Source organism: Syzygium oleosum, unplaced genomic scaffold, assembly GCF_021117445.2.
Source record: "Syzygium oleosum isolate NSW1041296 unplaced genomic scaffold, Sole_v2.1 Sole_v2.33, whole genome shotgun sequence".
Taxonomy (NCBI): Eukaryota; Viridiplantae; Streptophyta; class Magnoliopsida; order Myrtales; family Myrtaceae; genus Syzygium; species Syzygium oleosum.
In genome coordinates, this window is record NW_026607517.1 from 2,888,311 (window position 1) to 3,007,574 (window position 119,264).

The 119,264-nt window shown below is 42.3% G+C and overlaps 15 protein-coding genes and 1 long non-coding RNA gene across 18 annotated transcripts; 9 read left to right on the forward strand and 7 right to left on the reverse strand.

Annotated features, from left to right (window-relative positions):
• The first annotated feature begins 7,225 nt into the window (after nucleotides 1–7,225).
• LOC130135454 (glycine-rich protein 2) lies at nucleotides 7,226–8,221 on the forward strand. Its single transcript, XM_056304762.1, has one exon. It carries the CDS (start codon nucleotides 7,325–7,327, stop codon nucleotides 7,916–7,918), a length of 594 nt encoding a protein of 197 aa, XP_056160737.1. The 5' UTR covers nucleotides 7,226–7,324; the 3' UTR covers nucleotides 7,919–8,221.
• Nucleotides 8,222–10,533: 2,312 nt separating this feature from the next.
• On the forward strand, nucleotides 10,534–14,149 carry LOC115672688 (thaumatin-like protein 1b). 3 transcript variants are annotated; one of them, XM_030594580.2, is made up of 4 exons: nucleotides 10,537–10,777; nucleotides 10,903–11,599; nucleotides 13,725–13,831; nucleotides 13,946–14,149. In XM_030594580.2, the coding sequence occupies exons 1-4, from the start codon at nucleotides 10,714–10,716 to the stop codon at nucleotides 13,951–13,953; spliced, it is 876 nt and encodes a 291-aa protein (XP_030450440.1). In that variant the 5' UTR covers nucleotides 10,537–10,713; the 3' UTR covers nucleotides 13,954–14,149. The 3 variants fall into 3 exon arrangements, with proteins under 3 accessions (XP_056160735.1, XP_030450440.1, XP_030450438.1); XM_056304760.1 differs by having other exon boundaries at nucleotides 10,534–10,777; nucleotides 10,906–11,599; nucleotides 13,725–14,149; XM_030594578.2 differs by having other exon boundaries at nucleotides 13,725–14,149.
• Nucleotides 14,150–14,392: 243 nt separating this feature from the next.
• LOC115672687 (protein NUCLEAR FUSION DEFECTIVE 4-like) lies at nucleotides 14,393–18,683 on the reverse strand. Its single transcript, XM_030594577.2, has 3 exons — nucleotides 18,270–18,683; nucleotides 16,310–17,193; nucleotides 14,393–15,153 (listed from the first exon to the last, which is right to left on the reverse strand). Exons 1-3 carry the CDS (start codon nucleotides 18,609–18,611, stop codon nucleotides 14,682–14,684), a joined length of 1,698 nt encoding a protein of 565 aa, XP_030450437.1. The 5' UTR covers nucleotides 18,612–18,683; the 3' UTR covers nucleotides 14,393–14,681.
• Nucleotides 18,684–34,995: 16,312 nt separating this feature from the next.
• Nucleotides 34,996–38,242, reverse strand: LOC115672450 (protein NUCLEAR FUSION DEFECTIVE 4-like). The gene is made up of 3 exons (XM_030594258.2): nucleotides 37,858–38,242; nucleotides 36,180–37,051; nucleotides 34,996–35,557 (listed from the first exon to the last, which is right to left on the reverse strand). Exons 1-3 carry the CDS (start codon nucleotides 38,182–38,184, stop codon nucleotides 35,110–35,112), a joined length of 1,647 nt encoding a protein of 548 aa, XP_030450118.2. The 5' UTR covers nucleotides 38,185–38,242; the 3' UTR covers nucleotides 34,996–35,109.
• Nucleotides 38,243–45,408: 7,166 nt separating this feature from the next.
• Nucleotides 45,409–49,989, forward strand: LOC115672820 (peptidyl-prolyl cis-trans isomerase CYP21-1). The gene is made up of 7 exons (XM_030594774.2): nucleotides 45,409–45,706; nucleotides 47,303–47,381; nucleotides 48,225–48,272; nucleotides 48,638–48,661; nucleotides 48,782–48,964; nucleotides 49,087–49,162; nucleotides 49,618–49,989. The coding sequence occupies exons 1-7, from the start codon at nucleotides 45,584–45,586 to the stop codon at nucleotides 49,778–49,780; spliced, it is 696 nt and encodes a 231-aa protein (XP_030450634.1). The 5' UTR covers nucleotides 45,409–45,583; the 3' UTR covers nucleotides 49,781–49,989.
• Nucleotides 49,990–51,083: 1,094 nt separating this feature from the next.
• On the forward strand, nucleotides 51,084–55,841 carry LOC115672809 (uncharacterized). The gene is made up of 3 exons (XM_030594764.2): nucleotides 51,084–52,416; nucleotides 53,916–54,261; nucleotides 55,437–55,841. The coding sequence occupies exons 1-3, from the start codon at nucleotides 51,380–51,382 to the stop codon at nucleotides 55,695–55,697; spliced, it is 1,644 nt and encodes a 547-aa protein (XP_030450624.1). The 5' UTR covers nucleotides 51,084–51,379; the 3' UTR covers nucleotides 55,698–55,841.
• A 2,652-nt stretch (nucleotides 55,842–58,493) lies between these two features.
• On the forward strand, nucleotides 58,494–60,416 carry LOC115672415 (actin-depolymerizing factor 5-like). The gene is made up of 3 exons (XM_030594219.2): nucleotides 58,494–58,614; nucleotides 58,740–58,999; nucleotides 59,934–60,416. The coding sequence occupies exons 1-3, from the start codon at nucleotides 58,594–58,596 to the stop codon at nucleotides 60,082–60,084; spliced, it is 432 nt and encodes a 143-aa protein (XP_030450079.1). The 5' UTR covers nucleotides 58,494–58,593; the 3' UTR covers nucleotides 60,085–60,416.
• A 6,252-nt stretch (nucleotides 60,417–66,668) lies between these two features.
• On the forward strand, nucleotides 66,669–69,340 carry LOC115672617 (subtilisin-like protease SBT1.6). The gene is made up of 2 exons (XM_030594472.2): nucleotides 66,669–67,330; nucleotides 67,431–69,340. The coding sequence occupies exons 1-2, from the start codon at nucleotides 66,708–66,710 to the stop codon at nucleotides 69,130–69,132; spliced, it is 2,325 nt and encodes a 774-aa protein (XP_030450332.1). The 5' UTR covers nucleotides 66,669–66,707; the 3' UTR covers nucleotides 69,133–69,340.
• Nucleotides 69,341–71,761: 2,421 nt separating this feature from the next.
• LOC115672502 (pentatricopeptide repeat-containing protein DOT4, chloroplastic-like) lies at nucleotides 71,762–74,989 on the reverse strand. The gene is made up of 2 exons (XM_030594311.2): nucleotides 72,337–74,989; nucleotides 71,762–72,246 (listed from the first exon to the last, which is right to left on the reverse strand). Exon 1 carries the CDS (start codon nucleotides 74,778–74,780, stop codon nucleotides 72,831–72,833), a length of 1,950 nt encoding a protein of 649 aa, XP_030450171.2. The 5' UTR covers nucleotides 74,781–74,989; the 3' UTR covers nucleotides 71,762–72,246; nucleotides 72,337–72,830.
• Nucleotides 74,990–75,150: 161 nt separating this feature from the next.
• LOC115672666 (protein EARLY-RESPONSIVE TO DEHYDRATION 7, chloroplastic-like) lies at nucleotides 75,151–78,853 on the forward strand. The gene is made up of 4 exons (XM_030594543.2): nucleotides 75,151–76,197; nucleotides 77,046–77,212; nucleotides 77,943–78,027; nucleotides 78,475–78,853. The coding sequence occupies exons 1-4, from the start codon at nucleotides 75,302–75,304 to the stop codon at nucleotides 78,671–78,673; spliced, it is 1,347 nt and encodes a 448-aa protein (XP_030450403.2). The 5' UTR covers nucleotides 75,151–75,301; the 3' UTR covers nucleotides 78,674–78,853.
• Nucleotides 78,854–79,125: 272 nt separating this feature from the next.
• LOC115672664 (amino acid permease 4-like) lies at nucleotides 79,126–82,628 on the reverse strand. Its single transcript, XM_030594542.2, has 8 exons — nucleotides 82,391–82,628; nucleotides 82,120–82,255; nucleotides 81,300–81,533; nucleotides 81,105–81,198; nucleotides 80,684–80,898; nucleotides 80,362–80,525; nucleotides 79,990–80,217; nucleotides 79,126–79,714 (listed from the first exon to the last, which is right to left on the reverse strand). The coding sequence occupies exons 1-8, from the start codon at nucleotides 82,436–82,438 to the stop codon at nucleotides 79,289–79,291; spliced, it is 1,545 nt and encodes a 514-aa protein (XP_030450402.1). The 5' UTR covers nucleotides 82,439–82,628; the 3' UTR covers nucleotides 79,126–79,288.
• Nucleotides 82,629–94,192: 11,564 nt separating this feature from the next.
• LOC115672917 (myb-related protein 308-like) lies at nucleotides 94,193–95,602 on the reverse strand. Its single transcript, XM_030594918.2, has 2 exons — nucleotides 95,113–95,602; nucleotides 94,193–94,890 (listed from the first exon to the last, which is right to left on the reverse strand). The coding sequence occupies exons 1-2, from the start codon at nucleotides 95,373–95,375 to the stop codon at nucleotides 94,380–94,382; spliced, it is 774 nt and encodes a 257-aa protein (XP_030450778.1). The 5' UTR covers nucleotides 95,376–95,602; the 3' UTR covers nucleotides 94,193–94,379.
• Nucleotides 95,603–99,597: 3,995 nt separating this feature from the next.
• On the reverse strand, nucleotides 99,598–100,687 carry LOC130135485 (uncharacterized). The gene is made up of 2 exons (XM_056304912.1): nucleotides 100,453–100,687; nucleotides 99,598–100,135 (listed from the first exon to the last, which is right to left on the reverse strand). The coding sequence occupies exons 1-2, from the start codon at nucleotides 100,588–100,590 to the stop codon at nucleotides 99,908–99,910; spliced, it is 366 nt and encodes a 121-aa protein (XP_056160887.1). The 5' UTR covers nucleotides 100,591–100,687; the 3' UTR covers nucleotides 99,598–99,907.
• A 3,664-nt stretch (nucleotides 100,688–104,351) lies between these two features.
• Nucleotides 104,352–112,191, reverse strand: LOC115672513 (uncharacterized). Its single transcript, XM_030594322.2, has 8 exons — nucleotides 111,952–112,191; nucleotides 111,707–111,821; nucleotides 110,193–111,442; nucleotides 107,976–109,342; nucleotides 107,587–107,717; nucleotides 106,664–107,463; nucleotides 106,450–106,562; nucleotides 104,352–104,958 (listed from the first exon to the last, which is right to left on the reverse strand). Exons 1-8 carry the CDS (start codon nucleotides 112,003–112,005, stop codon nucleotides 104,661–104,663), a joined length of 4,128 nt encoding a protein of 1,375 aa, XP_030450182.2. The 5' UTR covers nucleotides 112,006–112,191; the 3' UTR covers nucleotides 104,352–104,660.
• Nucleotides 112,192–113,230: 1,039 nt separating this feature from the next.
• LOC130135489 (uncharacterized) lies at nucleotides 113,231–116,180 on the forward strand. The gene is made up of 3 exons (XR_008814849.1): nucleotides 113,231–113,926; nucleotides 113,961–115,461; nucleotides 115,540–116,180. It is a non-coding gene; the product is annotated as an uncharacterized LOC130135489 (long non-coding RNA).
• A 157-nt stretch (nucleotides 116,181–116,337) lies between these two features.
• Nucleotides 116,338–117,626, forward strand: LOC115672515 (L-ascorbate peroxidase 3-like). The gene is made up of 2 exons (XM_056304913.1): nucleotides 116,338–116,458; nucleotides 117,049–117,626. Exons 1-2 carry the CDS (start codon nucleotides 116,384–116,386, stop codon nucleotides 117,241–117,243), a joined length of 270 nt encoding a protein of 89 aa, XP_056160888.1. The 5' UTR covers nucleotides 116,338–116,383; the 3' UTR covers nucleotides 117,244–117,626.
• The last annotated feature ends 1,638 nt before the right edge of the window (nucleotides 117,627–119,264 follow it).

The window sequence follows — 119,264 nt, forward strand, 5'->3', positions numbered from 1 at the left end:
GAAAGATAGAACTCACGACTATGGGGAGGAGCCAGAAATGGTGACCATCATCAATGCTTGAGGACGGACTAAATTGGGAGTGGTCCTGGAGAGACAACCACGGCCGGCTAGAGAGAGAGAGAGATCACAGAGCGCGAGTCGAGAGGAAGTAGAAAGAGACGAGGCCGGTCGGGTCAACAACAGCAACCTTCTCCAGATCCCTTGCGTCTCGTGACGTGGTCGCATGATCGCAGAAGGTCGTTAAAAATTAGGTAAGAAATTCACGACACTTCCCTATTGATCGGATTCTCATAAGAAAAGAAAGTTGACCTTTTCGCTATCCCGTCAAAATTTGTAACGTTATTCAATCTAAAAAACGAAATACATGTATATATGTGAAATCCACACATAGACATTTGTAAATTGTGAAACTTGAGATATTTGAAAAAGAAAATAGGGTGAATACCACGAAAAACCCCAAACTGGTACACATGTGACAAATTTACCCCGAACTAATTTTTTGACTACTAAAAACCCAAACCGGTACACATGTGACAAATTTACCCTGAACTAATTTTTTTACCACCGAAAACCACAAACAAGTACATTTGTTATAAATTTACCCTATGTTAAATTAGATTAATACCATGAAAAATCACAAATTGGTAAATCTGCGACAAACAAATGGGTAAAATCCTAAAGTAGTACACCCGTCAACTGCCACGTGTTATCCAACTAAGCAATTTGACGGTAAAATTTAACGGAAACTAACGGAGGGTAAATTTATCACGGCTTTAGCAGTTTGGGGTTTTCGATAGTCAAAAAATTAGCTTATCATAAATATGTCGTAAGTATTTCGGTTTAGGGTTTTTCGAGATATTAACCCGAAAAAATAAGAAGTATCAAAGCTAAAAGAAGAAGAAGTCCAATCCTCTTATAGATTTGGTGAGGGCCTACAAATGTTAAACCCAGCTCGAAGCTATCTCTCGTTACTGGGCTGCTACTGGAGGACTTCGGTCGACACTGCCTGCCGGTGCTGGGCCCAAGGGCTTTCTACCTCTGAACCCCAGCAAAAACATCCATCTCCTACACTTCAGCTAGTCCCATTGAAATTTTTTTTTAAAAAAAATATAAATAAATAGATAAAAACCATCAAAAATCCTAAATTATACTCGCTGTGACACATTTATCCTAAACTTTTTCATGTGACACCAAAATTTTCAAACTTGTAAATGTGTGACACATTTACTCTCCGTTAAATTTTATCGATGAGAACAACTAAAAATTTACCTACATGGACGCCAGAAAGTAACCGGTTTATAAGAATGATGTTGCTTTGGCTGCAAAACCATTTAATGGAAGCTTAACGGGGGCTAAATGTATTACATGGGTACAGGTTTACGGTTTTTTATATTTAGTGGGTATAGTTTGAAATTTTTTGTGACTTTAGTCCAAGAGTTAATATCACGAAAAATCCAAACTCGTACATCCGTGATAAATTTACTCCAAACTAATTTTTTGACGACCAAAAATCCTAAACCGGTACACTTACGACAAATTTACCCTACATCGGTTTCCGTTAAATTTTACCATTAAATTGCTCAGTTGGATAGCACGTGTTATTTGACGGATGTACTAGTTTGAGGTTTTACCCTCCATTTGTCACAAATTTATCAATTTGTGGTCTTTCACTATGTTAATCCAATTAACGGAGACTGATAGATGATATATTTATCATAAATGTACCGGCTCGGGGTTTTTCGCGATTAAAAAATTTAACTTGAGATAAATTTATTACGGGTGTACCGATTTAAGGTATTTCATGATATTAACTTGATAAGTGCCGAGGTAATAATAAAGCTTGGGGGGAAACTGGAAAATGTAGAGAATAAAATCGAAAGAAAACAAAGAAAAAAAAAAGCAAAAGAGAAATTTGGGAAACTGGGACCGGTACTTCACACATGCTCGAGAGAGGGAGGGAGCGAAGGACAAGCGGACGCTGCTCATTTTTGCTTTTGCGCAGTTCGCCAGTGTGCTGCAACAGTGCGCTTTGGTTTGTGGAAAGAAAAGGTACTTTTTTGACCAACCCACGCCCCTATTTCATGGCCCCCCGATTGAATCGAACTCGAACGGAAACAGCCGAACATACCAAAAGCATGGGATGGGATGGACATTTTTAGACCATACATCGCACCCTCAAACGAGATGCGCGAGACCAACCAAAAAAAAAACAAACACGAGATGGGCGAGACGGGAGACCGACCAAAAATTGACCAACGCACTATTAGGTATAAGGGTAAGCATGGGTAGAACTGGACCGGTCCGATTTCGAATTTCAGGATATACACGATAGATTTTAGGTTTCAAAAATTGGAGAATTAATTCTGACGGACAGGTTTTAATGTAGCCTAAAACTTGGAATAAGTTTTGCTTCGGTATTTTATGGCGTCCAATAATGAGTGTATAATATGGAATCATTAATCTAAGCTCCCATTTCCGATGATATCCCTGACTAAGAATTTTACTTTGTTAATGTTTTTATATTCATCGTGTGTCTAAATATGAGTTGCGATCAGTGGCTTGTAACAGCAAATGGTGGTCATTAGAGGTGATGATTTGCTGCAATTGAACACCTAGATAAACCTTGGAATCGACCCTGGAACCTATAACATGGTAGGTTTCGGATTCCAAAAATTTGATAATCGGTTTCGACTGGTAGGTTCTAAATTCCGTATGAAACCTGGATCAACCCTAGAACTGCTAATTCCTACTTACGCAACTGAATTCCATAAATACTATGGGGACACACATGGACAATGCTGCGACGCTGCATGCGAAACGAGATACAGAAGGCTTGAGGACAGTATGTGGAGAGTGCCGAGTCACGCCCCCCGATGACACGCTATTGGCCGACTCGATTCCATGAAATAAAAGTACGCCAAGAGTATCGAGTCACACACCCGACTTATTACCGCATGACCAAATTCCATAAACTCTAGGGGGTGAGGGTAGGCACGCTAAAACGATGCCACGAGTCTATTTCAACATATGGATTGCTGGTTTCATTCTTCGCCTAATCAGATGTACGTCGTCTACATCGGGGCTACAAGATTTTTGGGAAGATCTTATACATGAGGTTTTGTGAGTGGTAACCAATAGTATTGTACAAGAAGCTGTGATATCCACCTTGAGATTGCGCATCGCAATGGAACATCAATTCACACAAAACGCATCCGACACAAACCTCGTGAGCAACGCGAATTGCTTGGCGAGACCGATTTCGAGGGAGCAAACCAGATGCATGGAAGCTTCCACTTTTCTGGGACCACGACACGCATTGACCAGTCCCATCAGGTGAGATTCTTTCCAGTTTGACCGTCCCCTTTGACCCCCTTTGACCAGTCTTCCCCCCCGGTACTATTTTTCTTATTTTTTCTTTTTTAAATTTGATCGGTGACTATCCCTGTGAGGATAATGATACGCTGCACCTGCACCTGCAATTCCCAGAAAGAAAGCAACAAATATTCAAAACTATTTGGTACGGCCTGCCCCCACGTCCAGTTTATCCTCCTAAAAATATGGCCCAAAATATTGCTATAGTAAGTTTAATAACCTTTTGTGAACTAGATGGTGGATAAAATTTATCACGATACATGAATATTTTACAAAGCTTATGTTTGTATGAAGCAGTGCGACTGTTTTGTCCTGGAGTACAGTTGATTTTGATTTGGTGAATCCACGAGAATCTCCCCGGATTTACAGAGATAATTATCCGAAAAGTTTAATGACCTTTTGTGAATTAGATGGTGGATAAAATTTATCACGATACATGAATATTTTACAAAGCTTATGTTTGTATGAAGCAGTGCGACTGTTTTGTCCTGGAGTGCAGTTTGATTTTGATTTGGTGAATCCACGAGAATTCCTTTTCGGCTAATTATCCGAAAAGTTCCATTTTGGCCATTTATTGACCAAATTATCGTTTCGCTAATGCATGAGCTATCCTACATGGCACAATTGGTGCTAACGTGAATCAATGCCCGATGACTGATGAAGGGAAATAGGTAAGAAAGAAAAAAAAAAAAGAGGAAAAATAATTCATAAAACTTTTACAAAATGTCAGCACTAACTGAAGCGTTACGTGAGTGACTTCTAACTAAAATTGATCAAAATGACTACATTGGTAAATTGTCAAAAAGGTTATGATTAAATTGGCAAAATTGAAATATTTAGGACTGAATTGCCCGTGTACAATAGTTTTAAAGATATTTTGGACAATTTTTTCCATGTTTACATGAAAAGGTAAAAAAGAATTGGATTGTTTTAAGTAAAGCCCAAAGGTCTAACTTTAATCTTTGAACCAATGTTTTTTTCAATCAAATCCTTAAATTTTTTATTTGTCCAAACCAATTGTGGAACTTTCATAAATATTTTAGTTGGATTCTGTTTGAAGTACGAAACTATTAATACTATGTACATCCTTACTCATTTTTGCCATCTAAAACTCCATTTGTTTTATGAAAAATGTGATAATTCTAGAGAATGTTTTCCACAAAGGTATTTTCCATGAAAATAACAATATTTTTTCGGTATTTAATTGAAACCTGAAAATGAACTGGAAAATATTTTTAATCGTTTGGTATTGAAAATCTAATTTGATTTTCCTAAATAAATATACTATTCAAGCACTAACAACTTACGCATGGGCAACCAAGGGTACAGGCACTAGAGTCCCAGGATCGGCCTCGATGGACACTGACCAAGGCACCAGGGATCAGGGCACGAGGACCTAGGTCGCGAGCCCGGCCTCAATGGACTCAAGCGTGGGCATTAGGGTCTTATGCCTAGGTGTTGGTGATCTGAACTTGGGAACTAGGATCCTGCGCAAGGCCTTTGTGGACCTAGCCCGAGTATGGGCATTAGGTCCCGGGCTCGACCTTGATGGACCTAGGCATGGGCGTTGGGGATCCGAACGGGCCTAGGTGTCGGACTAGTGCTGGAGACCTAGTCCTAAACGCTAGAGACCTGTGAATCATTATTGAAGTTTCGTGCCCAAGTATAGAGTTTCGGGTCAAGCGCCAATATCCAGTCATATTTTGGAAAATAATTTCCTCATAGATTTTTCATTAACTTGGAAAACATTTTCCGTTAACTCATTTTCTTAAGCGATGCCAGAAAAGGAGGAAAATATTTTTTCGAAAAATGTTTTTTGCGAAACAAATAGAACCCGAGGCTTAATTTTACTTTCATTACCATGATATATGGGCGAATACAATATATTTTAACTCATTTTTTTTTTCATATTTCAATTTTATGACTCGTCATATCGAAAGTGATTATGCATACGACGTGTATTCTGGCCGATCGTGTGTTTGTTGACGTATAATGGGATTAAAGATTGACATGATCCTTTTTTTCCTTCACCCTTTTTTTTTGGGAAAAACAAATGAGGCTCTTTTGAGAGAAATGGAAATGCAACATCTCTCTCACGAGTAATGACAAGGGATGATCGGTTCTCGGGTCAGTTGGTTCCCATATAGGAATAAGAAATTGGCCCACCTGAACTTGGAATCGGATCGGATTGAACCGCACCGACTGGTCCGGTCCGGTTCCCGGATGGGCAATGGAACTGGTGATTTGAGTTTACCTTTTGATGTTTCATTGTTTTTCTTTTCTTACTCAGTTCTCTTTGCTTCATTGCCTTCCAATGCTTCTTAAGTAGCTTGGTTTGTTTTGGTTGCGAGTTATGATGCTACGAAGCGATTAGTTCGATCAACAATTGCTAGTTTTGCATTGCGAAACATGCTCGCCTAAGAATGTTCGCCACGATTGGGACCGTTGTTAACTAGTTTTCGTATTGCTCTGGTCTTTATCAGGATGAGATGGAAGTAGCAATGGCTCGAGGGGATAGGGAGAAGGAGGGAGCAATAGCTAATACTTGCGAAGAAGAGGCGAGCATAGGGTAAGAGTCGTGAAGATGAGGAATGCAATGAGGGTTTGTGAAAGAGCGAATAATGCGAGGCGAGGAGACGGTAAAAGTCGAGCAGCATAGGGTATTCGGTAAGAGTCAAGGATGAAGAATGCGATTAGGGCTTTTTAGTTTTCATAGATTTCTAAGAAATTTAAAAAAAAAAAGATAACGGTCGGGATGGTCCGGGTCGCCGGTTCCATACATGAAATTGAGAAGTGGACCGAATATCACCGGTTCCGATCTGTTGGAATTGGAAACCGGGAACCGCTTAGAACCGACAGGTTCAGTCCAATCTGGGCGGTTGTTCTCACCCCTAATAATGACAACTTCGCCGGTATAGAGATTTACATTTATCTAGAAAGGGAAACAATATCCGCATTCATTATTACTTCTTTGGATTTGGCCAATCTGCATCTCTCCAAGTTTCCATATTTTCGAGACATCTCATGATTGGAACTCATTTCTCCGTCACGTAGTCGAGCCAAGCGTTATGCACACATTCGCCGACTAGTAATTGGCCTATTCGGTTCATTTTCTACGAAGGATTCATGTCACGGTCTTGAGTTGTTGCCTTAATTCAGAAGATGGTCGGTGCATATTGAAACTTATCCTCACGACGTGTGTCCATTATCTATTACGCAAAAGGTGTACCCAAAATAGAACAACGTCGGTACATGATTTTAGGCGAGTCGGACCTAATTTCAAAAGTACCAAAAATATATGCATATATATATCATGTGAAAAAAAAAAAATTCCATATCAACACTTCGAAGAAATCGTAGTTGAAGAAATTCGGAGAAAATTGCCCAACGCAAAATTTCCAGTGCAGGACAGGGGGAGGAGGAGGGGGAGGGGGAGATAGAATCTTGGATTGAAATGGATGAAATCGTCTTTTTCCGCCAAAAAATAAAAATATAAAAAGAAAAAGAAAAAGAAATGAAGGGATTTTTGACCAATTCAACAAGCGCTCAAATCTCCGGGGGGGGGGGGGGGAGGTCCCGGTCTGACACGACGCCCCGACCGTTGGATCAGAAAAGGTGGGGTTCACACAATTCTCGCCGTCGTTCGGGATTCCCCCCAAAAAGGGCAGCTGGGGCGGGCCCCGCGAGAGGCCCCCCCCGGAACGAGGCAATTCGCTTAATTACACACGCGCGAAGCGCGCACCCTCCTCGGCTCGTGCGGCGTCGTTCTCCTTCCCCGAGAACCATTTTCTTCTGGCGTGTGTATATATTGAGCACGCTGCATGCGCTCCCAGATAAGCTCACCTTCACACAGAAAGTAGAGAGAGAAAGTGTAGAGAGAGAGAGAAGAGAGAGAGAGAGAGAGGGTGTGGGTGAGGTCGGTGGTTGAAGAGGGTTGAAGAGAGGGAGAGAGATGGGGGAGAGGCTCACGGGGAAGGTCAAGTGGTTCAGCGACCAGAAGGGGTTCGGCTTCATCACCCCAGACGACGGCGGGGACGACCTCTTCGTCCACCAGTCCTCCATCCGCTCCGAGGGCTTCCGCAGCCTCGGCGACGGCGAGTCCGTCGAGTTCCAGGTCGAGTCCGAGGGGGGCCGCACCAAGGCCGTCGACGTCACCGGCCCCGACGGTGCCCCCGTCCAGGGCAGCACCCGCGGCGGCGGCGGTAGGGGCGGTCGCGGCGGCGGCGGCGGGTACGACGGGGGCGGGTACGGCGGCGGGGGCGGAGGGTACGGCAGCAGGGGCGGGCGAGGCGGCGGAGGGTACGGAGGAGGAGGAGGCGGATACGGGGGCGGCGGAGGAGGAGGAGGAGGAGGCGGTTGCTACAGCTGCGGGGAGACTGGGCACCTGGCGAGGGACTGCTACCAGGGCGGCGGGGGCGGCGGCGGACGGTACGGAGGATCCGGCCGCGGTGGCGGCGGCGGCGGCGGAGGCGGAGGAGGAGGGAACTGCTTCAAGTGCGGAGAGCCAGGGCATTTCGCGAGGGAGTGTCTTCAGACCGGTGAATAGGAGCGCGTGAACGATCTTCCCCCGAGTCTGACTCTCTCCCCCGCTTTTTTACGTTTCTACCCCTCCGGTTGGTTGTGTGTGCGCGTGACTTTTGCTGCTAGGGTTTTCGCGTTTTAGGAATCTTCATGCTTTTCTCGTGGCAATCATCTTTTTCTTTTAATCCCCCTTTTTTTTTTATTTTCTTGTTTTTCTTTTGGGTTAAATGCTGTTGGGTGTGATGCAATGATGTTGATCTGTGTAGGGTAGTAGGACTCGAGAATGGTGTAGCTAGCTCCCTTTTTAATGCGCCATCTAATTTGACAATTGGTCCCCTGTTTCTCTTCTCTATGATGCAAAAGTGGTTTGTGTGTTCATGTGGGGTGTTGATCATGGCGGACTGGCCGTCCCAAAACCCGAATCGGCAGATGCCCATTTTGGATTTCGATGCCCACTATTGCTGTAGTTGAGTGATGGACGGGATTCATTCACGGGAATGTTGCAGAACACATAGCTCACCAATTATAGGAACACACTCTGTTTCGGGGATGCATTATATGCTCTCTCTCTCTCTCTCTGCTTTATTGACTAGGGGGTGGGTCAGTCGGTTCCATCTTTTACCTCGGGCCACCTCCTACAGTAATCCAGCGATGTGTACGAGATTGACTGGGGGCGTGAAAAGGAGGGTTCAGATTAGGTTTGTAGATGCTTGCTAAAGTTGGGGGTGATTAGGTGGGGGACAGTGGTTAATGCGTGGATGTGTTTTTAGGCCATTAACAGGGAAGGGGGGAGGACTTGGTGTGTGAGTGAGTCAGGGACGAGTCCTTCTTTTGTAGATCGTCTGTCCCCACCCCTTTGATTGAATGCGGTCGATGGCGATTTGGTCGAAGTTCTTGTCCTCTCTGTTATTTTGCTCCTGCCTATGTTTGCACAGTAACGCCTCGAAAGATGTATTATCTATTATAGGGTGGCATCGGGTTCAAACCCAGGATATTCCTGGGCGGTAGAAAATATGCACCTTTTATCTGTTGTTAAAAAGAAGAGAACGAAGACGATTTCTAGGGCGAAAGCGACACCAATCTCAAAACTTCATTTAATATCATCCCTTGTTGTCCCCTTTATCTTTCAATCGTCGTGATCCTAAAGTACTTGAACAGTTATGGTGGATGTGAAGCCCCGGCCATGGGCCTTGATCCAAGTTACGAGGCCGCTTTAAGTGGAAAGCCTTAGCCTAGGATGTCCGATGTCTCTCGTTGAATTGGAAACTTTATGGGATTTTGGGTTTACCATGAAGGTGGTGGCATGGCGGAGGTGCGGTGGCGTTGAGTGGTGGTGCCAGTGGCGGTCGGTAGGAGGTCGTTAGTAGCATTTCGTGAATAGTGTCCCAACATGTCTATTTGGTGCGCGAAATTTGTTGTGCTTTGCCCATTTGCCAAATCGAAACCTAACCAATCATGTCGATTTCGATCGTGACCCTGCTCCTCTCCAGGCTCTTGGGCGGTTGCTCCTCCGCACTTTGTACAATAATCTCATGATCTCAGTAAAGTTGTGATTCGGATGAGATCATCAACCCAGATCCCTTATCTCATGGGCATCACCCAAGTTGAGAAAACTCGAGATGAGCACGAAAGGCTTAACATGAGGGGATTCAAATCTCGTGTAGCAAATAAAATCTTCCATTAGATTAAAATTAGAATTCGATAACATTAACATGAGGGGATTCAAATCTCGTGTAGCAAATAAAATCTTCCATTAGATTAAAATTAGAATTCGATAACGTCGACAGGAAAGCGAAGAGAGCAAGAGAGCGAGCGATGTTTGGCCAAATGAGAGATCGACTGAACATAAATATTGAAGCAATTAAAAGATAAGGTCTCCAACACCTCACAGTACACTTTTCACCGACACATTTAGTAAATCTTTTACTTGATTAGACATTTTCAGTTAGATTTAGTTAATGTCATCAAAAATACTACCCACCTGTCTTGTTTGCCCGTCCACTCCTCTCCTACTGTAAACAACCACAAGCATCACGTAATTTGTCTACGTAAAGTGGATTTTCTTATGATACAAAAAGAAAAATTGAAGCCTCTGATTTCTTTTTCATGGCTTCCCACACAGCTTGCAGAAAAAATCACAGCATCCTTCATGGGCCTCCCCCATTCAAAACACGGGGCTTCGTAGACTAGGCTCATAGCATCTGTCAGATAACACAAACCGGTTTTCCAAAGAAGGCTCCCGGGCCATCACGAAGCTGAGACGAACCGGAGTGAATTCAGTAAAGGCTCGTGTCAGATGCTGCAGTCACTACTGTGCATATGCAAGAATCTTTACCGGAACAGAGTAGTGGTCCTGGTGTTAGCTGATCCTTCAAAGCAATGTGGCGTGCGTGCTTGTAGCCAATGTTACCTGAGAGCAGAAGTCATTTTCGCGATACTGAAACAGGAACTTCAACCTTTATTTCAATAGCCTGTATGTAATGGTCTTCTTTTTCCCCGATATCTTCACAATGTCCCACCGCAGATTTTTAAATTACTAATTTCACTGTCGCCCCTCAATCTTGAAGGTGGTTTCGACAAAAAAATGCATTTTGCGTCGTAATCAAGTATAAAGACTCATGATATATATATATAATGTTAACAAAAAGTTTTACTGTTCAACAAGTGCAGTTACAGCAATCCGTTTGGTTCTGTCTTTGCTCAAGAAAAGTAAAGTTCTTGGAGTGACGGTGACACCCAGCCCAGGAAGTAGAAACTTCCATTTTCATCTCCTCCCGACTCCAAAAATCTGCAGTCTTTGAGCGCGCAGAAAACTCTCCAATGGATCGCGTCCTCGTCGTCGCCATCCCCGTCCTCTGTCTCCTCGCCCTCTCTCTTCTGTCAGGTAAAACACGTACGAACCGAAGGCAAGGAGCTGTCTTTTTCACTTCCCTCGATTCGTTGTGCGGATTCCTCTCGACCCTTTTCTTGATTTCGTGTGCAATTTCTCGATTCTTGGCACGCTCGCAGAAGTGCACTCGACTTCCTTCAAGATCGTCAACAAGTGCCGCCGCACGGTCTGGCCCGGCCTGCTCTCCGGCGCCAACACGGCCCAGCCCGCCACCACCGGCTTCGCCCTCCCCAGCGGCGCCTCCCGGACCGTCCCCCTGCCCAGGTCCTGGTCGGGTCGGATCTGGGGCCGGACCCTCTGCGGCCGGGACTCCGAGGGCGGGTTCGCCTGCGTCACGGGCGACTGCGGCTCCGGGAAGGTGGAGTGCGCCGGCGGCGGCGCCAAGCCGCCGGCCACCCTCGCCGAGTTCACCCTGAACGGCGCCGGCGGCCTGGACTTCTACGACGTCAGCCTGGTGGACGGGTACAACCTCCCCATGCTCGTGGTGGCCAGGGGCGGGAAGGGCGGCGGGTGCAGCGCCACCGGCTGCCTGGTGGACCTGAACGGCGCCTGTCCGGCGCAGCTGAAGGTGGCGACTGGGAACGGGACGGGGAGGGGTGTGGCGTGCCGGAGCGCGTGCGAAGCGTTCGGCGACCCTCAGTATTGCTGCAGCGGCGCATACTCGACGCCCGACACGTGTCAGCCGTCTGCGTTCTCTCTCTTCTTCAAGCACGCTTGCCCACGCTCGTATAGCTACGCGTACGATGACAAGACGAGCACTTACACGTGTGCCGGGGCCGACTATATGATCATATTCTGTCCCTTGCCTTACACCAGGTAAAATTTGCACGGCTTCACTTGCTGTTTCTAAAGTTTCTGGCCTGTGATTAGTTGTTTTGATTAGCCTGTGCTATGATGAAAAATGACATGTTTTCGCATTCGAAATGGGAGCATTTTGAGAAAAGAGCATTTCTGGGATGAGAATGTGACACTAGTGTGAGAGTGTCACAGTGGAGATGCATTCTTGATTACTCAAAGTGATTGTCTATTTACTATTTGGTTTGAGCTACAAAAGTGGAGCTTTGTTCACGTGAGAGGTGAAGTGGCGAGATGGGTTTTGTGAAATTTTTTCTGCATCATATAGAAGCCGTGTCTTCTGCTTAGTGGCATCGAGCTGTATGATCAGATTGTGGTTCGATCAAGACTGTAAAATAGTTGTTTGATGAAGATCAAGTTCGAGATGACATCAATGTTACCATCTATGAAACAATGTTTGATAGCGCCTCTGCATATACTTATGGCAGAAAAAACGGTGGGACTTTGGTGTTTTTTCTCAGAGAAGCCAAAGTTGATTAGCTTGTTACACTACTTAAAAAAATTATGAAAATCTGAATTTCTCTAGGCATTAACCAGTAATAGGTCTTCGGTGGTGTAGAAAAGTGCTAATGCTAGGAGGAAGTTGGAGTAGTGTAATTCACTGAGGTATCCTTGCAGCAGTAATAGGAAACAATTACTTAAGGCATTCTTCGACTCCATCTCCATCACGAGGCTTTTGAAGTAACTTGACTCATGCTTTTTGAGCGAGGAAGACCTAAAATTCCTTTCAAGCCAAAGCAGTTGTAATTTTGTGAAAGGCTTGCGAATAGGCATCAAGATGTACAATGGAGTCATCATGGTTGACATATCAAACTCAAGATGCAATACGCCAGGGTTACCTGTGGGGTGCTTGTTCATTCTTCAGTGTTGCTATTTTGTCAGCATGAACAAATGTCTATGCTCCTACCATACTGTCCCCACTGCTTCTGTGGGTTACATCCATAGTTGTAGCTGTCGTCATGTTCATAGTAGGAGCATAGACATTTCTAGGAACCAGATCAGGGAACACCAAGCGAGAGTCAATGACGTTAGGATCTCTTTTTATGTCTAGTTGATTGTCCTAAAAGGCTTTTTCAAGATGTTGAATCGATGTGCAATTTTATTTTGTGAATCCTCCCTATGAAAACAGAGATACACAGTAGCAGTGCTATCATAGTAATATGTAGTGATTCATTGTAGAATTAGCTAAATTGTGCTGAGCAGATTTGGCAAAACATCATAGTTGTCATTGGGAGCTGTTCTACATGTAGATGCAGCCTTTCTTTGGGCTAGATTACTGGAAATGCTGTTGATGTAGGAGTTATAGCAGTGGATTTCACAATTCAAAGTCAAGTTGTGTGTCTGGCAACCTTAGGTGAAAAAGAGAAAACGGGTTTTCTTAACAATTTGTCTGATCTGGGGGATTCTATGTTCTGCTACAAGTAAATGAGAGGTTATCTATGTTTCCTTTGGTATACATGTTTCCTTTTCCCTCTGCCGTTATACTTTCTGTGTCTTCTTACTGATATGGAGAAAGGAACTCTGGAATTTGCCATGACAATGTCCTAGTTCTGTATAGCCATGGTCATGCTTGAAAGCTCACACACACACACACACTTTTTGTGATTTTACATACTGAAAGCTAGAACTTTGCCGTGTTTGTTTTTCAATGTGAATGTTTCATCTTAACCAGGGTTAAAGCATCCTAGAGAACGTGTATTTAAAAGCCTTTCCTGGTAGCTTTTAAGATGGGCTTTAGGAGGTTAAAGGGCAAGAGGGCAAACCTTGATTGAGTTGTTAGAGGTACTTACAGTCAGCCAGTGTGTTACCTTTGGATCAAAGGTTAAAATGACGAGCTCATCACTTTCAAATAAGAAGCAATTGGTTCCCATACAAATTGGCCTTCTTAAATGCATCTATCCACCCTCGATGGCTGCTGTTATGTGTGCTTAGAATGTGATAATTATACTCTGAGGAGTCCAGAACTCTTTCATCTTTGTTTCACAATGCCATCACGCGTTCAATCAAGTCATGTTCAACCTGCTAATAAGTTATCTTTTCAATTCACCGATTAGTCTTTGACCAAGAATTTGGCATGACTATGCAGCCAAAAGGTCCTGAGTGCACGCAAAGAATCGGCGCAGCTACTACCTCTGGTGAACAAGACGACCATGTACATCATGAGCAAGTATGCAAGTGGCGCTTCATTTTCAGGTCTGATGCAAGTGCAATTCGCTTGGGGTTTTGCCATATCTGTTCTAACATCAGTTATGCTCTTATGCCCGTAATTATGACCCCCGTGACTGACACCAGCCTGGACACTTCCAGGCAGATAGATCATCTCGAAGAGGTTTTATCAGGAGCATTTCCGCGCCTAGACGAAGAAGGGTCCACTCTTGTATCTTGCAAGCTAAAGTTGACTCTCATTTTGCCTGTAGCTAGTGGAGCCACAAGTTCCACGACCAATTTTGTACATAGAGGTCTTTGCTCATTTGCTGCCTTCTGGTTATATTCGAATCTGTCAGGGTCTCACATCGGTCTGAGCATGATTACCTCGGAGGACGATTGCCCCTGAGATGGGAGTAAGACCATGACATGCCATTTAGTATCTCCAAATGAAGAATCAGGCAAGAAACATAGGGGTGCCTTGCATGTATTGCATTCTAAATGGCCTATATGTACATGGGTTTGGATGGATCTTCTTTTCCTTTTCTGGGTAAACAAACCAAAACGGTAGAAGGAAATGGAGATTGTCCAATCATGAAGATCAGCAAATCAAACTAAGAACCATTGACTTAAGACTCGTAGAAAGAATTGCACAATACAATTGCTTCGCAGAGGCAGAAGACAAACTGTGGACAGCTCCTTACGCCTTTTAGAAGCTAGAACTCCCCAAAGATCACATGAAGGTTCTAAAACTGTTCGTTGACCTAAGGTGCTTTCTCAAAAGATCCGCATATTCTCTGTCTATAAACTTAATCACTGGGCCAAAGAAAAAATAACCCAGCAATTGGACAGAGTCCCTTGCCCTGCAACACCAACAGCTTATCCAATTACTAATGTATCATTGACCATCTGATCCCACTTTCTTTGACTTCTTGCTGGCATAAATCTTGGCGTAGACCTTTTTAGTCCTCACGGCAAGCAGCACATCCAACCCGAACCCCACGACGCAGGCGATCGCCATGACCACAAACACAAGCCTGTAGCAGTTGGGCCCCACGCAGGTGTTCCCGCCCCCGGCTGTGCGGGTCGCCTGCGCGTCGTACAATAGGCCAGCAAGGAGGCCGGAGAAGAGGAACGAGCCGAGCGGGAGGTTCAGGATGAGGATGTTGTAGATGAGGCCGTAGTACTTGAGCCCGAACAGCTCGGAGGCGGTGGGGACGGTGATGGCAAGGCGGACGCCGTAGCAGATGCCCACCACGATCGAGCCGATGTATAGGGAGCCGGGTAGAGCCATGGCCAGGATTACGTAGCCAACGGCCATCAGAATCTGGGACGCCGCGTTCCAAAACGGTCTTGGAGTCCCGGCTTTCCTGAAAAGAACAACATTGAACAAGTCATGAGATGACAGCAATGTGCATAGCAAGAACGTGCAACTTTTTTTCTCTTGGCAGTATGCAACTGCCAAAGTGACACTGTAACTTGATTTCCAAGGACATGCCCGAGACATTATAAATGACCTCAAAGAATTATTATAAAGTTAACATAAGATGACTTCAACGGGAATTAATTTCTCCAGGCCAAGGCATGCAGGTCTTGATCGATATGTAGCAGTAGAGTATTGATGCTAGATAGAGAATAAATTAGTTGAGAACAACATTAAAGCGACATGCCCATTTGATAAAGTCGGACAGAGACCCCGCAAATCATTCCCCTAGATAAAGACTCGATACCTAACCAATGGCCGGCCAATTGCGGCGACAATGACATTTATAAAAGATTCATGACAAAGTTAATGAGGTTTTCTCATGGATTTAGAATTTCATTAGTTTACTGTTTTTCCTCGTTGGAAGATATAAACAAGACTATGAAATAAGGATTAATATTACGAAAAACGCCAAACTGGTACATCTATGACAAATTTACCCCAAACTATTTTTTTGATCATCAAAAATCCTAAATTAGTATACCTGTGACAATTTTACCTGGAACTATTTTTTTTTATCACAAAAAACCCAACACTGGTACACCCGCGACAATTTTACCCAAAAACTAATTTTTTGACCACAAAAAACTCCAAACTGGTACACCTATGATAAATTTACCCTCCGTCAGTTTCTGTTAAATTTTACTGTCAAATTGCTAAGTTTAATGACGTGTGGTAATTGACAGGTGTACCGATTTTGGGTTTTATCTCTATGTTTGTCACAAGTTTACTGATTTATGATTTTTCGTAATATTAATCCAATTTAACGAACACTAACGGAGGGTAAATTTGTCACAAATGACCAGTTTTGAATTTTTAGTGGTCAAAAAATTAGTTCAGGAGTAAAATTGTCACAGATGTACCAGTGTTGGATTTTTTATGGTCAAAAAAATAGTTCGGGATAAAATTATCACAAGTGTACTAGTTTGGGATTTTTGTTGATAAAAAAATACTTTGAGGTAAAATTATCATAAAATATATCAGTTTGGGTTTTTTTTTTGTATTAACCCATGAAATAAAAGAGGGAGGAGAAGGGGACTCACTTGAGGGAGTACTCGGACAGAGAGCCCGACCCGATCCGGCCGAAGAATCCCCAGATGCTGGTCAAGGAGACGAACATGGACACGTCGGTGTAACCCAAAGCCAACCCCATCTGCCCCATGTTGTTCATCACCGCCAGCCCAGTCCCCACGCCGCACAAGAACGACACGAACAAGATCCAGAAATCCACGCTCCCCATCGCCTCGAGTATCGTGTGGTCCTCTCCGATCACTGGCCTCCTCTTCCCCTCCGCATGCTCCTCCTCCACCGCCACGACTTCCGGCTTCTGCTGGCTCTCCGGGACGACCTCCTGCCTCAGCAGCGGCTCGGCCAGGTCGCCCCGGCCCCGCTGCTTCTCCACGTCCGCGCAGGACGGCCGGTCGGACCCCCCGAGTGACGGCCCCGAGAAGGTTAAGCTCTTCAAGAAGCAGTACGCCGGCACGGCCAGCGGCGAGGCCAGGAGCATGAGGAGGACGGCGGCGAACGCGCGGGAGAAGGCGGGGCCGTGCGGGGCGGTGACGTCGAAGGCGAGCAGGTAGACGGCGACGGCGACGGCCACCGCGTTGAAGGCGCCGAAGTAGCGGGACTCGTCCCTGGGGTCGTCGTCGGAGGCGGCGGCGGGGGGAGGGGACTCGCGAAGGAAGAGGGCGGCGGAGAGGCAGACTGCGAAGGGGACGAGGGAGAGGAGGAGAAGGAAGGAGGAGGGAGAGGAGGAGAAGAGGGCGGCGGCGAGGTCGGTGAAGATGGCGGTGCTGAGGCCGACGAAGCCCTTGAGGATGCCGGACACGGGGCCGCGGTTGCGGCGGAAGTTGCGGATGCAGGTGACGAGGACCGCCGTGTTCATCCACGTGGTGCTGTTCCCTCCCATGCACAGGAATACGCACATCTGTACCCCCCATAAAATCCCAAGCAGGTAAATTCTCTTTATTTTCATTTTCTTTCGTCCTTAGTAGGGACGAACAGTTTCTAGTCCGGTCCAATCCGATCCAAGAACTAGGAACCGGACTAAGAGGACCGGTTCCCAGTTTCTAGGACTGGAGACCAAACTGACTAGTCTTGGAATCGTGGACTGGACCGGTTCTAATGAGACTAATATTAAATATTATATATATGAAAAAGTTAGAAAAATATATATTTATCGGTCCGATCTGGTCCGGTTCTCACCCTAGAACCGGAAACCAGATCACCCGAAAATCGATTCCATTTTTAGGAACCGGAAACCAGACCAATATTTCTGAGAACCGAACTAAACCGGTCGGTCTGGTCCGGTCCAATCCCGATTTGGACGGTCCATCTTACTCACCCTTAGTCCTTAGGTCAACAAACACATCATAAATCAAAGAGGAAATAGCAGGGGCAAAAGCGGGAATTTTCCTGTCTTGTGCTCCTTCCTTCCTTTTGTCAAATTAATTAATTAATTATTAGAGGTGAAGAAAGCTTGCCTCCTAAGGAAGACAGAGAGGTGCAAGTGGGTTAGTGGCTTGCACACAGTTCATTACTTCGAGGGAAAAGTCATCTTTTACGTTAAAGCAAAAACCGAATATAATAAAAAAAAAATGGCCTAAGATGCACTAATTAATGTGATTACCCTCTTAAAAAAGAATTTCAATTAAGAATAGGAGTTTACCATGTGACTTGAAAATATCGATTCCATAGAGTAAAATCATCCTTCTTTAACGAGTGAATAAAACTACGTCGAGAACTTTTTGGCTCCTTCCCGCTAAACCACATAGAAATCTTCGCTTTGGGTGCACCAAGAAAAGCCAGGAAAAAACTCACAGCGTCGGTAAATACTTATTTGACCCGAAATCATGTGTTCATCAAAAGAAAGCCTCCGAAAATTCCAAAATAATTTTAAGTTTTGTAAGCGATGATTTGTAAGTTAAGCTCGTATTTATTTAGGGCAACAAGGATCGTTAAATATTCTCTGCATCACATCGACGGGCGGTGCGCGTGGTTTACCTGCCAATATGGGAGGGGCTGGATCCTCCGGCTGACGACGAGCCACTGCGCCCCGTAGCCCAGCAGCCCCTCGACCGACCCGATGAGCAGGATCACCGACGTCGGGAGCCGGTCGGAGGCGAGGCCGGCGAGGAGCCCGAAGGCCTTGCCGACGTCCTTGGCGACGGAGAGGTTGTTGAGCTGGAGCTGGGTGAGGCCCATGAGGGACTTGAGGGCGTCCGAGTAGTTGGAGAAGGTGTAGTTGTTGCCGGAGATGGCCTGCACCCACACCGCCGTCACGAACCCCAGCCACTTCCACGCGGCGGAGGCGGCGGCGCCGGAGGACAGAAGCCGGAAGCCCATGGAACCCCAACGAACGGTCCGAGCCCGAGCAGGGGGTTGAGGGGGGGGGCCGTGGAGGAGAATATTTGAATGGTGGGTGGGTTTGCTTTGAATGGGGGAGGCACTGCGTGGTATTTAAAGGAGAGAGAGATCTTTCCACGTCATTTTAATTTCCTTTTCTTTTCCGAGTATTACTTTACTTTCGAGTGTGAAAACGGTTATTCGAGGCTAGTGAACTTTCTGCGGGGAGCGAAATCGACACGTACGGTGGAGGTTCCTGCGATGTTGTTCTTCTACGACACAGTTCGTGAAGTAATGCGGCCTGTCCCTTCGTCCTTTACGGGTAAAACAACAACCATAGGGTCATGCTCGTTTTTGTCTCCCTGTGGAATATCTCGCTCTAATAATGAACAAGGGTGATCGATTTCAGGATGGATCGATTTTAGACCTGAAATCTGAAATCAACTCTGTTATAACTGGTTTCTAGTTTTTGGAACCTGAAACCTACCATGTTTGTTCTGGACCATGTTTTGAAACTTACTCTATTTTTTTGGTCCGATTCAAGAGTCTACTCGAGAACCTATTTTTTTTTTTCCTTTTTTTGGTTTCATTTTTCCATGTAGCAAATAGGAAAACTTATAACTCAAATCAAAGATTATAAGTTTGATTGTGCAAACAATCTTAAGTATTAATACAAAAGCAGATTATCTTAGTCCTAATAATTTGATGGACGTGATAAAACAACATAGGTTTCAGTTGGATATGTAGTTTCTTCGTTACAGAACAAAATTTTAAGAAAAAAGAAATTGCTCCTTATAATGTTCACAAGCCTTTGAGTTAGATTATCCACAAATAATGATCACTTCCATCATCCTTCCCGATATAACACTTTGAATTATGGCCATATAAAATTGCAAGTGGACCTCCATATAAAATCGGTTCTAAAACTGGTCCGGGTGGGTTTTCACTTGGAACCGGAAACCGGACCGGTTCCCAAAAAATGGAACCGGTTCTCGGACCGGTTCAAACGGGAATTGGTTCCCAGATCTATTTTTTGGGTGGGCCGGTCCGGTTTCCGGGTAAACCCGGTCCGGTTGCACACCCCTATTAATGAAATGTGCGTATTTCAATAATTTGGGGGGGCCCTCGTGGAAACAGGAGCATTAGGACAAAATTGTTAGAAAGAGTCAAAGTTGTTTTCTATGTTTTTCAATTAATAGCTAGTCGTGTGTTTACATTACTTAGTGGGTCCTAGTTTTCGGGACTTAGTTACGGCAAAGATGTTGCGCACACGTTCACCATTTTGAATCAAAGTAGTTGCTATTTTTGTTGGGATCTCTTGTTGATGTACAGCCTATAAAACGGCTAAGTTGTTAATTTCAATTATATAGACGAATGCGGTAAGCATCTTCAACCACAAGGTGTCTCTCCTTTTCGGGTTTCTTTTTGGTGCTTGCAAAGCACACCATCTTCTGCATTTTTACTGTATCGTGGTATCGAGCAGCAGCAATCATGGCCACGGATTCCAATTTTGTCCAACCGGCAATCCCTCACTTTGATGGTCATTATGACCATTGGAGCATGTTGATGGAAAATTTTCTAAGGTCCAAAGAATTTTGGGAAGTTGTTTCTTCTGGAATTCCTGAACCAGAAGAAGGAGCCACGTTGACAGCAGCACAGCGGACGGCTCTAGAAGCAGTTAGGTTGAAAGATCTTAAAGCCAAGAACTATCTCTTTCAGGCCATTGACAGATCTGTCTTGGAGACAATCCTTTGCAAGGATACTTCCAAGCAAATATGGGATTCAATGAAAAAGAAGTATCAAGGCTCTGCAAGAGCAAAGAGGCAACAAGCGCAAGCTCTTCGTACGGAGTTCGAAACGCTACGAATGAAATCAGGGGAGTCGGTCACAGATTATTTCTCAAGAACGATGGCAATCGTTAATAAGATGCGAATCCACGGTGACAAGACGGAGGATGTCACCATTGTTGAAAAAATTCTTCGATCCTTGACGCCAAAATTCAATTTTGTTGTGCTGCGCCATAGAAGAAGCTAAGGATATTGAAGAACTTTCAATTGATGAAGCCGCAAGGTTCTTTATTGGTTCATGAACGAAGCTCCAACACCAAGATACGGAAGAACAAGCCTTGAAGACCTCTACTAATTTCCGTCATTCTTCAGCAACAAGAATGAATAATGGTAGAGGGAGAGGAAGAGGATTCCACCAACGCAACAGCAACATCAATCCAAGAATTGTAGGCTCTTCTTCTAATGATGCACGAAGTGGAGGTCGAGGTTGGTATTCAGGTGGTTTCAAGCCAAAACCAACAGATAAATCTAAAGTTGAATGCTTTAGATGCCACAAATATGGACACTACAAGTCCGAATGTCGAACCAATCTTAGTCGACATGTGGAAGCAACAAATTTTCTTCATGACAAATGAAGAAGAAGGAGAGAAGCTCCTAATGGCATGTCAAGAGAAAGAAATGTCTTCACCAAATTTATGGTACCTTGACACTGGTTGTAGTAATCATATGTGTGGCAACAAGGAGGCATTTTCTTCTATCGATGAAACCCACCGCACAAAAGTGAAGCTTGGAGATGATTCTGCCATTTCAGTCATGGGAAAAGGTACTGTTCAAATTTCTTCAAGAGGGAAAATGCAGACCATTAATGATGTTTTCTATATTCCTGAATTGAAAACAAACCTCATGAGTGCTGGCCAATTACTTGAGAAGGGGTATGAAATTGTATTTAGAGGTGGAGTTTGCAAGATTTATGATCGGCAGCGAACTTGCTTGTTCAAGTTGATATGACATCAAATAGAATGTTTCCTCTTTACCTTCATGATTCTGATCATGCTTGTTACGCGGCAAAATTAAAAGAGGAAGCATGGATATGGCATTTTAGATATGGGCATCTTAATTTTGGTGGTTTGCGGACACTATACCAAAAGCAAATGGTGGAGGGACTCCCTGCTATCAAAATCCCATCAGAAGTTTGCGAGGATTGTGTTGTCAGTAAACAACATCGAGCTCAGTTTCCACAAGGCAACGCGTGGAGGGCAAAAAAGCAGCTTGAGCTGGATCATTCAGATCTTTGCGGTCCAATTTCACCGGTTTCTAATGGAGGTAAACGATATCTGATCACATTCATTGATGATTTTAGTCGAAAGGTGTGGGTGTATTTCTTGCATGAAAAATCTGAAGCTTTTGAAGCATTTAAGAATTTCAAGAGTTTTGTCGAAAAAGAAAGTGGCAATCCAATCAAAGTTCTTCGAACTGATCGTGGAGGAGAGTACAAGTCTCTTGAGTTTGATGATTTTTGCACGAAGCATGGAATTCGTAGGCAACTTACTGCAGCCTATACACCACAACAAAATGGTGTATGTGAGAGGAAGAATCGAACCATCCTCAACATGGTGCGAAGTCTATTGCGAAGTAGTGGAATTCGAAGAAGTTTTGGCCGTAGGCTGTAAATTGGAGTGTCCATCTCTTGAAGCGAAGTCCCACACTCGTTCGAATATGACTCTGAAGAAGCTTGGAATGGACGAAGGCCGACGGTTGATTACTTCAAAATTTTCGGGTGTATAACATATGCCCGTTCAGATCAAAAAAGGAAAAAGCTTGACGATAAAGGAGTAAAATGCATCTTTCTTGGTGTAAGTGATCAAACAAAAGCTTACAAACTCTATGATCCTGTGACCAAGAAGATTATAATCAGCCGTGATGTAGTATTTGACGAAGAAAATTTCTGGCTTTGGAATGATCAAGTGAAGGGCTGCACCAATTGTAGCCGATTTTGAAGAGATTGGCGAGGAAGACCAACAACACAATTTGGTCTCGCTCGCAAGCGTTCGACCCTATTGAAACGGAGGAGCAGCGGCCCAATTCGGATATTGCCGCAACACATGATGAACGCCCCAACGTCACCGACAAAGGCCGGCATGGATGAGAGATTATGAGGTGTCTGGAGTTGATCAAGGTGAAGATCCGTTAACTCACTTTGCTTTGTTTGCAGATAGTGATCCAACTACTTTTGATGAAGCAGTAAAACATCAAAAGTGGAGAGATGCGATGGATGCTGAAATTAAAGCAATTGAGAAAAACAATACTTGGGACTTAACAAATCTTCCCAAAGGCCACAAGACTATTGGTGTCAAGTGGGTCTTCAAGACAAAGCTGAACAAGGATGGTGGCATTGACAAATACAAGGCGCGTTTGGTGGCAAAAGTCTATAGGCAAGAATACGGAGTGGATTACAAAGAGGTGTTCGCGCCAGTTGCGAGACTTGACACAATTCGATTGGTGATTGCGCTAGCAGCTCAGAAATCGTGGTCTATCCATCAGTTAGATGTCAAGTCTGCCTTTTTACATGGTGATCTCCAAGAACAGGTATTCATTGACCAACCTCCTGGATATGTGAAGCCTGGTTGTGAGAATAAAGTATACAAATTAAAGAAGGCTTTATATGGATTAAAGCAAGCTCCTCGAGCTTGGTACAGTAGGATTGAAGCTTATTTTTTTAAGGAAAGCTTTACGAAGTGTCCTTATGAACATACTTTGTTTATTAAGGTTGATCATGGTGGGAAACTACTTCTTGTATGCTTGTATGTAGATGATCTCATCTACACAGGGAATAATGGTGCCATGATGGAGACATTTAAGCAATCCATGATGCATGAATTTGAGATGACAGATCTTGGGTTAATGCACTATTTCTTAAGCATTGAAGTTAATCAATCTGCATTGGTACATTTGTTTGCCAAAAGAAATATGTGCAGGAGATTTTAGAGAAGTTTCGGTTGAAGGATTGCAATTCGGTTGCCACACCGATAGAGGTTGGATTAAAGCTCACCAAGGATCCTGGTGGAAGGAAAGTGAATAGCACTATGTACAAGCAAATTGTGGGAAGTCTCATGTACTTAACAGCAACAAGGCCTGACATCATGTATGGTGTTAGTCTCATCAGTAGATACATGGAGAGTCCCACCGAAAAACACCTTCAGGCTACAAAGAGTATTTTACGCTATTTGAAAGGGACATCATCTCTTGGGTTATTTTACAAGAAAGGAGAAAGATCGATTTGCTTGGTTTACCGATAGTGATTACTCGGTGATATGGATGACCGAAAAAGCACTTCGGTTATGTGTTTATGCTTGGTTCGGGGGCTGTCTCATGGTGTTCAAAGAAGCAACCAATTGTTACTCTTTCGACCACTGAGGCTGAGTTTGTGGCTGCCACCTTGAGTGCTTGTCAAGCTATTTGGTTAAGGAAGATTCTTGGAGAACTTCGGTTTAAACTAGAAGAAGCAACGACAATTTTCTCGTGACAACAATTCAGCCATCAAATTGTCAAAGAATCCAGTTCTACATGGGAGAAGCAAGCATATAGATGTGAAGTATCATTTCTTGAGGGATCTTACAAAAGATGGTGTGATTGATCTTGTTTTCTGCAGAAGTGAAGATCAAGTTGCTGATTTGTTCACAAAACCTCTTAAAATGGCCACATTTCAGAAGTTAAGGAAGCTCCTTGGAGTTTGTTCGATGGATGCCTCGGATTAAAGGAGAGTTTATTTCTACACATTTAAACTGATCACTTGTAGTATCAGTTTAAGGGAGGGCATGTTAGAAAGAGTCAAAGTTGTTTTTTATGTTTTTCAATTAATAGCTAGTCGTGTGTTTACATTACTTAGTGGGTCCTAGTTTTCAGGACTTAGTTAGCGCATGTTCGCACACGTTCACCATTTTGAATCAAAGTAGTTGCTATTTTTGTTGGGATCTCTTCTGTTGATGTACAGCCTATAAAACGGCTAAGTTGTTAATTTCAATTATATAGACGAATGCAGTAAGCATCTTCAACCAGTGTGTCTCTCCTTTCTGGGTTTCTTTTTGGTGCTTGCAAAGCACAGCCATCTTCTGCATTTTTACTGTATCAAAAATATCAAGAAGACTCTCGTGGTTTTTTGCTGTTCATAGTCAAAGACTCGAGACTCATTTCATAAACAGTGGGTGGGGAGTGGAATAAGATGTGCTGAGAATCAAAGGGGAGACGACTGGAGACACCAGAGGATTCAAATTAATTCCTAGTTGCTCTTTACATAATAAGGAAGAGAACTCTGTAAAGTTTCACCGCCTTTAGATCCGTACGATTGTGTGCGCAACGAATAGTATATGTAAATATTAAATCATGTCTTTAGAGGTTTTCACTTTTTATATAGAGAAGTAAGTGGGGGCGCGGCGTTACTTATAATCATAGCATGCACGAAATCGCAGTGCTCTGCAGCAGATCACCACGATCCGCCACCGGTTGATTATCCAAAAGCTTACATTGTTAGAGAAGTGAACGCCGCATGTTTGCGGGCTTGATGACTAATGTCTAGGAGGGAAAATTCTCAAATGTGGATGCGGATCCATCAGCCATGCTCGGCGTTTCCATTCGTCGTCTTGCTCAATAGATCCTGTCATATGTCCATTTAGTTGAAGTCCTTTCGTCGACATTTCCATCGCTGCTCAACCTTCACTTCCTTGCCCGTCGCATGTGTCTTGGAGAGTTTTGCTAGAGAGGGGGGACGGAAAGTGGCGATGCTTGTCGCAGTCGCTCTAGGTTGCGATGGTCAAAGACTCGGCGACGGCGGCAGAGGCTATAAATAGGGGTTGGGCAAAGAGAGGTAAGGGAGGGTTATACGGGTGATCGGAAATTTTGAAGAGATGATAATCTGTGGGGGGTGAAAACCAAAGTAGAGTGAAAATGTGTCCAAATCAGGTGAAGGGCACAGGAGATTGAACATGAATGGTGACAACAGATATGAATCAACAGAATCCAGAAGAAAATGATATGAGATATCAAAATTTGAGACAAGATGAATGATAATACGACAACAGATATAAAGTCGAATGTGCATTCATATCTCCAACAGCTTAAGCTACCACAACCATATGATTTATATTCTAAATCTCAACATATATCGCCCTGAAAAACTAAAGAAAATTCCTTTAAAAATCGAGGCATTACCATTCTTCTTGTCTTGGTTACAACAGCTGTAAAAACCTTTAAAAAGATCCTCTATGCTCAGGCAAGTCCAATGCACCAGCAGGGTTGGCTGCTGCAAAGAACCGAAATTGGAGTGGCGGACATCCTCAGCAAATACTTCGATGCACATGCCCAAATGAGATAAGTTCTGATATCTAACAGTTACCTATGTGCTCGCACAATTGAAAGGAAAATGGCTGAGGTTAACCAATCTCCCGGTGATGTCACTTGATTGGTTTCGGGAAGCAATTTCGGCAGGCTAAGGGTGCAAATGATAATCATTCTGTTCCAGAATGAGTTCCTGAAACAGAAATATATTTTTCTATTTCTAGTTTCAGGATGAGTTTCTGAGAAAAGAAACCCGTTTGATAACTACCAAAAATTTCTATTTCTGGAACAGAAACACGTTTGATAACAGCAAAAAATTTCTATTTCCTGAAACAAAAACCCGTTTGATAAACAACACAAAATTCTATTTCCAGGAACAGAAATCCATTTTTTTAGAAATGGCATAAAAATAATTAGAAAATCCGAAAAATTCCTAAAAATCTCAAAAAAATTTCAGAAAATCCAAAAAAATTGAAAAATTCCAGAAAAATTCATCAAAATGTCGAGAAAATAAAAAAAATTCAGATTTCGGGAAAATAGGAAATTGTTGAATTTTTTTTATAAAAAAATCAAGAAATTAAAATTTTCAAAACTTCACAGAATTGCTTAGAATACCTGTCGCCACTCACTTTTTGAGTAAATTTTAATTTTTTTGATATGCCCAAAAAAAATAAAAAAAATAAAAAATTTCAAAACTTCACAGAATAGCTTAGAATACATGTGGCCAATCATTTCGAGTGAAATTTAATTTTTTTTGAGATTCCCAAAAAAAAATCAAAAAATAAAAAATTTCAAAACTTCACATAATGGCTTAGAATACCTGTGGCCATCCACTTTGAGCGAAATTTAAATTTTTTTAGGTGCTGAAAAATAAATAAAAAAATAAAAAATTTCAAAACTTCACAGAATGGTTTAGAATACCTGTGGCCACCCACTTTGAGCGAAATTTAAATTTTTTTATATGCAAAAAAAAAAAATTTCAAAACTTCACATAATGGCTTAGAATACTTCTGGCCACTCACTTTGAGTGAAATTTAAATTTTTTGAGGTGCCCAAATGGTATTTTTGATTTTTTTGCTTTTTTAATTTTTATTTAGTCACCTAAAAAAATTAAATTTCACTCAAAGTGGGTGGCCACAGGTATTCTAAGCCATTCTGTGAAGTTTTGAATTTTTTTATTTTTTTTCGGCACCTAAAAAATTTAAATTTTGCTCAAAGTGGGTTGCCACAAGTATTCTAAACCATTATGTGAAGTTTTGAAATTTTTGATTTTTTTGATTTTTTTTGGAAATCTCAAAAAAATTAAATTTCACTCGAAATGGTTGGCCACGGGTATTCTAAGCTATTCTGTGAAGTTTTGAAATTTTTTATTTTTTTTTGGGCATCTCAAAAAATTTAAAATTTACTCAAAAAGTGGGTGGCCACATGTATTCTAAGCAATTCTGTGAAGTTTTGAAATTTTTGATTTCTTGATTTTTTTTGAAAAAATTCAACAAATTTCCTATTTTCCCGAAATCTGAATTTTTTTTTTAATTTTCTCGACACTTTAATGAATTTTTCTGGAATTTTTCAATTTTTTTGGATTTTCTGAATTTTTTTTGAGATTTTTAGGAATTTTTCGGATTTCTAATATTTTTCGGATTTGCTAGATTTGGTATCAAAGTTGAAGTTGTCATCAGTCTTTTGTTTCTTGAGGATGACTACATCACTATATGAAGCATAAGAGAGAAATGATTCCTAAGTGCCCTCAAGACAAGACAATCAATTTTTGCTTTTTGGCATGTTGGGCTGTATGCCATGTTTGTTCCTTGCAAGTTTTGGCCAGTGCTACTTATGATAAAATCGTGTTAAATTGGGAAAGGATAAGGCAAATGTGGCTGCCTCGGATAAACCCTAGATGGAGAGCAAGAAATATATATAGTTTATGTTCACGTTATTCATGAAACACCCATCTTCTATTGATGATGGTGGCTCACATGTGTCCCCAAAACAACCCAATAGTTTAAGTAAAGAGTGCCTTTTGATCCAACAGGCCACAATCTTCTGTCCGAATGGGGAGCAATCCAAGCCGATATATTTTGTTCACATCATCAACCACTCTTAAGTTTTTTAACTCTACCAAAGGGACCTTGATAAGACAGGAATTGGCAGGGCAAGACCAGCTTTGAGAAGATGAATATACACATGATCCACGTGAAATTATATGTTGGTAGTTATTTAATTTAGTTGAGGGCGACCTTGGATGTGAAATGTTGCACGCACCAGATACACATACTGTTGGACCGACAATAATTAATTGGTATATATACTTCAATATCTTGAGGACCGTTATCAATTCGACTGAGATTTTCCCCCGTGAAGATATATTAAGATCCGTTTATTTCGCGAAAAACGTTTCCTCATTATTCGGTATTTGGTTTGCTTACGAAAATGAGTCGGCGAAAAATATTTTCGTAATCAACTGAAAACCTATACTTAAATTTAGGAAAATGATTTCCTCGTTAAAAAATCGAAAATCATTTTCAAAAGTATGACTAGATATCTATGCTTAGGCATAGAACTCCATTGCTAGTTCCCGGGTCCCTGGCGTCCAGGACTAGGTCTCCGGTGCCCGAAGCTAGGACCATCAAGGCCGAGCCTATGATCCCGATGCCCATGCCCGGATCCTTGGGACCCCCGACGCCCACGCCCGGATCCATCGAGGTCGAGCCCACAGCCCCAGTGCCCGTGCCCGATGCCTCGACAAAGGCTGAGTGCGGGATCCTGGTACCCGAGCTCGGATCCCTAACACCCGGGCGTAGGTCCAAAAGGTTGTACCAGGGTCCACAAAGGTCATGCCCGGGTTCATCGAGGCCATACCAAATGACGGAAAATATTTTCTAGTTCGTTACCGGATTTTGGCCAAACATTAGAAAATATTATCATTTTCCTGAAAAATGACTTCTTAGAATATATAATTCCCATAAATATTACATTTTCCACGCCCATTTGTTTCAAGGGAAACTATTTCCTAGAAAATTGGTTTTCAATTTTTCAGTATTTGGATGGCGGAATACTAATTGATCTAAGGAAAATGTTATCCAATTATCCATGGACTATCAACAACAAGCTTAGATTGGAAGAAAAACGACTTTCCCCATCTGGCAAGGGAGAAATCACTTTTCCTAAATCACCAAACAAATGAAAGCTGATGACTTTGATAAATAATTTCCATTATTGTGGAGTTTTTAGCGAAACAAACGAACAATCTTCAAAATAGCACTCGGATAAATAATACCGAAGAAACAACATGCTACGCATTTCTAGTTTACCTTAGTGGTGTACCAACGATTAATACCATTTATAAATAAATTAAACACTTCATCTATTGTTGAAACTTTGCCGTTTACTGTTGCGGAAAATGAATGATTTAAAAAATATTTTCTTAAAAATTATTGCTTGTATTGCTTACAAAAAAGGATAAACGAAAAATATTTTTATTGCCGACGCAAATATTTAGGATGATGAAAATGTTTTTCATTGACTGATTATTTCAAGCGATACAAGCCATCATTTTTAGGAAATTATTTTTTAAATCATTCATTTTCCGTGAAACAAACAGAGCCTAAGATCCATTCACATCCCAAATCACACATAAATGAATAAATCTTTGCCAAACGAAGAGTCATGGTTGTGCCTCCTGACCTAGATCGAACTGCGAAAAATTATAGCAAAAAAGCAAAACATAAAATACCATCGAAAAATTCTCGTCCATTCAACAAACAAAAAATCCACACGAATCGTCCTGCTAAGCAAAAAAATAAAATAAAAGGAATATGAAATCTTGCTAGAGAAGGTGATAAGTTGTTTGATTGATACAAGATAGCGAACATGGCGTATGCTTTAGATGCGCGTACGGATCAGATCAGACACTAGAGAAAGCGGGCAAACATACGCATCACCTCCATGTTGAAAGTCCTCTTTTTTGCTTTCTTTCCCATCGAGTTTACCCCTCGTGAAAATGAAATATGCTTTAGATTGATGAACAAGATCTCAAATGATGATGACGCCTGATTCTTGATGATGATCGAGAATGGATGATTTATTAGCCTTAAGAACTCTGGCATAGGGAGTAACATTCAATTTTGTCTGAGTCACTTACTGTTTCGTCAGAACTAGACTCGACAATAAAATATCCTTCACCAAAAGTCGTTCTTGAATTTTACATAGGAGAAGATGGGTTCCGTAGGTATTCCGGACAGGAATTATATTAATGAAGCACAAGGAGACTAGCAGATTTGTTTTAAAGGAATTTAATCAACATCAAAATATACAAAATTTTGCAGGAATTTATTTGACGACAAAATACGTTAACGTAAAGATACAACGTCGGAATTTAATCGACAACAAGATATCTAGAAACTATAGATAAAGTGCAAAAATTAAAAGATAACAAGTTTTGTTTGTTTTTCTAGACCTCCTATGGTGTACAAGTACTAGTATTTATAGTATTTAACTGATCAAATGCAGTCCTTTAGCAATTCAACCGTGCTTCCGTGATTTTAGTCTCCACGTCTCATGCTTGCATCTCGTTACGCCGCTTTGTCCTCAATCAGTTACTCTTTCGAAATTCTCATGCTTGCATCTCGTTACGCCGCTTTGTCCTCAATCAGTTACTCTTTCGAAATTGCACCTTGATCCTCCATGTTTGTCCATCGTGCCAACTTACATCCAAGCTGTTATTTCTTTAGATTCACACTTTGATCACAATTTGCTGTGCTCCGTTTTTTTATTCACTTTATCCATAAGTTGTGTCAAATTCGAATGGCAATGTTCCTGGACTGCGCGCCTACTTACTCTCAAAATGGTCAGTTTTGAATCGATATTGTGCCTATTATAATGACTCGATTTTTTTTTTTCGTAAACACTTATCTAAGATCAATCGAACACAGTACATCGACCTGGAATCAATCAGTAGGTTGATGGTAGGGACGATGGATCTAGCTAGAGATCTAGGATTTGACGGAAGGTGACTGATATGAACGTGGCTGCCATGTGTGGCCTTGTACATCTTTGTTGTCTGTATGTGTAACATGGCAGGCCATATGTTTGCCATGGCCGACAGCTTGGCTGCTTGCTTACTCATTACACCGAGTGTGTCATCCTAGAGATGCCCGCGTTTTTGTTTTAATATGAAGCTAGAAAATTACCACCTAAAGCGCCCCTTGTCTTCGAGGTCAGATGGATTGCAGAGACATTGCATGCATTTGAAACGATTATAAACCTCGCATGTAAGTAATGCGGGATACTTGGGAATATTTGAATTATAAAAAGGGAAGTAGATTGAAAATATGTCAAATTTGAAGTTGTTAAGATTATCGATACGCTTCAGATCAAACGTTCTAACTATGGATGTGGAACTCCTGTGATTATAATTCTTGAGTATTGTAAGCCTATTTCTCCCTTCTTTTCCTACCAAAACAAATAATAAAAAAAAAGGCCATCGAGGTCATTCTACAAGCACCAGATCCAACTCTCTATCAGAGCTGTCGTTGGGAAAGATGGTGGGGGAATCGATTTGAAGATCAGTGCGGATCTTGGCCGTGCAGAAAATGCCAAACGGAGAGGGACCTGCGCTTATCAGCGATCCCCCACGCACGCACCACCACAAGTTGATAAGATGCCGACTTTTTGCATGTGGTAGGTACGGTCTCTTGTACAGCCTGTCTCTGTTTCCTTTTTTGGATCAAATTTCCACACCCGTGATCGACCTAACAGGCTCGTACGAACTCTTATGGTCCGTTGAAGAGAAATCGAAAAGATTCTTTGTGAAAATATCAGATGGAGACTGCTGTACTGCCCTCAACTTGCGGCCGAAACGGAGGCCGGTGTAAATTCAAGGATAAGACATCGACTTATCAGATGAGACCACCATCGATTCATCAGTTCAACGTCGACGGCTATACTGATTAGTATTTAGTGACGACTGGGAGCCGGAGACAAGAGTGATGGCTTCGCCGACGGCCAACCGCTGTAGCTATCGTGGACTGATTGAATTGGCAATTGTAACAGCTCATCTCTCCGACGCCCGATTGGTTTTCTTTTTCTTTTTGAGCACCCAATTATTGCAATTAAGGATACGTTCGGTAACTATTCTGTTTTCGAAAAATAATTTCTGCTCAGAAATAATATTTTTTATTTTGTTCCCGAAAATAATTTATAAACATTTAAAAGCGTTTGGTAATGGCCCAAAATTTTCATTCCTGACATAGAAAAAGAACGGAAATGCGTTTGATAACTGTATAAAATTTCTTTTTTTAAATAATATATTAATAATAATGTAAATATTTTAATATTTCTTTCTTTTTTTCTTCTTCTCCTTCTTGGCCATGGCCGGGTCACTGGCCACAGGCCAAGGCTGGCGAGGGCCGCCGTCGAGGCTTATGGCCTGGGCGAAAGCCGCCCTCGCCCAAGCCGCGAGGGTCCAGCCCTCGCCCTCGCCAGCCAGGAAAGAAGAAAAAAAAATCTCTTCTATTTCTGATTCTTGTTCCTAGAATTAAGAATCAACTTTTTTTTTATTCTTGATTCTGTTCCAAAACTGATTCTAGGAACAAATTTGTGCCAGGGAAAAAAAATTTACCAAACGGATTTCTGTTCTTTTTTTATTCCCGGCAACAAAAAAATAGAATCAGTCACTATTTGGCAAGTCACCAAACACACCCTAAATTCACCTTTAGTAAACATTGATTGTACCTAAACCACCAAGCTCCATATACAACACATAATTTTGAAGTCTTTGCTTGATTTTACTAATTCTTTCCCATAAATTGGATTCCGCGACGATATATCTTTCATTGAAAGTTGTTATTCGATTTTTTTTATTAAAGGAGGCTGGTCTTGTGGCGATTCTGAACAGAAAATATCATAGGTAGACAAGGAAATCCATAACTTCATTTCAAATGGAACTGTACAACCGTAAATTGTGTCGAAATTTAATCGGTGACAGAGCTTAGAAAATACAGCCACTTCAACGGAACGGAACATGAACAAGCTATATCGGAATTTAGTCGACAACCAAGCTTGAGAACACAAAGATTCAATACTAGAATCTAATCAACGACACGGATCTGTAGACTATAGCTAAGAAACACACCAGAAATCAATCGACGACGCAAGTCTGGAAATTGAAAGTATAATGTAGGAAAGTAAAGAGATCTAGAAGATAGTAGATTTGTTTGTTTATGTGCGGGGTGGTCTACAGTAGACGAACACTTATATTTATAGTAGATGTGTCGTAACTGTCTTTGAGGAGTTCTCTTACGGTTGTAGCCATGTTCTCTCATTTCCAAAATTCTTATGCCCATGCTGTCATTATGCCATGATCTTTTCTCCAAGCAATTGCTCCCTTATAATCGCGTTTTGGTTACTCTACAACTCCCATTGCCTCATTCTCCGGTGACTTCAAACTCATTACTATATCTTGATGCCCTTTATGCATCCAACTTTCTCTTGATGCCTCAATTGGTAATCTATCGCCCTTTCTAATCGATACCTTTGTCGACTATTGTTAACCATATAACATCGTATATCCACAATTGATCGGTAGTGGTCATCAATGTGCATCAATATCGATAATAATTCTTGTGGTCGTTGAATCACGTGCTTAATGATATCCTGTACTTTAGTCATTTACTTATTATCCATATCGACGACCTAGCCAATTTTTTATGCAAAAGCTAACATTAAAAGGTCATTTAAAATTATAGGTAGTCAATAAAACTTGCGAGTCTATTGATTTGATTATTAACGAGCGTAAGCTCAACAAGCTACACGAGTAACTCGAACTCGAGATCAAGCTACAACTAGACGAGTTGATCTCCGAATATTACCTAGTCAAACTCGTATAATTCACGAGTAGATTGATTCACTTGTGTCTCGCGAGCAATAATTTCCTCAACCCCTTCCCATACTCTCAGATTCGATGTTCACTATAGATTGATCTGTGTCAAATGACTAATCTACCTATGCAAGTTAATAAAGTGGTACGTGTAATCTATTCGATGTGCACACGCATGAGCAACGTGTTTCATTGGTCGAAGTGGATCTGTCAGCTTTTGATCTGCCATTATTTGAAATTTGTTGTTATTCGTCGGACCTTTGTTATTTCGGCCGATCAAATGGACAAAACCCTGGAGGTCCACTCTTGACGTTGCATGTTGGGTCCGATCGTCATCATGTCTTTAAATTAAATGTCGACGATCGCGAAACGTGCAACCGAAGAACATATAATAAGCTTCTCGAAGCGTCTTTCTCTGGCCAACCTCAGCCATTGGCGGCCCTCCGCCAGTTCTGGGTAAGGGCCGGCGACTCTTGCCTAGATTTGGGCGAGGGTCTGCAAGTCCTCGCTTGCGATTGGCGAGGGTCGCTGGGCTGGCCATCCTCCACCATCGCCGACCCTTTCCGTCAATGGTGGGGCGAGGGCGGCGAGGGCCCTCGCCATTTTGCCTTCTGCTCTCTCTCTCTTTTTTTAAATAGCTATTTTTAATTTAATTTTAAAAAAATTGTACTAAAAATCATATTTTGACCAAGACGACATTAATTATTTTAGCATTATGTTTCATGTTTTAGCTGCGTCATCGCCACATAAGAATGAGAAAATAATAAAAAATACACGTAAGCATTTGCCGTTACTCAAGTTGGACGGAGTTAACGAAAGGATTCGATTGCACTAATTTGATAAATTTTAGGACTTAATTGCACTTTTTGCAAGTTTTATAACTCAATTGTACTTTTGTGACAAGTTTTAGGATTTTCAATGCATTTATCCCTTTAATTAATATTGACGATCACGAAAAGTGCAACGGAAGAACATATAATAAGCTTCTTGAATTGTCTTTTGCGCCTATAGGTGGATTATCTTTCTTCACACATACATATCTTTCAAAGAGAATCAAGCTATCTTAAGATATACGGTTTTTTTTTTTTTTTTGGTAACCGAGGATCTGCTACCATTCCCCGGGGACGAGCCCGCACGGGTAATTGGGGCGCCTATACCTCGGGGGAGACTAGCCTAGCAACCCACCGCCAGGGCCCTCCACTTAAATTACGAAACCGAGCGGGGATTCGAACCCAGAACCTCTGGGGAGGGAAGGAAAGCGTCCACCAACTCGGCCATGCGCAGATGGGTTGATATCATGAAAAAATCAAAATCGATACACATGTGATAATTTTACCACCGATCAATTTTTTGATCACAAAAAATCACAAATTGATACATCTGTGATAAATTTATCCCAAACTAATTTTTTAACCACCAAAAACCTCAAACCGATATATTTATGACAAATTGGTTTGGCTCCAATTAGTGCTCTTGCGAGCCGCCGTTCTAACTTGAACTATCCCTAAGAGTTCTTGCTAGCTTGAATCTTAGCATAAAGTGCCTTGGTCTTAATCGCCAAGAACACATCCAACACACATCCAATCAGGCACGCGACAGCCATGACTATGAACACGATCCGATAGCAATGAGCCCCACTGCAAGTGTTGCCGCCGCTGGCCGTCGACGTCGCCTCGGCGTCGTATATCAGGCCAGCGAGGAGGCCGGAGAAGAGGAAGGAGCCGAGCGGGAGGTTGAGTATGAGGACGTTGTAGATGAGGCCGTAGTACTTGAGGCCGAAGAGCTCGGAGGCCGTTGGGACCGTGATGGCCAGACGGACGCCGTAACATAGACCGACGACAATCGAGCCGATGTATAGGGATCCCGCGAATGCCCAGGCCATGACGATGAACCCTATGGCCATCACTATCTGAGAGCCCGCATTCCACCAAGGTCTTGGTGTTCCGTTTTTCCTGAAGGGAAAAAACTGAGTTAAGTTCCAACAATATATATGGACTCATCATGATTCTTTCGAGCTGGTTGGCATTGCACAGAGTATAAACATCTATCGCTTAGAGGACTGAACTTGTTTTTTAATTTTTTTTCGCAATGATCGATTATGTGCGACGGGTTCACATGCAGGAGCAAGACCAGCGAGTAATGACAAGTTGAGATGGGGCACGAAGATCAATGAATCTCAGTGCAATGAGCGGTGGTGTGTCGGGCCACTAAACGCAATAATAGAGTGAGCGAGTGAGATGGCCACTCAACAGCAGAAAACCCAAATTGCAGAAAGAAAGGAAACTTGTCTTCAATGGAAATCATTAATCCATGCGCAGGAGGACTTTTAGTTGGAAGGGAAGATTGGTAGTTAGGTCCGAGCTAAATGGCCCATCAGGACCGCTCGTTAGTCGTCAATGACAAGATAATGTGAAACAGCGACATTATCAGGAGTTGTCATTCTCTCTATTGTCGTCGATCTATCTATCTATCTATCTGGTTCATTTACCACGTTCCCCGGTTTGACCATGTAAGTTAGGGTTAAACAGAACCTCAAGAGACTGTCGCGCGTGCGAAGTAAAGGAAGCGACTTACTTGATAAGGTACTCGGAGCCTGTGCCCGAGATGATCCGACCGAAGAACCCCCAGATGCTGATCAGCGACACGAAGACGGACACGTCGCCGTACCCGAGCGACGACCCGATTTGGCCCATGTTGTTCTGCACCGCCAGGCCCGTTCCCACTCCGCAGAGGAACGACACGAACAGTATCCAGAAATCGTACGTCCTCATCAACTCAAATATCGTGTGATCCTCTCCGATCGCCGGCTGCTGTCCCTTCACCTCCTCCACCTCCTCCACCTCATTGGCCACGGCCTCCGGCTCCTCCGTCACCTGCTGGTACTGCACCTCGGCCTCCGTTGTCTCTTGACTCTCAAGCAGCGGCGCGTCGACGGCCTCGGCACCCTCGACATCCGATGAGCCGCTCTTCTTGAAGCTCTTCAACAAATCATACAACGGTATCAGCAATGGCGAGGCCAGTAGGACCAGCAATATGCCCACGAACACGAGGTTGAAGACTTGTCCATGAGACGACCCGATGAAGTCGTAGGCCAAGAGATAGAATGCGACGACGACTGCAACGCTGTTGAGGGCGGTGAAGTACCAGGACTCGTCCTGATTGCCTCCTTCGTCGGCAGCAGATGGCGGGACCTCGTGGAGGAAGAGCATGGCAATGAGGCAGACACCGAAGGGCACAACGGCAAGCATGAGGAGGAAGGAGGAGGCACTGTCGGAGAAGAGGGCGGCACAGATGTCAGTGAAGATTGCAGTGCTCAGGCCGACGTAGCCCTTGAGGATGCCGGAGACAGGGCCCCGGTTCTTCCGGAAGTTCCGGATGCAGGTGACCAGGATTGCCGTGTTCATCCACGTTGTGCTGTTGCCCCCCATGCACAGGAATATGCACATCTGCGTGCATGAAAATTGAAACATTGAATACTCTTCAGACAATTCACACGAACAACATTACTTAGGATTAGATTCCATCGGTCTCAAATCTGAATTTGGGAGAAATTAATGTCTAATTGCCGTTTTCCTTCTCAATTAAATGATTTTCTACAGATACTTTTGTTAACATCAATCGATTATATGGCGTAAAAATGTGATTTATATGAAGATTTGGCTCAGTCGAGACGTTTTCTATTTTTCATCCTATGACAATAACGGGAACGGAAGTGCATTGTTACTCTCATTCTATCTTTCTTCAGGAAAATTGGAGAAAGAATCTGTTCATTCTTTCTGTTTCGGGACTCATTTTGGTTACTGAGAACTCAGAGCAAAGATGGAGAAGCAGCATCACAGAAAGGGTGAAAAGGGGCCCAGTGAAAAAATGTTGGGGGGCAAGACAAAAATTCAAAACTTTTGTGGCTTGAAGACAATATTAATTCAAGACTTTTAATGTCATTTGACTTATTTGGCTTCCCAAAATAACAAGACCAAAACGACCCCAGGGAAGGAGTCATTGTTGTGTGGATCGAATGTATACACACTCAAAGCCATACAGACATTCCAATTGATTGGCTCTCATGATGTTTTTGACGTGGTTCGTACAAGAATTTTCCGCAGAGAGCTGCGTCGCACTAAATTCATGAACGAGACCCAAAAAAGCAACACAGAAAGGAGCGCAAAGTACCCCAAAAGTCAAATGCGTTTTAGCCTAGAAAATTAAAATCCTACTTGTCACCGCATATTTTATCGTTATCTTTAATGTGTACCTGCCAATAAGAGAGTGTGACTCTGTTGCTGACCACGAGCCACTGAGCGCCGTAGCCCACGAACCCTTCAATGGACCCGATGAGCATGATGACCCACGGGGGCAACCGGTCGGAGGCGAAGCCGGCGAGGAGGCCGAAGGCCTTGCCAACGTCCTTGGCGACGGAAAGGTCGTTGAGCTCAACCTGCGTGAGGTTCATGATGGACTTGAGGGCGTCAGAGTAGTTGGAGAAGGTGTAGTTGTTGCCGGAGATGGCCTGCACCCACACTGCCGTGACCAAGCCCAGCCATTTCAAGGCGTTCGACTTGGAGTGCGGCTGGAACTCCATGGGGCGTTTGGAAGGGGACGAAGCCAACACTCTGAGAGAGAGAGAGAGAGAGCGAGATGAAGATAGAAGGCTTTGAAAAGTAGAGGGTTTTTATAGAGAAAACTTCTGAGTACTATATTATGTTATGTTTATATCACGTAATGGGTTGACCTAAGGTTACTATTAATCTTTATAGGAAAAAATAATCTTGAACCGATGAAGTGTTCTAATACTTTCTCAATACATGTGCTTTCCATGATCTAATATATGATCGACAAGGCAGCTTGATGCCGTATTAGCATCTCACCGATACGGAAAGGAAAATGCAATGTATTTTTCCCCAGTCTTGCATGTTATAGATTGGTGAACTTTCAAAGTGGAGAAAAGTAGGAAGCTTATGAAGTCCGTAAGCACATATCCTGCGACTTCACACCCATTTCTTGTTTCTTCTGTGAACGTCTGTGGAGACACAAAGTGCTTTGCCCAGCCGATGAAAGGCCGGGGCATCCAAAGTCAATTACAATAGCAGTGAATGATAAACAAAAGAGAAGTTGATAAGCAATCTAGCAATTGACGAAGAGCCTCCACTTTCGTCTTGATGGATACAGTCCCTGAGTTCTAGGATTCGCATAGAAACTTGAGTAGGATTTTGTCTATTTTTTATCTCTCCGGAGAAGGACGGCCAACGCAAGTTTCTATGCTTATAGTACAGGTGATCAATCCCTCGTGATTATATAAATGGCAACATCAAGTAAAAAATTCGTACACCTGAGCCTGACCCATATATAGTAAGAACGTGAAAAACACGAAGATCAGTGCACGGGCAGTGCTTCGGCAATGTCTCTGAACTAGCTGCACAAAACTCCACTGCATTGGAAAGGGACAGAAAGTTCTAATGTACTAGACCCTTTCCATTTCAGTACACATCATGTCGAAGAAGAACGCTTACCATTTCGATGCAGGTTCCTTATGAACTCGGGCCTAGTGCAAGGTCAATGTGGTGCTTGATTATTGGGTTTGAGCTAATAAATAAAGAATATATGCCGCAATGACCTGCGGACGAGTAGATGCAACTGCTAGCCTCTCCCTTCATCTGACTGGCGGTTTGGAAAGTTAGGAGGGCCTTCAACTGCCGGAGAAATAGAGGGATTCATCACAAGTTCGCAGCAAGACCAAGTGGGCCAATTCTTTTCAATAAATTTCATATAATAAGATCGCTCCATACACAATTCATAGCTCAATTATCATGATATAAAATTGAATGTGCTTCGGAGCCTATTCATAGCTAACGAAAATTTGTCTCCCAGCATGACGGCCTCCGTTATTTGGGGGGAATAACTTTTGAACAATGGCTGAAAATAGCTCTCTTTCTATGAATCCAAATGTCGATTACCAAAAACCCGTAGGAGAACCATCTAATACGAGGCAAAATTGCGTCGGAGATCAAACTTTGCAAAAGAAACGTCCTGAACAATATTTCTTTCTAGCCAGGTTCCCTTCCCTGTGCTTCTTATAAGGTTATAGCAGCTGCTTGCACCAAAAAATGACCAATTTTTGTTGTTGTTATTATCGAAATGTGATGGAGTTAGTCGATGAGAGCAGAGTTTGGACATTCGTGAACAGAATTATCGACAACTTGATTATCGACAAAAAGTGAAGTCGAAGAAACCGTCAAGGTAGTGGAGTCAATGTAGCCGTTGATATAACTGTTCGGTAACCGTTTGTAACCATTGTTTGTGATATATGTTTGTAACTTCCCTTTCTAATTTCCGTTGATAACCGTCAATTATAGGCTTTAAATAGCCACATCATACAAATCAAATAAATTTACTATCTCTCAGTTATCTTTACTTTCCTATACTATAATTTTTATCTTTCAGACTTACATTATTGATTAAATTCAGGCATATTTTTTAGCTGTAGTTTCTAGATATATGTTATCTATTAAATTTCGGTGTGTATCTCTATCCTGGGTGTTGTGTCGTCGATTAAATTCTGACGTAAAATCTTTGCGTTCTCGGGCTTTGTCATTGATTAAATTCCGACACAATTTGTTGACACTTGGTTCCGTCATAGTGACTGTAATTTACAAGTCTTGTTGTCGGTTAAATTTCGGCACGGTTTGTACTCATATAGTTCCTTTTGAATTGAAGTGGTTGATTTCCTCATTTACTTGTGATATTTCCTATCCGGAGTCGGCGCTAAACCAGTCTCCTTCAAATAAAAATCGAAGAATGATTTTGGCAAAAGGTATTTCGTCGGGGGAGAAATTACGGTGAAATAGCTGCACAGCTCTTGATCTCTTGTGCAACCGGATAAACAAGCCATCGGGTTTCCAAGGAATAATGTTGTCGTTAAAATCAATCCATCGATTTTCAATATTAAGGGGACCGTCCTCTTCTCATTTTCCGTCCCCTTCCCTTGTTCTCCTTCGGTTAATGCTCACCACATATAGCCAATCCATGTCGTCCACAACTTCGTAGCAGGCCGAAACAAATCCATCCATTCGAAGAGGAAAAATTACCAAAAAAGTCTTAAACTTATTGCAATTATGCCAATTCAGTCCTAAACCTTTTTTTTGGCCAATTCAGTCCTAAATCTATTGTAATTGTGCCAATTCAGTCTTAAACCTTTTTTTTTGCCAATTCAGTACTAAACCTTTTGCAATTGTGCCAATTCAGTCCATCTGACCACTTTTGGCCAGCTGGCGTTGATGTGGACGCAGGGCGGCTGACGTGGCATTATTTTAATATTTTTTTTCGAAATTTTTTTTTCCTTTCTCTGTTTTTTTTTTCTTTCCTTCTTCCCCCTGGCCGATCGGCCAGGGGGGAGGCTCGCCGGCGAGGTGACCTCGCCAGCCACTAAAGAGGCTCGCCCAGCTCCAGCGAGGGCGGACTAGGGCGGAGCTCGCCATGGCTGGGCAAGCTCTCCCTCGCCACCGTTGGAAGAGCTCGACCTTGCCCAGATCTGGCGAGGTCGAGCTTCGTCAAGGCCGTGGGCGAGATTGAGCTCGCCCAGCCATGGCGAGCTCCACCCTCACCTTGCCCAGCGACGGCGAGCCTCCCCAGTGGCCGGCAAGCCAGCCCTAGTCCTTGGCCGGTCCGGCCACCGGGGGAAGAATGAAGGCAAAAATAAAAAAAAAACAGAGAAAGGGAAAAAATAAAAAAAAATTCGAGCTCCTCCATCGCCGGCCCTCGCCAGTGCCGGCGATGCTCGACCTCGCTAGATCTGGGCGAGGTCGAGCTTCGCCATGGCTGGGGGAGCTCGACCTCACCCAGATCTGGCGAGGTCGAGCTTCGTCATGGCTGTGGGCGAGGGCGGCTCGCTATGGCTGGGCGAGCTTGACCTCGCCCACAGCCATGGCGAAGCTCGACCTCGCCAAATCTGGGCGAGGTCGAGCTCGCCCAGCCATGGCGAAGCTCGACCTTGCCAGATCTGGGGCGAGGTCGAGCTCGCCCAGCCATGGCGAGCTCTGTCCTCGCCGGAGTTGGGCGAGGCTCGCCCAGTGACGGCTAGGGCAAGGCTTCCTAGTGGCCGGCAAGATCACCTCGCCGGCGAGCCTCCCCCTAGCCGATCCAGCCAGGGGGAAGAAGGAAAGAAAAAAAAAGAGAGAAAGGAAAAAAAATATTTAAAAATGCCACGTTAGCTGGCCGACATCCATGTCAGCACTGGCCGGCCAAAAGTGGCCGGATGGACTGAATTGATACAATTGCAAAAGGTTTAGGACTGAAATGGTAAAAAAAAAAGATTTAGAACTGAATTGGCATAATTGTAATAGGTTTATGACTTTTTTGGTAATTTTCTCATTCGAAGGATTCAACGACCCTTAACGTTCTTTTCCTTTCAATTTTTCGTGCGATCTTAAGATGTTCGACATGTTTAAGTAGACATTACCCGACGAGGAAGAGCAATCTCGCGTTGGGAAAAATAAGGTTTTGATTTTTCCGCAAAGGGACAGCTGACGACCAAGCACACGAAGAACGTATGGCTGTCAGATCAACAGCGACTTCGACACAACGGTTTGATGCTTCTTTCTCGATGCGGGCTTCGTCTCACCAAACGTTCAACGACCGCTCTTCTTTGGCAAAAGAAAAGGAAAGTACGTCTGGTTCTTGCATGAAGAGGATCGTCACACGTTCTCTTTTCTCCCAATTCTTAAATACATCGGGTTAAGGAAAAAGTCACAAAAAAAATTCAAAATGTAATCACTGTGATATATTTATTATGAACTTTTTCTCGAGACATAAAAACTCCAAACTATGCCAATCGTTACACATTTACCATAAATTTTTCTTGCGACATAAAAACCCCAATCTTATACCTATGTGACACATTTATCTTCTATCAAGATTCCGTCGGATGTTTTTTTAGCCCAAAATAATATCGAAAAAATATAAAGTAAATATATTATAGTGGACATAATTTAGGGTTTTGGTGATTTTTGCCCATCGGATTATTATAAATGTCACTGCTTTTTTTTCCCCTCAATGTGAGTTGTCACAATCTCCATATCTTCTTTCCCTCTCCGCGAGCTTGATTTTCTATATTATAAATTACCTTATTCAATGTGTTCCGTATGGGTCGCATTTATTTGGATTTTTTGGAATCAAAATCGACCCTACTTGATTTTATATAATATGATTTTTAGCTTATTCTATGCGTTCCATGTGATTCACGTTTGTTTGCATTATTGGAATCAAAATCAACCCGATCAATTTCCTCTTCAATCTTTTTCTCTTGCGTTTTCTAAAACTTGCTCATGCGCAATTTTTATAGTTTGTTTCGTACACATGCATGGACGACTATGCACACGCCTGTGATCTTTATCCGGGAATGCAACCCTAACCCTACATTCACCAATACGAATTGATTTATGAAAGTTATGTGTAACACGACGCGTCCGACTGTCATTATACGTGTAAATAAACGGATCGTAAACAACAACGATCAAGTGTTTAAATCGGTTTTGGTGAAGACCCGCTGCTTAGAGCAAGCGCCAGAATTTATACGTTGATTGATGCATGATGTACTTGATTATCAGAGGATTCAGAGAAAAAATGATAGACAAAAGACGACGTGATCCTATCACCTGCAACACATTAAAATTTTGCAGGTGTTTGGACATTGGCGCAGGAAAATACAGCGAGAGATCAGTAGCCAGGCATGCAGTACTTTTAACCGTTATTTTTCCTAACTTTTCTTTACTGAGATAAAGCTAGGATCCGAATAAGGTCCATGAAAGGCTCAATCTCGATTCTTGTCTAAGCATCGAATTCACCGGGATTTAAAATTTTAAAGGGTATTTTCTCTCTTAAGAGAAGAAAAAGATACAGAGAAAATGCGGGTACCGACACAGTTAAAATAAAGAACTCATCCGTAGAGCACACCGCTATTGTGCATCAAATGCATGGGGGTGCGAACAGAACAACCCGATTTAAGATGACGTGATGCATCACCTGCAACACATTAAGTTTAGGTGTCCGGACATTGGCTGGAGAGGTGGAGCGAGAGGGTTGGCAGCAGTCACGCATGCAGTGCAGTTGTTTTTAATTTTCCTTTGCTTCTCATTTTCTTTGATGAGATGAAGCTGAAACTGATTCCTGATGATCTGAGATGATGGTTAGCTGGAGAAATAATATATGGTTGGTTAGTTTATTGCCTGATTATGGAGCGACGTCCTGCTTCAGTATCATCGCCCACACACACATCAGATCCAGCAGATCCTGACGAAGGACAGACGAATCAGCGATACGAACGTGACACCCGACTGACGCAATCGCCAGCCTCCGTGGTCGTCCATGGTGCAACGCGGGCGCTTTTGTTGAAAGAAAATATTGTCGACGGGGAAGTAACTGTTCCTCTTTGTTTAAGAAATAAGCTATAAATGCACGGTAGGTGAGATAATTGTAGTGCTGAAGTTATTGTACGGAAGCCAATTCGGTAATAAATTTTTTAATTGTGTCAATTTAATCCTGAACCTTTTAGAAGATTTGTCAATTCAGTTCTGAACTTTTCAATTGTGTCAATTAAGTCTCAAACCTTTTGAAAATTTATCAATAATCGGTCCGAAAGATTGTATTGGCAAATCGTCAAAAGGTTCAAGACTGAATTGGCTGGTCGTATGATATGTTTAAGACTTTTTGGACAATTTTCCCCATGATAGGTCTATCGACGGCTTTGGATTCCGACGCTTCTTTTCCTCTTTCTTTTGCCCATTTTCCTGACCTAGTTCAAGTCGCTTATATGATGTGTTCACCCAGCAAATTATGCCAAGGTAAAAATTACGTATACGTTTCGAATTCGACGTGGATCCTCTATCATGCATCGCGCTTTCATGGCCTGTCTCCAACGTATGTTGATCGTCGGTGGAGATACCTTATTTAACACGTATTAGCAACAGGGTACCGATCGAGTTACCTATAGAAGCATTGTGCGTGGTAGAGGATCTTCACCCGCTTCAAATATCTAACTTGTGGTGTTGATATTGGCATTTAATTTTTTTTAGTTTAATATATGTCAAGAAGCTATCTTCTTTCAAGAAAAAGATCATTGCGAAAGCCGGGTGATCCGATTGTAGTTGCATGTTTAGCATCCTAAGGACTTTTCCCGGCCCAATGACTAAAGCTTAGTATTAGTTGGGCTCGACCCGTTTTTGTAATCAGGCCCGACGAATCAGTTAGCCCGTATCCACTTTGCAATTACGCCCAGTCGAACAAGTAACAATAACAACATCACCGACCCAAAAGGCCTGTCAATTAACGACACTAGGAGGAAAAATGACACCAATCGGTCCCTAAACTCCGAGTAATCTGCAATGTCGTCTCTGAACTTTTAATTTGTTCAACATGATAAGGCAATGTAATCTCTAAATTTTTATTTTGTTCAATGTGATCCCGAAACTATTCGTACATATTCAATTTAGTAGTATCTGATGTGGTCCCTGAACTTGGATTAAAAGAAGGATAGCATTAGATATGATCATATATTTTAGGGACCTGAGCGAACATTTACCAAAAGCCAAAAAGTTCATGGATCACGTCGCGCTAATTAAATGTTTAGGGATTATATTCATGGATCATATTGAACAAATTAAAAATTCATGGAGTACATTTCATATTTGCCCAAATAAGTTTGGATGTCATTTGTGTAATTATCTCATGTTAGAATAATAATCTCTCGTCTGCACCTCCGATCTCCCACTCGTATGTCTGCCACTGACGAAGAGTAGCAGTACGGTCCCCAAAGTTCGCTGAATTCCCCATCAATCGACATGCGCGGAACGGATCGAAATTGAGGATTCCCCAAGCTCGATGGAGGTTCCAGGGGACGCGGTTTGACGACGACGATCGAGCGGCGCGCCTTCTTCTTCTTCTTCTGCTTCTTCTTCTTCTTCTATGCCTTCTGCTGCTGCGACTCGGGAATGATGCGTCGAGAGATCTCCCTTCTCGTTCAGCCTCGGTTCATCCTCCTCGCCTTCCTCGCCCTCTCCGTCCTCCTCGTCTTCGCCTTCTCCTTCTCCTTCTCCTTCTCCTTCTCCAGACAGGTGCGATCTCCTGTTCACTTACGCGTGCGTTTTTGTCTGTCTGTCGGTGTGGATTCTGATCGCGAAGCTTAGGTTCTGAGTGATTCGGATCTCGTGGTGATTATCCCTCTGTGTTGGGTATCGAATTCGCGCTGCGCATTTTGGAGTCGGAGCTATTCTGTTGGGGGTGGTGTTATCAAATGGAGCTTTTGAACGTCGTGTTTGATTTTGCGGAGCGAGCGCCTGGAGTCCTTGTTTTGTGCTTTGCCTCTAGCATGTTCTAGACATTGTCAGCGATTAGCAATTGTTCACGATCATAAGCCCCTTTTTTTTTTTTTTCGTTTTTTCGGTTTTTAGTTTCTTAATTTTGAAGGAGAAGCTCGGTGTCGAGTTGATAGAGAATGCTTTCGTGTATTGTGAGCCTTTGTCTGAGCGTTCGGGTTAGGCTGATGATCAGATGCTGTTGAAATGCTAGATGGTGTGCCCTTTGGCTACGACTGAGATGTAACTTGGGTATTCCAATGTTTCGTATGGTAGATGCGAGTTTCGGTGGAACTTTACATGATTCTCTGGTTTGCTACGATGGGCAAGCATTGATTTCAATTTGGAATTAGAGGGTACTGAGCCTCAGTTGCTTTTGGTGTGGAGAGTTAGCTGGCGGACCTTTTTTTCCCCCGCCCCGCATATTGCCTCTGGTCGGCTTCATAGAACAGGAATTGGGAAGATCTTGCGAGGCATTGGATGATCTTGGACTGATTACGTGTTTTGCTTTCATTTTCGGGATGGCTTAGTGGAGGAGTATGCGGAATTTAGCAATGTAGTTTAGGGGCAATCGCATCTGAAGGGAATGCTTACAGATGAACATGCGGAGAGGAAATAAGTGGAGTAGTCCAACTATTAGCTCAGTATAAAGCCCAAGAATTTGATATATAGACTATATCTTATCCAAATAGTGGATATTACATCTATGGTTGGGTGAAAGAAGTTGATCTTGCTGCTAGATATTAACACATATTTAAGCCCTTTAGATCGGATATTTACTTGGACTGGACTGAACTGTATAGGGTATACGATTGACCAACCCGCAATGAGGGGAAAAAGAGAAGTGAAGAAAGCATGAAGTAAGTTGAGAGTGTGTAGTAAGTACTCCTGTAAATAGAAGAGTTGTCTTATGGGTAGGTGTTCAAAACCCATTGGATTACTTGAACAGCTGGAGCATCCTCTAGTGTGCCTATCTTGTGAAGTAGAAAAGGGAGAAGGCCATTCTACCTTCTCAAGAATCATGCAGCTCGCCATGAGTTATGAAAAGAATAGCCATGGAACTAAAATGAGAATATGCTCTTTTAGATCCATCTATAACTACTTGAGAAGGTAGAATAGCTTCCTATTTCGCTGATGGTCTCTTTGACACCCACGGCAGCATTTTATTTTGGAAAGACAAACAAAATTCTATTGAAAAGATACCGAGGGGATATCACCCCCGTACAGTGACGGCGTTATTGGCTTTATAAGTGTTTCACATTGCCTATATTAGTTAATCCTCTTGGGTGGAAAATGCTATTTGTAATTCTTGTACTAATGGATAATATTTCTAATTACTTCCTCTTTAATGCTTAGAGAGGAGACCAAGTAGAAGAAGAGCCTGAAATTACCCACAGAGTATACTTGGATGTTGACATTGATGGGCAGCATTTAGGTATCTCTCTCTCTCTCTCTCTCTCTCTCTCTCTCTCTCTCTCACACACACACACACACACACACCTATTTGTCTACTCATGCAAGCACAAGTGCAGGCGTCTATACCCTATCTTCTGCGTATCTGTGTTTTATTCTTCAGAGCAAAATGCTCTTCCTCCGTCTTTTACACTCTGTTTGGATGGAGTCAGTTGAAAGGAAAAAGTATGATTCAATCAATCACTGAAAGAGAAAAAGAAACGAAAACAAACGGAAGGGTAATTTCACTGTCTGGATGAGACGAAGAGAATTGAAGGAAAAAGGAAGGAAATGAGGTAAAAAAGGCAAAAACAATAGTAACTCTCAAATCCCTCCAAATCATCCCGTCACTGTTGAAGGGATTCAGAGGGATTAAAAACTTACTGAAATCAACAATATGAGGGGAAAAAGACATCCTTCCAAATCCATTATCTCCTCTCCTATCAAACCAACCAAACAAGGTTTCATAAATCCTTTCTTAAAATCCCTTCCCCTCTTTTTTTAACAGTCTTTTCTTCCTTTAAAATTATGGTAAACTATGAGGTTATTTCTCCACATACTGTCGAGCCAAATATGTTGGTTCTACGTGGTTCTTGTTTCTCCTGGGGCACACCTTCAAGGCGAAACAAATCACCATCATATGTAGTACTTGTTCAATATCTGCAGGAATTTGACATCTACTTCTCAATATAGATTTTTCCTAATTATATAGGCTTCTTTGTCGAATGGTAGTCCATAGACAACTTTAACAATTTGAGCATCTGTTTGCTATAATGCATGCTGTTTATCAATGATCTAACCTTTTTAAGATTACACTCTTATGCAGGTAGAATTGTGATTGGATTATATGGCAAGGTGGTACCAAAAACTGTAGGTTCGTAAGTACTGAGTGTGTCTCTACCAAAGTCATGTTGCCTTGTCATTTGTTAATCATGAGCTTGAGAGTAATCATTTCCCATTTGTTGTTTCAGTATTAGGGCAGCCAGAAATACGGAAATATTTGTTTTTACCAGTTTCCGTAGATGTCTGGAAATTGAAAAACAGTACTGCTTAGATGACAGATACTTTGATCTGTATCCAACTACCCCGATCTTCTTCTTCTTTGAGGCTCTACACTTTTTTTTCTTTTTGTGAAAGATCCAGATGTTTGTATTTCTCTTAGAGATATCTCTCATATTTGGGCATTTATGATCTGCTCAAGCAACAGCTTTGCCTGACTTTTAGTTATTTCTTTTGCAGAAAATTTCCGGGCTTTGTGCACAGGTATGTTGTGGTTTATCCTCACTAGCAGTTTGACAGCATTATGTTTGGTGCACCCGGAACTGCTGAGAAGAGCACCCTGACGTCATCTTTATTAACCTTCACTAATTTCTATATCTGTAGGGGAAAAAGGCAAGAGTGCCAGGCGGAAAAAACTCCACTACAAAGGAACACCTTTTCACCGTATAATATCTGGCTTCATGATCCAAGGTGGAGATATAATCTATGGTGATGGAAGAGGATATGAATCTATATATGGTGGCACCTTTGCTGATGAAAATTTTAGGATAAAGAATTCCCACGCAGGTATCAGTTCGTTTTAGATTTGAGTAGTCTATTTTTGGTTCATTACAGTCATGAGTCTTGCTTCTTTTTGAATATCATAGAGATTGCAAAATTGTGATATCTTTGTTCTTTTAAAACTACAGGTGTAATTTCCATGGTGAATTCGGGCCCCGACTCTAATGGATCACAATTCTTTATTACCACGGTCAAAGCCAGCTGGTAAGTTTTCATGTGGATTACTTAGATTAAATATTTATTCTATTCGCCTAATAAACATGATTCGGGAAAATCATATTTCTAGTGCCTTATGGGCTTGATGTAGTCCTTTAAGATCACAACTGCCCCACTGGTTGGATGCTAAGGTCGTTTGGTCAATCTGGTTATGGCCTGTGTTCAAAAAGTAGTTTTGTGAAATTAAAGACTTGAATAGGTGTCACTAAATATTTATTCGCTCTCCAAGTTCATTCGTGGCATCTGATTTCTTCTATCTTCTTTCCTTGCTTTTACTCAAGAAAGAGACAATGCACCTGCACTCAAAGAGACAACTAGACTGCAGGATGTTCTAAAATTAAGTATTTTGCATGAGGTTCTTGAGGTTCCATTTTACATTTTTATCGTTCTTTACTTTTATTATTCTTAGGTTAATTTGCCTTCATTTCTTCTGAATGTATCAGGCTGGATGGAGAGCATGTTGTTTTCGGCAGGGTTATTCAAGGCATGGACACTGTTTATGTAATCGAAGGTGGAGCTGGAACATACAATGGAAAGCCCAGAAAGAAAGTCATAATCGCCGACTCTGGAGAGATTCCGAAAAGTAAGTGGGACGAGGAAAGGTGACCACTTTTTGTTTTTGGGTACACGCAGTTAGGATAACTAGCACGAAAGCCCAATCGCATATACAGGACTTGGAAGCGAGGTTCTCTCCTTTGGTCGACATTCTTTGCCCCTTGTCTTTTGTCCTGAAAGCTGGTGGCTACCCAGCTAACTCCAACGCTAACATTCACCATGCTACAGTTCTTGGAAATGCCATAGGTTGTTATTTTGTACCCGGCTTCTACGATGTATTCTTTGTAGATGAATAGGTTTCACACAACTATATTTCTGGCCTTTTGCTTTGGGTCTGCTCTTCCATCCATGAGATAATCTACAGGAGTTTGGTCTCATCACCCAGTCCCCGACGCACGAGTCCTGATAAGAATTTCGCCTCTCGGTCGATGCGATTGATACAAAGTTTGATCGGATCAATGTGTGCGCCGGAGGGGAATTTCTTACCTGATTTTGGTATTTGACTTGGGGTCGTTGTGCTTGTTCTAAGAACAATTCAAACGAAGATATGATAGAATAGAAATAGTATATTTAAATGATGGAATGGTAATGAGGACGTGATACCACGTTAAACCAGTTCATTAATATGCATGCAAACCTAACTAAAATTAAAAGTAGATAAGTTTTCTGCGTTTGTCATCCGCTAATTAGACGCAAGGTGGCAAGAGTTCTACGATCAAGGATCGAGGGAAACGTGGCCCGTTAGTTTTATCGCATGTAAGCAATCTTACATTCGGATCAATAGTTCAGATTTCGACTCGTATAATTCTCGATTCATTACTTGGTGATTCAAGCTTTACCTGATTCATTACTTGGTGATTCAAGATTTACCTATTTAAAATGATTTTTGTATGGAAATCAAAGGACAGGGGGCCATTCCCTCAGCGCGAACTGATGAGAATTTTCTAATGTTTAAGATCCCTGCCCTCTTCAAATGGAGAACTGGGCGAAAGAAGAACTACGAGTTCGATGGGGAAAAGTTGATGACCCCGCTGGGAAACGCATATGGCTTGCTTTTGCTTTTGATGGGATCTCGTTCGATGGCTATGGCTGGGCTCTACTCCTTTATTTGCTTAAAATAAGACAGAGAGATAAGATTCTGACTTAGGAACAAGATATGGTTCATCAAATACTCTCGTGTCCCCGTCTCGCAACAAGGCCCTCTCCATTTCAACGAAAAGAAAAGGTCGGCTTCTTGACAAAATTAACAAAGATAGAATGCTCCTAGTGGAGGCCTAATCAACTCGTAATTTTAGCCTCTCAACTCTATATAAAAATCATAAACGTTCATCATACATCCTCAAAGCTGCCTTCTTTTCCGCCCAAGGGTTCCCACTTTTTCACCTGACGGAAGTGCTCTCATGGTCCACGCCAGTTTGCCACCAAACCAGTAGATGACAAGAAGGAGACATACGCAGAAAAAAGAAAAGAAGAAATCGAGAAGAAAGAAGAGAAACCGCGGCTCAGTTTTTCACCATCTTCGTCTGTACAAACCGACCTTTGCCAACCCGTCCTCATCTTCGTCTCCATCTTCACTCTGTGGGAGTAACAGTCAACGCACACAACACCATCATCTCCTCTGACTCTCTCTCTCTCTCTCTCTCTCTAGCTATGGGCAGCACGGAAGAAGCCGGCAAGCCGCCCGCCTCCTCCCTCTACGACTCCTCCTCGCCGTCGCAGCCCCTCCTCTCCACGCCCCCGCCGCCGCCCGAGTCCGACCAGCAGCCCGGGCCCGACCCCGACCCGACCCAGTACCTCCAGATCACCTACAACCACGGCCCCCGCCCCTTCAAGGACCTGCCCTTCCTCGTCCTGTTCCTCCTCCTCGTCCTCCTCACCTTCGCCTTCGGCATCTTCTCCGCCTTCCACCGGAACACCGCGTACTCCGACGTCTCCTCCTACTCCTACAGCTCCACTTCCGCCTCCTGCGTCAAGAACTCCACTTCCCTCGCTCGGCGCGACGCCCTCTACGTTTCTTCCTCTCTGTCGTCTAGTGCTGTGACGGATTTGATATGGGTTCTTGTTATTACTCTGATCTTGAGCGTGCCCATTTGCTTTTCGCTCCTCCTGTTGCTCAAGCACTACACCAAGCAGGTCGTTTACGCCTCGCTGCCCTTCTTCGTGCTGATGCCCGTTTTCTTGAATGTCTATTGGTTCGTTGCTTGCACGGTCAGCTCCAGCTGCAGCGACGACTTTCCCTTGGTTTATAGGATTTTGGTGCTGGTGTTCGTGTTCTTGGTTATTGCCGTGATCGTCTGGATCTTTGTGGCTAATTGGCACAGAATCGAGCTCACCGTGAGGATAATTGGGGTCGCCTCCGATGCCCTGTCGAGGAACTTGGCCTTGTTTGCGGTGTTGCCGTGTATGACCCTAGGTTTGTTGATTTACTATGCTCCCATTGTCGTGTTCTTGGTTCTCGCCAGGCAAAATGGGGAAATTGTCGCAAGCGAATCGGATGATGAGTATACCTGTAAATGGAAGCAAGATAGTTGGGTGCCTGCTTATTTTGCATTGGCGATCCTTACCATGCTGTGGTCTTTGACGGTGACGATTGAAGCTCAGGTTTATGTGATCAGCGGAACCATTGCCCAGTGGTACTTCTCCAAGGAGGATACAACTCCAAGGAAGAGTATTAGAAGTTCTTTAAGGTAATTTCCTACAAGGTCTCGTGTGGTTTCTTGCATGCTCTCTCTTGTTCAGGGAAAAGAAGATGGTTCCTAACTAGGTTGGAACTTGGAAGATTAGATGCAGCAATATTTCGTACTGTACCCAGATTAGCTGGTTGATGTTCACAATTTAGATGGTTACTCTTATAATGCTGTGAGTCAGCAAGAAATGTACACATGTGCCATAGTTATAGACACACCGTGCACCAACTTTAGTACAGAGCGGATTCGCTCTTGATTGCATGTTCTATTATAGCTGGGAAATTTTTAATAAGCAACGGTTTAGAATGACTATCAATAACCATCACTCATAAATTCTGTCGAACTGACTTGAGTCATTACGAGCTATGAAACTAGAATGAGACTTGTGTAATATTGCTGTAGATGTCAATGCATGCATGCCAAGTGACCCTTGCAGATACATCAATGTGAACAATTAACTATATATCCACAATAGAAATTGGAAGAAAAACGTAGCTGCTGGTTATCAATCAACTTGAAGTGTTGGTCTTATCCTTTGGTTGCATGAACTCTTCTTTTCACTTAGCTTCCAACATTTTGTGGGGCTGTTGAATGGACTTGTACTCACCACAACTGTGCTATGCTTTTAGCCTCTCTATAATTCTTTATAACACCATCTTACGAATCTTTACTCATCAAAGTTACTCGAGTTCATGGGACATTAAATACCTTCCATGTTCAGTCACCCATGCTTCTTCATATGAAACTGCCCTACTTGGGGGCATAATGCTGCAGGATGATTGCACTAGTAAATTTTTATCCCTGATGTAAATGTTCATGAGCATTGTGAGGTGCAGCTCTGCTCATTGTCGCTGTTCTTGAGGAGCTAATTGAAATATGCTAATATGAAATATTGGTTGCATGTGATTTAAGCTTGAGGAGACTCAAGCAAGTTCCACCCTGTAGATTGCAGAATTGCAATAAACCATGTTTGAGTTACATAAATTCAGAGTGCAGCTCTCTCTTTTTTCAGTACCTGCCACCAAAAGATCATTAGAAGTACTATCTTGGGTAGTCTTTTGCTGATCTCTGAAAATATGGACTTTATATCTGCCTTGAACTCTTCTCAACTGGTCTGACTAATAGAATGTCCTCTGGCCATTTTCTTTTCGGATTCTGGCGTTGCATCTCATTATAGCCTTTTTTCTCTTGGATTTATTTCTCTCTCTCCTTTATAGGCTCCACCACTTCCTATATGATTCTCTTGTTGCATTCGTAGTTTTACTAAGTAGGATCTGTAATTTACTTCTTTTAAAAGCTTGCATGAATGGCTGGTTAACATACTCACAGTTGGGTTAGCCCTTAGCAGTTCTAGCATTATAACTATTATCTTAGTTAAGCCTTTCTAACATTATTCCTCCATATTGGTGGGGAGAAATATTAGGAGTCTCTAGCGACATATTTTTCCTTGGAAAAAGATAAACTGTAATTTAAAATGCCTTTTCTTTGTGATCATACAGGAATGCTTTTGGTCCCTCCTCGGGAACAATATGTTTCTCTGGATTAGTTATTTGTGTAGTTCGTATGGTGCGGACTGCAGTCGATGGTGCGAAACGGGAAGATGCCCCTGGAATCGTGAACCTTGTGCTCCGTTGCTGCGTTAACACCTTACTATTGGCAGTTGAATTTTTAAATAAGTTCACCATAAACTTTGCGGCCATTACAGGTGAAGCCTACTGCACATCTGCTAGGATGACATATGAGCTTTTGAAGCGCAATCTCCTTTCTGCTGTCTTTGTGGAGACTATTTCAACCCGATTACTAGCAGGAATTGTTTTTGTATTCTCAGCAATATATGCAGTTGTGGTAAGTGGTTGAAATCAGATTTAAGTCTTTCAGTTGAATGTCCCGTATCGAGGGAGTGGTTTTGGGTTTGTTCAAGTTGTCGTCTTTGCGATCCCCACCTCCAATTTGATGACTTATGTTCTACTCAAGACATTCATGAGCATGTAGTCACAGGCGTTCAGAACACATATATTGAGCCTTTGAGTGGTTCCCCTTTTTATTGCCCTATCTTTTCAACCAACTAAGTCAAGACCAAACACCCTAGTTTCTTTTGAGCATAGAAATCTGAATGTACGGACTACCCTCACCAATGCCCTTGAATCATATTGAAAAGTGAAGAGTAGATTTCAGTGTAGATCTCGTGGAATCTTTCTTGATTTGCTTCTACATAGGTAGTCCTCCTCTGACTTTAAAAATTGGTGGCACCACTCTTATGTTCATAACAGTTGAAATGCTTGCTCTAGATGATGGGTGTTCATGAAAAACAATAAGCCAATAAAAAGTGAATGAAGAAAACCAAATAAAACTGGTAAGTTTTGTTTATCGGTTTTGTTATGGATCTTTTTTCTTTTTCTTTTATTTTGATGTTGGTTTATTGGTTTGGTTTTGGTTTATAATATTGGAAACCGATTAAATCAAACCAGACCGATAAGTTCGATTAGTCAATTTATTGTCCTTTCTACCAATAATATTTGTAATTTAACCTAACCAAGTAAGTTCTTCCCATTTAAGTTCTAAACTATTACATGAAAGTGTTCCATTATCTTTTGTGATTCTTATGTTTAGTTAGATGATTTTTTAATGTTATTGATAATTGATTTGATGATATTCATTTTTTCAATATTTGTGTAGAAATAGTTTCTTTTTTTGTCAATTTCCATTGCATGCTGAAGTTTGATAATTTGAGTATGTATTAAACTTCTCACTTGTGTATTGACTTGATGGTAACGATAACAAACCTAAGTTATTGGTTTGGTCTGAGTTGTGAGTTTATTGGTTTCTTTGGGTTTGGGTTGATATTTTCCCAAACCGATAAGTTTGGTTTGGACTAAAATTACCTCCACAACAAACCAAACGGAACCTTGAACACCCCTTAGATAATATGTCCGCACACACACACACCCTCTCTCTCTCTTTCTCTCTCTCTCAAGATTGCTGGTAGCCTGGTATTGTGTTCTGATCTTGTGAATTTTCAGGTATGGGCTATATTAAAAGGCGTAAGCAACCTTGGAGTGGACTCTTACCTTTTGGCAGTTCTGGCATGGGTGCTGCTGATTGTGGTGATGGGTTTCTTTATCCATGTTTTGGACAATGTGATAGACACCGTGTACGTGTGCTATGCCGTAGATAGGGATAGAGGGGAAGTCTGTAAACAGGATGTCCACGAGGTCTATGTTCATCTTCCCCTCAGTAGAAACAGTAGGTCGGCTCTCGTCTCGCGGACCCTTGCTGTATGAGTAATCATGTGTTCAAATTCTGTGATTCTGTAATTCCAATTTGTTCTCAGTGGAAGTTATAACTGCCGTGTTGGCAAGTTCATACCTTCAATTGTTGGATTGTACAATTTTGAGGCTGTCAATAAAGAGTGATTCTTTTGGCAAGGGATGGATAGTTAAGTTTGTCATGCAGTTTTGGCTTACAAAAGGAAACAGGAGCAATAGCTGATTTCATCTCCATTCATGAATATAAATCCGTCTCACCTTAGAAAGGAAAATACAGAACTGCGGAAATATTATGTGAAATTGCTTTATCAATTGTCGCTTCCTTGAGGAGGAAATGGCCTGCGCAACACCTCCCAAAATCAGGCATGGGATGGCACAGGTTTCTTAATAATGTGCGCAGTTACGCACGTATCATGCGCCGTGTCAATTCTCTTTTCTTTCGTAGTTGGGAAAGCATGTCTTGCTGTCTATCTCAAACCAGTCATCCCGGCATTCCAAGTTAGGAAGAATATATCATCCTGATCGAAGCAGGAACTAAGAAAAAAAAGGCAGAAAACTCCTCGAAGTCGATTCAACCAAGAGAAGGTGGCATTCAGCAGAGGACTTACATTCTTTGATCAAGAGAAGGTGGCATTCAGCAGAGGACTTTACATTCTTGATCAGCACTGCTAGCAAGAGATTGCATTCGGAAATTAATATGTTTAGTCGTGCCTTTTCAACAGATTCGGATATCATTATGTCATCCAAGAACAATTACCCAGGATCCTGTAGAATCACTAACAGATGGCCGGGAACTTTAAGTGATTGTGAAAGATGGTAGGGACAATTAACAAGAAAGAAGCTGGACAGTGAATGGAGTGCTTCCACCAGGAAGAAGCTAAACAACTAAACTTGAAGCAGGTACACGCAGATCAACCACGACCATATATGATCACACCCAGGATTTAACTGGCAAATCTGTTATGTGGGATTTGGACCATTTGAAGAACTGTGTGAGATTCTAGGAACAAATGCAATCTGCCCCAGTCAGTTGTGGGCCTGTTGATCGTCGTTTTGTTAAGAGAGTGGTTCGTTCCACATGAGTCCATTGTCTCCCCACAACCACATCCGTTCACCTTCCTTCGCTCGTTTTTTTGTGCTTGTACGCCTTCCCTCTCACCCGTTTTTTTATGCTCGTACTCTCTCTCTCTCTCTCTATCTCGAGCTCGAGCCCACATTATCATATACATCAAACTCGTTGCAGCACTTGTAAAACTTCAAAATAGTTTTTTCTTTATTAGAACGATATGATCAATCGAAATTTGACTTTTCCAATCACACAATAGGCTTATATCCGCACACACCGGTCATTTTAACCGACTCACCTTGCTGCAGAGATGGTGGGAAGATCCGATGGGAAGCTCGCCGCGTATTCCGAGACCCTGTTCCTATAAATATAAAATTTAGTATTTTAACCCCATAATCAAAAAGCGAATGTCTCTCACATATTTTCACATAGAATTATCAAGGGAATGTCCACAAACCCATGAATGCCTCTCACATATTTCCACATAGAATTATCAAGGGAATGCCCACAAACCCATGGGGATGTGAAATCTTGTGGGATAAAAGTCAATATATGTGTTGAAGATTAGGGAAACAGAGCAATCATGGCAAATCAAGGGTAGACGGTGATTGGAGGCATTGTATGCAGAGACACATGCAAATGCATGTTAATTCGTTTCTATCGAGGCTTATTCACTTTGGCCTTAGCATTCATTCACCAACCTGCCCCTTCTCTACATCTTATCCATGCTCGAAATTGCCAAAAAAAAAAAAAGAGGTTCAATTTTTTGCTTTTTAATCTTCCTTTGCTTTTACGCAAAGACAATGGTTTTTTGGAGAAGGGGAACATAAAGTAAAAAGAGTCGGGTTTGTGGGTGTAAGATCCGAGATAGGACCACTCCATCTTACCACATCTCATTTACACTGAGTCGGGTATGTGGGTGTAAGATCCGAGATGGGACCACTCCATCTTACCACATCTCATTTACACTTCCTATGCTCGGATTCAATTTGTTGGGACTCAAGAAAAGTTTTAAAGAAAGTCATCGATTTGCTCACGTGATTGAGATGATTTTCCAAGGCTTTGCCCGATTAGTTCGTCGCTCCAGTAGTGGTGCTAATCATGCTCGGATCGTGACACTTAACACAGACAAGACGATGAACAATTTCAATGCAAAATGGGGAAAATGAGAAGAGGAGGAACCGAGACTCTCAATTAGAATCTTTTTGATTGATATCGTGCTTGGGTTGTCAAATCAAATTTATGCATGACGATGCACAAATACTTGATACAAAAAAAGATAAATTTTCCAATTAGAATCTTTTCAAATCGGTATCATGATTCACTTATTGACCAAACCCTAATCCAGTTCTTCTTTGCCAAAATAAAGCAATTTACACGGGGAATGCTTACGCTCATCAATTGATTTGGGTGGGTGCAAATTGGGAAATAAGAGCTGAATTGGAAGAGGCGGCCGGTGGACCATTGGAGAGAGGGATGGTACTAATACTATGGGGGAGACACTCCTCCGGATTGATGCCAAATCGAAGACAAGGCAAATCCACCATATGTAGAGACCAAGTTTGACTTTTTAAATTAAAATAAACAAATTTACATGAAGAGGATAATAACAAGAAGAAAAAGTAATAGCGCAATGTCTAAGACCATATGGGGTGGACAAACTTGTAATAATTCAACAAATTTAGTGGTGTTGTAGTCCCCCACGTCTTTATATAACATCAAGAAGCGTCCCAGCTCCCCAGTCAGACCCTTTTCTCTCAGAGAAAAGTAAGAAGGGAGGAAGGAAGGAAGAAGGCATTTCACAACCTCTTTACCAAAATCCTTCCATCATCAGCATCATCAGCCATGGCCATGGCATTCAAGATGGTAATTCGATCTTTCGATTTCTTCTGCTGTTTTCGTTCGTTTTCTTATCCATCCGCGAACCCGTCCATAGTGTTTGTCGGATTCGATTTCCCGGGCTAATTTGACCTCGTGCCGGTGGGCTGCAGGCGACGACGGGGATGTGGGTCGCCGACGAGTGCAAGAACTCGTTCATGGAGATGAAGTGGAAGAAGGTGCACCGGTTCATCGTGTTCAAGATCGACGAGAAGTCGAGGCTGGTCACCGTCGACAAGGTGGGCGGGCCCGGGGAGGGCTTCGACGAGCTCGCCGCCTCCCTCCCGGACGACGACTGTCGGTACGCCGTCTTCGACTTCGACTTCGTCACCGTCGACAACTGCCGGAAGAGCAAGATCTTCTTCATTGCATGGTCCGTCCACCGTACTCTCTCTCTCTCTCTCTCTCTCTCTCTCTCTCTCTTTCAAAACGTCAACACCTTCCTATATTATATTCATGCTCGAGATCATAACTCCAATTAAATATCGTTCCTTAGCTTATAATTGTCATTGCTCAGTATATAAACAAGATCAAGCGGGACAAATCAATTAGTCCCTTGCGAAAAATCTGACGTGCGTTAAGACCAATCATTGACAACGTCGTATAAACTAAGCTTCGTACAATTATCATAACATTGATGCGTCTGATTGCGCACATAGCGAACACAAATTCTTATATAAATGCCCGAGATTTATTGGAACTTAGGTGGCTTTTCTAGACTAAAGTTACTTGATAAGAGCTGTCCCCACAAATTCTCAGATCTCAAATCCGACCTTGCTTGTCTTCTTGTATGATGAGAGAGATGGAGGGAGAAAGAGAATAAAGAAAGGCGATAATCACAGATTATTCACTTTCTAATCTGGCTTTATTTGCGAGTGCGGCAACAACTTTATCATCTTTCCTATTTCCTAAGCCTTGCTGTTTAACTTTAATAATGGTAAATGGAGTTGGATCCCACCATCTCTTGCCGGTGAGTTTCCCGTTCGGACCCGGAGATCCATGAGATCCGATGTCACACCAGACCATCAATTCTTGTCGGAGATTGGGTTCTCAGCGAGATAGGTCCGTACCAAGATCACCGACGCCCAGACAAACGGACGATCGGGCGGAAAGCAAAACCCGCTCGCATGCGATGATTAAGTTCGGTGAAGGGATATGATAAGGACCACATGAAACGCAAGACCGACATCGAATATCGAATGATCTGAACACGAAGATCGTTTGCACTACCCGAGTGATGATGATGATTTAGCTAATTCTTCCCACTTCATAGTTTGCTGATGACCCTAAAATGATGTGTCGTTCAGGTCACCGACGGCATCGAGGATCAGAGCAAAGATGCTGTATGCGACTTCCAAAGCCGGTCTGAGGAGGGCACTGGAGGGTGTCCATTACGAGCTCCAGGCGACCGACCCGACCGAGATGGGCTTCGATGTGATTAGGGACCGGGCCAAGTAGATCCGACCCCTGATCAATTTACCCTTAATCATGGGATGATGATGGTGCCCTGTCCCCATCTCACCTCTTCTTTCGGGCCCCCCCCCCCTCTTATTTAATAACTCTCCAAGTAGATGTGTTTGTCATTTTGCCCCTGATGTTTGCCTCTCACCTTTCTAGGGTTCTTGGCTCACTAATGTAAGTTAATCCTCCTCGCCCCCGCCCCCTCCTCCCTCTAATCTCGTAATAAGGATTTTCGCTAATGGCGTTCGGTAACCCGACGACGAAAAAAGTCTGTCTCTTCTTATCTGTATTTCGCTAATTATCGAAAGTGACGTCCCTTTTGCGACTTTCGCTGTGTCGTCGACTGGTGCGAAAAGTAGCGGCAATCAACAAATCAAGATAGCGAAAGATTTTGATCCCTTTTTGTGGATAACTCCGATTAGGTCCGATTTGATTTCGAAACAGGTCGAAAGCCCCGAGAAATGATTGAATTTATAAATGCGCATGAACGAACAATAAAGAGAATAGCATGCAAAGGCATAGCGAATCTGAAGCGTGTGTAAAGCTTTTTTCCATCTTAAGTTAATTAGGTGAGGGGGGTAATTTTAATCATGATGTATGCCTTGACTGTTATTCGTGCGTCATTTCTTTTCTTTTTCGGGGGCGTGAAAAAAGCAGCGATCCGTAATAATTTGGGATTATTTCTTGTTAATGACGTTTTTGACAACAAAGGGTAAAACGTCTTTGTCTTTGAAGTGGGGGGACGTGTGGCCTTATCTCAAATTCACCTTTCGGCATCGAGATTAATAGGAAGGGCCTTTATTCGCTTAACATGATAGAAGGGGGCCAAAATGCCAAATGACAGACCCCTCCGATAGATCCGTTGAACTTTTTCTCCGTCATTAAGCTTATATGGCAGCTGACACGACAAAGAGCGACGACGTGTCTAAATGGCACGTCCTCTGGGCGAAAACTGGAGCGCCCCACGAACTTAAAACTTAGCGGCTCTTTCTAAAAGGCTTGAGTACTTGTACAAAGCAACACGATATGAAGCTGCAATGCGGAATGGTAGCTCCGTATCATGACAGGACAACGCCGTTCACTAGATAACATCGCCCGAATTTTTTCTCAGACGACGACAAGTCATTTGTACATCGTGGGGTGACTACGGTCAAGATGGGCGGGGGAGATAGGAGATGCAACCCGGCACGTGCCCCGTCTCATCCTTATCCGAGAGAGGGTAAATCCTGCGAGAGTAAATTCGATGGAGATTCGACCCGCTCAAAAAAAAAAATCGATGGAGATGTGGACTGGGCTCTCAATATTGACTGGGCTGGACTTTTGGACTCTTTTGGGCCCCCAATTACAAATCGCCACGCTTCGATTTTTTTAATTTTTATTTTTTGAAGTTTTAGGGAAAGTAATTACAACACATTGCGAATTATTTGGGTGAGAATGACAAGAAAAGCATCATTTTTAGAACCGAAAATGAGGCCTAGAAATGATGATTGATGATTGTAAAGACCATCTACCAAACAAAGGCCCATACCAAGAAAACGATCATGTCTTGGCCCATCGCCAAGGACAATCCCCATCATCTCGCCATCTTATAATGATGATTTCCACAATTAAGGGGAAAAATCAAAGGAAAAAAAAAAAGTCAAACCACAAAGTAAGTGATCATTTCAACCATGGATTTTCTCTTTTATTTCGAATAACACCGGTTCGCGCGCATACAAAATTGCCCCTGCATTTTGCTTTTTATCATTAACATCGCGATATGACAATTTCAACAATTCACTGCGATGTCTTCATCGACCTGAATTCCCTCGCTTTCTTTGTTAGGAAACCGAGGATTCCGTATCAACCGTAAACCGCAACATCGAGTCATTATCAAAACCTATGTTTTTAATCACACAAAAGCCGCATGTTAACCACGCGCATTCCAGCAAAGGGAAGTCAGCTCGATATAAAGGTGGGGGGAAAAAAGCAAAGTAACAAAGTCGAAACTTTTGATTGCTCCATGCAGCAATCGAACACCAACTCAACTACCGAATGATGTCGGCAAAACAAAGTCAACATTCCAACCTTCAACGAGACATCGTCCGGAAACGAGAGATTTGCTGAAATCAATGCGCGAAACGCGCATGTGCCCCAAATTGAATGCGGGAGACCTGTCAATAATCTCCATCGTTTTCACCTGTTGTAATCAATGAGCCGGAGAAAACTAACAGTCGCCGGTGTACGATTCCGATGCTCGTGGATCTGCAAGAACTGCACGAATTTTGTGGGAAATCAGTGGGGGGCGTGGGACGTTATCATGGATTGCAGTGTGGAATGATTTCGATATTTTGGGGTCATTATAGCGAAGTGAAAAAGAAAGTGCCTCGGAATAATGGGGTCGGTCGAGACTATAGTCTATAGTTATCAATGTGATTTTGATGAATGATGAGGATTATGGAGGGTGGCGCGATAAGGAATCGATGTATATGTGTCAATTCAATCATAAACCTTTCAATTTAGCCAATTTAATCTCAAACCTTTTGACAATTTATCCATGTAATTCTTCTGGCCAATTTTGATCGGTAATCACTAACGTGGATGCCAGTCGTCTAACGCGGCACGACCGCAGTAATGTAGCAACCAACCTGGTTGGGTCCGTGCCCGACATGGCTCCTCCCTCCTTAGTATAAGGGGACGGGCTCCTTAGAAAAAAAGGGTTCACTCTTGACATAGTCCCTTTGCTTTGGAGCCACTGCCCGGGCACTGACACTGGTGCCTATTATTCGGGTTATAGAAAAACGAGTCCATCAATTAAAAATGTGTCGTCTCATTTTACAATTTCGTTGTAGGTCAATTTTAATACACAAAACTCCGACTATTGTTTTTGGATACGAGGCAATTAAGTGTTGGGAATGCGCAGCGGAAACTCGATATCTTCACCTGAAGAGATCGCCAAGAGGATACCCAAGTTTGAGACCGTCAACGTATTTAGTTGGACTCACGTTCATTCAAATACTTAAATCAATGAGTTATGAGCCAACTATGATATATTAACTGCTCCATACCACATCAATTTTCCGATGTAGAATATCTTTAACATAACTCACACGTGCATCTCAACAATCTCCCTATCATGTATGAGCACAGTGTTAGGTCTACTCCCATTTAATTTATATATCTTTATGTATCAAGATATCTAAAACTTGAATCTCCATTAACGCCCGTCAGGCCCACGTTGCTACATCACAACACCCTCCTTCCAGAAACCGCTCTGGTCGCCAAATTCCTTTCTTGAGATAAATGTTAGAATAATTATGTATTAAACCACGCCTTTATCTAACAATTTAAGATTTTAGAATAATTGACAGTGGTCCCATCAAAATATTACATGGTATCAGAATTGTAGGTCCTGATTTCAAATCTTTCTAGGCCCCATTTGCCTCCCCAATTAAATATGTCAACGCTTAGTACTGGGCAGAAAAGACTAGACTAAGCGTGAGGGGGAGTTTTAAAATAATTATATATTAAATAACGTATTCATTTAACAGTTTAAAGCTTTTAGAATAGTTGGCATTGACCCCACCAAAATTTCACAATAAAAAGCCCCGGCGAATGCGCACACATGGCTAGCAAAGTGCATGACGGCTAGGGCAGGGGTTCAACGGTGACGACGACGAGCGGCGCGATGGGTCTCATGCAGGGTGTCTGCTCTGTGAACGATCGTGTAGGGGGAGGAGGAGGTGGTGGCAGAGATTGGGAAAAACCAGGAGAAAGCAAATTAAAAAGAAGAAAGAGCAAGAATGGAGGAGATTCGATTCGGGATGTTTATTCTGTGTTTGTGGTTAATGTGTCGGTCGTAAAAGTCACTAACTTTGGCGGGTCTCCAAATTCATTTTCCAAGACAACGTTACTAAGCACCGTCAATCTGTCATCCCCTGTTTTTCTTTTGAATGAAGAGCAAGGTCAAAGCGAGTTTTTCCAGCGTTGAACTGATTAAGCAAGATTTGCAAAAAACCAGGCTCCAAAGACAAAGGCAACCGTCCCTTTCGATTTTCCGTCAATCCCGCCAACATCAGCCCGAATTCCCTCGTCCTTATATAGTCCACTGACAATAATTCAACGCCGTAAAAAAGCCCGAAAACGCATCGGACCACCACAGTGCCACGATCCCGTGGCCATCATTCCTCGTGCCGGGGACCCTGCACGCGCGCATCCGACCGTCCAGCCACCGTGGGGCCAGGCTCCCGGATCGGCTGCCGCCTCCGTTGGATCGAAAGCTTTAAAGGGGTTTGTTGACACTTATTTTTAATTTTTGCCCAAAATTAATTTTAAAAATTTTCGGAGGTTGGTCGCGACAGGGTCGCGGTTCCAGCTGTGCCAATCATCTCTGCGTGGGCAGCCCCTCCCGAAACTCACCAGCCTGGCCAAGATTGTTCCCCGCTTTTTCCTCATGTAAAGCGAAAAAGATGATGATAATGACAATAGTAGTGGCATTATGATAATAACTACCCAAAAAAAAGAGAGAAAGATTCGCTTTTTATTAAGCATATAATTCAATTCTTAAAGCAGTAATTATACACACGATATGACATAGAGTATTATAACGAATTGAAGATTACGTATTTTTCTTAATCAGTTGCTGATTAATGGGATCCGAACGAGAAATATCGGTATTTCTACTTTTATTTGAGAAGGGGAATTACTTGCCTGGAATCCGAATTTAGCGTATCGGACCAATTAAAATCGCTGATCACGCGAATTTTCATGCAAGCTCATGTGTGAAATTCCGCATGATCAATAGTCGCGATTCGTGAATCCGGGTACACGCGAGAAATTCCGAGCAAAGTAATTTTGGCCATATTCACGAAGAAGCCGTGTTCCCAACTTGAATTTCGCCTTTTTAACTTTTTGCGAGCCAAGTGCGGTAAAATAAAAAAAATAAAAAATAAAATAAAGGAAGAGGGAAGAAATACGGACCGTTAAAAAAAAAACCGTAGAAGGGCCCCGCGAAGAAAGATATCCGCAACGAAAGGAAAAGGAATTGCTACGGTACGGGAGGGAGTAGGGAACCGGCGAGAGACCACGCGCGTGCGAGGCACGTGACCGGGAAGCGGGGAGGAGGAGGGAGGAAGGGAGAGGGGCGTGCTCGTAATTTCCGGCCGTTAATTTTAAAAACATCGATCGGTCAAATCAGCGTGAACCTGGAATTTGCCCCCTTCTTTTTTTGTAGTTGTTGCGTCTTTCAAATAGCATGCCCGTTACATTAAGATTAATACCATCAAATTACAACAATTTTATTCAAAATTAATTTTTTGACAATCAAAAACTCAAAACTGATACATCTATGACAAATTTATCCTATGTTAAATTGAATTAATATCACGAAAAATCACAAACCGATACACATGTGACATACGAAGAGTAAAATCTCAAAGTGGTACACCCGTCAACCGTCGCATGTTATCCGACTAAAAAATTTGACGATAAAATTTAACGGAAGCTAACGGGGGTAAAATTGTCATCGGTGTACCAGTTTGGGGTTTTTGATGATCGGAAAATTAATTTTGGGTAAAATTATTACGAGTATACCAATTTGAGGATTTTCGTGATATTAATCCTCACATTAACCAACCACGATTTATTGCATTTGTAAAGCAATAAAAAGAAGAATAATAACGAGACATTTCGGATATTCCGATTTTCCACGCCGCCCTCAATCCAGCGAGACAGCGAAATGTGCGATCGGCCACGATAGGTTCCCGAATTGAAATTCCAGTGCGGATGGTGGAAGCACTCCATTGGAAGGTGCAAAGGGCATGGGGGCAATCTCGAGAATTAAAAGAGAAAAAGGGGCCCCATTGGAATCGAAATTGAATTTGTGGATTGAAAAACGGAAAATGGTGGGGTCCAAAAGAGATAAAAAAAAAAAAGGAAAAATGAAGGGGAGGGTTGAAAAATATCGAAGGGGTCCCGCAGATATTTAGGCTGGCTGACTCATCCTGGTGCGAAGAAACCCCACCTATCCTAAGCGACAAACTCATATCATATCCTTCCCCCCACTCGCCAACAAAACATCTTATTTAATCTAATTAGACCGTCATTAAAAAAAATCAAAACGATAATGTTTCCAAAAAACTAAAAATGGATTTCATAAGATGAAAAACCCTAAATTGGTACACATGTAACAAATTTACTCCAAAATGATATATCTATGACAAATTTGCCTTCCTATTAGTTTCCGTTAAATCGTACCGTTAAATTGCTGAGTTGGATGACACGTGGCTATTTACCTATCTTAGAATTAATATTAGTTTGTGGTTTTTGTTGGTATTAATTCAATTTAACGAAAATTAATAGAGTGTAAATTTGTTGCAAATGTACAAATCTGGAGTTTAGTTTGAAGTAAATTTTTCACGGATATCTGTTAGTAAATTTGTCATAAATGTATCAGTTTTTTAGTTTAGTTTGAAAAAAATTTGTTACGGACGTACTTGTTTAGAATTTTTCGTGGTATTAACCTAAAAAATAATTAACTAATTTTTAAAAAAAAAATGTAGGGAAAAGACAATAATTCTTAACTATATCAATCACGCCATTTGCTGTCGCACACTTCACTCACTTCCTTCACTATCGCTCTCATGGCTTCTTCGCTCTTCTTCTTCGCTCTCTCCTTCTTCTTCTTCTCCTTCTTCTACTCCGTCCGCTGCTCCTCCGATGAGGCGGCGGCGGCGGCGACCTACATCGTCCGCGTGGACTCCAGCTCGAAGCCCTCCATCTTCCCCACCCACTACCACTGGTACTCCTCCGAGTTCGCCGACCCGGCCCGGATCCTCCACACCTACGACACCGTCTTCCACGGCTTCTCCGCCACCCTCACCGGGCCCCAGGCCTCCGCCCTCCTCCGCCACCCCAACGTCCTCGCCGCCTTCGAGGACCACCGCCGCCGCCTCCACACCACCCGCTCCCCGCAGTTCCTCGGCCTCCGCAACCAGCGCGGCCTCTGGTCCGAGTCCGACTACGGGTCCGACATCATCGTCGGCGTCTTCGACACGGGCATCACCCCCGAGCGGCGCAGCTTCTCGGACCGCAACCTCGGGCCCGTGCCGAAGCGCTGGAAGGGCGTTTGCGAGGCGGGCGTCGGGTTCTCCTCCAGGAGCTGTAACCGGAAGATCGTCGGAGCGAGGTTTTTCGCTAAGGGGAGCGAGGCCGCCGGAAGATCTGCCGGTCCGGCGATTGGCATCAACGAGACGGTCGAGTTCAGGTGATTCATCTGATAGTTGGCAGCTCTTGAGCTGATTTAGTCCTATATACTGTGCAAAACTGAGCTGATTTTAGTACCTTTTGAATTTGTTCCGACACAGGTCGCCGAGAGATGCCGACGGGCACGGCACGCACACGGCGTCGACGGCTGCTGGAAGATACACGTTCCAAGCTTCCATGGCCGGTTACGCACCCGGGATCGCGAAGGGGGTCGCGCCGAAAGCACGGATTGCGTCCTACAAGGTTTGTTGGAAGGATTCTGGTTGTTTTGATTCTGATATCCTCGCGGCCTTCGACGCCGCCGTCAAGGATGGTGTGGACGTGATATCAATCTCGATCGGCGGCGGAGACGGGGTCTCCCCGCCATACTATCTCGACCCTATTGCAATCGGGTCGTATGGGGCCGTTGCGCATGGGGTCTTTGTCTCGGCCTCGGCGGGCAATGACGGGCCGAACGGGATGTCGGTGACGAACCTTGCCCCGTGGCTGACCTCAGTGGGCGCTGGCACAATCGACCGGAACTTCCCGGCTGATGTGACCCTCGGCAACCGAGTCAAGCTATCCGGCGTGTCCCTGTACTCTGGACCGCCCTTGGGCGGCAAAATGTATCCCCTGGTCTATCCTGGCAAATCAGGGGTTTTATCTGCTTCACTCTGTATGGAGAATTCTCTTGATCCGAATCTCGTCAAAGGCAAGATCGTAATTTGCGACCGCGGCAGCACCGCCCGGGTTGCGAAAGGCCTGGTGGTGCAGAAAGCTGGTGGCGTCGGCATGATTCTTGCGAACGGAATGTCTAATGGTGAAGGCCTAGTTGGTGATGCTCATGTCATTCCCACTGCTGCACTCGGTGCTACCGAGGGTGATGCAGTGAAGTCCTATATTTCGTCGACTGCAAACCCGATTGCCACCATTGATTTCCGCGGTACCCTGATCGGGATCAAGCCAGCTCCGGTAGTGGCCTCATTCTCGGGTCGTGGCCCGAACGGGCTAAACCCGGAAATCCTGAAACCAGACTTAATTGCCCCGGGGGTGAACATTTTGGCAGCTTGGACCGATGCAGTCGGTCCGACTGGGTTGGCCTCAGATAAGAGGAAGACCGAGTTTAACATCCTGTCGGGGACTTCGATGGCTTGCCCCCACGTGAGCGGCGCCGCTGCGTTGCTCAAGTCGGCGCACCCAGATTGGAGTCCTGCCGTGATCCGATCTGCCATGATGACCACGGCCAATTTGGTTGATAACAGGAACCAGCTGATCAGTGATGAATCCACTGGGAAGCCTGCGAGCCCTTATGATTTCGGTGCTGGGCATCTACATCTGGATCTTGCTATGGACCCAGGACTAGTCTATGACATTACTAACGATGACTACGTGAGCTTCTTGTGCTCGATCGGTTATTCCAACAAGGTCATTCAGGTGATCACTCGATCGCCGGCAAATTGCCCTGCCAAGAAGCCCTTACCAGAGAACCTGAATTATCCATCGATATCCGCCCTTTTCTTGACGTCGTCAACGGGGGTCCAGAGCAAGACGTTCATCCGGACCGTGACAAATGTCGGCCAGCCGAACGCGGTCTACCGGGTGAGGGTCGAGTCGGTGCCGAAAGGGGTCACCATAAGCGTGAAGCCGGCCAAGCTGGTGTTCACGGAGGCTGTCAAGAAGCAGAGCTACGTGGTGACTGTGTCGGCAGATACCCGGAACTTGGAGCTCGGGAACTCGGGCGCGGCCTTCGGGTCGCTTGCTTGGTCCGATGGGAAGCACGTGGTGAGGAGCCCCATCGCCGTTACGGAAATAACCATGATGTGAATGGTTAGGCTTGTAGATTTGATGCTGATCAAACGGTGGTTCTTGATCAGGACATGTTTTTAGCTTATGTTATATAGTTTGGAAGAGTTGCTTAGGGAAAGTGCAAGTGTGAAGTAAGAGCGAGTAACGAAGCGTAGGATTCGGCTCTCTCATGGAAGAGCTCTCTTTGGAGCCGTAGTCTTGAAATATGCATCTTGAAGTTTCTTTTCTGCTTGACTGCAACTTCTTTTTTTCACTCTGATGATGCATATAGAGATGGACTTTCACAGTCTCTGTATGATTATGTTCTTAGTAACTTCATGTAAAACAGTCAGATTGTGAAGGAGGCTTGAACCCGATTCGAGCAAAAGTGGTACAACCCAATCTTTGTGATTCTCTCTTCCAAAGTCGTACCCACTACGGAATTCGAAGTGGGTGTTTCTTCTCTTGCGTGCAGTCCTGTCGCACTTCTCTGATCTCCCCAGTTTAGCACCAGCAATTTGAGAAGCGTGAAGAAGCCTCAAATCTGAAACTTTCTCGTATAATACAAATGGGAAGGTCATTTGTTTAGTCCTTTTTGCATTACGACAGATGTCTCACTGTCTTGTGTCTGGTATGGAACAATGGTCTGCTGACTGGGGAGGAGAAGATTCACTAGCCGTTGAGAGTCTCTCGATTGTATCGTCGGATTGCGAAAACCGTCGCACTTCCTCTTTTCATTTTCTCCTCTCTGACATTATTTTTGAGTTTTCGTTCCTGCCCATGTCATTTTCCCTGTCCCCTCGCTATTTTTAATGATAGGGAAAACCCATCGGCTATAGCCTCACGAATCAAGTAAGACGGGAATCGAATCTAGAAAAACGGTTCAAGCATAAAAATTTTCAGGTTCGTTCCATCTTACCATGATAAAAATCGTTTGTAAAGGGGCAACTCCTCTTCTTGTTCTCCATAGAAGTAGCTTTTAGGTATATGAAGTTCTTAAGTTGATGGATCGTGGATGGCGAAACCATTATCGGATCATGTGCACCAAGAGTGACCCAAGATCGGTCCCACACGTGCTAAAGCAAAGATGATGGAATTGGTAGGATCTTGCCGTAGCCTTTTTCTGTAACCACATCTAATCAAAGCTATAGCATCAAGGCGACCAAGACAAGCCCCACAAATGCAACAACTTGTGCTCCATCCACCAATCATTCAATGCTGCTGAAAAGGTACACACGATTGGCGCAATTTCGCTAAATGCACTAGTGGTTAGGCGCTTTTCAACTCGCCAAAGTTTGAAACATGTATATTGTCATATGTGCTTACCCGATCCAAATGAAATTGTTTACTGTTTTTCAATCGAAAAGAAAAATACTTAAGACTCAAAAGATAATACTGATAATTATCATAGAATCTGTCGATACCATATTGAACATCTTACCGATTATGTTTTAGATATCTATCAACCAAGAGTTCAGAAGGGCTTAGAGACCATTTTACGTCAAGCTGGAATTCTACGTGACTTGCAAGATCTTTTTCTTAAAGCGAAAATCTATTCTCTTTTTTGAGTGGGGAGACCAATTTGACGCGGCAAAATTTTCTGCACGAAATGATCAAGATTAGCTACGATCTTAGAGTTTTGAGAATGATTCAACCTGCTTATTCTGAGTGAGCGCATGATTCATGTGGAAGCCAAACCTTTACTTCATTATTACTTGAAGCAAAACTGTGTTATGCTTTGTTAATATGGAACGTGTATGTGCGAACTATTGTTATTTAGGAGAATTCACAATAATGCATTATCGGAAGCACATACACAAGTAAATTTTAAACTGTATACTGAATTTGAAGCTGAACATGTATTTCCGAAGGCTCGAAATCATGTTGACTCCATCATGACATAATACTCGTCGCAAAGGATTCTGCAATTAGCGATCTCATGCCAACATATGCCTCCATGGCAGCTCCTCGAGCGTCAGGTGCCGAAATCGCGTCGAAGGATCGCCGCTACGTCGATGACTAGAGCAACAGATACTACCATGAAGGTCAAAGTCGCAGAGAGAAGGAGAAGAGCCAGAGAAGACCATCTGGTTCCCAGAGGACAGAACAATCCAACCAGCTCAAGTGATTGCATGATCAACACAATACAGAGCCAGAGACATTTCCAGTTCGATGCTAGATAATCCGATATCCTCATAACTAACTATATTCCGAAGAAAAAGAACTTTGGGCACTTTGAAGGATGGAGAAGAGCATTTATATAACTTGGAATGATGGGGTTTTGCTGCAGCAAGTTGAAGGGAGAGAGATGATTGTGGAGCTAGAAAGCCAAGGAACAATCTAGCCATGTCTTCTCATTAATGACTTCCTAATTATTCAGAGAGAGAGAGAGAGAGAGAGAGATGTGCTGACTTTGGTGAAATAGGAGAACCTTTTTATTTATATTTTCAAGAACTAGAGAGACGGTGCTCATGATTTCAATGTCAACATGAGTTGGGAACCACATATCACAATCAGTTTACAAACTTATCTGGAACATGCAAGAAGCAGCTGGCCAGATCTCATCTTGATGTGAATTTAACCTACTTATCCATTATTTTACTGGTTAAAGTGAAAAATCTGCAACAGATAATGATCAACGAAGTGAATAAAGGACACCTCAATGAAGTGACTAAAGAACAACTCGATTTAAAATTCACATTGACATCATTTTGAAAGAGAGATTTACATAAATGAAAAAAAAAATAGATCCATGTCTTCTTAAGAAAACAGAAATATCTATGAGAAGCCAATGTCTAATCCAAGCTGATAATTATCTCCATCACCCATCAAGCCCTTGTGATGGTTTGCTCTCAGCACCTTCCACCAGAAGAACACTCAGTTCCGGATCCGCTGCAAATGCAATACGCCTAGATCAGGCAATTCAACCCACGAGTTTTGATCCACTCCTTCGGCTTTAATGCTGTTCTCTAATTTCAGGGCTATAGCGAAGCAAAACCGGAAAGAAATAATGGAATTATAGCTGCAGCAGTACCCGGCAAAGTAGTACTAGATCAAACTCAATCATCATCGTCTGATATGGAATACCCTCTTTCTCCTTCAGACTCTTAACAGTTCTGCTTAGTAGAGAGGTTATAACTTCAAGGCGTCCTCCTACATCCGGATAAAACAACAGAAGTTTTCAAATCAATTTCCACCGTTTTCTCTAAATGTTGCCCCCCAGTTCTGATAAATAAACAATACCTGAGTAGTTTAAATGCCCTACTCCATCTACAGGTTGATAGCCTTACTACCCCGGCTCGACAGATGCTTCTCCAAGAGAGATATGACACATCAGAAGAATATAGTTCCTTCTTCACATCCGAGATGTCGCGCTACTATATATTTGTCATCTAGGTGAATAACTCTTCAGAGTGAACATAGTTCAGTAGAACCACCTGGGAGCATCAGGCCAGGTTTCACATCAGTTGCTTGTAGTTATAGAAGCCCGAGGAGGAACGTTGTGCAGCATTGTCCAATACAATAGAGTGCGAAAACTTGCTCAAGTAACTCTCTGCCATTTATTCTGACGATTCTCCTAAGACCACCGTGTAGCAAAATATTATAGTAGGAGGACAGAGCACTCCCTGACCAAATTGCCAATTGGTGAGAAACAAGAGAGATAGGTTCCTCAATGAAATCATGCATCAAAACCCACCCATCCAGGCTAACAAGATAAATTATCCATATAAGCAATTTCATCCAAAATCAATCGCCATTCCATGGATTGTGCTGACAGCTTTGTTCTTTGTTAAACCTTTATTTTCAATACTGAATCTCAGAACTTCAGCATCCTTAAATCTCCCAGCTGATGCATAAACATTTGACAGAAGCACAACTTGATCTGATTTTCTCATTTCCTGTTTGGATAACCTTCTTGCTGCCAGTTCCGCAAGCTCCACATCCCCATGAACCAGGCACCCACTAAGCAGAGCCTTCCATATGTCTGGGCCCGCCTGCTTCAAAACATTGTTGGCAAAGTCCTGTGCAACTGACAAGCATCCCGCACGAGCAAGCAAGTCAACTAAGCACCTAAAATGCTGCTTGTGAGGCCTAATTCTGCTCTCTTCAGCCATTTGATTGAAAATCCTTAGTCCATCTACCACCAGCCCGGCATGACTACAAGCATTCAAGACAATCAAGTAAGTCACACTATCAGGATCCACCCCCTGCATCCTCATCTCATTGTAGAAACTTACTGCAGTTTCTCCGACACCATTAACTCCATAACCTTTCAATATTACATTCCAGGAGACTATATCTCGAAGACAACCCATCTCCTTGAACACATGGAGGGCTGGTTCCATGAGCCCACATTTTGAGTATGCTGATATGAGACTATTCTGGACTGCTCTACATGGCAAAAAACCAGATCCAAATGCATGACAGTGAAGCTGCTCGCAAAGATCCAGTGCAGCGAGCTCCGCAGAAGCGACTATAACACCAACCAATGAAATTGAATCAAAGCGAAAGCTTTCTTCCTCTCGTGCTCTTACCCAGAGGCGCAAAGCCTCTTGTGGACGTCCAAAATGTGCACATCCTGAAATTATCGCTGTCCACGAAGTTACTGTTTTCTTGGATGTGCGATCAAAAACCATTCTTGAAAGATCTAATTGACCACACTTCGAATACATTGCAACAAGAGAGTTCAAAACAGAAACCTCATTAGCAAACCCACAAACAATAACCTGAGCATGTACTTGTCTACCTTTAGTGCAATCTCCTAATAGTACACAAGCAGAGATCAGGTTGACAACAACTACTTCATCAAGATTGGTACCAGCGTCTCTCATCTCGTGGAAAAGCTTCATCACATCAGTTGCACGTTCAAGGTGGATAAATAAACTCATCATAGTAGTCCAACTAATGATATCTTTATTTTCCATCAAATGAAAATTTTTTGTAGCACCAGATAAATCCAGTAAACTAGAATACATGTTCAGAATCGAATTGTTAACAGATGCATGTGACGAAAGACCAACCTTCATAATCAAGCTGTGAACAGATTCTAGTTGCGGTGATCCTAATGCAGCGCATGCTTGGACAACGGACACCATTGTCGCTATACCAGGTACAATGCCAACCATCCTAAGTTGGTTAAACAATACAAGGGCCTCCTTGAAAAGATTATTATACACAAACCCAGTAATGGCCGCATTAAAGGAAATCAAACCCGGGTTCTTAAGCCCTTGAAACACCTTGTAAGAGATATTAACATTTCGGCATCTCGCATAAGCATCTAACAATGCAGTGCCCACAATCAAATTATGCTCTTGCCCATTCTTAACAATCAATCCATGAACACATCGGAGCCACAAGTCGCTAAAACCCGCAACACTGACGACGACACCAACCATGGTGAAAGAATTCGGTACCACACCGGACATTCTCATTCGAGAAAAAGCCTCCATGGATCTTTCGCGGTACCCATTTTTAGCGTACCCATGAACCATGATTGACCTGGAAACTACATCTTTCTCAGGAATTTTCTCGAACAGCTTCTCTGCTTCGCTTATATTCCCGAACTTGAAGTGGCTGCTAAGAATTTTCGTGGATTCGTAGTGGTTGGCGACGCTAGAAACAGGAGGTGGGCACGGAGCGCAAATGCTCTTCAGTGGAAAACGAATTCGGTTGCTCCTGAAGATCATAGGATTACACAACGAAGTTCTTCACTCCTCATTCAGTCCACCCGATAACTGCGAAAATCTCTCTTCAGATATCTCTCGATTGGACTATACGACTCCCCTACTGGCGCACGATTGCAAGTTGCTAGCAAGTGTTGGAATCAAATCGAAACAAATGGGTTCGATGAAAGATTAACTTTTTTTTTATGTCTTTTGTAATCATCTGCGAAAAACAAACTCTCCAATTTCGAAAACTGCGAAAAAACCAAACCGCGACTTGGGACTCGCATGAAAGCGCGGGACAGAGTCTCGTCTTCTTAAAAAAACAGTTAAAAAACCGCCGTCACACGGCCTCTCCTGTTCCAGACACGTATCTCTTTCTCTCTCTCTCTCTCTGTTCTGCAATTCGATCCTTGACCGACAAGTCCACCATTTTTCTTCCCTCTTAAGTTTCACCCATCTTCATAAGCAACCTCTCTTTCACTTTGCTTAATTCGATCAATCTTCGCCTCACGCACGCACGCTTGCAGAATCTTTATATTGCCATGTCTTCTCCACCAAAACGCTCTCAAAATCCCACCAACCCGCTGTACCCAGAAGTGATCCTCTCCAACCCAGAATCGACTACGCCGTTCTCCGCGACCCCCACTTCGTCTTCTTCTTCTTCCTCGTCTCTGTATCCTCCCGTCGACATGAAAGAAGTTGCCGAGAACCTCATCCAGGAAAGCGACAACCTTTATTCCCAACCGTCCGAAGAAGCCCTTGTTAAGGTTCCCGGCGCGATCGTCCACCTCATCCAAACCGAGAAAAGTATCGAGCTTGCTTGCGGCGAACTCGCCATAGTCGGCCTCAAGCAAGGCGACAACGTGATCGCGGTCCTCGCGCGCGTCGGCGACGAGATCCAGTGGCCTCTGGCCAAGGACGAGCCGGCGGTTAAGCTCGACGATACCCACTATTTCTTCACTCTGCGTGTACCGGGGAATGGGGCTGTGGAGGATGATCGCGGGGAGGGTGGCGATTTCGAAATGCTGAACTATGGATTGACTTTTGCGGCGAAAGGGCAAGATGGTTTGCTGAAGGAGTTGGATAGGGTTTTGGAGATGTACAGTTGCTTTTCGGTGCAGGAGGTGAAGGAGATGGAGAATTGGGAGATGGTGGCGAGGGAGCTGTCGCCGGACGACTTGAGGTCGAAGGAGAAGAAGGAGTTGGTGGAGGAGAATTCGGCCGCATATTGGACCGCGCTGGCGCCAAACGTGGAGGAATACAGCGGGCGGGTGGCAAGGCTGATCGCGGCCGGGTCAGGGCAGCTGATCAAGGGGATTCTGTGGTGTGGTGATGTAACAGTGGATAGATTGAAGTGGGCAGATGAGTTCTTTAGGAGGAGGTTGGGCCCTGCTTCTAAGTCAGAGATTAGTGCAGGATCTATGGAGAGGATTAAAAGGTTTTTCATCTCCTTCAATTCACTTGCTCTTTCAAAGATAAATTTTACACGATTAACTCGATTAAAGTTAAGGGTTACTAAGAAATTGGCAATGTCACGTTTGATGCTTTTGTTTTCACAAGCTTGCTTGTAACTAGTTCACTGAATACTCTGAAAGTTTTACCAACAAGAGGGGTGTGGTCTTTTAGATGGGTGTTGTTTGTACATGTTTAACGTTATCAGATGAGTGTTGTTTGTATACATGTTTAACGTTATTAGATGCGTGACATTATAATATTCTACGGTTAGGGTGCAGTGTTCTTTTTCCAGAATGTTCTTTATAGTCTCTGCTTACAGACTGTGTAAAAGGACTCTTCATTATTTTAGGGACTTGCCAGTTGTGGACAATTGGCATGGATTCGATGACAATGTTTGTGCTTCCCTGCAATGCACGGTTAACCAGTTTAGACTAATTTAAAGTGAAGTAGTAGTCACGGTAAATTGGTTTGAGATGTATTCCGGAGCTGTTTGAATGTTCTAATCTACATCAGGTTAAATAAGGATTGCTGTATGATCGGTTTCATGCGAAGATATCTCCATTTTAGTAAGAAGCGGGTGAGGTTGTAGCAGTCAGAAGTATTATGTACTCCCTAGGTCGATGATAGTTCATCCTTTTTGGAAGTAGGATGATCCCTGTGAAAGTCAAAGTGGATTCCTTAACCATTATCGTCACTTCTTCTGATTATTTGTGTGTCTTCACTCCATAGCCGACAACTTGCTAAGTTGTTTAGTCACCATATTGGAACTTGAACACATCAGTATATTTAGTTTCTTCTGTGATGAAGTGTAATTCTGTTAAACTTTTTCAGGGTTAAAAAGCTGACGAAGATGTCAGAGGAAGTGGCGACCGGAATCCTTTCTGGAGTTGTGAAAGTATCTGGCTTCATCACTGGTTCAATTGTAAATTCCAGAGCCGGCAAGAAATTTTTCAGCCTCCTTCCAGGAGAGATTGTGCTTGCTTCTTTGGATGGGTTTAGTAAGTCTTCCATCTTCTTTTGGTCTCTACTTTTTCTCATAAAATTGAAATAAATTTTTTATGTGAAACATTACTTTATATCTCAATTTTCCTGATTTTACTACATGTCCTTCTGCTGAATGAGTTCACCAATGTTTATTCCCCTTCTGTCTGCATATTTTTCGTGCTTCAGTTATATAAAAAGTTGACAATTATCACGATGGTAACACAAGTTAGTGGGTGTTTACTGTTTCGTATGGTTTCCGTAATTTTACCTTTGCTACTCACTTATCTGCTGAGCTTTATATAGATTATCATCACCAGGCACCATATTTGAATTCCATATCTGTGGATTTGGGTCATCTATCATCACATATTTTGTTTTCATGGGAAACAATTTAAGATGCCAAGTTTGATAGATACTAGCAACTGATAAAACGCACTGAGTTTGTGGAATCGACTTTAATAGAGATAAAAAGGCGCCTAAAAGTATGCATTAGTTGCTTGGAAGGAGAGCTGATCAGTAGCAGCTTCAACTCTCTCTCTCTCTCTCTCTCTCTTGCTAAGTAGAAAGCAGCTTCAACTTGGAGGTGAAAGTATTATGTAGTTGGAATTCAGAACTCATTGTCTCATTTGCTGAGAAATTAGTTGGGCGGGAATTCTTTAACATCTCTACTCTTTTGGAGACTATCTGCTATAATACTTCTTTGATTGGTCATTTTCATTTACCCTTTTGTTGGTATTGTTGCAGATAAGGTTTGCGATGCTGTTGAAGTTGCTGGAAAGAATGTCATGTCAACTACATCAGTGGTGACGACGGGACTTGTTTCACAGAGGTATATTGGGGGAATGTCATTGAGTTAATGACTCCACTTGCGTATAGAGTAGTAGGTGCTGCTGGAATAATTGGGGCTATGTTCCTTGGGGTCATCATACATATTGTTGGGCAAGTTGCATAGCACTAGTGTCCCATCTTTGCAGAATCGTCTTTTTGGGAATGACTATGTTGTTGCTTTTGAGACAGATCCTTTCCTAATCGTAATCATTTGGCCAATAGTCTTGTAAAGGCCAAGTGGACCTAACGACCAATAATTAGTACCAAGATTAGTTGCTAACTTGCTATGAGTTGAATATATTGCTGCTCAAGATATCCATAGATTTGCTTTGCATAAGAATTGATATTTTTCCTTAGGGCAACGTTTCATCATTCTTTACTCCAACAAAATGAAGTTAGAAGGTTTAAGTTCTATGGCGCTTTAACTTTGTTCTGTTGTTCAATGCAGGTATGGAGAACAAGCGGCTCATGCAACAAACGAAGGCCTAGATGCTGCAGGACATGCTATCGGGACTGCTTGGGCTGTGTTTAAGATAAGAAAGGCCATTAATCCAAAGAGTGTTTTGAAACCCACGACTCTTGTAAAAGCAGCCGCCGAGGCCAATTCTGCTGATGTGAAGGCCGAAGGCAAGAAGAATGGCAGTTGAGAAGACCTCTCTTCCTCATGGCTGCTTATCTTGAGGGAGAACAGGCTCATTTGTGTGGAAAAAAGAAAGGGGAGAGAGAGAGAGAGAGAGAGAGATGAAACATTTCACATTCTCTGTATAAAAGAGTTCTGTCTTTTCTTTTTATGTGTAATATAAATTTAAATCTGTTCGTTGCTTTTCTTTCGCTGTATTTGATAAATTTGCGTGAACTTCCCTGCCTATATCTCATAGCATCATGAACACAAGGAAATGATTAAACCTGCACAGAACTTAGTTTAGTCTCTGCAGTTAAGGGAATTATTAGCTGAATCATTGTTGAGCTTGACCAGTTGTTAGTTGTTACGACGTTGGTATCGCGTAACTTCTCTGATCATCATCTAAGAAATTATTTTAAACTCAGTTTTCGTAGGGACGTTTGAGGAGTGACTCGGAAAGGGTAACACGACAAAAGGTTACCGTGTAAAGACAACAGGGAAATCTTTTCTTTTATTCCTTTTGAGGAAGATTTGAGATTTATTTTGATGTCCTCTCTCACTTAACAACATCAAGAGTCCAAAACTTACGCTTCTTTAAGAACCTTCTAAGCTTGTATTGTATACTGATCAATCTGTACTCTCAGTAGCTAGTCTTGAAAGGTTTGTATGTCTTCAGATCAAGCACGACTCCAGCCACAGAGCCAACGGCAGCAGCTACAGATATCAAGAGGCACGTCATGCTCAGTATCTGCAGTCCCACCCACCTGGTTGACCACCGCCTGATCTTCCTTGAGGATATGTACATCTCCACTGGGAAATACACCGTCAAAGGCCAGAACCCGAAGGCCCCGAGGATCCCGACGACATCGTTGAAGAAGGGCATGAGCATGGCTATGACTGTGGTGAGGATAACAAACAATGTCCTCCATACCAATCGGAAGAAGTTAAGCTGGTACACGCCATAGAAAGGGATCGGTATGTCGTACTCCGCGGTGACGAAGTCACTCTTCGACCACTTCTGTGCACTCCATTTCTCAATGAATGCAAACAGAGGTTGGCAATAGACCTGTTCACAACAGTAGTTTCCACTTAAGTTTGTATATGTCAGCTTATAATCATGTATATACTCTATATTCAAATTAGAGTTTCTGAAAAAACGAAAGGTTGCCCGAGCCCGAAAAAAGCTTCCTTTCGCGATGGAATATTATTTTTCGAAGTTTTGCCCTCTAAAACTTTTTGCAACAGCTTGATTTTCAAGTAATTTCGTGTATACGAGAAATTTTCTCTAGAAAAGTTATGCAACATCAAAACATAAAAAATTGCCCGAAAGGTAAATTTTACCTGATATGCACCCACAAGGTGGATGAGGATTGCGGCATTAGCAATGTCGAGAAGCCAATAAGGGTCAAAAAACCCGAACCCAGTCAGGAGGTTTCCGGGAGCAAGATCTCCGAAAGCAGCATAGCCCATGCATCCACAAAGCAAATAGAAGACAGTGGTTACTATGATGCCGAGCAGAGTAGCCTTCTTCATGGTCTTGTGCTCAGCAGGAGGTGACCTGACTGTATCCTGCACAAGCACCAACACCATTAAACTAACAATAGAAGAAAATAAGATTGTTGTTACTCGCTAAACCATATTTCTGGAGCCTGCTCAAATCGATCGAGAAAAAGGTAATGAAACATCACCTTCCTAGGAAACATTTTTGGGTACCTGGATCTCAATGAGGATGATAGAGAAAGAGTAAGCGAAAGCGATAGCTCCCAGAGCTTGGAGACTCCTCCATAACTTCTGTGTTGAAGTGACAACTCCAGCTCCAGCATGTGTTGGAGTCCCTATCTTTATGCCGGTCAGGCTTCCTTTAAATTTCCCATTCTCTGCAATTTGTGAAGGGTTAGATTGCATCTGCAGACACCAATTCTACTACATACAGGGGGACGGTTCAGAATAATTCTTATCTTATGAGTTTGTGTGTCTCATGTATGCATAACTGTATGTGTGTATCTATTTTATGAACATGAGAGAGCTAACTCACCTGCAACCATATCAATCCCTAGACCAAGACCAACTGTGGAGTAAGTGAAAGACATGATGGCAGCTACAATGGAGAGCCACCAAACTTGATCAAAATCTGGGATCTGAGATAGAAAAATCTCCATCACTCCGAAGGTGATCATGAACCCGTTGCTTGACATGTGGCACGGATCTTTCCTGCCCCTTTTGTGGAAGCAGTTCGATCTCTTTATTGCCCTAAAATCAGGTAGAAGAGCATGGCAGTTAGTTTTGTATCACTGGTACAAAAAAATAGAACTTCAGGAAACTATGCAAGAGATAGTTTATTGCGTGAAGTTTATATCACATGATGTGTTGGCATTGTGTCTTACCTTCAATCAAGTACGTAAGTTTTGATTGAAATAAGTGAACTAAATAACAACAAAAAATAAGATGGAACTCACATCATGCTCACAGATGCAGCGATGGTGTACCCGATTGCGACCCCAAACAGATTGAGATACTGGATTAACCCGCATAACATAACCCTTTTACCCCCTGCAAGTTTCATTCAATAATCAAAACAATTTCAAGAAAACATTTTTATCCTGGCTTTGCTCGCAAAATCTTTGCGGTACATGGTGTTAGAAAAGGGTTACCTAAGTTGGCCTTAACAGCATCCATGTAAGTGTAGTTCCTCTGGCCAGTGATGGGGTCGCCGGAACGATAACATTGCGAGAGAAGATTGGAGGTGTAGAGGTTGACAAAGGCAAAGAGAATCATCACCGTCGGGCCGGCAACCCACCCCAGTTGCCCCATGGCCCATGCCAACGACAGCACTCCCGACCCTATCACTGCCGTTATTATGTGCGACGTCGCCGTCCAAAATGTCCCTGCAAATTCTCAACACATATTAAGAAAGGATATGATGATTGTTATCCGCTGCTTTTAGAAATTAACTATCTTCTTCTCTCTATGACGAAAAAATTAATCCAAAATTGGATAGAACAATCATAGGCTGAACAGACTCGGTTAGCTATAAATTGAGGTCCATGTAATGAATTCTAATAATTCTTTCCAAATACTAGGGACAGACTTATGGGATCATCCAACATGATCAATAAAAAGCAGTTTCAGTAGATAGGTATATACGCGAGGTCCATGTCTCTTTCATGTGACATAGTTGGGTTCTTATTTTTTTCTGTTGCTAGCTAGCAAGGTCTATTATCGAATATATTTATGCTATAGTTTCTCCCTTAGACTTCTGTACTTTCTTGGACGAACAGCCTCTTTTCCCATTAGTTAATAAAAAAAATCAGTTCTGCATGAGAAGAGAAAACATTTTGGATTACCGAACACTGCTCCAGAGCATCATGGAGATAACATCATTTACCGATTTTAACAAAATATGAATATGAACAAAGAAAAAGTTGGTGCAAAGTTAAAATCTTATTACTATGCAGCAAAGGCTAGAGCGACCTGTTCTCTTCAGCCGGCCATCATCGTCGAAACACTTGGAGTAGTTGGACTGAGGGTTTATGGCTTCGCTCTCGGCATGGGGCTTAGGCTGGGCTTCCACTTCAAAGTACGACCTTATGTCATGCCTCTCTTCCAACTGTATCATATTAATGGTAAGGCACTAACATTACTCAACGCGCCATACTAATGGAAAACTGGAAAAAACAAGAAGAAAAGGAATAGGCAGCGATTCCATTCGAAATAAGAGAGGCTATATAGTTTTGAACTTTACGATTCCATTGTGAATTCTCGACGGAAGAGTTCGACTCCTCGGCAACATAGTGTATCGGCAAAACTCAGACCCTTTTCACTATCTATCAGAGAAGATCGTGTTGGCTTCTATAGTCGATTTGGTAAATGGAATAAAGCTGTCTTTCTTTTCTCCTTCTTTTTCCTCTTATTGGAGAGAGAGAGAGAGAGAGAGAGAGAGAGAGAGAGAGAGAGAGAGATGATGAGATGATGATGATGATGATGGGGGTTGAGAGGGGGTTTTATAGGAGGAAGATAATGAAGTAAAGAGGAGGGTTTCAGAGCGCATTCCATGTGGAGCAGGAGAGAGATGGTGGGTATAGACCATAGTTAGTGACGCGTTCGGGTGAGGATCGTGAAACATGCTCACTATGGGGACAAGGCTTTGGGTTGTCCCAACGTTGTACAGTTCTTCCCAAGTCGTTCTTCTTCTTCCGTAGGAGCTAATGATGATTCATTTGTCAGTTGTCTATCCCTAGACCCTCTTAAAAGATGATCCCGTTGAACCCAAGTGTTATATATTATGTTGCAAAAGGTGCCCTATCAATTCGCTTATTTATATATGGCTTCTAATATAGGATACAAAAAGAGTGCATGCCAGCATTCAAAAGGTTTCCCATTTTGCTTTCCTTTTCTCATCTGAATAAAGCTTTTTAACGACTAAATTCTGTTAAATCTGTGCATCATGCATCATCAGAAAGTAAGCGACGAAAAAATTGAGTTGCCAATTGCTATGCAATCCCTCTGCTTCGATTGTCCACCGTATGATCATCCGAAAAATGAATCTATCCACTAACTTTTTGTGGGAGTTTTTTACAAGTGTAAGTAAAGTGCAACGCCTAATGATTCCTGTCGTGGGGAAATCTGCAATCCTAACCATTAGAAATAATTAAACCAAAGGGTTAACTAAATGACTATCGTCTTGTGTGCCGATTTCATCGTCCGGCAGGGTAAAAAGGGGATCATGAAGCTCAGCATTGCACTGTATGCTATGTTGGATGAAATGTACTATTGCCAAATAAAGAAAACGTCTTCTTTTTTGGCCAAAAGGAGGGTGGGGACAGATAGCTATGGTAGGTCATAATAAGCCTAGGAGAGTATTGATCAGATCTTTTTGCGAAATATGGAAAGTGGGGTCTTCCACTAGTAGACTCGGGGTCGTGCGAATGAGCACGACTTGACTCCGTTAGAGAAGGAGAACTATATCGGAGGTTGTTCATCTTCCACTCCAAAATCACAGTGCTTGCTGACTCTCCCACCACTATTGATGGTTGCCTGGAAGCCCCAGCATTCCCCTCCTTCTCTATACCTACCTTTCATACTCTTAACAATGGATATTTTCTTGGGGTTCACCAAAAAACAAAGCAAAAGCAAAAACAATGAATATATTCTTACTTTGGTCAAGTTTAGGCTGCATTTAGCATATATAAATTGTTTATATATATAGTTAAATCATATGGATCTCACAACCGATGATGCATGTAAATCGGTGTTCACTTGCAATTGGCGTAGTCAAGAATATATATATATGTACATTCATATGTATGTATCTATAGTCGTGCATATATAATAGTATTAGATCAATGAAATTAATCTTTGACAAGCATGCGTGCCACTTAGGTTCTAGATTTTAACGCTGGTTCTAATAAAAGTCATATATATATACATTGAAACCTTCATAGCATGCATGGGAAATCTTACTTTCTGATCATGATGAAGCTAATGAGAGTTCACATATATCTAAAAAATGTGCACCGTGCATGTGCTCATATGTGTTTGAGAGAGACGTACTAGCAACGGGCTTTAGTTATACTATCAAAACAGAATCATGTAAGGGAGATGAAAACGACGTGAGTGCACGGAAAGAAAAAAACGGTCATAACTTTGGAGACATTACATATCTTCCGATGATGTCGCGATTGATAATTATTACTTGGTGCAAAAGAGGAGAGACACTCATCTGTCGAGAAATAAGAAAAGGTTCTAGAGTATCCTCTGCAACGCCACCACCGGAAGGCTACAGCAAAATCAAATCTGGGGTTGTCTCCTGATAAACCAGGAGACAGACGACCTCGTCTGTTGAGAAGAGATGAGCATACGTATGACTTTCTTTCGATTTTTCACTAGGGTTATTCAATATTTCACGCACACGATCTCTATAATCATTTACGACGCTTCTTTACATGGCTACCGTCACGTAGAATCTATGCCGCTGCCATTTAGTGCGAAGTAGTTCTGTATAGGAATAGTGTCATCAATTATTGCATGGCTTATCAATGATGTTGATTAGCAGTATAGAAGCCCTTCGACGGAAATAAATACGTAAAACAAAGGGAAAAGAAAAAGGGTGCATATATATATATATATATATATATATATATATATATATATATTAATGGCTACGGTTCAGGTTCAGATAAGCACGCGCAAAGTGGGAAACAACAAGATTAGAATCATTGCCTTTGCGAAAGATAAACACCACCCCCCCTAATCAGTGGCCACCATCGTTGCTGAAGAACGCAGGCCCACCCTTGTGGCTCCCTCTCTATCTCCGTGTCCCACGACCGGGAGATAAATTGAAGTGCGAGTGCGCTCGTGATTCAGGAGGCAAACGTATGACGCTCTTCCTCCTTACGTGGATCGACGAAGTGGGCTAGATCTTGATGCAGCAAGAACTGAATAGCTGCTGTCGACTCTGCTTGATCATGGGCCAGTCATTCCGGTGGCTCGGTCGGGCTCTTTCGGCCTCGATGAAAGCCCACTTAAGTTTGGCATAGGCTTGATTCGAATGAGGTTGTTTTAGGATCATTCGTGTTTTGGATGTTGTGGATGGGACAGACGAAAGAAGTCGGAAGCTGGTGTAACGTGGGGATGAGGCTGAAGCAAACTTGAAGGAACTCGAATTTATATGCTCTTTTTCCTCTGACTTTGAAATTCGACATTGGATTGTGTCTGTGAAATTAGAATGAAACTCGAGACTTTGGGCTCTGCGAATCCAAGTCGAATGAAGAAAAGCGAGGAGGGGACTGGAGTAAGATCTCGATCGATCGTCTTTCAAGCCGTTGAGTTTAGGCGAGAACTCCGATCACCATGAACCGATTGGAAGGTCTTGAGCGGAACTTACTCGAGCTGGTTTGAAACTAATCTACAACTGTATCCGCCATGATGATGCATTGGCTGGGGTAATGCGAGTGCGATTTTTGATGAGTTAGCACTAATGCTAGACGAAATAAGTGATCATCCATCCCAATCGATAAAAACATTCTCGAAAAGAGTTGAAATTCGAAATAGCCCTTACTCGGGTACGCATTTCGATCCCACGTGTCGATGAGAAGACAGTTTTGGGCCCACGAGGCATCATTAACTAGTTAAATGAGATCCAAACCTGAAGGATTTGCTAATGAACTTAGATCAGGAAACGTGGGTAAAGATCAGATCAATGATGCCACTACCAATGGACACGCAATTATCACAGGCCCACCAAATCATTAGGGACAACAGAATAATTGGCCTAAAAAATCTCCAACCCGAATTCACCCTTTCCCTTAATGGAAACCTGGATTCCCAATTCAATCATTCAAAAATCCGAAACATCAAGTTCACCACATGATGATTGCCGAGCACTTTAGCTCCCCTTCGTCTCCCTTTCCATTCGATCAATTGAAGGCACGATAATTTGTTTCCCAACATGTATGTATATACACATAGCATGCATCGAACTGCGACTAAATCGTATCGTCTCGCAAGCATCAATCTTCTCGCCTGTGAAAATGCATGACGTTATCCACAATATATAGCACGCGTAGAAGTCCACTAATCTGCCATTCACGGGTTGCACTAATAGTCAAAATTGGTGAAAGCTACATTTCAAAAGCACGAAATTCGAGGGGCTACATTGCACGATGGAAAAAATTCAATGCATGCTTTTGATCTCGCGCCTGATAATAAACCGCAGTGACTCATCCATGAGCTGGACTTCGTCCACTTGAGAGAGTCAACTGGATTGTATTCCTCGCGTGGAGTTGCCGCTTCTCCTACTTGCAATTGGCAAGCCCTCTCCTAGACGGCTAGTTTAGCCTAATTTTACGTACATTCACTCAACATTACATCAGTTGTTACATCATTTTAAGCCCGTGAATCTCGCGCTTGTTTGTCTCTCACGTCGATACGAATTTGAGAGGGGGAGGAGCTTTTCGTGAGCGGTCCCGATCCGATCCTCGTGCAAAGAGTCTACTGAGCTCCGTCGCCAGTAGCCGTATTGTGGCAGCAAACCCCTAATCTCAAATCTGTGGGGATCAAATGTGATATGGAGAATTATGTCTCGATTTAAATATTTTGTAGCGAGACATGAGACAGTCTAGAATTTTCCTTTTTCTCAATCAAATTTACATTTGTTTTTATGTTCTTTTTCATCATATAGAAAAGCAATTCCCTTTCAGGAGACCAGAAATGTCTCTCTTTTTTCATTCTCCCTTTCTTTTTGCATCATTTTTTCTTCTCTCTGCCCTTTTTCTATGGAGCCTATTCAACGTTTACGTGATGCATCGATGAGGGTCAATCCCCATAAGAGGCGACACAAATGATGTTGGGTAGGTAAGGTGATAGGTGAATTGGCTACTGAAGTGGAGGTACAGCATTGGTGCCGAGATTTCTGCCTCCCTTTCTCTTTTCTTTTCTATTTTTTTTGGGGAGATGGGCAAGGCCTAATAATTGAATAATTCATCATAAGATAAGAGTAGGGAACCAAAAGAAAACAAATAAATAAATAAATGAAAAAAGAAAGCGAGTGAAATGGGAAGAAGGCAAGAAGTTGACCCATGCGTCTGGACTCGGATGAACACCGTGGGGATCCAATCCATCACCTGTTTCATGGGCAGCAAGCAAAACCCTACCTAGACATTCCCTCATCCCAATTTATTTTCCTCCTTCACTTCCCTCTTCCTGATCAGAATAATCACAGCACAGCACATTCAATCTCATCCAAGCAGCCTCTACAAGTTCGGAAAGAACGGATTTTAAGACATCGCGGGCGGACCGCCTTTCGGGTCTCTCATAAAGAATCGATCTCGTCCTGTTCATTACAATATTATCGAGCCTCTATATTCGAGCTGCAGAGATTTAGAATACAAGGGAAGGGGGGAGAACACCGTGCATCATCCTATTCCTATCCACATTCGGCCTACCAATAATTGAGCCGGGAGTCAATGACTCGGTGTCATCACTTTACACATAAGCAAAGCACCCCTTTCCAAATCGTCCGAGGCCCAACTGATCCGCAACTTCATGTTGCGTAAGAAACATATATCATAATCAATGATAATATAATATAACATATAAAAAATAAATAAAGAGATTTAGGTAAGCTGTATGAGTAGTTAAGAGTTAATTAAGGAGCCTGTTGCCTCGTACAACGTCACATTTAATTGCACGTGAAGATCTTTGACACTTTTTGCTTTTGTTTTTTGAAGATCTTTTGAGAGAGTTAGATCCCAAATCGCCAACCAAATCCCCCGTGTTCTCACACCCATCCATTCAACAACATGTCACTGTTAATTTTCGTATGTCTGAACTTTCCAGTAGTACTACCTCAGAAGTCAAGCGCCCCTGCAAATAATGTGTGCAGTTGTTGTAAATTTTCGTCCGCAAGATTTTGACTCGTACGTGAATTCAGTGGCAAAAAGTAATAATGATAATGATAAAGGGTGGCGATGGCCCAAAATGTCGTGTGGGTTCTTTCGTGGTATCTGCAAGAATCCGTGCCTTTTCCACCCAAGAGAGGAGGAAGACGACCAGGAAGATCCCCCCCCCCCCCTCGGGGGGGTTGTTGCTTCTTCCCCCTGCTTTCCAAAGCAATTCCAAGTGGTGCAATAATTTAATTTGCTATGTCAACTAAGTGGCTTCATTTTGGTGCAAGGTTCGAGTAGATGTGAAGTTAAGTTGGAAAATGACGACAGCCCGAAATACTCTCGTTTCCTTGCACGGATCGCGCGCGATGACATGTTATGTCACGGAATCGCTCGATCGAGTTCATAACTCGAATCGACCTGCTCCCAGGTTCACATGGGCGGGGCGCGTTGTTCAGCTAGCAAGGATCATTATGATCGAAATGTTCTTGGTTAAGCAATGTGGAGGGGTCAATGGTGTTAGGATTGGTCATACAAACGCAACGAAATAAAAAGTCAATGCGAGGAAGAGAAATCAAGACACAAGATTTTATCATGTTTCATGCTTAAACTATGGCTACATCCAGCAGATGATTCAATTATAATTAGCACCTCTCATCTTTCTGTTACAACTCTCAATTGCAAGCAAAAGAATTTATATATACTCCGTAGCTATTCATGGATCTAAGCTCAAACTATCGATAAAATACGGGCCCAAATTATAAAAACTCTCTCTGGCGTCATGGGAGCGCTACCCCTATGACTTACGCCGAATCCCGTCCCTTTTTATCGACGAGAAGTATGAATCAAACCCTAATAGACGGAGGATTGATCGCGAACTTTCCTAGCGTTGGATGGGAAAATTCCTAAGATGTAGAATCATCGAGAGGACGTGTAGCCTAATGGGCGTGGGGGGGTTCTTTGCACAAATCTGTGAATATATAATTCCACAATCTTTGGCACCGAGGAGGAAAGAAAGTCAAATGGGGGGAGAAGTGGAAAAGGAAGGCTAGAGAGAGAGAGAGAGAGAGAGAGAGAGAGAGAGAGAGATATTAGTTTAATTGAGAAGAGGGAGGTGAGGTGGGCCCGGGCCCGGGCCCACAAGCCGCAGCTGCGCAAATGGGCCTACGTCGGACTGCTGCCAACCACCGGCCCCCACCACCCGCCCGCCCGCCCGCCCCCCCCGAAAAGAGTGGAGTTGGTAGCGCGGGAGATGGAGACGTTTCCTCTCCCCATTTTGCCCCTCCCTCTCCGCCCTCATTTACACTCGTGCCACTGTCACTCCAATTTAGGAAAAATTCCTTCTTTATAAGACGTGATGTTGAAGTCTTCCAATTGCTGCTTTTCTTTAAGTCCTACGAGTAATAAGCCGAACCCTGTCCGAGAAAATTAGGTGAGGCTCCACCGGTGTGACAACAAACGTGACCCAGATGTTACTCTAAGTAGGAGACGCTAGGCATGTCGATCGTCGGGTATAAGAAGCTGGGTCGGGCTTGTTGCGTCTTGCCGAGTGATCCGGCGGATGGGAATGCGACGGGGAGCGTTGCTAATGATCCTGGAGCATGCGAGATCTACATAGGACCTATAAAGCTAAACAATTTAGATGCAGTTTTATGTACGTGAGACTCTCCTCAAATACTTGCTCTCTATTAAGATTAGGGGTGATCGGTTCGTGGGCAGTCCGATTCCCACCTAGGAATTGGGAACCAAGCCGAAGAGATCGATTCCGAGTTTTCGAAACTGGAAACCGGATTGGTGCTCTCTGGAATTGGATCATAACTGGTGCCCTCTGGAATTGAATCGGATTGCACCGACCAATTCGATCTAGTTCCTAAGTATACCAATGGAACCACTGGTATATTCAATTTTTTTTTATTTGTCGTTAATGTTCAAGATGAAATTGAAGATGTTTGTCATAATTAAGGCATTTTTACAATTAATGAGTTACATGTAATATTGTAAGTTTCACATATATTTTTTTTCTAATTTGTAGCAAAGTTTGGTTGGAATCAGCAATTGAAGTTGTGTTTTGATTTGTTATAGTCATCTTATTCACGTGCATCAGTAAACATAGTCGCTCCAACCTTAAGGGGTCTTCCTTTGTGAAATAGTATATAGATTAGGGTTTTTTTTACAGATTTTTAAAATAAAAAAAAAATCAGTCCAATCCGAATGGGCGGTTTCACGTAAGGAACCGAGAACCAAACTGAAATTTACAAGTTCCAATTTTATGGAACCGGAAAACAGACCGGTGTCTCCGGAAATCGCCCAAAATCAGCCGGTTCCTTTTTGCTCACCCCTAATTAGGATTTACCATGTCAGTACCCCCACTTACCCTCCAACCGCTTAGATTAATCATGGTTGTTATATGCCCCTCTATCATATGTTTAATATTTTGTACTTCTGTTCTGGTACTTGTATGGCAACTTAAATTCATATTAGGAAATTCCCTTTCTCTCTCTCTCTCTCTCACTATCTTTTTTTTATTGTTTGGAGTGTTGTGGGAGGAATGGGATGGTGCCACTAGAAAAGAGGGTATACCTACCCTTTGGAACAGGTACCATCATTTTAGGAGGGTCATTAAATAATCCCCTACTCCCGAGATTTATGCTTTGTTTGGGAGAGGGGAGGGGGAGAGAGAGAGAAGCAAATCACGGGTGAGTGAAGAAAATCTTGTACTATCCCTCCAATTCACTCTCATTAAAAAATTGAAATTTTCCAAAATTTTCCACTTAAAAAAGTCATGCTTGTGATGTTTAATATGCTTATATGAGGTGAGCCATATTAGGCTTTTTTTTTCCTTCCTCTCATCTTACTTTATATTGGTATGATGTCGGTTTTACGCGAAAAAATGTTCTCTACCTTTCGTGGAATCATACGGTGGCGTAAAATAGGACGGGGAAGCACATCGATGGATATAGTGATTCGTACATTTGGTTTGTGAAGGTGAGTGAAATGGAAATCCCAAAAAATAGATGTTAAATATCGAATATACCTCAAGGAGAAGTGTGAGAGGAAATTCCTTAACACTGCAAAGGCAATTGCGGTTCTCGCCACTAAAATGTCTATTCTCTTTTTAAAGAGTGTACCAAAAATCAAAAGTCGAGAAGATTATCTCGTCCCTTTATTTCATTCTTGACTATTAAATCATTGTAAAATTTGGTACTTATTATGTGACTCTTTAATATACAAATGCCCTTAATGGGCATCTTCCGAAAAGCAACGTGCTTTAATTATGTCATACCGAAGAATTTATGTCGAACGGGTCGAAACCAAAACAAAAAACCCTAAGCTTCCGAAAAGCAATGTGCTTTAATTATGTCATACCGAAGAATTTATGTCGATCGGGTCGAAACCAAAACAAAAAACCCTAAGCTTCCAAAAAGCGAGGGTTTCGGTTACCTTACTAAGCTCAAGTAATTCCTAATGTTCGAGGGTCATATCAAAGCATATAATCTGCTGTAATCATGCAAAGGCAATACGTGGCCATGGGTTATCATGCCCAACTCCTTGTTTCTCAACCATAAAGAGGGAGATTAGATGCACGATACGACATAAGCACGTTCAGAAAAAGAAAAGGGAGGGGGGCCATAAACATGTCAGTGGATACATGTAATCTCCTACCAAACACAGGAAGATGATCCACCAGATCCAGGCATCTCTCTTTAATTATTGAATAATTGAAGGGACACTTTGATTAGTTAAGGGTGGGGATCAAGATCCAGAATGGGGGAGTACGTAAGAGAGGGTCCCGCCACCACCACTAGGGTTTTACTTTCCTTCAATTTCTTGCATGTGATGTTTGGTTGGAGTCGATCCAAGGTAGCGCAGGAGCAATAATGACCCCTTATTGATGGTGAGAGAAAGCAATGCAAATCAACAATATCACCCTTGCTCCACAATTTTCTTAAAGAGAGAGAAAAAAATATCCCATGGAAGCTTCCAAAATCTCTACCTAACACCTTTGAAAAAATTATTTATTTGAGAAATATTCATTTATTTAATACACAGTGAGTGAGATGGTGAAAAAGAGCCAGCCCCTTTTCAATATAGGAAGCCACAAGGACCATCTTATCTTTCGATCTTTTCATCATAGTAGCTACCCACATCCATGTGTCCTTTTTGGATCTTCCACAGCTTCTGAATTATCAACTCCGGACTGACTGACTCAACCTTTTCCCTTTCTTTCCTTGGGCGATATTTTGAAATTCTCATATTTGGTGCCTCTCTCTTAGCTTGCAACTCGGGCATCTGGCTCTAAAATCTTTTTATATATTTTAATTATACCATGTGGTTTGGTAGGCGTATCGCTCTTTATATGCTGCCTTTATGAAGCCATTCAATGATAGGATGAATCAATGGCGATCGGCCCCCCACCAGAGGTATATAACCCCACATATTTAAGTGCCGGTGGTTTGCCATTAATTCGGAAGATGGAGCTGTGACACCTTGACCTTGGAAAATGTGTTTTGTCAAAATATGAAAGATTTGAGATTTTAGGAGTCGAGCATGTGGACTAGCCTTTTTGCTAAGAAAACACAGGTGAAGTTAACGACTGCTCCGTGTAAAGAGTCCATCTTAAACGAGCATGTGTGAAGGTCGAAAGTTTCAAGTTCACTTAGTAAAAAGCAAGCTATTAAAGGGAGCTCGAGCTATCCGTGAACAAGTCAGATCAAAGGAGTAAATGAAGCTGCAGCTCCTAATTCCAGGAGATCGGGTTACCAAGTAAAGATCGGACGTGTATGTGTGGAGTATGTGACCGATATAGGTTAGATTTTGCTGCACTAATAAGTAAAAACAATCTCGTCGTATTTGAGCCCCCTTAAGCTTCCACTTCTTAGTCCATTCTAATTTCTTAATAAAATTTCTCGTTAAAAATAAGATTACGGACTCAATCGCGACAATGCTGTGCTCATTATCTAAGCTTCATATATAAGATAATTCTCTCTCTCTCTCTCTCTACACTAGTAAAATACACACTCATATTATCTAGTAACTCTCCCGGTCGCTGTAAGATCTTATCAATCCCTTCGAAGTGGAGTTTCACGAAGGAGAATCCGATCCAACTTTCTAAGTACATAATATATTTATTCGTTATATTTCGCGCAATTTACATGAAAATGGGAAGAGAAAAAGGATACACAAAAGAAGACAAAGGGGTAGTTGTTCGCAGAGGATAGAACAGACAATAAATGTTTTTGGGTTGGTAGAAATAAGGTACACTTGCACTAAGGACAGTTCACGGTTGATTAGTTCCTTCACGCCTTTTATATATGCGAGTAATGCCCTAAGGTTAATAGCCTCTTTTTTTTGGTGCTTTTATTGTGATGCTATTGATAGGTCACCCACCTCCCCATCCTCTCTTCTTATCTCCTCCTCTCACGGCTTATCCATTTCCTTCATATATCGATATCCCCTCTGTCTAAAGGACAAAAGGCCCTCCAAAAAGATCTGTCGGGGAAAACATTTAATCATGTCGAAATTGGGAGAAAACAAATGTTCTCATGGGCCTTTTTTTTTTTTTGGTCACCATGTATCGAAGGCATAGATATAGAGAGCTTCTTCACTTCATGAAAGATTAATGGATGCTTAAAGGGAAATCGTTTGGTTCTAAGAAGACCATGTCTTTTGTATGAACGATTTCTTGTTCACTGTTTACCAGGATCGGCTTTGAGGATAGAAGAGTTTTCATTCATGTCGCAACTAAAAGGAAATTTTAGTTGATTATAAGCTATGTACCAACACTATCAATAATCGAAGACCGGAGGTGCCAGCAAGGTGTATATCCATGTGCCGCATAATTGACTTCCTAAATAAATTTAAGTCAGCCCATATAAATTTCTCTAATACACATACACATTTTCGTATACACATATATGCATGTGATGGAATTAGAAATGGTATTTTAAAACGTTCTTCCATTTCCAGGCGAACCCTTTCGAAATTCTGGCATATACGAATTGGAAGACCCAAAAATTTCCTGGAAAAAAAAAAATCTATATCGTGTTCTTGACTGCTGAGGCCCTGACCATATCAAAACAAGGATCCCCAAAGCACAATCGAGGACCAAAATCAAGCAAACAAACAAGATCACGATGAAGTACCGGCAATTAATGGCTATCTGTACTAATTGAATTAAGTATATAGAACTATGCGCTAAGATTAATCATTACAAATTAGACCCCCAAAGAGAAGAAAAACAAAAGAGAAACACCGGAGAGATTATAAACTAATAGCAAATCTCTTTCTCATCTCTCTTTGTAAAACTGCTTGAACATCCAAAACCATCCACTTATATAAGTTTCGATTTCATTTCATCTCCAAAGTTCTGAAATCCAAAACGCTCGTCTTCAACCCCAAAAAGTCGTAGCCGCCACGGGCGCTGCTTCCCCCGCTCGCTCCTCTCCTGCAACTGCACTCCTCGCTGTTCTGCGTCCCCAGGCTGCAGGCAAAGCAGTGATTTCTCTCAACCATTCCCGTCGACGCATCAGGCTGATGATGCTGCTGATAAGGAGGGCTTATTCTGAGCTCAAGATTCAAGTCCGGGCACCTTTCTTGAACCGTTGCTGTCGTTGTTGTTGTCGGGTTGTTCTCGTTCTTGTAGCCGAGCACGGTGGAGATGGCGTCGTCTAGCGGTTCTTGTTTTGACGGAGCGGCTGCGAACGAAATGGTGGTTGCGTCTTGCTCGGGCTCGTTCAATGGCCTGTGTGTCGCCGGATCGATCCCTCGGTTCAAGAGCTTCCTTCTTATGTGCGTGTTCCAGTAGTTCTTTATCTCGTTGTCCGTCCTCCCAGGCAATCTCCCAGCAATTAAAGACCACCTGTATGAATATAAAGTAAAACCCATTTGACTTAATCTAACATGAAGGGAAAAATAAAATAACGTTTTGAGAACAATTAGTTAGAGAACACAGATTAGGAGACATGTTGGGTACTCATTCTCCTGAATCTCGTTCTTGTGTTCCTACGGGTAATCGTAGGAACAAATTAGTAGCATGATCATGATATATTAGGTATCGGGCTTGTTTTTGCAATACACTTACTTGTTACCAAGAAGGCCATGGAGCTTGATGATGAGCTCATCCTCTTCCTCGGTGAAGTTGCCGCGTTTGAGGTCAGGCCTCAGGTAATTGATCCACCGGAGGCGGCAGCTCTTGCCGCAACGGAGGAGGCCCGCCGCCTTTGGGAGCGACCGCCAGCAGCCCTCGCCATGGGCCCTGATGTACGCGATGAGCCTCTCATCTTCTTCTTTGGTCCATGCACCTTTGTTTGTGTGAGCCTTCTCACAGCAAGGTGACCTTCCCATGTTTCAGTGTATCAGAGAAACTCGAAAGAAAACAAAAAAGAGAGAATTTTTCCCCAAGTGCTATGAGCTCAAGCTATTCTAGTTGTAACTACTGTTCTTATGTATAGTTGGGTACTTGTACGAGAACTTTGGAAATTTTCTTAGAGAGAGAGAGAGAGAGAGAGAGAGAGGGCATTGTCGGGTATTGTTTTCTTGCTGCCAAACCATTAAAGGCCGGCCCTTGCGAATGCCAAAGGTGTGATTTTATAGCATTTTGACTAGAGAGAGAGAGAGAGAGAGGGGGGTAGGGAGAGTAATATAGCTTCTAGATGTGAGTTGGTGAGACAGGTTAGAGGGAGTGGCTGGTGGCCTCTCTCTTGTGATGATTCTTGCATCATCAAAAGGGAATAAGTTAAAAGAGAGGAAGGCAAAAACTTTTACCAATTATATATAATATATTGTTAAATTAAAGTTGGAGGAAAGACAAGGGTACGATCTCTGGCCCTCTACTTGTCTAAGCACTGGCCCAACTTCTTAATTAATTATTTCAGTTAGCTCTCAAAATCTTCCCCAACTCACTAGACGGTACCAGAATATAAAGTGCAGAGAGAGAGAGAGAGTGAGGGCATCATAATAATAATTATTATTTGCAGTGTTGTTGGAACTAACACCAATCTAGGGTTTGTATATGTAAAATCCAGCTAGGCCCACAATAATGGCCTTCGCATGACCACTTAGCCTCGGATGTAATACTCTCTTGCTGCATTATTAATACTCATATAGAGGAGACCAAAGGCAAAGCACGAGGGCGCATGTTGCAGGTGGATTAAACCCAAAAAGAAGGCGATGGAATTGAAAACCTCCAGAAATGCTTAGCTAGGTTGCTTAGATGTGGGTTATTACTCAGTTTGATCAATATACCTATATTTGGAAATACTCCATTCTTTATAATAAAAGTTAACCATTTGTTTCATAGCGCCGATTTAGGGTTTATTTGCCTTAGCGGATTTTGTTATCCAGTCGTTAAACTTTGATTGCAATCATCTGATTTAAAGGATTTTCAATTTTTTATTTTTGGTTTTTGTATTCGATGCATTTCAGCGAGAGTCCGAATGATATTCTAGTGAAATGCAGTGCCGTACGCAAGTTTATCTTCTTTATTTCGGATATCATGTCGTTGTCACATGGCCACCGATAACATTTCACGGGAGAAATTGGCCATGTACCGATCGAAACACAAGCAAATGAAAAGTAAATTCGAGCAATCTGTTTGACAGTTATAATCAAAATTCAATGACCCGATTACAAAATCTTCTTAAATCCGATGATCATAGGTAAAATTTCATCTCTGTTCCGAGTGCAACGCGCCATGGAAATGCCGTCCCATACATACGTATGTATGACTTACAAGACAAGAGAAACAACTCGTTGGAATAAAAAAAAAAACCGACTGGGGTTGCTGGCCTTGGCTCGATGGGGTCGATGAATTTTTCCAAGATGAGTAAGTTGAATGGAACGGGCATAATTGAGATGAAGGAGAAGAAAAGGAAGTAGTGGTTTGTCTATTCTTGTCCGTAAGTAAAGAGATGGTAGTTGTGGTTTTTTTATTCTCCTATTGGTATTCTCTTTACAATGCACATGAGAGAGAGAGAGAGAGAGAAAGAGAGGGAGGGGCTCTTCTAGAAGGTGGGGGATGGTGTGGGAGGTTGGGTACGAGGCAGAGGATGATGTAAGAAAAGGAGAAGAGAGGAAAAATAGAAAGAGGTTAAGGGAATAGTGTGGTTGTGGTTGTAGTTGTACGTGGGCATTGGTTCACCTTCCACTAGTCCCCTTCCCCTCCCTCCAAACCTTGTGGTTCAAGTTTAGGCAAAAGGGTTGAGTTTTCTTTGGAAGACAAAATGACATAAATAGTCCCTTAACTTTGACTCCATGTGCAATGTGATTTCTAAACTTTTAATTTATTCAATAGAATCCCTAAACTTTTGGTGTATATTCAATTTAGTCCATGAACTATATGAAAATGTTCGATGTAGTATCTAATCTTGAATTAATGGAATAACTACATTGAACATTTTCATATAGTTCAGGGACTACATTAAATATGTATCAAAAGTACAGGGACCACATTGAACAAATTCAAAGTTCATGGATCATTTTGCACATTGGCCCAAAGTTTATGAACCATTTGTGTTATTATCCCGTTTTGGAATGGACAAGGCAAATTACATCTCCTTCAAATTGCTAACCCCACACATCCCCTTCTCTCTCTCCCTCTCGTATCTATAAGACAAAACGCAGCAACTCCCATACACTGTTGAAGAAATTACCATGAAACGGTTGAGAAGAAGCTCCTCATATGCTACCAGCTTATGACGGATGGACAGTTTCCTAATGATGATTCATTATGCCTATGACATTTGCTTCAAAAGGTTCAGTAAGCCTACCTCTTCGAAATCATCAAAGTGGGTAGTGTTGGGAAGCAATTATTCCAAGGGTGAAGATCTTAAAAGCCTTGCTTGGCTTATGATTTTACCTACCGCTCTTTTCTACACCAATCCCTCACTGTCTCCCCAACCCTATCCACGCTTTTTACATGGACCGACCCCACATCGTAATTCCGTCAAATCCTATCCGATTCAATCCAAGTTCGCTCCAAAAGTGCCACGTAAAAGACCTAATCTACATCGCAGGCAACGCCATTGGGGAACTCGTGTAAGAAAGGGGATCGTGATATATGTTTACAACAACAAGCAGTTTTATGATTCCACTAACCACGTTCCCAGAGTGATTTGATGGGCTTGGCCGATAGCCGACCGGAAAGCAATAAATGACCTTGCGAAGGTTCTTAAGTGTTTGTCCCTAGGATTCACTGCCTCTCTCATCATCTCACCAAGTTGTCCCTACTACTCTTGAAATTGTTACGTGAATGTCATCTGCACAAAAAAAAAAATTTTCAGTCAAATTCACCGATGCAACTAAAAACTCCTATGGTACTACGTTCAGGTCTCATGGCAACGAGTTATGTTGGGTCTCACTGGCCGGTCAGAAAAAAAAAAATAAAAAAGAACCCAACCGGGGGTGCCGCAGACGTCAGATTCGACCGCATGGATCAGATTATCAATTCACACCGTAGAAATTAGTCCCAACCATTTTCAATTGCTTGAACGTAGTATCAACCCATTTAAGGATTCAATATTCTCAAAACCAACAGCCCCATTTAAGGATTCATGGCGCTTGCCGAAGATTTTGGCAAGAAAAAACATGTGAACAAAACTGACAAGGTGATGTCCAGCTCACAAACACGTGGTGACGGGGGCGATCATGTGCTTAGGTGCAAAACGAATTTCTTAACGTGCGAGACAAACAACTGAGGCTCCTCGAACTAATGGCAACATTACTGATAACACTGTCCTAAAAGGCCTTCTACCTACCTTCTTTTGTGGGGGGATTGGGTTTGATTTGTTGCCACTCACGTATAGTCCCATGAGGTGCGGTAGTCCTAGAACCTAAAAAGCAAATGCCTTTTAGCTGCGGGTCTGTTTTCAAGGACCCACGATAACATGGGTTGGGGAATTTAGGGAATGACAGGAAGGAGATGGTTTGGAGGTTTCATTGCCATAAGAGAATGGTTTTGGCGGATTTCAGGTTTATCCAACTTTGGGTCTTTTGCCAAACTCGGCGTCTTTCGCGTCGCCATTTACGCGTACCGCCCACCCCTGCAATGTTCGGCCGACCTGTATAGAGAAGGTGGCTGCCGATGGCTTAACATCTAGTCCAACAAAATGGAGGACATACTCGTTCAGGACAATTGAGTATGTGAATTCCTCAAGTTTGGTACTCACGTGAGAATCATGCGATGAGAGTTTTGACGATCTAAAACTTCCCTGTGAAACAGAAGTTCGGCGGTTCGACTCTGGAAATGAGAAACAAGAGTCGCCCTTTCACAATCCATTTCAGTGAAGGTGGGAATGGAAAAGGCTGGGGGCTCTGCGAAAAAAATTGAAAACCAATCCACAGGCTCATAACAGTGATCTCAAACTCTTGAGCATGACATGTTAACAACTACCATGTGGTAAGTAGCAGCCGCAGGTCAAATTCTGCCAAAACACATGTACACAATAGCTCGGCACCTGAAGTCATCGATCCTGATCTAGAACAAAGCTTTCCAAATACTAGCAAAACAATTTTTCTAGGTTGTAGGAATAGCACGAGCGAAAGGAAACCGGTCTGCCTACAAGCAATCTGTATGCAAGCACCACATAAATAAATTATACCATGGCTTATATGGATACGTACTCCCAACTCAAAGCAGCATGTTTGTTCACTAACCAACCCGAAAGAGGTGATATCGCGATACAAAAGACGTGCTGAAAATGGGGTTAGATTTTACTTGTGACTTTCTGCTAGTTCCCGCTGGTTTGTTCTGCCCAAGCATTGGCAATCCCTGACTACTATTGTGGACTATATAATATATGGAGTGTGCTGCTCTAAACTATACGTACTAAGGCAAAGGGAAAGTGGTGCTCTCTACTTCCAACCTCGAATCTCAGGGGTCAGCCCACCACTTCCTTAAGCACTGTCGCTGCAACGGCGGCAGTAAGCAGGGTACCGATACCGAACACCGTGGCGTCGTGTCTTGCCTTGGCGCATCTGGATACGCAGTCTGACTTCGCTGCATTGATCTTCATGTCTACGGCACGATGAAGTTTCAGGATCTCGTCTCCCAACTCAGCAGCAAGGCGTTTCACATTCTCATATTGCAAGTTCGAAATACGAACTCGCTGCATCCAAATGTTCCCAAGAGTAAAGCCATGCTAAACTAATCTCCCCCTAAATCAAAGCTCGCATGGGGAAATTTTGGAAAAAAAAAAAGAAGAGACCAGGCGAGTTTTCAATTCGTCTTCAATGATAAGACGAAACAAAGAGGTGCTGGGTGCTGCTAGCTGCTAATTGCTAAACATACATGGCACAGAATGAAGCAAAGGGTGCACAGCTTGCGCTCAGTCTGCTCGCCTAAAGAACAACAAAAAAGAGAGAGAGAGAGAAAAAACCAAGCAAACGCATTTGTCAGTTGAGAGGGGGAAGCGGCGAAAGTTACCGGGTCGGAAGTGTCGATGGGACCCGCGGGCGACCCGTGATGCGGCGGCGGCGGCCACGTCGCGAGGGGCCGGAGGAACCTCGTCTCCGGCTTGTTCCCCCGTCGAATCAGACGGGTCAGTGCGGCGGCCGCCATCATGCACGAGCTGAAAGGAGGATTCGAAGAAGACGAAGGAAGGGAAAAGGCCCCTCTGTAACCCCCGGAGAAACCCTAGCGCGCGATGAAGGAAGGAAGGAAAGGCTTCCTCTGTTAGCCGGAGACTGGTTTTTCGACGGTGGTGATTGACGTACGGTAAAAAAAAGAAGTAAAAAAATAACCGGATGTGTCGAAACCAGATAATTCGGTTCGTTCTCCTTTCATGTTAATATCTCTTCAATTTTTTTTATCGAAAAAGCAACGCATTTCATTAGAAACTAGAGCAAAGTTTGTGTAACATTCGAGCATAATAAATCTAAAAGAGCCTTGGGGGTTTCGCAAGCCAACTACAAAGAAGAGCCTTCTCGCGGTGGACCTTCACGATCCAGTCCATAATTTGATTTGCGTCTCTGCCACGATTTGCTCGCGGGATTATTTGTTTTTGAGAAGCAGGAGCAAATGTCCAATGCGAAAACAAATGGCATTCTTCAATTCCTAATATCAACTTTGACACCAAGTAAAAGATATTGTTCAGCACGCCGTGGGTTATGATGGAGTTATTGTGAATTCTCGGGTTTATTATGAAATTAGTCCTTTCGAGCGAAATGTACTATGTACGATGAAGGGATAATTTCAAATCCGAGCTCGGATGATGGGACTTGCTAATTATAACCAAGGAAGAACCGGCGGCGAGAATTTGACCGAGCAGCAAATAAATGTGCGAACGCATTGAAAAGAGATCAAATCTGCCCAACAAAGATTTCAAAAGATGTGCTGAAAATGGGGACAGAATTTTCCTTGTGACTTTCTAGGAGTCCGCTGGCTTTGTTCTGTCCAAGCACAGGCAATGCATTTGACTAATGACTATTATTGTGGATTAAAATATTGCAAATATTTTTATCCCCCCCCCCCCTTCCTTACTAAAGTTATTCATCATATTAATACTCGATTACGACGACGACATTGGCCAACTTCCTCTACCATCACGACTCCTTTTCAATCACACTTTCCTAAATCTCCAAATCTCAATCTCACCTTTCCCTTCAAAGAAGATCGTGGACGAGACATCATTGACAAACGCATGTTGCCCATAAGGACGTTTAAATTCCATTTTTAGGGCCAATTTGATTACAGGTGATTCCAAAGAATAATTACTTCTCTAGCATCATTCACCGTGGACTTGTCACGGCCGTGTGTACAAAGACGTTTGCATAGAAGGCGAGGCGTTTTGCGATGTTCAAGAACAATGTCGAATTCATATTGAATCTTTCAATGAAGCCAATGCCAAGCCTTACAAACTAGGCATCAATGGCTTCGCGGATATGACCAACGAGGAGTTCATGGCCTCGCGAAATGGATACGAGAAGTCATCCTCCTCAAGGTCATCTGGTGCTAAAGTCCTTTAGGTATAAGAACGTGACTGCAATACCGTCTTACAATGGATTGGAGAAAGAAAGGAGCCGTCGCTCCCATCAAGGACCAAGGAAGATGCGGTATGGCCATAAACTTTCACGCTCGAAATCTGGCCAATTTAACAAATGCCTGAATTGGTCCTTTCGATAATCTTTCCTTGACATTCAGGCTGTTGTAGGGCGTTTTCCGCTGTGGCGGCTACAGAAGGGATCAACCAGCTCACGACGGGAAAACTCATCTCTTTCTCGGAGCAAGAACTAGTGTATCGTGACACGATCGGCGAAGATTAGGGTTGCGAAAGTGGCCTCGTAGATGATGCCTTTTGAGGTCATCATCAATGACTGCGGTCTCACGACCGAAGCAAATTATCCGTACGAATCAGTCGACTGTACTTGCAATGCGGGAAAAGAGGCATCTCCTGCTGCCAAGATTCCCGGCTAGGAAGACATGCCTGCTAATAGTGAGTCGGCTCTTTGGCAGGCCGTAGCTATGAATGTAATTCTTTAATGTATTTATAAAAAAGATGGAAAAGGAAGAAAATAAAAAATAAGAAATAAAGAAAAAAAAGAGTCAATGACATATAAAAGCAGTTCGACTCAAAGCAAAGGCAATTGTCGGAAGCACAAAAAAAAATCAGAACAAAATTCCCCTTGAGAGGACCGAATTGGCCAGAAGAACTACATTGGAATGTCGCACTCAGGACTAAAATTGATAAAATTGAAAAATTTAGAATTATATTGACATCCATACAATAGATTTGGACTGATTGGTTAATTGTCCAAGTTATCGTAACATTTTTCAATTATTTCTCGAACATAAAGTTCATCAAGGTCTCAAGTACCAAGTCTCAACAGCCGACGTAGAAGTTAAGAGGTCAAAAAGCCTGGACGGACATTCTACCTTGAAAAAAGTTCATTCCTATCGAATGATAGTCACAAAGGCAAAAGAAATTTTGAATATCAGAGACCCAAGAACGTTCATTCCGTAGCTCTTAATTCAGACATCTAACGTTAGAGAAACAGATAAGTAATCTTTAGTCTAACTCACGCACCCGCGAAGGATCTCCTTTCCATTTCAATACCTTGTTCTTGATCAGTGATCGCACACAACTTGAAGGCATATCTATCTCAAGGACCTTTCTACTAAAAACGACGTTTGAGAGCTTGCGCGTACAATTTACTAAATATGCATCCTTAAGTTAGAGTCCTAAGTCCAAGATAAAACATTTTCCAAGAAGCAAATAAAATTGTTCCGATTTTCAACGGTAATCAAAATTGTTCCGATATTCAAATTGCGACATCTCCTGTATCACGCCTCGACTTTCAAATTCGTTTCAGCTAGAACTTCTTTCACATGAGCATTTGATTCGAACTCTTCAACATGCCTGATATCATTTCCCCCATCATTTGTATGCCTTCACTTTTCTACAATTTTCTGCGCCATTCTTATGCAAGCGCTCGTTTGCATCATTCGTACACTTGACCTCTCAACATCTCTTCTCCACATGCACAATCGACTTGCATACGCATGATCACTGCACTTTGTCTGCAATATGTAACTTCTAGGTATAAATCTTGCATGTGCATCTCTTAGTACCGTCTGCATTTCAAACAGTGTTTTTCAAATATTTAGAAACTTCTCTCATTCCTTCAAAGAATTTTCAAACGAGACATTTTCGAAAGTCGCAATTCAAAGTCGTCGCAGAAATAGATGTCGAAAATCCCATGGCCGAGGCAGGCTTATCAAGACGAACTCAGGCTATTCACACAGGTAAGATTGCCATCACAAGTATGTTCAATTTTTTTAAACTATCAGTCAGTCATTTGGCTCTCTCAGTATTCTAGCAACCTCCTTCATAAGTATTTAAACCCGATCATCTCGATCAAAATTGAATCTTGACTTCATCTCATTCAATAGATCTTGAGTCTAGTTTTGGGTCATAGATTTCAATGCGAAAGGTCTATAACTGATTGCAAACAAGTTTCGCCTGTAGGGCTCATCCAACCCAGTCGTTGGTCAATTCACTGGTGCTGATCTTAACCCCCTTATGTAGCAAGAAATGGACACCCTAAGGCTGCAAAATGAAAATACTGTATTGGCTCCACAATAGTTTCAGGGCATTCAAGTATAAGCAATTACCGCAGTTCGCAAGCACAGGCACATCTCCAAAGGTATTGCATTCCACTGACCCGTGAATGAGCAACAACCTCAGCATCAAGGAAATGTTAGGTGTGTTAGCTTTCCTCCTCCAAAGTAGGATATGATTTTAGGTCCAATGCATGTGCGTCCATGCCCGAGACATCAAAATATGCTAGCAGATGGCATGTGCAGACCAGAATAATAGATATTCATTTAGCCAAAACAGCAAGAAACTGGACAAAAAGGCTACCCATTCTCATCCTCTCAGCAAAAATCCTTCCCTGAACATTCCAGTTACACAAATTGCGTTATGACAAGCCAAATTGCAATATCAACAACAAAAAGCTTCTCCCTGAGATCCAAAATTGTCATGCTGCCAACCACATTGCAATGATCTAAAAAATAGGTGAAAGTTGCCGAAATGTTCAGTCCTCTTCAATAACTTAAACCCGACAATCCTGTGTAGAGCTTGTGAATTGATTGATCTTCAAGTGAAGAAAAAGCGGGTCGGCACACAAAGCTCAGCTTTTATCTACAGTAGCTGATTGGAGAAGATTACAAATCGAGGTTTTCTGTTCTCTGGTTAAAGAAGAAAACCATTCTCTGATAGCACAGGCAGAGGCAGACTGACTCACACTCGTGTTACCCCGCACGATATTCTCAAAATCTAGCGGCACAAGCCGAAGCAGAGCAGTTGCTATAGCAGTCTGAGTAGAGAAGCCCATGTTCAAGGTGGTGGCCTGTCCGAGAAAGCTATACAAAGAACACCTCAAACTTTGGACTCCAACATCATCAAAGCCACCGGCTTTAACTCCAAGCCTGAAATTAGAACAAGACATAGTGCATATAAACCAAAGCACGTATAAGACCAACAAGGGAAAAGCTATAGCCAATTTGCCACAAATTAACATAAACCGGAGTACCGTTTCATTTATTATTTTTCTGTTCAAGTCACAACCTTCACTTAGTTTTGCAATTATTCATTCCCAATGTCCATGAGACCAGCGCAGCCTGCTATCCAGCTCTCGCACACTTAACATCATATGACTATATATCAGCTATGACCAAATCTCTTAATTATATCACTACTATCTACGTCTAACAATTGACACACTGATAAGCCAGCAAGTCAAATGTCCATCCCATTGTTTCACAATTTCTCACTCTTTTAAGTAAGGAGGTTTATCCCCGACCAAAAAAAATAAATAAATAAGGAGCTTTATCATGCATCAACACTAAATAATTTAAGGTAATCAAAGTTCTCCATTGTCAATAAATTAACCCAAAAGTCCATTATGTCTCAAAATCGAGCTGAGTTGTTTTCTGCGAATATTTGTTTAGGAACCATGTGGAGGGCTGGTCAAACGCATTAAGCACTAAAGATGAAGAAAAACTAGGATTTAATCAAATTGTAAAATCAGATTAATATTTTTAAAATACTTTCACTCCAGTGGCCACTGCATAGTCACCATTGTCAGCAAATTCACAGAAAGAGATAGGTAATATTACTGTCTGGTTTTCTGTAACTAAGTTCTAAAGATGTTTTCAAACAGAAGAGTTACCAGCAACCTCTTCAGACTCTCGAGATTGCAATGACGCGAAAGAAAAGTTGAATCACATCTTCCTTAGAGGAATTTTAAATTCTCATATCTCCCCAATCGACATTGACTGATAAAACCATTCTCAATTAACCATCTGCTGGGCAGATATCTTCACAAACTAAACTTGTGCACCAATTTGCATATGTGCACTTAATACCTTTTAATCTATAGATATTTAAATCCAAGAAGCATAAGACAGCACCGAGGTGTAGTAAAAGATCATGACTTAGCACACAGAAAAGCAGTTCCTTCTATTCCCCTAACAGATGTATGTGTGGGTTCTGAGCCAGGCCTTACATCAATTTACTATGCTTGAAATGAGGTACATGGAACTCTCTCCACAGAGACATTCAAGGATGGTGCACATGATCAAATAACAAATAAAGGTGCCTGACATGGATCTTACTCAGCAAACTTCACATAAACAAGTCTGACAAAATCTCCTCTCCAAGTATTTGTCAGAAAGACTTGTTCTACAGAATCTCCACAAGCGGCATTAATAAATTAAATACATTTTCAGAACGAGATCAACCCAAAATAAATGCAACCTACAGACATATTAGAGCTCAACACCAATATATAACAAATCATAAATAGATAGTCTGATCTTTCCACCTCAATTTTTATCAGGATTAGAAAATATACCTCCAAAAAGGGGGAAAATCCAAAGTTCTTATTGTTTCATTAAAACAAGTCAGTAACATTTTACCTTCCAAGTTGACCAACAAGAATTATAACAGCTGCAGAAATGCTTTCCAGCATGGGAGATTTAAAAAGTTTTAACAGCTGCGGGATGATTTTACTTTGTGTGGACTCCCACCCCTGCATCATCAGAAAGATGCTTAGATCAAACAGAACTAGGGTGGCTAGATACAATATGTTAATCATGAAGGGCAGAGCAGTAGATTCAGTAGAAGACTTACTGCATTCATTGCAATTAGCTCCACCAAAGAAAGTAATTCACTAAGATCAAAGAGATCGTCAGCACTTCTGATATGTGATTCAGTAAGGGGAACGCCATTGCTTCCCTTCTCAGGCAGAATTTCAAATGCATCGGGCTGAGCACTAAAATTATCTAAAGTATCTCCTAAATTGACCGGTTCCCCTGTGACAGGCTGCAGACTTCCACAAAGAGCAATCTTTTGAAGCCTCTCTAATAATAGCGATATGACGCCATCCATAGAAGTTGCTCCAATACTGAATGGGCAGCTGGCACACGGAGGGACTACAGCCCCCAGCTCCCCCACCAACAAGGGACATTGAGAACCCACCGACAAATTAGATTGCTCAAGAAGCACAACCACTGACTTCAAGACGGTCATCAGCAAACTATATCTGCTTGATGTAAGATATTCGCTTCCACATAAATAAGCAAACACATGAAGAATGCTAAGGACCAATAAAGGATCAGATCCATTTGAATGACAAATCTTGTAGGAAGCTTCACATGAAAAAGCAATCTTATTATCCATCACACATATTGATGCAAAAACAATACTGCCTGCCACCAACAGATCCCTTGATGCAGTTCCTGATGACAGGAGACCATCAACGTTGTCCAATTTCATTTCCACTATTCTATCAGCTGAGATTGATGATTCAGAAGGTACACCATTACAGAAAATAATCTTCCCATGGACAAGGAAATCCTCAATGAGACAAAGAAGTCCATCAACTTGACATAACTCCATAAATAGTCGTCTTGTCTCCATGTTTGACATCACTGTTTCCACAAACAAGATCAAATTTACATATAGCATAACAAATGTAACCAAGAAATTTACTTCCACGGTTATCATATTTTACTTCATGGAGTACATTCAATAAGCACATGAAGAGAACTTACCAGAATTTATATGCTCAGCAAATGAATCTACCAAATTGAAAAAATCTCTGTCAAACGAGTACCCAGATGTTCCTGATGCCACAACAGAGTAGTTGACCAGCAATAATGAAAACAGCACACAGATCCTCTCCCTGAAATTAGTACAAAAAACAAATTAAATCATTAAGTTTGAATTCTCATGTGGATAGAACGAACAACTATTAAAAAGCAAGCAGTTATAATGAAAGCAGGTGTAAAATGCAGAAACAAACTAAAAATGTTGGGACATGGAACCAGGATAGAACATTTGAATAGGCACAACATGTAACATGTTTGTTTTCTCTTTTTCTGATACTGTTACTTTCCAGAGAGGATCAACATAAGTACATGGAAGCAGAATAGTAACTCACTTCTGCAGGAGATTTTCTTCCTTCCTCAGTTCAATCAGAAATTTTTGCAGCATCCAGCCTGGGTGAGATAGCAAAGAACTCCGAACCACACAACTGTCGATTGCTAGAATTATCCTATATATGCTTCCGATTTCCTTATCATCCGAAGAGATAACACAATATTTAGGAAGAGCATCATATGCAGATCCATGTTGACTCTCAAATAAAAATTTACCCCCATCTCCTGAAACAATAAATCTCAACCTGTTTAAATCGACTCTCCCTTCACCCAAAACAAGACAGCAGGAAGTTGATGTATTCTCTTTCTCATGTACTACTCCATGGATCAAGTCTTTCTCTTCCTTATCAGAAGATTCAGTGATATTGAAGTCCATCTCGGTAAGCACTGGAGAAACAAGCCTGCCAATCGCTCTCCTGTAGCGCTGCTCATCAGTCGGATCATCCAACTCCAGCAATTTCATATAACTGCCATCCACAGTATCAAAAATTTCAACTCTATCATTGTTACAGCCAAAAGAACCACCAACATCTGCCCTCCGTACAAAGCAAACTCCTCCATTTATTTCATTGGGAACCTGTCCACTGATATTTGCTTCAGTGCGAATTTCAGATCCACAGTTATTTTTGTTCTGCGGTATCTTATTGCCATGTTGTAGTCCCTTTCCAACGTCCTTTTCATGAAAAACCTTTCTCTTCTTCCGCTTGCTCCCATGCTCCACTTGTTTACTATCAAGCATACATCCAGCATCATTCAAGGGTTCATCTGTTTGTTGACTTAAAATACCATGCAAAAGAGTACGGTCCTCTTCCATATGGAGATGCAACTTCCTACTTCTTACACTCATATGATCAACCGATTCAATCACATCAAGAAGTTCCTTCCTCTTCTGTCCGCATACTTTTGATCCACGAAGACCCACATGAGGACTTTTCACGCTATCGTCACAAACCTCAGGAAATTTTTCGTTGGCCCTCACTTTGGTATCTCCATTGGATAGATTCAAGTTATATTTCCTCAGTTTTGCTGATGAAGCAACAATGTATGCCCGGTCCTGTGATCCCACCAACTCTCTATCAGAAAAAGATGCCATACCAGAATTTATGGCAGAACGCTGTAATTTTTTTCTGTTAGAGCCTCTAGGCAGAAGCTCCGATTTAGAATCAGTACCTGATACAAAATCAGTAGAACTGCCTCTGGGTGTAGGCAGCCCAACTTCTCTATGCAGAAGCTGTCTCAAATCATCACATGTGGCAACGGATATACAGCTAGGCTTGAAAATTGCATTGTCGCTTTGACAGCATGCATGAAACGAGTCTGGTACACACAAATTTTGCCTCCTTCCAGTTGTACCGGTGGTTCCAACATTCTACAGAGTTCATCAAACCATCAGGTAAGCAAACCAGAAAAGAAAGCTAGTTCACCATTAGATGATGTTTGTGAAGAAACTATAAGTAAATTCAAACTAAACAAGAGTTCAAAAAGAACCAGGAATACGCCTCATCAGGAAAAACACAAACTATAGTGCCCTTACTCAAAGCAAAGAAAAACCATCCTCTGGGAGTTTCACTACGTATGAGCTGGAGGAGAATGTACATATGAGGAATAAAGCATGAAAAAAAAGTGGGATTTATAATAAACCCAAACAATTTTAAGAAGTCTAATGAAGATAATGGTTCCCTCAATTAGTGGCAAAGTGTGTCGTGTTATCTGATGCATCTAAGACACTCTGATGCCCTAGCCCACCAGGAAAATGAAGCTATAAAGATATTGTAATGCTTGCTGAATATCGAGGGTCACCAAAATCAAGTCAGGAAAAAGGGCCAAATTTTTGCATAATCTTCAAAACAAATGTAATACACTACGAATCAAAAACGCCTTCACCTTTTCAATCACTACTATAATTTCACAGCATTAGAGTTTATATCTATCAAATTCAAGGTTGCAGTAGTTTCTCTAAATTAAATCAGACCAGACTACAAGGGAAGAGTGAAGAGACAAAGCAGTTATGGATTAATCATTGTCCCTGACCAAGACATTCAATTTTCGCTGCCTCCTATATTTGTAGTAACATAACATCATAGAAGCTGTTATAATTAGTTGCTTTTCTGCCGCATATACTTATATAACACAATCGTCTACATCTCTATTGCTTACCTCCTTCACACATGCACAAGACCAAAACCAGTCATAATGAACTTACTGATTAGGAAACACACCTTTTCAAGCCCAAGCATACCTTCACGGCTGGGTGAGAAACAGCTGCCCAGTACATCAAGGCGATGTGAAAATTCGCCAAATTCCATCTTCATACGAAGGATTTCTTGCATCAGAAGATCATTTCGGCATTTTTCCAATTCCACCACTTCTTTGGTATGTTTAGCTCTCGTCTTTTCAAGCTTCAATCTTTCTTTCAAAAGCTTCAACTTGGTAGATTCAGCATCCGTCGTAGGCAAGGCAGGAGGAGCCTCCAACAGTTTCCCAGATCCATGTTTCTTGAACTTTCCACTCCTTCGCCTCTTTTTCTCTGACGATTTAGGTGATTTATCATTATCTTTGTCATCCAAAGCCTTATTATGCTCTCCAGTTTGATTATTTCCTTTCAACATTTCCAAAGCTGTCTGTTTCTTCTTACTTGACTGTCTTTGTTTCTCAACATCAATGGCTGCTTTCTCAGCTGTTAAAATCAGCCTAGCTGTTCTGCAAAGCTCATCCTTCTGCTTTGCCATCTCAAAATCCACTTTCTGGTCAGTTCCTGCTACAGGACAGTTACTCATTCTGATAGAAGACATAACGTCATGAAGCTCTTCCTGCAATTTCTCAATGTGCTTTTTGCCTCCCTCAACTTCGCCAGACAATTTTTTAGCACGATCTTTCTCTTCCATCAGCTTCCTGTAATTATCTTCAGCCAGCTTTCTTTGATCAGCTGCTTTAGCCTTCTCCAAATCGGCACGCTGTCTCTCTTTCATTGTCCTTGGCTTCTCTAATTCAAGTTCTTTCTTTGCCTCTTCACACCTTAAAGTCTCAGAGACTAATTTTGATCTTGCTTCATCAATTTCTTTTCTCAAGTTCTGCAACTGCAGCCTACAGTCTTCAGCCTTTCTCCGTTCAATGGCAAAGAATTTTCTCTCTTCATCAGCCTTACTTTTCTCGGTTTGCAACATTTTCCAGGCTTCCTCAGCTCTTCTTTTCTCGGACTCTGCATTCTTCCTTTCTGAATCTGCCCTAGATTTCTCCTTCTTTGTAAGTTCCTTAAGGCGTTTAAGTTCTGCTTCCCCCTTAGATACCCGGGCCTTGAGCAACTCGATTTTCTCCTTCCCGTCTTGATCATCAGAACCGACACTTCTCCACAATGACACTATCTTGGACTTCAACGCAGCGACTTCATTCTCCAACAAAACTCTGACAGATAATGCTCTCTCCTTTTCCTCTTTCTCAAGGTCTGCACGCGTCCGTTCCGCTTCACATGCTGCAAGTAGAAAAAAATACAGAAGTATACATACTACTTGTCAGTGGCAGCCCCAAATCTGCTCTTCCTTAAAGAATCAAATACCAAAATAACAGCATTAAGCCCCTCGCGAAACAATTTCATCGAGCAAGGTATTGAATGAATCTACACTTTCGGATTCAACATCAAAACTTCCTCAACTTTTCAGCTTTCAGAATCACACAAAGCAAGACAGTATTCAACACAATCTTCTTATACAGTTGAAGCAACAGTTTTTTCCATTACCTTTCTTGTGATTGAGGCTTTCGGCCTGAATCTTATTGAGCTGCTGCTCGAGGAGCTTCACGGCTTGCCTCAGAGCATTTCGCTTCTCTTCCAACTTCGAGTACTTGACCTTCCACTGCAAGCGCACGACACCCAAAAAAAGCTGTCAGCTCGAAAGAACTATCGAAACCCACAAAAACCCTCCACCCTAAGGACCCAAAAAGCCAAACAACAAAAGCGAGTGAATGCATCTGAACAAGCCATACCGCTCTGCAACAGACGTTCTCCGGCTCCACCTTCACTGAAACGTCTGCCGCCATTGCAGCTACTGCAAGCGAAGAGGAGCCGCCGCCAGTTCAGCTGCTGCCATTGCTACTCTCGCTGTGTTCGCAGGTAGAGAGAGACGATAGGAGCGGTAAGATTTCAAGAAAACCCTGACCGCCTCTGCAACCGTTGAAGGAGGTCTTCCCCGCGCGTGTAGAACCCCAGGAGGTCCGACCCGGTCCCTCGACACTTTATTTTTGGTTTTTGGATCCGACCCGAAACGTTGGACGCGGTGTCGTCGCGGGTCGCGGCAAAAACTGAGAAACGGACCGGGTCAGATGCTTATGGCATTTCTCCCTGTTAATGTAATGATAGTTTTGAAGTTTTTCACGGTACGAAAGAGTTGCCATGAACTAGACAGAAATTCACCCTAAATATAAAACAGACGACAATTGAGGGACAATTGATCATCCAACCAAGAATGCTTAACATCCTTGATCCAATGCCTGAAGCACCAAAAGCACCTACCTGAGGAATGTTTCAATCGACATAACGTTTTTTTTTTTATCCCGCCGCAAAATGGGTTTGACGCAATCCAACGAAAACATGGGTGACTATGGCTCACAAAGCAGCCAACAAGTATGAGCTGCAGTATCCTTACTAACTCCATCAAGAATGCATGACAATAATTTCTTTGATGAATTTTCTCATAACAAAACAAGACACCATGAGAATAGGATCAAGCAAATTAATTTTCTCCCTATAAATGTATGTATACATTTTCACTTATTTTACGAAAATTGGTATTCAGCTAGCCACCAAAATCCAAAGAATGAGTTTTCCAATTTGCAAATCCCACAAAAAACCAAAAAAGAAAATTGAAAATCACGACCAAAAATACAACCCACGGTGCGACTCTCGAAGGATAGGATCCATTCGGTCCGATCCTAAGATAAAACGAGACTCTTTGAATTCAAAGAGTCTCGTTTGATTGGGATCAGTTTATTGCCCTATGTTCCAATCCTCAGGGATCAGCTATTTTGATTGGGATCAGTTTATTGCTCTGGACTTTTATTCTCCTTTTTCTGCAAGAGAAGGGAAGGGTGATAGTTTGAACTTTGATACCCTTCTGCAATTCAAATTCCAAGAAGAGGTTTTCTTCAATGGTGACAACTTCTGTGCATCTGAGTTCCTGTAACCTTGACTTGTATCTAGTCAGTACTGCATGTGCGGTGGCTGATGATGGGTGATGATGGGGGTGAGTCTCGCTGTACTGCTAAAGGGTGTAAATTTTCTTCTCTGAAGATTCTGCTTGTTGCCAACTACACACCTCCTTCCATCCTCAGAATGATTTGGCAAGAGGGTCCTGTTACTGGTGCATGGGTTGCCGAGAGAGCAAAGTCTTTAGCTGTTTCAGAGGAGAGGAGTAGAAATAAATTCGTGGGAAAAGGACCTGAGTTTGCCTCCATAACAACTTTGAGAGATTCTAGTGATACTGCTTCTGAAATACGTCAAGAGATACTAACGAGCTCCAGTTTCCTTATGCATTTGCATTTATCCTCTGCTGTAGTTACTCTTCGGAGCTAAGGATATGAAGTCTTCAAGTGTCTTTTGAGTCAAGTGATGAAAGGATTTACTAGAGTGGCTTTTGAGGATGCCGATTCTTTGAAAAAATTTCTGTAGGCCAGACATCAGTATAAATGGAGTGTGATCGACTGTTATTCACCCTGATAAGATTGACACCATCAAAAGCTCGATACAGAATGAACTTCCTGGGTCATGGTTTCGGCTCATATTTGAGAATTAAAAAGTTTGAATTATTGAATGTCTCGGATATTGACGGTATTAATGGTGCCAATTTTTTTGGGTTGGCTCATGAGGAAGCCAATTTGTGGGGTTCAATCACTGGCGTACTAGATGAAGAGTTTCTTTTGATCTCATGTTGCAATTCAACAATGAAACGGGGTGATGGGGGAGGTTCCAATGCTCTATGTACCGGCTGATGGGGGAGGTTCCAATGCTCTATGTACTGGATTAGCTGGTTCTGACTTTGTCCACATGTGGGATCCAGTGAATTTCCATGGATTTTTGTCCATCGCTGTTAAATGTGGCACTTTTGTTGCCATAGGTGGTCGATTGGATTGGTTCGATGCAATATCAGCTTTCTTTACTTTGCCGGCTTTTGAAACTGAAGGTTGTGGTGAATGTTCTTCATTGAAAGAAGATTGCCAACAGCTTCCTGGATCTTCTTTTCTTTAAACTTGGTTGATGCCGGTTTGAGCTATGAACCTTATCTAAAGAGCCCGATGATTACCTCACAAATTGTTGACCTTGCATTCAGTCATTCAAGTGTCAAGTCATCCTTGGACAACTGTTACGTTGCCTGTATTATGGCTGCATCTTGCTTCAGTATTTCTAATGCAACTTCCGGAGATTCGATTGACACTAATTACAATGTAAGAGCGCAAGATCTTGGGCTTCTCCTTTGCTCAGCATCAGAACTTGAGCTTCTCGGTTGTTCTTACAATGTGCAACATCTTCACAAGATTGGCTACGTTGTCACACAACTTCAACAGCTTTTTTCTCTTGATTTGGAAGAATCTCTTGTTCACTTGCAGAGTAGGGTGGATAACGTTCAAAAGGAACAAGAGAGGAATCATTTGGAAGCTGAAGTAAGAACTTATGTTGGTGATCTTGCCCCATCAACTCCTCAGGTGCACTCTAAGTGCAAATGCGAAGAGTCAAGCCTTGGTGATTGGATCGATGGATGAGATACGTGAGGATGCTTTTCTTTCAGATGAGAGTAGAACTTGCTAATATGATTCTGAATCAAATGAGGAAAGCTCTCTTGGAGAGTAATGTGATTTTGATAGTGCAGCTCCTGAAACACTATCTCAAGATCTATTAGTAAGTGGGTCGGTGCCTTCAGTAGGATTGGAAAGCAGTCAGGCCTCATTTATTCGGAAAGGTTACTTTCCTGAGTTTATAGAAGGCTATTGTATATCAGACCTACGCCTCTATCAGAGTCATCTGCAGGCAGAGATGTTTCGTGGGCAATAGTCAAACACACAAGTGGAATTGTAGAAGATGTTAATGCTGGAAGGGGCGACGGTGGACGGTATAGAGAAAATTCTTCAGGAATTCTTGAAAACCATATTGCAGACATCTGTGAGATGTCCAGCATGAAACAGTCAGCAGAAAGCAAACCTTGCAGTCCTAGTTCTGAAGATCCTAACGACTCTGGAAAGCTTGTGGGCCGAGTGATTGTCAAGAACATGAATGTCAGATGGAGAATGTTTGCTGGTGCTGACTCGGGATAACTCTCAAGTGACCGATGGACTTTCTGGAATAATCTGCCGGAGGGATACGCCAATATGCTGGAACTTGCTCTATGTGGGATTGGATGCCAGTGTGACATCTATCCAGTTGGTGGATTTAGTGGGCCTAAGCTTTCTTTCTCTGCACCGGATGTCCATCTCTCTAATAGAAGCAAAAACGCACCACTTAGACTGGTAATTATGGAAGTTTGACTCCTAAAGAATTACTCCGATTCTTTTCTTGTGCGCAATTTTCCATTGTTGAACTTCAAGGTGCTTGGATATTATAACTCAAAAGATCATCCCAGAGTATCATCTTCAAAGGAATCAAAGTTCGATTTGGAAGCTGTGAGACCTGACCCTTTAATTCCTCTCGAGGAGTATCGGTAAAAAGGCTTTGAACTCATTTGCTTTTAGTTATCACTTATCCCGCGACTGATATTTGGTATGTTGATAGGCATATTGGTAAAAGCCTTTGTACACCTCGTTTTGTGCATGTTTGCGGTTCTGTTTTCCACTGGGTCAATCTGCTTGGGATTTAATGAACGATAGTATCTGTAGATAATTTTGTACACTTCAATCTTTATGGAGTCCAGTGGTTGCATCTGGATGCTTATAATGAGATTGAGTGGTGACGTACGCCCTTAACATGTATAATTCAAGATTAACTATCAACTTCGACAACAACAAACTAGGCCTTATCCATTAAGTGGGGGAGGGCAAATGCTCCACTTTGGACAAACACTTCTCTGGTTTATTTTGGTGGGAATTTCCTTGTTTTGGCACATAAGCTGGATACAGTATAGTATACAGAAGGTTTAGTGATCCCTGATGGAACAACTCGGTTGGATTAGTTATGCTGATGATGCCATTGCAACTTGGAGTTTGTGGGCTGCATATGCTAGAGATGAGATGGCCCCGTGCAGTCCTGCTAGCTGGGGGCCTTGTTCAAAGGAAAGCCCTTGTCTCAATTGCAGTGATGTTGTTAGAAGAGTTCTGATGCGAGTTCAGTAGGACTTCTTGTATTGTATAGCTGCCAAAGTTAGATAGTAGCCTACTCACTGGTGCATTGTTTGGTTTTAGTCAAAGCGAGTTGTTGGAAGGGGAATAAGAGGGGATGCTGAAACTACCAACTGACAAGGCACTGTTGGAAGATCCTGCGTTTCGTCCTTATGTTGAGTTGTATGCCAAGGTAATACAGGCTTTTCGAGTGTTGTGGTGACTTCATCAATAAATCAATAAAATCGAAATGCAATTGCATGGTTTCCTTTTCTAAACTTGGTTTTGATGAAACTAAAACTTTGGCTCCCCGCCTGCACCAACATTTAGTTTCCTTATGCGAACGGTCCACAACCCTTTGATGCTACTGTCCTTGGTTTTGCGGAGACCGAAAAGAGATGGAAAGTGCTTTATGCTGCATAGGCTTGTGATGCTACCTAGGAACCTAGGAAGTATCCAGTCTGTTCCAGCACCATCTTCTATGCAGAGACCAGGAAATCTTCTTAATGAGACCGCACATCAAACTTTGGGTAGATGTATACATGTGTTGGGATAGATATAATTATGTGGTTCCCTGAAACCTCTAGGCTAGAGCATCATCTGCATGCAACAGGGAACACCTGATATGATATTTGAACTGGTGGTTGTTCCAGCAACCCTCTCACGGTGGTTGGCACGACATTGAAAAGAGACAATTGCACAATTTGCTACTCTGCTTCTTTTGTTCTTTGTTTTGTTTTGCTGTACTCTCTTCCTTCCCTAATGTTGTCAAGCATGTGGCAGGATGAGGATGCATTTTTCAGGGATTATGCAATCTCGCATAAGAAGCTCTCTGAACTGGGGTTCACGCCAAGTTCTTCAGGCAGCAAGGCAGTAGCGAATGGTGCCGTATTGGCACAAGGGGCTGTTGGAGTGGCAGCGGCTGCGGCTGTGGTGATCTTGAGCTACTTCTACGAAATGTGCAAGAAAATGAAGTGAATGCTGCTTTTCGATTTCCCTTTGTGTACCTTCCATATGTTTTAGCGGCTTAGTAGCGCTGCACGCTTCATATCTCCTAGTCCGCGATAACAGTCGGGGCATCATTACCTTTTCCAGTTGGTTAATACACAAACATGCTGCCTTGAGTAAGGAGTCACATATATACGTATAACCCCGTGGTATACGCATGCATTTTATGTGGCGCTCGCATACAAGTGGGTAGCCGTGTGGGCGGACCGACTTCCGATTCACTCGAGCTATTCCTTCAACCTAGAAATCCAGAATGTGTGATTCACTTATTCATTCTGTTACCGCAAAGACCCTCCCAAGCATACATTCGCCATTTGAAATCAGACGTTCATGGGCAGGTTTATCTTTTTTCATCTATTGGTACTTTCGTTCCTTGAATTCTCACTCCAGTTCTTCATTATCTGAGCTCGGCTTTCAAATTTTCCATATATTTGATTTTTCTCTTCCTAATAATTTTTTTTTCTTACATATGTAAAAATATATTTCACCCAAACGGGGAGCTTTTTGTTTGCTTTTCGCTCACGCGTATTCTTCATTTTGGACAAATTCACAATGAAACGTCAGAAGATGAAATTAATAAATTCAAAGTTCACAATGATCCATAATCCGCGATATACTAAATAATATTTTTTTCTTGTAAAAATATAATGTAAAATGTATAGATTGAGAATTAGATAATATCATTTGTTTTATATCGGACATTGTTTCTCATTTAAAAACAAATAATTTTGTGAGTGAAATATGGAAATTTCTATGAAAATGAACATCGAATTATCAAATTAAATTGGAAAGCACAAACTAGCCACTTTAGGACATTATGCATCAGTTACAAAAATATCTAAACGACGACATTTTTATGGTCCGCGATGAAGTATAGATATAAATTGTTGTCATTGATGAATACTTTTTTTTTGGTTAATTGTTTCAAATGATATAACAAATTATTTTCAAAAAAATATGTTAAAATTATTTATTTTCGGAGAGCGGCTATTTGGAACGTAAAACCCAAAATTGGAAAAGTCGCCTCCCTCAGAACGGCACGTGCGCGTGTCTTGTCGACGCGTATGCTGTTATATGATTCTTTTTCTTCTAATTGAGGGAAGATGTATTTATTGAGGAGCAAATTTCTGTTTTTTTTAAGCATATGAGGAGCTTGGAAGCCCACGGCTTCACATCAAGGCAATCAAGAGCGGTCACACATGCACTTTTGAAAGTTCTGGACAACACCTTGGAGAAGGTCGATGATTCTTTTTCAAAAAGAATTGAATTAGATAAGGTAAATATCATATCTAAATTTCTGAATGCCTACTGTTTTTGATAGCATGGAATATATAAGTTGTAATCTCTTGCTCACCACTACCATGCTTCAGATTAAAGAAGTGAATCACGCTAGGCTTGGAAAGATCATGTTTGAAGGACAAACTGCTATGGTATGCATTGTCATTGTACCTTCATTTTGTAATTCTATTGCCATTTCATAACTAGCGTTTTGCAAAATTTGATGCAATATCAATTTATTCCTGAGATGGACAATAAGATTAAAAAACACCGTGATGATATTGGTGTGGAGCTAAAGCAAATGATTGTTGATATGGAGCAGAAGATGAAAATTCTGGAGAGAGAACATTTGACAAAGTTGAAAGATGCAAAATATGATTTTATCAAGTACACTGTTGGTACACTTCTTTCTGTGGCATCTGTTACTTTCACCGCTATGCAATTCTTCAAGTGATAACCACTTTGTGCTTTGTTCACATTTTATCTAGTTATTAGAATGAACTGTCCATTTCTGTTATGTGGCAACTTTTAGTTTCGCCATTGTGCAAATGTTCGAGTGATGGACACACTTTGTGGTTTATCTAGTAATGAGAATGAATTGTTCGTTCCCGTTTGTGCTTTCCATTTTAATTTGATGTTCATTTTCATAATAATCTCCATAATTCACTCACAAAGTTTTTAAATGAGAAACAATGTCCATTATAAAACAAATG

Bases quoted from the DNA above. Each gene is read 5' to 3' on its own strand.
- LOC130135454 (XM_056304762.1), top strand. From the start codon at position 7,325: ATGGGGGAGAGGCTCACGGGGAAGGTCAAGTGGTTCAGCGACCAGAAG.
- LOC115672688 (XM_030594578.2), top strand. From the start codon at position 10,714: ATGGATCGCGTCCTCGTCGTCGCCATCCCCGTCCTCTGTCTCCTCGCC. The intron at 10,778-10,902 runs GTAAAACACGTA...GCACGCTCGCAG, and splicing joins CGCCCTCTCTCTTCTGTCAG to AAGTGCACTCGACTTCCTTC. The intron at 11,600-13,724 runs GTAAAATTTGCA...ATGACTATGCAG, and splicing joins TGTCCCTTGCCTTACACCAG to CCAAAAGGTCCTGAGTGCAC.
- LOC115672687 (XM_030594577.2), bottom strand. From the start codon at position 18,611: ATGGGCTTCCGGCTTCTGTCCTCCGGCGCCGCCGCCTCCGCCGCGTGG. The intron at 17,194-18,269 runs GTAAACCACGCG...TGGGGGGTACAG, and splicing joins AGCCCCTCCCATATTGGCAG to ATGTGCGTATTCCTGTGCAT. The intron at 15,154-16,309 runs GTGAGTCCCCTT...TGTTCTTTTCAG, and splicing joins CTGTCCGAGTACTCCCTCAA to GAAAGCCGGGACTCCAAGAC.
- LOC115672450 (XM_030594258.2), bottom strand. From the start codon at position 38,184: ATGGAGTTCCAGCCGCACTCCAAGTCGAACGCCTTGAAATGGCTGGGC. The intron at 37,052-37,857 runs GTACACATTAAA...TCATGCACGCAG, and splicing joins TCACACTCTCTTATTGGCAG to ATGTGCATATTCCTGTGCAT. The intron at 35,558-36,179 runs GTAAGTCGCTTC...TTTTCCCTTCAG, and splicing joins GGCTCCGAGTACCTTATCAA to GAAAAACGGAACACCAAGAC.
- LOC115672820 (XM_030594774.2), top strand. From the start codon at position 45,584: ATGATGCGTCGAGAGATCTCCCTTCTCGTTCAGCCTCGGTTCATCCTC. The intron at 48,662-48,781 runs GTATGTTGTGGT...CTATATCTGTAG, and splicing joins TTTCCGGGCTTTGTGCACAG to GGGAAAAAGGCAAGAGTGCC. The intron at 48,965-49,086 runs GTATCAGTTCGT...TTAAAACTACAG, and splicing joins GATAAAGAATTCCCACGCAG to GTGTAATTTCCATGGTGAAT.
- LOC115672809 (XM_030594764.2), top strand. From the start codon at position 51,380: ATGGGCAGCACGGAAGAAGCCGGCAAGCCGCCCGCCTCCTCCCTCTAC. The intron at 52,417-53,915 runs GTAATTTCCTAC...GTGATCATACAG, and splicing joins AGTATTAGAAGTTCTTTAAG to GAATGCTTTTGGTCCCTCCT. The intron at 54,262-55,436 runs GTAAGTGGTTGA...GTGAATTTTCAG, and splicing joins CAGCAATATATGCAGTTGTG to GTATGGGCTATATTAAAAGG.
- LOC115672415 (XM_030594219.2), top strand. From the start codon at position 58,594: ATGGCCATGGCATTCAAGATG. The intron at 58,615-58,739 runs GTAATTCGATCT...GGTGGGCTGCAG, and splicing joins TGGCCATGGCATTCAAGATG to GCGACGACGGGGATGTGGGT. The intron at 59,000-59,933 runs GTCCGTCCACCG...TGTGTCGTTCAG, and splicing joins AAGATCTTCTTCATTGCATG to GTCACCGACGGCATCGAGGA.
- LOC115672617 (XM_030594472.2), top strand. From the start codon at position 66,708: ATGGCTTCTTCGCTCTTCTTCTTCGCTCTCTCCTTCTTCTTCTTCTCC. The intron at 67,331-67,430 runs GTGATTCATCTG...GTTCCGACACAG, and splicing joins AACGAGACGGTCGAGTTCAG to GTCGCCGAGAGATGCCGACG.
- LOC115672502 (XM_030594311.2), bottom strand. From the start codon at position 74,780: ATGATCTTCAGGAGCAACCGAATTCGTTTTCCACTGAAGAGCATTTGC.
- LOC115672666 (XM_030594543.2), top strand. From the start codon at position 75,302: ATGTCTTCTCCACCAAAACGCTCTCAAAATCCCACCAACCCGCTGTAC. The intron at 76,198-77,045 runs GTTTTTCATCTC...AAACTTTTTCAG, and splicing joins TCTATGGAGAGGATTAAAAG to GGTTAAAAAGCTGACGAAGA. The intron at 77,213-77,942 runs GTAAGTCTTCCA...GTATTGTTGCAG, and splicing joins TGCTTCTTTGGATGGGTTTA to ATAAGGTTTGCGATGCTGTT.
- LOC115672664 (XM_030594542.2), bottom strand. From the start codon at position 82,438: ATGTTGCCGAGGAGTCGAACTCTTCCGTCGAGAATTCACAATGGAATC. The intron at 81,534-82,119 runs GTCGCTCTAGCC...GAGAATTTGCAG, and splicing joins TGGCCGGCTGAAGAGAACAG to GGACATTTTGGACGGCGACG. The intron at 80,526-80,683 runs GTGAGTTAGCTC...CACAAATTGCAG, and splicing joins AGGGATTGATATGGTTGCAG to AGAATGGGAAATTTAAAGGA.
- LOC115672917 (XM_030594918.2), bottom strand. From the start codon at position 95,375: ATGGGAAGGTCACCTTGCTGTGAGAAGGCTCACACAAACAAAGGTGCA. The intron at 94,891-95,112 runs GTAAGTGTATTG...ATATTCATACAG, and splicing joins CATGGCCTTCTTGGTAACAA to GTGGTCTTTAATTGCTGGGA.
- LOC130135485 (XM_056304912.1), bottom strand. From the start codon at position 100,590: ATGATGGCGGCCGCCGCACTGACCCGTCTGATTCGACGGGGGAACAAG. The intron at 100,136-100,452 runs GTAACTTTCGCC...ATTTGGATGCAG, and splicing joins CCATCGACACTTCCGACCCG to CGAGTTCGTATTTCGAACTT.
- LOC115672513 (XM_030594322.2), bottom strand. From the start codon at position 112,005: ATGGCGGCAGACGTTTCAGTGAAGGTGGAGCCGGAGAACGTCTGTTGC. The intron at 109,343-110,192 runs GTGTGTTTCCTA...TGAACTCTGTAG, and splicing joins GTATGCTTGGGCTTGAAAAG to AATGTTGGAACCACCGGTAC. The intron at 106,563-106,663 runs GTAAGTCTTCTA...CTGATGATGCAG, and splicing joins AGCTAATTGCAATGAATGCA to GGGTGGGAGTCCACACAAAG.
- LOC115672515 (XM_056304913.1), top strand. From the start codon at position 116,384: ATGCTGAAACTACCAACTGACAAGGCACTGTTGGAAGATCCTGCGTTT. The intron at 116,459-117,048 runs GTAATACAGGCT...AGCATGTGGCAG, and splicing joins ATGTTGAGTTGTATGCCAAG to GATGAGGATGCATTTTTCAG.